The sequence below is a fragment of the Lottia gigantea genome (genome assembly GCF_000327385.1).
Source record: "Lottia gigantea unplaced genomic scaffold LOTGIsca_78, whole genome shotgun sequence".
NCBI lineage: Eukaryota > Metazoa > Mollusca > Gastropoda > Lottiidae > Lottia > Lottia gigantea.
The window spans coordinates 10,297-139,135 of NW_008710601.1; the positions used below are offsets into that span (position 1 = coordinate 10,297).

Consider the following 128,839-nt stretch of genomic DNA (forward strand, 5'->3'; position numbering starts at 1 on the left):
GACAATTTTCAGTGTGTAGTCAAAGAAAGATAATTTTACCTGTAATGTACTCTTTGGTCAATGAAACCTAATTTCTATTCAAAGTTTTCAACCATATGTGACTTTTAGGTTAAAATTTCTTGGAGAAAAATGATTCCGTAATATCATTGTAGAATTTTCTATTTCAACAAGAAGTCGATTATCATGACGATGAGTGAGTAACTCATTATTAACTTCAGGCTTTTAACTGGTACAAAATTTGTAAACAAGATCAAATAGTTACTGAGAATTGTAGATCGTCTTGACTGCATGAATAATGGCAACAATGTGTATTGATTTTAAAGAAAAATGGATATAGCACGAATGAGGTTTTAAACTATGGAATAAGAACAATAAAAGGGAAATTGATAACTTACTTTGTGTTTATAATGAATGACTTTGTGTTGATGTTTATGATGAGTTATTTTGTGTTGATGTTTATAACTTCCTTCTCACGTGATATTTGTTCTTAGCACGAGCTACATCATAGGATCGCATGCAACAATCAAAACTAAGAAATTATTTCACTGAAAGTTCATCTTAGGGGATTTTGTGTCTTAATATTTGTTGTAAATGAAATCTTCCGCTCCTGAAGACGTGCAACACCATGCAATGTGCAAGGAGGTAAATCTGGTTAGGAGACAATGCATGCAGTATGATGCATTTTTTGATATATCCATCTGTGATATATCCATCTGTGACGCATCTTCACAGTGACAAGTTATTACATACTTCGTATACTTTGACTGCAATAGTCAATGTTCTTGTCCCAGAAGGCAGTAATTCGATTTGATTGTACACCAGCGAATACAACCAATCGTAGACAGATAGATAGAAAGGCAAACATTATGGCTTTGTGTTCACATACTTTCTTTCGAGGCCTCTGATTGTATGTGCTAATGTACGATTCAATAGCTTCATTTACAAATTCCATAGAATGGTGACTACTGCAGTCACGGTAAAAGTACAAAGTTCGTAATAGCATAGCTTGATGTGACCAGGACGTTACATTGACATTGGACAGTCTGTATCTTTTTCTGTATTTTCGCATCCGAACCAGTTTTTAATGACAGCCCCTCCGATCTATATCAGTGACAGAGTTTAACTTTTGATAATAGAAAGAGTACTACATGTTCTATCTATCTGTATCTCATTTCAGAACACAAAGCCTTAATATTTACATCATTTCTGTCAAGGGCGCTCAATCACTGCAATCCGTGACACAAGAATAGTGGCTATTGCAGTCAAGGTATAAGTACGACATTTCGTATTAGCTTAACATTGTAAAGATGTCCGAAACACGTGCCTCGATTCCAGCTCCTGGTAAATATTTATACAGTTACTGGCTGTAGTAGTAAAAAAAACTAGATCATATTCTATGGGATTTTTTCCGCACAACGCACAGAGTTTCTAATTGCCAGAGTTTCTAATTGCCAACGAGAGAGATAAATAGGTTTTTAAAACTGCACCATCGAAGGGTGCGGAAAAACACCACAAAACAGCCTCGTTTTTTTGTCTCTTCACCAGCCGACAACTTTCAAAAATAGCTAACAGCGGTTGGGATAGAGGAAGATGTCTCTCGATCTATGTGAAGATGGTGTTTCCTCAATTCCAGTCTTGGACCAGTTTATAGCCAATTTCGAAATCAAGAGGCCTACAATCTTACTAAAGTTCAATTTCAATTAAGTTTCTTATTTGTTTTCTGATATTTTCGTTTGAATTTTAATCTAACAAGTTTTCTTGACAACATAAAACAAAAATTTGTTATGTTTATCAAGAAATGGGTCACACATGGATTGCTTGATTGGTTTAAAATACTGCCAGTAGAACTGGACTGTGGATGGAAGCTTGTTAGATTACAATGGAGACAAAAAGATATCAGAAATTTAAAAAAAAAAATGAAATTGTTATATAATTTTAATTAGATTGACAGGCTCACCATTGTTCAAAACTCCATGAAAGAAGTTGTCAATAACAAATGAAATAATTTAAATGGTTTTATAGATACACATTTCTTCAATACAAAGCAATATTTTATCAAATTTTACAATAATTGTTGACAAAAAATGGGACCAAGCCATCTGGCTAACTTTTTATTACTAATTTGATATATATATATGCAGTTATTCTTCACAATATTGGTCTAAATATATACTGCTCTAAAAACATAAAATTACATAAATAACACTCAACAATACCTAATAAATATGTTAATTTCCCCCTAGTTGAAAGGTAGCTGAATTTCTTGCAATAAAACAAAGCCCATTAAATTTGCCGGTCATGTTGGACTAAAGGTTCTAAATTTGGTTCTGATATGCAATACATCCCACCAGTTTCTGTTAAATTAATAAAAGCTTCATAATTCACTAACATTTTTAATCACAAAATTTTTTTTATGCCTTACTTGTTACTTGTAGTTCATATAAAACTATACAAAACCACATAAATTTGTTAGTATACAAAATTAATGATATTTTTCTATTATGCACTAAAACTAATCCAAGGGAAGCAACCATGTTAATAACAGACAAACATAATATAATATTGAATGAAAACCCTGTATTTAGTAGACTAGAATAGGACAGGACAAAATTGTCTTAAAATCAATTCATTTAGGACAATAATCTAAAAATGAATCTACTTCACATTGTTACATGAACAGTTTTGAAAAGAACAATGAATGAATGTATAGCACATACATAGTACATAGATCATTCTTGCAGTTAGTCCTTGAATAAAATTTGTCCCTTGAGTCTTGGCCCAATTCCACAAAAAATCTTATTTTGTCGTAAGTATTGTATTTCTTAATGCAAAAATCTACACTTATCACAAATTCTGATGTTAAGATATTTTGTTTTTCGATTTTTTGGAGTTTGGGTTCACAAAAGGTGGCCTACATATTGTTTGGTTATTGGTTAACAATATGTATTCAAATTTTGTGAGTTTTGTTTATTTTTACAAAAATAACCAATATATTTTTCTACAATAACTCTTTTAAAACTAGTCACTGCTTTACAGGCATATACTTATAGATTTTAGCGCTTGGAGATCATTGCATATTCATAGGGTCAAACACATATTACTTTGTTAACATAGCATTGAGGATTTGCATCAACTTAACGGTATTTTATGCAGTCTGTTGTGGACCCAATATAAAGACCCTAATTTTATTTACATGGTTTTAGTATTATACATATATATATTATTACTTGGCACCAGTTTGGTTTTGTATTAAGAAAATAAACACTAAACAAATCGTATTCAAAATAGACTTAAACATAGAAAAAAAACATTTTTTTTTCATTTTTTTCTAACCATTTTTTGAATTTTTTTTCTAACCAGAATAATTTTGGAAGAGGTTTATATATGCAGACGTCTAAAATTATATATAAAATACAGAGCAAACATAACAATAATTTTAGTTTTGATAAAGATATAAAATAATATAAAGAATCAACTAATAACAGTAATCAACAATAAATAAACAAGAGTATTAAAAATAAGAAATACAAAAGAATTTACAATTTGTATTTTGTAATATACACTGCTTGCCTTTAGTTTAATTTATCTGTTTTAAGGCTTTTGAAAAAGATCTGAATTCATATTTCAAAGATCTTGGGTCTATTAAGTATTTTATGTCACAAAAATCATGCTTATTTTGATGTATAATTTGGTGCTTATCATTGCATGAGACGCTATCCAAATTCTGCTATTTTATTTTCATCTTATACAAAATTTGATGTAATAAACATTGTGATAGATATAGACAAGTTGGTCAGAAACAAACAGTAATGATGGTATAAATATGTTATAAATATTAATACACATCCAAGAACCCAAGTCAATATAGACCAAGGTAGGGACAATCTTAAAGACTTCTCACACGATATAATAATGAAAACTAAAAAATAACATAAAATGTGTTTGACATGAAACTAATTTCCACATTACATTCCTCGTTTTGATGGAGGTATTAAATGCTCAGGTAGTTCAGATGGTAAATCATGACCTTCTAATTTGATCTTAATGAGATGATTAGCTAAGGCCCATTCATCTTGATCTAACATACCATCTTTATCAACATCAGAAAGTTTCCAAACTTTACTTAATACTGAATTGGGTAGTTTGGATTTCACAAGTTCTGATTTAGCAGCAGCTCCGCTAATTTTTCCATCCACAGGATTTAATTGATCAAACCTAGTATTGAATTCGGGTTGTTCTTGAGCAACAATCCATTCATGTTCCCCGCGTCCTGCATCAATGCCTTCCCCTTTACCAATACCAAAGGGACTTTCATTGTAACCTTCAAAAGCACCTCCATGGACGACATTAATATCAGTTTGGTTGGCCTCTTCTTGTGGTATTTGTTGCATCAATCGAGCTATTTCTGTTGCCAACATTTGATCCACATTATCTAATAACTTAGGTTTTAATGGTTGAAATTTGGTGAAGTCATGAAACTGTAATTGTTCCTGAAATGATAAGTGATTATTGTATTATTACACAATACTAACCCACACAATGTTAAATGAGAATTTGCAATAGAAACTCGACTTCACAAAAAGAAATGAATAGAAAACTTGAACAACGAAACATTTCCTAATTTTGTGAGGGAAAGATCATAATTTCAGACTTCTAGACGTCCAGGTCAGGTCATTACAATCCAATTCTTTTATGCACATCTGAAATTTACAGATGACAATATGCTTTCACAGTGCTATTAACAGAAGAATTTAGACTATTGGTTCCTCTCTATCTGTTTCTTTTTTATCCAATTTTATTTTTGAGAGCTGGAATTGATCTTCATCAGGTGGGTAAGTGAACATTTTAATTAAAAGTATATCTGTCTTTTGTCATTTTGCCTTCTTATTTCAATTGATCTTGTATTGAACAAGATGAATGGGAGCTGTGTTAAAGTTAATTTTTGATATCCTATTATTGTGAGAAAAAATATTTTCTAGAAAGATAGTTTGCCAATCAAAACAGCCTACACCTTGATTTAGACTTTGATAAATAAACATCTTTAACTATCAATAATGATCTACTAGTTGATTTACAACAGGACTTTTTCTTTTTTAGGGGGTTTTCTTTATCAAATACAGATCTTGATGCCTGTTTTTCTCTTTGGGTTACTATAGTTGAAAACCAAATGGCTTTCATAAGCCCATTGTCTCATAAATTACCACTATAAATTCTGTCAACTGGCTATGTTTAACAATGTGTTGCCACAATTCCTTTAATGAATTTTAGTTGCCTTGAAATTGTGGAGCATAATTTTCTTAATTAGATCAAGGATGGCAAATGAAGAACAACCCAAACCATCACCAGATCTGCATTGCTTCGAGATTGTGATTAAGTATTATAAATATAACAGCTCTTCCCTACCAATAATAAGTGACAGAACCAGCTGGTATCTCAATCTTACCTACTTTCATCTAAAATTTACTGCATTTCTAATGATTGAAAAATCTACTATGGAATTGCAGAGAAAATAATTCTTAAAAGAAAATTCATATTAGATATAATATAGGTATTATTAAAAGTTTGTATTTACCTGCATGCGTTTTAAATTAGGGAAATCGCCAGGTGAAATTTGATGTTCCCTTTGTAACAGAGCATAGGTGTCTTGTAATTTATTGATCAATTCTTTCTTCTTGGAATCTTTACCAAAAACAGAAGGCATTTCTTTCTTTAGATGACTGATAATATAGGCATGAACCTGAAATTATAAAAGAATAATACATGTAAGTTTCAGAGTAGGCTAGTGCCTTTGTACCTTTGGTTCTGGAACTCATCATGGAGTTTCAGCAAGGAGCTACTTTACTGTCATATACAACCAAAAGATCAAAGAAACTGTTTCTGGAAAAGGTTTTTGGAGACTTCATTGGAAATATAAGCTTTGAATATATCAATGTATCACAAGCTCATTCAAATAACCTAATTAGCTATTTTCAAGGACAATTTACTCTAGTGTAAATCTTAACCTTGTAAATAAAATAATATCAAATAAATCATGATGGATAGGAATTTAATGGATCATAATTTTCTACTTAACTACTCACAAAAGCATTGGATGAGGATTAAAAATATCTTTTGGCATGAAAGTAATTCACACCGAGATGAATCGCCCAATGACACTAAAATATCACTACTATAAGTAATCGATCATTGGATATTTCACCAAATATACAAAACTGTAGAATGAAACAGGCAGAATATTCATAATCAATGCATTAAAGGGAATGTAAGTAGTTTTTCTAAATTTTTCATGTGTATCATGGACACTGATAACATCAATTTGCACATTCCAATTTTAGATCGGACATCTGTGGTTCCTGTAAAACACTCATATTTCACATTTAATGATGGCATCAAACATTCAGTATCAGTGGAATTGCAAGAACCAGATGTCTGATTGAAAATTGGAATGGTGTAAATTGATGCTATGAGTGACCCTGATACACATAGAAATTGAATAAAACCTCTTTACAATCCCTTTAAGCAATTGACTGGAATCTTTTTCCCAATAACTCCTACAAGAAATTAGAGAAATTGAAACTCATAGTGGTATGTATTATAGAGAATAAGGTCACATAAATCAGCGTCAAGTCATGCAATTTGATGCAGTATACAATATGGTGAACATGTGATATCAAGAATTAAAGTAAATATCAATGAAGAATGCAGTTTATATGTGAACCACGCCCTGAACTTGGAATTTGTGAATTTGGCAACATCTGTACCTAGCTAAATATAAATCTCTGTTAAATGATATGATGTTAGAAATGTAATTTCTGTGTCATCTGTAAAAACTATCTAAGAATTCCACTATATCAGGGGAAAATATTCCTGGCAATCTGACAACTGGCCTATCTATTGATGATCTATATACACTGACATTTAAAGAACATGTATCTAAGTCTCTATACCGTAACATATCAAAAATACTAGCTACTAATGAAAATAAACCATTCCCTTGCTATTGACCATGTAATTTGAACTTTGGACTACAGGACCAATACCTTACACTTTGTCGATCAAAATAATAACTAATAATAAAGAGACAGGTTTGCCATTTTCAGGGGTTGATTTGGGTCTTGAATAAATGTAGATAGTCTTCAGAACTACTAGAAATGTATATAATCGCATAATCCCTCAAAAATACCTCAAACTGGGAATTTAAGTTCCTATATCTATAAGCTTTCATAAAATGTCTTTTCTATATGGCAGAGTCTTGAGAAGAGACGAGTCATCATTTTAACTTAAATGCAGATAATCATGGACACACAAGGATTTATAAGCTCAAATTTCGATAGTGAGTTGTGAACACTATGATGGAATATCTTAGTTAAAACAAAAATTCCTCCTTTGAACTTATCCCTTTAAATGGACATTGACTATGTTTTTGCTTTACCATTAATTCTATTTAATCTGCAGCAAAACTAAATTCCTAGTACATTCTAATCCCACGCATTGCAACAAAAAACACACCATGCACGTCATCGCCCCCAGAATGTTAACCAACATTGTTCCATGCAGATGTCACCAATGATGTTGCTTTATAAAATTTTTAAACTGCTATGCCATTTTTCTTATTCATTTGGCAAAAGAATTCATAAACAATGTACTGAAGTAAACTTGCTGACACAAGTAATTACCAGTACATGAAATTATTACAGATTTTTTCACAGTTATAAAATAATTGTATGTTAATTGACTGATAATTTTAATTACTCCTTAATAATTAAGAACTAGGTTACCGGTATATTAAATTCATATGTATATATTACTGTATGATTTAGGAATGGCCCACACACAATTATGTCATTTTAGTTACCTATTTGAATGAAGGGATAACTTTTTAATCGTATTTACAATTATCAGATAAGCTTACATATATGATGGTAATAAAATTTAACTGAATATCATATACAACTCAACTGCATAAGCAAATTAAACACTATTGTAATTGACAACATAAAGCATGACATTCCATTCTCTGACTATAGACCTGGAATTATCATCTGATCATTTTTAAAACTAGAAATTAAGATTATCTGACAACATAGACCAGATTGTCAGATTATCTGTTTACATTCAACAGAAATGGTAATTATGATACTTTGTAGACCTTGATGAGTCAATTTTCCGTCAACATAGACAAGGTGTTATAATTTGATTGTAAAAACTATAAATTAAGACTATCTGATAACATGGACACGGATATAAGATTATCTGTTTACATCCACTAGATATGACTCCATAGGCCTTGATATCAGAGATTTTCTGACAACATAGAGCAGGAATTAAGATCATCTGACTCTACAGACCAGGAATTAAGATCATCTGACAACATAGACCAAGAATTAGGATCATCTGACTATATAGACCAGGAATTAAGATCAACTGACAACATAGACCAAGAATTAGGATCATCTGACTATACAGACCAGGAATTTAGATCATCTGACAACATAGACTAATAAATAGGATCATCTGATAATACAGGCCAGGAATTAAGATCATCTGACAACATAGACCAATAATTAGGATCATTTGACTATACAGACCAGGAATTAAGATCATCTGACAACACAAACCAAGAATTAGGATCATCTGACAATATAGACCAATAATTAGGATCATCTGACTATACAGACCAGGAATTTAGATCATCTGACTACACAGACCAGGAATTTAGATCATCTGACTATACAAACCAGGAATTTAGATCATCTGACAACATAGACCAATAAATAGGATCATCTGATAATACAGGCCAGGAATTAAGATCATCTGACAACATAGACCAATAAATAGGATCATCTGACTATACAGACCAGGAATTAAGAACATCTGACAACATAGACCAATAATTAGGATCATCTGACTATACAGAGACCAGGGATTAAGATAATCTGACAAAATTGACCAGGAATGAAGATTATTTTACCAGGATCCAAGATTATCTGTTAACATAAACTAGAATGCTGATTAAGCTTATATTACTTGGAAGACCTTGAAATCAAGATTATCTGACAATATAGACCAGGATATGATAATCTGACAACACTGACATAGATTTTTCAGATTATCTTTAAAACATGAGAGGCCAATTTGGAAATACCTTGTTATTTTGTAATATCCCACTATACTGAGTATGGCCTACTTCTATCTAATATGAAATTAGTCTCACTCACTCTGACTGGATGAAATATATTTATCAGAGCCAAGATAAGATTTGAGATGTACCTATTAATACTCTTAGCAGTTTATAGATTTCCTACAATATTGAAAATATCATCACCATAGATAAGCTTTCTGATGAAGTTCGAAACCCTCAGCTTGAAAAAACTTGAATATGGCTAATAATAATGTTCAAGTAGTGAAGGAATGCTTTATTATTGATTATTGATTCTTTTTTTCATTGACATCAATTGACACAACGGTTGTCAACTTCCATTCATTTTTTTTTTAAAATTCTGTTTGATAAAAAATTAAAACATAAATCATCAATCAATTTTTTGAGTGTTGTTATAAATTTTTCCAAAACTCCTATTCATATCTTGTTTTAAAGAACATTATCAGTCAAAAAAATCTCTAGTCATTCTAAACTTCTAAAACTTTCCAATATATGAGAAGTCTCGAACCCAATATTGGGTGTAACCTCATTCAATATATAATATACTTGAAAAGTAGACACACACATGATTGAATTATGTCTTTTACCTTAGAGCTGATCATATATAAATAAGTTTCCATCTTTAAAAGGGTTAATTTTCAATCAATTACTAGACCTAGTAAATTGCTACTTCACAACCAGAAAATTCTGAAAAATGGCCATACACTGTTTGTCTTTTGAAATTTAATCAAATACACCTTGATTGGCCAAGGAGATTGGCCAACAGAGTTCTAACCTTCATTTTGCAAAATAAATACAATACAAAATGAAATTAGTCAAAAACTTTTGGACACTGAACCATTAAAAATTTGCAAATAAGAGGTATTTGTTGGCATCTTTTTAAGGTTTCAAATGGGTGGTGCCAAACTCTTTCCAAAAATAATCTGCATTCAAGTAACACATTAAGAACAAATGCCAGAATTCAAATATCAAGAATCAATAGAACAATGAAATTCCTTCTTACAATATCTGATACACGTCTGCAACAAAACAAGTCAGCTGACCTTATCGTCTGCTTATTTACATACTGACAGAATACAACATTTCTAAAAGATGATAGGTTGACATTCTCAGTTTTCAATATAAATTGGTTGTTCTCCAAGAAATACAAGATTAAGGTGGAACTGTGAAGATCTGAATACGTTTTCTCTATGATTTCCATGATACAGTCATACATGTTTGAAATTCTGTATCCAACGAAGGACGAAGGAAATGTTGTACCTATATAAATTTCCTTTGCTCTTGAAGACCAATTTTTGGACCAAAAATCTTGGAATTGAGTGAAATGGCTTTACATGCAAGGTCATCAAATTTGCTCATCAAACCACACATTATTGACCTTAGAAATACACTAATTTTAATTAAGCTTATGATCTAAGAGCTTAAAAAGTACAATAAGCTTCAGTTTTAGACAAAATTGAGTGAATACATCTCTTCAAAATAGTGTTAAGAGTGAAGAAGTTCCTAAAAACTTCTATGTAAAGCACTGGCCAAGGTCACAAATAAAGAGATAAATGTTCAATACAAGATAAGGTGAAGTTAGCATAGTCAGTATTAAGTTAAAAAAATATGTAAGTTTTCTTGTTACCAGTTCTAAAAGGAAAGAGTATGAATAGGTTCTGAAAAGATAAACATCTATATAAGGATTAGAATATATTAGCAATATTACACATATTTCACATTTTGAGTATTGGTTCTTTATAATTTATCCAACCCATGCATAATAGTTGACAGTGAGTTCTTGTTGATCAAATATTTACATTGACCTTAATTTTCATTCATAAACACAGCATTTAGATATTTCAACAGAGATATTAAATTCTTCAAACATAATTTATAAATATAAGTTATATCATCAATATCCTTTAACAGGAAAAACAATAAGGAAGAGGATTAGTGAAAAGAATGTTAAAACTTTGTTATCATGTAAATATAAGGACAGTGTAATCTTACTCAGACAAATTTAAATCAGAAATCATCTTTCGAGTTTCCAAAGTTTACTTCCTGACCAAACGTATACCAAACACTTTGACAGATTAGATATCATCAGAAGAAACAATCAACCTGTCAGCCAATGAAAACTGCCCTTATATAGTCATCTTGGTACTACAAAATTAGACCAATCTTGCTTTCTGTTTTTTTATTAGCTATCATTTTTAATGTAGCCATTTCAGTTCGTCAGATTAACCTTTTGACCGTAACTGACCAATACTGTGTCACAAAATGCCAGTGCTGGAGAGGGTAGAAATTTGATTGGTTAAAGCAGACGTCAGAAATCATTGAATTAGGTCAAAAGCTTAATTTGATAAACGTTTGAGAGGGTTGTCATTGGACCCTAACAGAAGTAGCTACAATAAAAATAAAAAATACAACAAAAGTTCATGATTTCAATAAATTGCATCTTAAAGCTTACTAGTAAATATAGAAGATGGAAGAGCCAAAACAGTCTAAATATTGAAGACTATGAGGGCGTGTACAGACAATAAATTGTCTTGAAATCAGTAAACAAGAATCTGATGAGAACAGCAAACCTGCAAAACCCATAATATTAAGATTCTATTTCGAGAATTGGCAAGGTAATATTTTCTTGTTTATCAGTTAGAAATACTGCTGTTGACTAAAATATTAATGTCAGAATGTTCTACATAAAAATACATTCTTAATACTTGAAACAAATTCAATTTCCTATATGAAGTACCTACATAATTATGCCATAATCAATTAATTTTTGGCACTAATCCAAAACTCACATTCTAAAAAGTAGACAACTTTTAATTACTTTCCTAAGTAAGATTCTTAATGACAACTTTCATCTTATTCTCCTTAACATAATATAATAACTATCTCATTATTAAGTTGATATGAATGCAATAATGCATATTATGCTGCAGAACATGTTTATCGCAACTTTGTATCTCTGGCAGAAAATATAGCTACTGCTGGCACTTAATTTTAGTTTTTTAAATATCTCAAAACAGAAAGCCACTTGGCAGAGGAAAGATCAAATAACCGAGATTCATACAGTAGCCAACCTTGTATACTACCTAAATGCACAGTGTTATGGATTAATGAAACTTCTGTAATCTTTACATTTGAAGTCCTCTGGAATGGCGATTTACAAGACTCTTATTTATTTTGATCAAATATATGAAGAAAAAACTAAGATGTAACTTTTGACAAAAAATATAGTGTAGTATTTCACTTTAACGTCTTCAAACTTATCAAAGAAAAAAACTTAGTCATATATTTTCACAGCTCACTCATCAGAGGAAAGATCACATTACAGAATGTCCATACTTTATATGGTTTACCAGTACATGCACAGATTTGACAACTTTTGTATCTCTGGACAAAAAAAAGGCTACTGGCACTTAACTTTAACTTCATAAAATACCTCAAAACATAGAGCTAGAACAAAAATACAGCTACCAGCACTTAAAACATAGAGCTAGCCAGAATTTTTACAACCCAAGTATCAAAGATCAATAACATCGATACAGTAGCTAATCTTGTATACCAAGATACCACTATGCACAGCTAAACAACTTTAATGTCTTTTGAAAATAAAATACAGTTTTCGGCACTTAACTTCAACTTCTTAAAATATCTTATAACAGATAGCCATATATTTTAACAACCTACTCATGAAAGATCAAATTACAAAACGTCCATACCTTAGCTAATCTAGCTCGCTTTACCAAATCGTTCAACTTTCTGAGTGCTGCATGTGCCGGTAATCTCTGTAAATCTCGAAATAAATCCATTTCTTCTGCTTCAAAGAGTTTGCGATGAAACTGTTTATTAAGGGGTTGATCCCAGAAAGATCCCATATAAACTCTTGGTACTTCAGTAAAGTTCATGACTTTTCCCAAAGCCCACATTAAAGCTCCATATACTCGAACCAATTCTTGTTCACCAACTGAGTCAGCTTTATTCAGAACAATTCGAATTTTATCATCAAAAACTTTAATGGTGGATATGACGTCTGCAAATTCATCCGAAATATCCAGTTTGTGAGCATCGAAAAGCAGAATAATCCTGTCCACACGTTCTCCCAGCCACTCAACAACTTTACAGAAATCATAACCTCGATCCTTTCGTTGTTTTTCTCCAGCCAGGACCCCAGGTGTATCTAGAAATGTGACACTGTCCAAGACAGGATTTTTTAGTGATGATATCTGAAACCTATTTAAAAAGGCATTACCAAATTGCGACAGTGGTTGATACAGGTGGTTCTTGTTGGCAACAGCAGCATTTCCAGGTGTCACATCTTCAATATCTCCTTTCATAACAGCTATAAATCTATCTGTGGTCGGTTCCGGACCAATTCTCATTCCAGGATAGTCTTCTTCCAGCAGATAACGGATAAAGGTTGTCTTTCCAACTGACTTCTGTCCAAGCAACAGAACCATAGGCTTGGCATGAAAATCTGCATCATCCCACGGAGCTGAATGAAAATCTTTGAATTTGTACAGGTCTTCAATTGGTTTAAGTTTTGTTTTGTAGAGTTTCTTGACACCTTCAATAACTGAGACATATTGTTCAGGCTCTTTTGGAGACTTGTTTCTTGCTAACCACTTCTTCATTTTGTAATTCTCACCACAGTGTACACTAATACAACAAAACACTATTTTCCACTTTTTTCTCTAGTCCATAACAAACGTAATCTAGTACTCTAATCAATACAGAAAGCACCAAGAACCACCTTTGGTCTCCTGATAGTCATTAAACCATCTCGAAACGAATAACTTCAACAACACAAGAAGAAAATAGCAATACCTGTAGGAAGCCAAAAGATGAGTATCTCAGATTATCCAGTCATGCCTGGTTATTATTGGCATAAAATACTTTTTGTTCTTGAATATCAAGTCTAACAGAAAAAAGAAATGTCCCATTCCTGAAGTTCTACTGATTTGAGCAACTGTAATGAAGTCTTTTACATCCAGTCATGTAAGGAGGTTGAATTATAGACAGGTGTGAATATAGTCAGAAGTCAGGAGGGTATACAGTACAAATTTCTTGGGACCATATGCTTACAAATATTGGATGAACTAAAAATATTTTCTGAAAAGATCAAACCTTTGAAATTTGATCTTTTCCATTTAATACATGTGCAACGATTACAAAATAATTGGATGGAAATGCACATTGCCTTGAACATGTAATATTATATGTTGATAAATATCATCCAGTACTATTTTACAACTTGTGTTTTGATGAAAGGTTGTAGGCGTTTACAGTCAAGAAGATAAATAACGCACATAGAAACTCATTTACGTTGGCTCATTAACTCTCTATTGCTTAGAAGTAAGACTACACCTATATCATATACTAGTCGTGGTGCCAAAAATAGTTGACTTGTACTCTGTGTTGAAGATCATAAAAGAATTCTTGGGGATAATTTACTCTCTCTTAAACTAATCATACTTCCTATACATTCAAGAGCTATCATATTTATTGGTAAAATTATTTTGGCAAGAGTTTGGTAGCATGTTGTTAAGTAAATGTGTGTTATTAGCTAAACATGATATAGCCTACTCTCAATATCAAATAAACCTTTCAAATATATCATACATCATATCATACATAAATTTTAACATATTCTAGCAATATTTTTTCTTCAACTTCAGAATGGAATGAAAGGTTCAGACAGAAAAATATTGTACATAGCAAAGAATGATAACGCCTACACAAACGCCTAAATAAATACATGCCAATTTTAATGTGTTTTTGCAATACCTCTTTAAAAGACTCTTTGATGATTCATATTTTAAATTACAAGGGGTAAACTAACATACCTAACAGCGTATTTACAGGGATTCAGTCATTTATATATCTGCTTTACGGCCTGATAAGTCTTAATTTCAGTTATCTTTATCACTTTTCAGAATTAAAATGTGTAATTGAACGATTAAAACTCAATGCAGAAGTTAAATCAATTTATGCTATTTTAGTATATTGACCGCCATGACCAATGGTATAGTTTAATTATGTACAGATGTAAAGAGAAAGAGAGTCTTATTTTCCATGGTGCTTAGTGTTGTGAAGAGCTTAGAAAGACTAAATTGAGTACTCACTGGTCCCACAAACAATAAACACAAATAATTCATATCATTTTGTTTCAGAATTGGCATTCATGCAAGTCAAAGTTGTGTGACTATATTTCTAAAGAATTGGCATCATTGGCAACTTTTTCATAATCTGAATACAAACAAAACTTTCAATTAATAAAACAAAAATTGTTTGAAATTGAGGAACATGTCATTGCCTGTATCACCCCAACCGAATTTTGTTCTGAAAAATTACCTTATGTTTATACAGCCATGCTTTTAGAGCTTGCCTACATATGATGTAATTACATTAATAAAATATTTTAACGGTTAAAATAGTGCTTAATACAATAATATTTCTATAACATAAAGTCTAATAATATTTCATTATAATATAATCAAACTGTTACTGGATACTAATTTTTTTTTTTTAAATTATAAGTGTAACATCCATCCCCTGTGGTTGTGACACAACAGATACAAATCTGACAGACATATAACCACTCAGGTATTTGACAAAATATGTAGTAAACCACAGATAGTAACCTAAATAAATACTAGAACTAAAGGTCAGTATTATTACTTATATTTACTTAAATACACTGGTATGAATGGTCAGGCCCTTCAATTAATTTTACATCTGGCTAGAGTGTGACACATTACCTTGGGTATGGTCTGTTTAAATAACCTGCGTATAACACCCAGAAATAAGCAAGTTTCTAACACCTAGAAGTCCTACATCATCACTATATAATTTGAACCAGTAGTGTCATGTTACTTTTCAGTCATTTTATTAGTCACTTTAGTCAGTCTACTAGTGGCTTACTTTTAATATTCATCCTTGTGCATAAGTGTATCAATTGGCGCATCATACAAACACAATCTGTTGCAAATTATTGTGTATTATTTTTTCCAGATAAACTGAACAAGATAAGTGCTCCCCATTAAAACTATGATCAGGCCATATGAATTAAATTCAGCCAAATAAGTTGTTAACAGAGCTTATTATGAATGTCTGCTAACAATTTTTTAAAAGGCAATAACTCGTTGATCATGGACATTACCTATACCAGTACTGTGGAATACCTGATGCCACTGGTGGATTTGTTTTTTGCATCCCTGAGTTCACATAATAAATGTTATTTCTTTATGGCGGTAGTGTCATATTTCTCCTGTAAGTTCAAGTTTAAAATCAAGGTAACTAGGAACAGACTTATATATATGAAACAGTTTTTTTTTTTTCACTAGACATTTTATCTCTGTTTATCAAGTTCAGTGAAAATGTTTGAAAGTCATAAATGACATTGATGTATACAAACTGTCGAAATATCTGATGATTTTCTGAGTCATTCTGTTGATTTAATATCAATAAATTCTCTTATGTAATAGTTCAAACTCTGTCTTAAAAAACGAGACTTATCAATAATCTAAATAAGCTTACATGTTTATATAGTTTATATAAACTTATAGTTGTAATAACTGTAACATTCTCAACTATATTAGTAATATACTTATTACACTGTTGGACAGTAATGGGAGATAATAACAGTTTCATGTCTAGCAGTCTTGACGCAAAACAGATGGCTGTACCACTTCATCTGTTCTAATAAACAAGTTTTGATTTATTATGATTGATTGTCTATATAAGTTTATCTTTACCATTATTCAAATATTAATTCCGTAAGGTTCTGCTTAAATAATCTTCTTTGCTTTTCTGCCAGCAATTCTATGAATTAAGATTCTGATAACATATGTAACATACCATCCTAAAAGCTTGCAGTGTATTCAAAATGAAAGAAAAAGATTGGGTATGACATACCTGTATCAGTACTTGACAATTAGTGACTAACCAGACACTCAAAACATTCAACAGTACCGGTATGCTCTTTGTATGAACAAATTAAAGGGATTTTAAAGAAGTTATTCTAAATCTTGTATGTGTCAGAAACACTGTGCATCAATTTGCACCGTTCTATGTTTCGATCAGATGCCTGTAGTTTCGGCAATTCCACTAAAACTAAGTGTTTGATGATGTCACTAATCGCAAAATATGCTTTATCATATCAGCCTTTTGCGATTAGTTACATCATCACAAAATGAAATTATTTTGCATGAACCACAGACATCTGATTGAAAATAGGAATGGTGCAAATTGATGCTATCGTCAATGTTGAGTTTACACATGAAAAATCACTTTAAAGTAGGTATCATATAAAATAAATAAGCTTGCATTACCTTTGCCAATCGGGCTCTTTTGATAAGATCATTCAATTTTCTAAGGGTTGCATTTCTTGGTAAACTCTGTAAATCTCTAAATAAATCTTGTTCTTCTAATTCAAATAGTCTTCTGTTGACATCAAAATGCAGAGGTTTGTCCCAAAATGAACCTAAATAAACTCGAGCCACTTCTGGTGTATTAAGAACTTTTCCTAAAGACCACATAAGAGCGCCATAAACTCTCATGAGTTGTTGATGATCAACCATATCAGCTTTGTTTAAAACGATTCTAATTTTATCATCGTAACCTTTTATGGCATCTATTGCACGCCTAAATTCATCTGAAATGTCAAGTTTATGTGCATCAAACAACAAAATGATTCGGTCGACCCTTTCTGCCATCCACTCTAAAACACCAGAAAAATCATAACCACGGTCGACTCTCTGTTTTTCACCTGACAAAATACCAGGAGTGTCTATAATCGATATACTATTCAATACAGGATTGTTCATAGTAGAACACTGAAATCGATTTAAAAAGGCATTTCCAAATTTTGACATGGGTCTGAACTGTTTTTTGGGATCCACAACAAGGGCATTTCCTGGGATTGTTCCATCTGAGTCTGCATGCATAACAGCTATAAATCTGTCAGTGGTTGGTTCTGGTCCAATTCTCATTCCAGGGAAATCCTGTTCCAAGAGATAACGTATAAATGTTGTCTTCCCTGTTGAATACTGGCCTATCAGGAGTATCATGGGTTTGGCATCAAAGTCAGGATCATCCAGCTGTGGTGAATGAAAGTCATGAAACTTGTACGTTTCTTCCAGTGGTAACAACTTCGTTTTGTATATCTTTTTCAGGCCGTCTGTCACATTAGCGAACACCTCTGGCTCTTTCTTGCGCCTTTCATCGCTCGTCAACCACCTCTTCATGTTTTATTCTTCAATACACTTCTGTTTAGAATAACCTCTTCGAAACACTAAACCGGCCTCGCCTTCCTCTTGTCAGTGCCAAAATGGTGTAACCGGAAGTGTGATGTCAATTTGCCACATACGCATGTTCATTAACCTGACCTGACCCAACCCACGTGGCCTTTTACGTCACGAATTGTTTTGATTCTGATATCGACAGCTGAAACGAGAACCTGTAGAAAGCAGACAACTCTCAGTGTAGTCTAAGATTAGTTTTGTTCACAAAAATAATCTTGAAATTATTCATATTGTGCTTCATTATCTCAAAAAGTAAGTTTGCCACGTATTTTTTGATAGAGTAAGTTATGAGTCCATGTTTATTAGTGAGAGATGAGTCAGACAGGTTGTGATCATGAATGTTGGTTGGCCTACCTACTCGACTCAACATCACAAATGTAAACAACTAGGGAGGGGGAAATTATTTTTAGTCATGGCTTCTCATTGAGTATTCTAGTTCAGTTTTATATTACTAATACTTGCGAAAGGTGCAAGGTTCTCACTTATTGTTAGTCCACAAAATGACGTGAATTGTTTATTTTTGGTAAGTAGGCTAGTAAGTCTTAAAAAAGTCAGAACAGGATGCTAATGCTTTCTGAGATCACCTATTTTCCCTGTGCAAGTGCTGTCCCTAATAAGATACTGCCAATTAATATTGCAAATTGAAACATGTACGTCTACACCTTGATAAATAGGGAAATCAAAACATTTTGGTCTTTGGTTAGTACTTGAACTGTCAATAATATAATGGTGAGTCTGATAATGTATTATTATGTAGGTCATCTATTTTTAGAACTTACTGCAATAGGTATCCACAACAAATATTACCCTGTCAAAGACTATACTATGAGGCTTTGTGCTCTTTAGGGTATTTGTGTAAGATAATATTGTAGGCCTACATGCATGATGGTTTTCTTAAAGAAAACTTGTTTATGCATGCTTGTTCTTCGGTAGATATAAATACATAATAATAATAATAATTAAATAGGGACCAAACTCATTTCATATCATTATTCCATAATTTCCATAAGAAAAAATTGTCCTTGTAACTAAAAAATTTAACTAATATTGGAAATTAGTCAGCCATATGGGTAATGGCAATTTTTTAGTTCAAAGAGTTAATTATGTTAATAAGTTATGTAAATGGGCACTGTTAAAGATTATGTCAGTGAGATTCAGCAAAGTAAATTGTGCGATATAAATATATGATTAAGTATACAGTTAAAATATGTCCTCCTCCACCAAATGATTTCAACATATGATAGATCAATACTTTATTCATGTATGTCTACAGGCCTACATGTTTACCCTTTTCAAATAACAGTTTATTGTCTCGTAAATTATAGATTTTTTTTATTATGTAGTCTAGTCTATTATTTGATTATTCCAGGTGAAAATGGGCCGAGTATTTCTCCATCATATTGGAGGCAATCGATTATTTTCTTGTGCCAGCTGTGACACACCTTTAACTAATAGAGCAGAGTTGATTTCCACCAGATTCACAGGTACACAATTTTATACAGAATCCTCTCCCTTGTTTGTGACCAGAAGGAGTTCAGCCCTGTTTTCAGTTGTTCAATTTTGGAATTGGAAAATTAAAAAAGAAAGAAATTCTTTTTCTTGCTCTCTATAACCTATTTATCAGATGTCTGGTTTGGTACAAAATATGAAAATTCTGCACAGAAGGGATTTATCATGATTATCATGACATTTTGCCCCTTAAGGACATGTTATTTAAGATTACCTACTTACATTGTATGGATCATCACTCAGTTGTTACATTATTGCAACTTCTATCAAATGATTTATTGCCTCAAATTATATCACAAAAACATGAAAATTGTAAGCTAGTCAGCTAGTCAGAACATTAATTTTTCTGAAAAACCCATAATTATGTACAGTGTAAAAGGTCCTTAAATGATGTCAAGAGGTTCCTCGGCATTCTGTATTTGGTTTATTAGAAGAATTTAAATGTACTGACAGGAATTTAGAACAGAGCTTAATAATCTATTTTCTTCTACCTAAATACAAATACTAGAAAATACTTTTACCACGTCTTAAATTAGTCAGGGAGCAATTTGAATTATTTGCTTCAAATATTTTAAAATTTCGAAATTGTATTTTAGGTGCTACAGGCAGAGCATTCCTCTTTAATAAAGTGGTGAATTTAAACTTCAGTGAAGTTCAGGATCGTGTGATGTTAACAGGAAGACACATGGTTCGCGATGTTTCTTGTAAAAACTGTGAGGCTAAATTAGGATGGATCTATGAATTTGCTACAGAAGAAAATCAACGATACAAGGAAGGAAGAGTTATATTGGAGAGGGCTCTTGTTACTGAAAGTGAAGGCTTTGATGACCATATTCAAAATGACAGTTGATGCGATTTGTGTAGATATTTGATATTTCCACTGTAAATCAACCAAATTCCATCCAGGCCCTGCTTTGACAACATGAACTGATCTTTTGTCAAAGTGTTCAGAGCTCTGTCAGAGACAACAGTTCTTCAGATTGGATCTGGAAATTATTCTAAAATACTCTGAAAAAGAATCTCAAATATTTTTACAAATCTATTAAAATATATGAGATCTTTTAAAAGTAACATTTAGTTATAAGACTGATCCTTTCTTTTGAATTTGTGTTTGTCAAAGGAACTTGTTAAGAGTACAAACCTTTGTGTTGCTGTGAAAGTTTCAAGGTTTTCAATGAATGAAGATTGTTTAAACTTTTTTCTATGTATTAATGATGATAAAAATTACTCCAAAAATAGGATGAGACTCAAAGTTTCTATGACTTTTAAGCCATTCTCAGTTTACATATTGATTAACTAGGAATTTCCCCCCAAGAGAAGTTGGCGCTTGGAAATGGTATCTTTATGTCTAAATAGTAGAAACCAATAATTTATTCTTAGCTTATGTGTTCTATCTTTTGAGTTAATGTAATAGTAAAAATATTCAATTCCTTCAAAAAGAGAAAATCTCTAGATTTTTATGACCCATTCTGTAAATGTAAACATATGATCATCTTGCATAGGAAATTGGTTTGACCTTCTGACCTCTTTATCTATGTGAAAACCAGATTATAAAGATTGTTTACTTACTGAAAGATTATGTACAGATATAGATAATCTTTATAATGTTATATGATATTCTTAATTGGCTACTAATTATGATAATTACTATATATGAATAATTTACCACTCATGTATATAAAAAATGCATTTTGTAAAGTCATTTCTGTCTGTAGATTTAGGACAGGCAGAAAGCAAGCACGAGTCTTCATACAGGCTGATAGTGTGTTACACAGAACAACATGGCAAGGCAACTGATACATATAAGATATACATGTATATGTTTTTTTTTTCAATGATGAACATGTGAATGCATCATGTAAATTTACCATAATAAACTTAGTAGTTCGTCTTTGGCTCCCTTATTGTAAACATTCAATGGTCCCAAACTATAACTGTTCAGATCGCCTTTGAATTAAATCAGAGGATGATAAATTTCACTCTGAAAATAAACAATAGTGGTTAAATGAAGTTCAACCACCGAGAATTTGGAGGACATAGGGGCTATCTAGAGAATGCCTGAAAATAACGCGTCTCTCAGAGGTGAGGCACAAAGGACCAATGCCCCTTGAGACCAGGAGAGTGGGGGCTGCTGAAGGCAGATGGCCTGAGATTAATTTAGCAATTAGAGTGCACAAAATTCACTTCAAAATAAGGGCTGAGGGTAGGGCTATGGTCCCTACTTATGCTACTGAGGTAATACCCCTTTAACTCAGTTTGTACCTGTCAGTGTTGCAGGTTGTACCTGTCAGTGTTGCAGGTTGTACCTGTCAGTGTTGCAGGTTGGAGGGGTTGAAAAAAGTCTTTTCCTTCAGAGACAATAAACCAAGTCCCTATGTGCTACAGGCAATGCATGTTAAAGATATCTCGACATGCTGACTTTGTTTTCTCGGCAAAATATCCTTCGTTACACACTGCTAGGCATTGCCTGTCTCCAATTAGGTGCAGAAAAAGTAAGATGTAAAACAAATATTGGCTATGGCCCTTCAGTTGGATTATCTCCCTTCGAACAAAATCAAGTTATTTCGAGAAACAGCAATTACTGACACTGAGAAACAGTAATTAACTGTTATCTGTAGCCATAGTTGTTATTTTCTTTTACCTCCCTTTAACTGTGAGCACTAAAGGCTTCGTATTAACTTAAGAACGAGAAACTGTTTTTATATAGAAAAATCTACCTACTTCTCTATATGTGAAAGGCTTTTTAAACCACTTGGGTCCATTACAAATCTTTTCACAGAATAATAGCAACATCATTACAATATAATTTCCGTAAAACTCCATATATTTCATTTCATTACAATATAATTATGTTGGTACAGAATGAGAATGTGTTTTGGTACATTTGTCATGATGTGGTGTTTTGGTATAGATTATGATGTACTTTTGTGTTGGTGCAGATTTAATGATGTGTTGTGCAGGTACAGTTTATGATGAAGTGCTGTGATGGGTTCAGATTATGAAGAAGTGATATGTTGGTGCAGATTGTGATGAGGTACTGTGTTAACAGACCTTACAGATTGTGATTAAGGGATATTTGGTACAGATCGTAATGAAGTGGTGATGAAGTTTATGTTTTGGTACAGATTGTGATGAGGTGTTATGTTGGTACATATTGTGATAAGGTGTTGTGTTGGTGCAGATTGCGAAGGGATGGTGTGCTGGTACAGATTGTGATGAAGCGGTGTGTTTGTACAGATTTTGATGAGCGGTGTATTGTTTCAGATTGTAATGAAGTGCAGTATTTGTACAGATTGTGATGAAGTTTATGTTTTGGTACAGATTGTGATGAAGTGCTGTGTTGGTACAGATTGTGTTGAAGTGCTGTGTTGGTACAGATTGTGCTGAAGTGCTGTGCTGGTACATATTGTGATGAAGTGAAGTGTTGGTACAGATTATGATGAAGTGCTGTGTTGGTACAGATTGTGTTGAAGTGGAGTGTTGGTACAGATTGTGATGAAGTGAAGTGTTGGTACAGATTATGATGAGGTGCTGTGTTGGTACAGATTGTGTTGAAGTGTTGTGTTGGTAAAGATTGTGATGAAGTGAAGTGTTGGTACAGATTGTGATGAAGTGAAGTGTTGGTACAGATTGTGATGAAGTGATGTGTTGGTACAGATTGTGATGAAGTGAAGTGTTGGTACAGATTGTGATGAAGTGATGTGTTGGTACAGATTGTGATGAATTGTTGTGTTGGTACAGATTGTGATGAAGTGTTGTATTGATACAGATTGTGATGAAGTGAAGTGTTGGTACAGATTGTGATGAAGTGCTGTGCTGGTAAATATTGTGATGAAGTGTTGTGTTGGTACAAATTGTGTTGAAGTGTTGTGTTGGTACAGATTGTGAGGAAGTGATATAATGGCTCTGATTATGATGAAGTGCTGTGTTGGTACAAATTGAGATGAAGTGCTGTGTTGGTACAGATTGTGAGGAAGTGATGTTATGGCTCTGATTATGATGAAGTGCTGTGTTGGTACAGATTGGGATGAAGTGATGTGTTGGTACAGATTGAGATGAAGTGCTGTGCTGGTACTGATTCTGATTAAGTGATGTAATGGCTCTGATTATGATGAAGTACTGTGTTGGTACAGATTGTGATGAAGTGCTATGTTGGTACAGATTGTGAGAAAGTGATGTTATGGCTCTGACTATGACTTTTCAAGATGATTCTCTGCAACAACAGATAATCATGAGTCTTGTGGAAAGAGAAGACAAGTCTCAAGTGAAGATTTTATTGGAGTAAGGTCAATTTTACATTATTTCAGTAATATATATACATCTTATTTCATTTACACTATCAAAATTCACTCCCACAATTACACGTAACTACAACTTATTTCTTTTCTATATTGCTTAAAATAAACAGGAATTTTTAAACACATAAGGCAATATGTCAAATAAATTGCCTAAATTTAAATAGCATAATTGCTGCAAAAAAGAAAAAGATTGAACTCAAAATGTAATAAAATTAAAAAATGACCAAAAAAAAGAATGGGTTATCTATTTTTCATGAGTTATTTTTTTAAATTTCATAGATTATGCTAAAATTATCTTCTAAATTTCATAAATATATTTTAAAATTCCATAAATATACAGTAATTATGCTGGAATTTGAGATTTGTCTACATTATTGCAGAGATTTAATTTCTTCCCATTGATACGGTATAAATAATTGTTAACATCTTGGGAGCGTGTTGAAATAATAAATATGACATATAATTAATATAAATATAATCATACATAATGGTTTAACAGCTCAAGTATTACTCTTACAGCACTATGGTTTAAAATGAACCCCATGTCTGCTATGTGTTTTTCAAGGTCTGTTATGTGATTTGATGAAGATTAAGCATCTTTTTACAAGCTAAAAACACAAATTACACTGAGTATTCATCATTTTTCTTGCTAGTCAAAATACATGACAAGTTTAGAATTGATTGCTACCTAGATTGGATATCCTGATGATTTTTACAGATGCTACCATACTTTTCTACAACATATCTTTAAAAATTTACTTGGTACAAGTATATTTCCATGCTATAATTTTAAGTAGATTTTGAATTATAAGAATTTGCCATATACATTATTATAATTAATCATATTTTTCATATTTTATGCTAATGACTTATAAAGAATAATCAAAAGTAAATTATAAAAAATTAATATTTTATCTTATATTCAAAATACTGATCTTTATTATTGACTGCAAAATTCATTATTCAAATTATTCACTAATTAATTGTGTTTGCTACAATTTATTCTGATTTATGCAAAAATTCAAATGTTATAGTTATAGACAAAATTCATTAATTCAAAGTATTTATTTATAAATCAAGAGCCTTAGAAAGTTATTATTCAGATTTATGCAAAATTCATAAATTCAAATAAATTATTCATCAATTATTATATATGAAACTTTGGTAACTATTCATTATGCGAAGTTCATAAATTATGTAACCTGTTGAATTCATTATTTATTACATATAAAGCTTTTTGTATCTATTCTGTCATTCATTCATTTTCATTCATTCTTTCATCACTCAATCAATTTGACCATTACAAACTGAAACATGAAATAGGCTTATATTATGTCATCTAACAATGAGAATTACTTTGGTATTGTACACTCTATAGACCACTGTAAGCATCTACACATTGAATTTATACACAAATATGTATTCACCATAAATTAGGCCCAAAAATTAATTTTCACTTTTGCATGGTGCTCATTTCAAAATCAATAATCACAAATCACACTGTAGTTAAGTTTCACAATGATGAAAGTAAATAAGATATATTATCACAATATGTATGAAAATGCTTATTTAAGATTTTTTTTTTTTTTTGCAAATTTTAGCAGAATGTGTGAGGCAACCCAAAAAAAAAAAAATAAACAAACTATTACATGCTGTATTCAATTAGATTCATAATGTTACATAACTTCTTGTATTTCGTGTGATTTACATTTCAAAATATGTGACAATGTATCTTCCGATAGATTTTGTGACAATTCTTATTAAAATTCATGAGAATTTCTGGGCCTAACTTATTTGTTGTGGAAATGCACTTTGGGACTTATGATAAACAATAATTAAATATATTATAAATTAATTTATAGTCTCGTTATCCAGTTTTAATTACACTCAGTGTAATCATAAAGAAAATAGCTGCTCAGTTTAATAACTCATCATTTTGTACAATATTAAATGGTGGTAATGACAGCATGCAATCTCTCTGTGATGCTTTAACAAATTACAGTAATATTGGGATGTAGATAAATTGCTCACTGGTAAAGAATCAAGAATGACAAATGCAACTGGGTTCTATTGGTCTGTGCCTTGAAATCAAACTTGTCACCATATAGCTGATATTGTGCTAAATATATTCAACTGTCTCTAGACGTTAAGGATTGGCCATCGATGACAAGTGGAATTAAGATTTGAAAGTCTCAGAGAGTGCCAGGAATAGTTATTAAACTGAGCAGCAAACAAAGTGCCATAAAAAATTAAAGCACTGCATAGAATCAACAACTTTGATTCTAATCAAAAATATAACAAACAGAATACAATTATACAATAATAATAATAATTAAGTTATTTACAATATTCATTAAGCACTGACAAAATTAAAAAAAAAACATCATGGTTTTCAAAAATCACATAAAACCCAACTGTGGTTTTTCACATTATAATTAATATTATAAAACTATCAATATTTCAATTTGGCAGTTCTTTCTGCTTCTTGTCAATTGTGTCTATTTCACAAATATTTGAGGATATTTCTTTACTGTTTTGAAGTCTTAACTTCACTTCCACAGGCTGTTTCCAGACTGCATTGCTTTTTTCTCTTGCAAAAATTTATTTCATATCGCTTTTCTTTTTCAAGAAATTCACAGATGTCTTCTTCTTTTCTCTTGAGAATCAAAATGACATGCTATTTTTTTCCCAAAGAATCACATTCTATTTCTTTTTCTCTAATAAAATCACAAGCAATTTTTATTTCTCTTAAGAAGCATTGATCAACTTTCTATTCTCAATAGAATCATATGCTTTCACTCTTTTCGTTTACGAATCACAAACTCTTTCTCCTTTTTCTTGAGAATTCCAACATCATGGACACTATCAATATAATGCTTTATAATGCCATACTGATATTTTTGACTATTTGTTTTTGATGGTTACTCTGGCCAAGTCACAAATCTATTGGCCTTGCTGCTTTATCTCAATTAAGTAGATGTCTATTAAGTCACAAGGCCCATCTCTACCTAATGTACTTATACAGTCACAAGTTGCTTTTACTAAAGACCTTTTAAATAATAATTATAGTAACGGATGGACTGCTTCCTGGTCTTTCCTGAAGTATGCACACTATTATGACTATAATGAAACTAGATGATCTTTGGTATTGGAAAGTTTCCTTTGTAGCTGTTCTTTGACTCTCTGCTGTTAGCTACTAACACATCCTGAGCACATTCGCCAATTCTTTTGAAAAATTGATGAATACTCCAGGATGGAACCTCAACTGTCATATAAAACTGAGTATATTCCTAAGTTGTTGAGTTAAATTTTGTTCTATGGCAGTAAAATAAATTAATTATGTTCATTAAATGCTGCAGCTAACATATCTCCCATGATCACACAAATATCACTAAAAGATGGCCGATCTTTTGGAGAGTCTAGCATACACTTTCTTATAAAATCAGTAACAATACTTGGACATTGTTCTGAGTAAGTTAAGGACAAAATTCCACTCTTAAGTCCTTTCAGCACTTCCTCGTCACTCTGTTGTCGATATGGAATTTCAGCCAGATGAAAAACTTCCCAAACAAACACACCAAATGACCAAACATCGGTTTTTGTGGTGTATTCATCATCATGAACAGCCTCAGAAGGCAGCCATCTTATTGGGACAGGATAATGGCCAATTTTGAAATATTCCACAGCATACAAATCATGACACATGGCCAGGCTACAAATCTTTAATTCCATTCTGGAACTCAGTAAGATGTTTCTGGTGGCCAAATCTTTATGGACTAAGCGTTGGTTTGAAAGATGTTCCATTCCCAAAGCAACTTGACTACACATGTTAAGTTTCTGAGCAAGTGACAAAGCTGGTAGTCGTGGGATACGGCGGCCATTATCTCCTCTGGTAGCCAACAAAAACTGTTTCAGATCTCCCTGAAATGATAAATCAATAATTTTCATGATTTTTCAAGACTTTAAATTTTATTTCTAAATAAAAGTGTAAGACTCTTTAGGTATTATGACGAAAAATATTAGATTGGAAGAATTTTAAGATCCCTAGAAGACCCCCCCAAATATTTTTTAAAGAGTAATTTTGCCTCCTGTAACACATTGGTTCTACATAAACGTAAAATAAACATTATTTTTTTGTTTTGTTTTGTCTTCATTGTTTAGAAGATTGAAAAACATAAAATAATCAGAGAGAATAGCAATCAATCTAAAAAATATCATGGTCATAAAAATCTCAACTTAACAACAACAAAACCTAGTTTTATTTTGATACCTGCCATAAAAGAAAATTTAATTTCACCAGCTTATTTTAAATTTGCCAAGAATCTATCAAAATTAGCCATAAATCTTGGCTAATAGAACTTAAGCTTGGTTAATGTATATTTTTAACATATGTACAGAATAGAAAGAGTTTTTTTTTTCATCTTTGTAGAAAAATGTTGAAAACTAGGTTGAGAGTTGGAGTTGAAAAACGAGAGAATGATTAAAAATGCAGTCATTGATCATGTGAAACGTGTTTGTATAAACATTAAGATTTAAGGATATAAAACAATTTATGGTAGATGAGTTGAACAGATGATTAGATGTTAATGTTAAAGGTATACTACCTCTTAGGATGACCAAAAAATTTTAATTATTAAACTTGACCAAAATGAGTCTTTGTTCATCAGTGGACTTACCTGGTATCTAACTATATGACAGAATCTCTTTATTACCAATCCATAAAACTAAGTAATAATTCATTAAACAAAGTAATTTTGAAACACACTTAGAAGCGTTTTTCAATAATTACTTATTTTAATGGATATATCGTCTTATATAGAGATTCTATTCTTTAGTCATGGCACCTGGTAAGTCCAACTGATGAATATTATAATCTTATTGAGCAAGTTTAAGACTTTAAAGTGTATCTCAATTCTAATAGGTAGTATACCTTTAATATAGTGTAGTATCAGATACCAACTGATGGTGTTTGTACTGAGTAAAGGTTAGCGTTGCAGTAATAGTTTGGTTAAGTTACAACTTAGAATAACGTGTTGGTTTCAACTTTGAGAGGGTTATTAAAATAAGTGCACCTGATAGGTAAATATCAAATTTCAATGTAGGGATTTTAAAGAGAATTGTCCCAAGCTGGAGGGTGATGAGGTGTCTAGTTTGGAAAGCAGTGCACAAGACACTAAAAAGTTGTTTTTGTAAAATTATTATTTAAATGCTTTCATTATTTAACAAAATGTTCCTTAAATTTCATTTTTATCCACCAATGCATATAACTTCTTCGATGATAAAACAGACTAAAACACTACCACAGGATGTCAGTCAACACAGGAATTTCAAAGAAAAGCAGAAATTTCACGAAATATGTGGCCAAGAGCCGTATATCTGGCCAGAATGGTAGATATTCTTAATCTGAGCTAGATTTTGAAAATTTTCAAATGTTAAAATTCAAAATTGAAATTTATACATGATATATCTAGCTTTACCCTGATAGACTAAAAAATGGAAATTTTAGAAAAACTTACCCAGTCACAATATTCAGTAATTAAGAATTGTGGTTCCATTTCACGACAGACACCTAACAATTTGACTATATTTGGATGATCAAGTTTAGAATACATCTCCATTTCTTGACGGAATTCAAAGAAAGCATGTTCCTCTTTATTTAATAAAGATTTGACCACAACTAGAGTCTCTTGTTCCACCATGGTGATACCACGAGCCTTGGCTAGAAAAATATCTCCAAACTGGCCCTTACCTGCAAATATAGTGGTCAAATTTAATATTAAAAGTTATTGATTCTAAAGTTAAAAGCTTTAGGACATACAATATGAATTTGGTTTTTTAATATTCAAATCTGGATGAGCTATTTTGACAGAATGTGGTGGTAATGTGCCAGAAAATCTTTCGGAAAAGGATACTAAACATAAAAAAGTCTATTCACAAAGGGAATCAGGTATTCCAGAAGAGTGACCATTCCCTGCCTTGCAAGTAACATACCACAGTACAAAAGCTGCATCAACATTTTTGACCTTGACCTTATTGATTCAATATTCACAGGTACTGAACGGAGTTAAAACTTACCCAACATTCCTAGAGTTTGTAAATCTTGTCTGGGGAAATGAAGCCTGTCAAAACTTCCACGTCTGTTGGTTCGTGATTGTTGAGATTGTGAACTATGGGATGGATGTGAACTCATACCAGATATATGTGAACGATTATCACTATCACTCACGCTACGAAACTGTGTTCCTGAATCACGATCTTTCATTAATAATTCATGTTGCTCACGATTAATATCACCATTCTCTGATTTGACTGAAAGAGAGACAAGTCAAGTCATGTAATCCCACTTTTGCAGGTTTTGATTTAAAGAGGCATTAAAGTCACACAATGAAGCCAACATTTGGGTATGTTTACAGGAGTCTTATATGGCTTCATCCAAAAGTGAAGACAGCGACATTAGCCGACTCTTTTTCGATTTCCAACTGTCGAGAGATCTTTAACCTAGACATCCTGTGGCACACCGAGCCTCAGTTATTGTCATAACCAGATGACTAGATGTTTTTCCCATGTCAGCACCTCTTACTTGCATCACAAAGCGGAAAGTAGTTTGAAAAATTTGAGGCATTATAAGTAACTTACTAGGAAATCGAGAGCTTTCATTGAGACCTTTAGTAACTCGACGTTGTTGGATTAGTCTGTAACTACAGAATACAGTTAAACCAATGACTAGAGCTAGATAAGCTCCAGCACTACATACAGCTATTATTATAGTCTTCATCATATTGAATCCTTCTTCTTCAACTTCTGTATAACCTGTAATTAGATGGTTTTATAGACAAAATTCAGATGATGATCAAAACAATGATCCATGCTTCCACAATAGCAGCAAATACAGCATCCCTTCAGAATGTATGAAAATATTTTCTGTTGAACTGGGTCCATTTTATTTCATATCAATTCAAGTATTAAATATTTATGTGATGTAATTTCATTTACAAGCCAGAAGCTTCTTTAACACAGCATGAGGCAGGAGTGTGGGCAAAATCTAATGTATGGAAAAGGTTGCTTTGATTGGTTAAAATTGGAATTGATACAGTAGAATTTGTGATGACTGCTGCTGAACATGTCTTTTCCAAATGTGGAATTTAATATATAGCACATCTGATGAATTATTAACAACCAAAAATTCATCCTGCTATTCGAAAGGACTTTTTCATTCAAGAAAAAATTATAGTAGGTTTTCAATTTAGCCATATAACCAAATGAAACATCAAATTTCAAAAATGCTCAACTGTATCCTGAAGTGGATGTAACCTTACTGTAAATTTGAAGAAAAGCTGTCACTGATTAACTTTCAAAAAGCATTGCTTATCAACATCAAAGAAAGAAGTTTGTACAATTTTCAGACAACCAAATGTTTTCAATACTAATACAGACCAATAAATATATAATTCAGACTACAGAACACAATCTAATGATAAAAATAAATCTTCACTCACTTGTTACATAAATAAATATAGAAGATTTCACATAGCCTGCACTGTTATTGGCAAAACATGTATATTTTCCTTTATCCTCCATATGTACTGTCTTAATCAACAGGGTACCATTTGGAAAAAGCTGAAAAATTGCAAAAAAAAGACATAATTTCTTACTAATTGACAGATTTCACGATGTTTGAGATAAACATAATGTATAAACACAGTCAAATGAATTGCTTCAATGTTCCAAGAAAAATACATTAATTTTCAAATTTAGATAAGAATTTCATAACAAAATGCTATCTTGTTGAATCATCCTTTGTTACTGCATAGAAAAACATGAATTTTCACATAGAAGTAAAGTGGGAATTTATTCTGCTTCAAATCTGTTGACAATTTAAAATATTTTTATATTAAATTACTGCTTTGATTTCCCACAATATTTGTCAAGTTAATCTTTAAATTTGATGTTCTAGCTGAAAAGCTTATCAATAATTCCAAAATGATTCATGTCTTTTATCATTTCTTGGTTTATATTTGAACAGTTTATTAGACAGACTTTGACAGAGTTGACTGTCTGGGGCTCAAGATATCTTTGGTTCCAAGTAAAATTCATTTAAACGATTGCAACAAGCAGTTGTCATATATTGTTTGGAATTTCAACATCAAAACATCAACATATCAAGATTAAAGCAGCATATTGAATGGCAGCTAATCGAAGGTCCAGCAATAGCATTATTTGGTCATGAAGTCTTGGCCCAACATGTCCTAAGCTCAACCGCTTGCTTCACCCTCAACCACATCCATTGGATGGGCAACATCCCTCTCTTTTCTTCAGCTTTGATCAAAGCCTTAACAACCAATACATCTCATAATGTTTGTCTACTAACCTTGTATCTAGGTGAATCTTTCAATATTGGTCGGCCATCTTTGTTCCAGTTTATGGTAGGTTTAGGATCACCGATAGCAACACAATGAACAAACGATTGTTGACCTTCATAAGCTGTTGTATTTTCAGGATGAATGGCAAACTTTGGACTTTCTGGAAAGAAAAAATAAAAAAAAGGTAAAGAATATGCCATCTTAATCACAAGATGAAACAGGAGGTATGCTCAACCAGTGGTTGACATGCTCCACCATTCCAAAAAGAACTTAACTGCCCATGTTCTAAACAAGTTCAAAGATGACCTAAGAAGGTTTCAACTACACCTTACTCTTAACCAAAAGAAATCATAATACATGGTCTACCCACAAAATCCAATAACCACCAAATCCTACTGCAAGTTTTAGCTAACAGCAAGACAAATCACCTTTTGAATCTTAAGATTTCCAAAAGTGAAAAAGAAAACTTACCAACAATTTTGACATAAATAGTAGCATTGATCATCCCTTGACTTGTAGTAGCTACACAACTATAATAACCAGCATCTGTTACCAGAACATCATTAAAATACAGTACACCCTGATCATCTAGGATATGATCTGGGAACTGGAATTTATTGTTACCATGTTTAATCCAATGAACTGTTGGTGGTGTTTGAGCTTCAGCAGCACAATCTATTCTATTCTGAGTATGAAGTTCTAGATAGTAGGTACTGTTTGGTTGAGGATTGAATTTCAGGGTTTCTAAAAGAGAGCATATTATGTAAATAAACTTTCATTGAGTATTTTACAAGTTATGTCAATTACAATATAGATTACTAAATTTGACAATATTGATGAAGACTTTCTCATAACTTTAAGATAAACTCTTTTTGATGTGACAATAGGATGACTTACTGATAACTTTAAGATAAGCTCTATTAGATGTGACCATAGGATGACTTACTGATAACTTTAAGATAAGCTCTATTTTGATGTGACAATAGGATAACATACTGGTAACTTTTGGTTATCTCTTTTTTTGATGTGACAATAGGATAAGTTACTGATAACTTTAAGATACACTCTATTCGATGTGACAATAGGATAGCTTACTTATAACTTTAAGATAAGCTCTATTTGATGTTACAATAGGATAACTTTAAGATAAGCTCTATTCGATGTGACAATAGGATGACTTACTGATAACTTTAAGAAAAGCTCTATTTGATGTGACAATAGGATAACTTTAAGATATGCTCTATTTGACGTGACAATAGGATAACTTTAAGATATGCTTTATTTGATGTGACAATAGGATAGCTTACTGATAACATTAAGATAGGCTCTATTTGATGTTACAATAGGATGACTTACTGATAACTTTAAGATAGGTTCTATTTGATGTTACAATAGGATGACTTACTGATAACTTTAAGATAGGTTCTATTTGATGTTACAATAGGATGACTTACTGATAACTTTAAGATAGGCTCTATTTGATGTTACAATAGGATGACTTACTGATAACTTTAAGATAGGCTCTATTTGAGGTGACAATAGGATGACCTGTTGTATTGGCTATACAAGCATAGTTTCCAGCATCTGACATCTGAACATTAAATATTCTCAATATACCAGCATCAGGGTCTATTCTATGTCTATCAGAGTCCTGAAATAGAAAGCAAATATTCAATATCATGTCCAAAATTCTTGAAAAAGACCAGCAATGGTAAAGACAGTTTTTCTTTATATACTTATTTGCCATTTTGCAGAAATTTTGGATTTTCTGATTTTGTTTTAGTTTTCATACATAAGTACTTACAGCATTAATAAATTCCATGTCTTTCTTCCAAAATATATTGGTGACAGGAAAGGGACTACCCTCTACTTCACAACGAAACTGTGCCATCTGTCCTTCTTCAACTTCTTGATATTTAGGATGACGTCTGATTGTAGCTGGCACTGAAATATATCAAATCAACTTTATTAATGAAATAGCTCATGGAGAAGAGAAGTAGAAAAATATCCAGGTGATCCAGATCGCTGATTCCACTTTCTTAACGAAGTATTTGGGAGAATCAAACCTGCCGTCCCTGAAATCAAACTGATATTTCCCTTTTTCTTTAAGAAGAATTTTTTCTAGAAAAGTTTTGATGCCAGTTTTAAGGAAAGTCAGATATGCCTTCAGTCCCATCTCTTCTCTTACCCCACCATCCTCATAAAATTCACTGACTTGGCAGTATTATTACAGGTAAGAAAAAAACTATAACCTGGCTTCTATATTGTCTATGTTTTGACATAGTTGGAGTTGAAAATCAATTACAGACATTTGCCATATTTTACATTTCAAAATAAAAGATATAATTTCATCTGGTATTGGCCTCAAATATTGTTGAAATTAGTTTTTGTTGAAATTAAAGAAAGAATAACAAGTATGTTGGGTTCGTTAAAAATCACCATTAATCATTGCTAGAGACAGTAGACATACTACATTACATATGTAAAATTCACTCTTTTTTAAAAAGAATTTGTTTTCAATGCCAATAAAAAAAAAGGCAACATTGACGTGGTTTTGGCAGGGAAAGGTAAATGAAGTAAAGAGAAATACCACATTAATTACATCAATTCCAACCCAGCTTGATGCAATACAAGTAATCACAGCTGGATCATTAAGAAGAGATTATTTTTAGTTTACCCATGGTAAAAAAAGATGAGGTAATAAATCACATAGTTGATATGTTAAACAAACAGTTGTACCAAAACATTGGTAGGTGCAAAACACTTTACTTGCTTTTTAAATTTCTGGTCTACAACTAAACATTGGTACTAAAACCATCATTTTTTTCAGATCTTATGGTCAGAGTCCAATCTTTTATGATTCTGCTTGACAGTATTCATTTAGACCCCTGGTTCCCACCCTGGGGTGTTTTCACCCCCCTGGGGTGTAGGACTAGGGTGTCAGGGGCGTGGCCAACTGGTGTAGGAGAAGAAGTTATTGTGAGTTGTGAGCACCTCACATCATCACATGCTGCAAATGTGGATGGAATAAATTTTTGGGGGTGTGAAAGGTCCACGTGATTGCTCCAGGGGTGTGAAGGCTGAAAAAGGTTGGGAACCACTGATTTAGAATAAGTTGTTATATTTTCAGGTAATCTTGTATTGACAAGGGCATTAACCCAATACGTTCCAAATTTAAGAAAACTCTGAGGTAAAGTAAATCTTTGTAAGCACACTCTGCCATGTCTGTGGAATCTACCAATCATGAGAATTCTCAGGAATCTGTAAGAATGAGGTGGGAAAATCAGCTAAATCAGCATATCTGAATATGTCCACTAAGGTTAAAACTGAATGTTTCTATTTGTTACCCTTAACACTTTACAAAAATGGTTTTGAAATTATTCATTTGCTCACATCTATGTGTATAATGTCAAGTAAATTGTTGATGATAATTATAATGAAATGAAACCAGACGATAAGTAAAATGACAATATTTTATATATAGGTCTCCAGTTAATGTTGTTACTACTTAAACCCGTCATGTTTTAAATGTTTTTATGATTAAAGGATTAACTATGGATTAGCGAGTGTCTGATGTCAGACTGATATAGGAGGACCAGAACAGGTCAATGTCAACATTCCAAAATACCAACAAACAGTCGAATTTGACATAAAATACATGTTTTTACTTCAAAAATTTCCATTGTACACTTCATGTTTTAGATAATGCAAAGTCTATTAGGGATGCTGACATGACATGACATTCCCAATCACTGAGTGATATCATTTGTTCAATAGGAGTCAGCATGTCATCTAACAACTAAGCTTAAAGCCATTTCACAAGAGAATGACCTGTTACACAGTATTGTCCATCAGCAGAGTCATTGGTTATTTATGAGTCAAAAATAACCAAATGAACATTTGAAGCCATGTGGACTTTTTGACAGGGATACCAAGGTGACAGTCACAATCACATAGTGACATCATGTCATGCCTTCTGTTGTTAATCACTAGATGTCACTTGTATATGACATTGTCATATAGACAGAAAAAATCACAAATCAAAGAGATCAACTTCTTTTTTTTCCCTTCAGCCACAATGAGAATGATTGGTAATGTGAATCTTTTAATCTAGCAAAACATTCAACTAGTTTCAAATAACCATCATATAATTATGACAAAATATTTATAAAAAATTCATATAAAATAAAAAGGGAAAAATTAATGAGTTTTTGAGATTATTTCAGATAGAGAAGACTTTTTTCTCTAATATCTCAAATTTTACAGATCCTGATACAATTGCATTTCTGACTATCCATTCTAAGAACAATCTTTAGCAAGTTTTTTTTTGGATTCTAATGCTATTGCAGTTGTACTGGCAACCTTTAACTCACTTCATGGCATTACTCATCTTAAACTTAAAGGTGGGTTCCCTTATTTTCATTTATGAAAATGACAATGCTAATATGATAGAAAGTAGAGGTGTTCTAAAGACTTGCAAAAATACCAGTTTGTCTCACAAAAGTCTTTTTTTGTTTATCCAGACTGTACATGCATGTACATTTATGATTGGTTAAAACTCTTAATTATATGCAATAAGAACATATAATATGATTAACAATACATGATGATTCAATAGAAACATGAATTAATCAAATAGTTTGCTAAATTTGTCACTTAAATATATGGAAACATATCTTTAAAGGGATTGCAAAGAGGTTTTATAAAATTTATATGTGTATTGTGGACATTGATAGCAGCGATTTGCACCATTCCAATTTTCAATCAGATGTCTGTGGTTCCTGCAATTCCACTATCTGAGCGTTTGATGATTTCACTGACCACAAAGGTCCTTATGTGATAACTTTGCACATTAATAATTTAGAAAAATTCTTTACAATCTCTTTAAGTCATTTCCTTCATTTCAGATTCACTTATACACTGAAATGTTTTTTCTTAAATTTCTCAAAAATTCTGGATTCTACTTACATGAAACTATGACCCAAACACTTTTCTTTCTTTCACCAGCTGAGTTGTTGACTATCAATGTATAATTTCCTGAATCAATCTCTTGTGGATTCTCAAAAATTAGTTTATTTCCTTCTGTTCTGATCAAACCTGTATCTGTTATCTTCAAATCATTTCTGTCAATCCATCTGGAAAGAAAAGTAATCAAAACTTTAGCATGTTTCATTCAGAAAAAAAAATACATGTAGCAGTAATAATGGGGGAGTATATCTGCAAGATTTTAAATAAAAGGAATTGATAAAAACAATCATGTCTACCAGATTTATCTTTTTCTGATAAAATTTCTTTATCTTTTCATGAATACCAATAAGGGATTAATCCTTTTTTGTGACCTTCATTGCCAATAGTTTTTTCATTGATTTTCCCATTATTAACAAAATTTTAAATTTTTCACAAAGAACCAAGTAAATTGGTGCATACTCCCACCTTTAAAAAACAACAAAAAACCATCCAGTACATCTAATTCATAATTTAATTTAATAAAATCGAAAAAATCAAACCAAGAGCCGTCCTGGATCATTCCAGATCAATCAATGACAAAACTAGGCCCTGTACGACCTTAACGCTAGGACGTCCTAGGGTCTTAATATTTAACAATGTTTTTAGGACATCCTAGCGCTAAGATTGTTTCGAGAAAACCGGGTCAGGTGTCTAAGGAAACAATCTGCACTGAACCCACCAAAATTATAGCCTCACTGAAAATTTGAGCATTTGTAAAATCATGCAATGAGTGTTGAGACTAGATAATAGTAATACGATTCATAAATTTGTAAATGAAACAAAATTTAAAAGCTTTGGACTTTGTTTCAGCATATAGTTTCCTTATTTATTTTGGTAGAAAAATATTTAGATTTGGTGCACTTGTATAGGTAGCAGATGTACACAGTTCTGCTGGTTGAATTTCACCCATATGGTAGTAATGAGGTACAAATTTATATGTGAACAATTTAGAAAGGGGAAGTATTAAAGTTAATGGTTTTCTGATCGGTTCAGGACATCGAGATGTAAATACAGTGTGTTAAACGGCCCTTAACTACATCTTGATGTCTAGAGTATGCAAGTACCAATAATAAACAAGTTAACTGCACATAAAACTGTTGTGAACCTGTTGGAAAGCAATTCATATTGATAATGAGAGTTGGTTATTGCTCAGTTGAAATCATCAATCCAGATGAGAACATTGCAGACATATCAGACAACTCATCCTATGTGCATACTTGGCAGTGGTTGAGAGTCAACACTAGAAAGCACAGACCAAGCATTTAGAATTCTGAATCTATCACACTTTGATAATGTAAATTTCATATTAAAGCCTAGAAGAAAAAGTTGGACTCAATTTCATTTAAAAAAAAATAGGTGTTGCTCATTTGTAAATTCTGGCCTCAATCGAACAAAATTTTCCCTCCTATTCCTTTCTTTGCCATTTTGAATTTTCAGTAAAGGTGGAAAGCGTTCTGAACTCTGTTCCAACTTGTTGTTCTGAATGTCTGGTTGTTACCAGGAATCCTGAATGTGCAGAGCTCACCAATCAAACGGCCCCAGAAGTCAATCTGAGAACAGTACATATTTTCTATGTTAAAAACTCTTAAATATTTCAACCTGCTATAATGCTGTTAGAGAAGGAAACCATGATATAAATTAATATTACTATAAAATTTAAAATAATTGGTATGGTATTGTAGTATACAATAAAACAGGTGTAAACATATGTAAGCAGCCAAAATATTTCAGCGAATGTTGCTGCAATCTAAAGTTCAACCAGTAGAGTCTTTTAAAATCTGTCCAAATGTCTTTGATTAATGTAAAAATTCCATTTTTCTTCCATTATTAGAAGGCATTACTCATAACTAATACATTTGTCTTATGTGTAAACATTGTCAAAAATTGCATTAACATAAATATTTTGTTTAAAAACATGGAGGAAATGAATCAAAGAGGTGATGACTTGCTCTTACACAAGAAGTTCAACAACTTTCATAACTTGATTATTTTCGAGAGAAGCCATTTGTCAGTTTTGTCTACAGTTTTATTGCTAAGATTCTCTGATGAAATATGCTAGACACCACGTAAACATGATTAAAATGACCACAGACTTCAAGACATAATAATTGTTGGTCTAATTATTAGCAATAAAAATGGCTCAAAGTTCAAAATCCTGTGAGAAATGAAGAAAAAAAAGGAGCAAAGTTTAGTAATTTGTTGGATGATAAAATTATATAATCTTTTGAAATAGCTGCCTTAGAAAAATCAATACACAAGTCACTTAGTTTTGGAGAGAGCCAAATACCAGGACTACCAGCAACTACCTAATCTGCGATATCATATCAGCTTCTACTGGAAGCAGACGTTAACATGTCATCAACCAAGCAATTTTTGGAGATTGGCAAGGAAATAGAATGGTAGTAGGCATCACTTGTCATTCGCAACAATATTTTTCAAAAAATATGCATCTATAAGTAATCTACAATTAGGTCTCAAGACAAATATTTTGTCCATCAAAAATATTTCTTGCCTTTACCTTTACTGAAGATGTCCAAAGTAGTAAAAAAAAAAATTCTTTTAGGATGCTATTTTCAGAAATGAGGGAATTCTTGTTAAAATTCTACTAGACCCATGACATTTAATAATGGACATCTGGAAAAATACGAGGTGAAAAAAAATAAAGTCTACCAATTTTAAAATTAGAAACATGCAGTGAAATCAAAACATCTTAATTAGGAACATTTGACACCAGAGAGGGCATCAAAAGCAACATAAATACAAGTGTTGACTGCATCATTCTATCAAATAAACACAACCCTCAATTTATCAACAAAAATCCAAATGTGAAACACAAAAACTTGACATATATAAAAACATGGAAAGAAAAATTCACCAAAGAAAAGACTCGAGTTGGCCAAAGAAAATATTGCAATCATGAAGTAATGTAAGATTTAGATACAAAGTTTGATATAAATATGCCTTGAATGAAAAAAATGAAATTCCTTACAGAGTACCACCTTTCTAAAGTGAAAGAACATTTCTAAAGAAAACTATGAATTTATTGTCTTCTGCTAGTTTGATACATTGAAGATATAGAGTTTACTCCCTTTAATTGGTACCGGTGAGATCAAATTGGTCTGTTCAACTTGATGGCATAACCCCTATAAATCTTAACTATTTCTTCATTTTCCTTAAGTTTTCTCCTACAAGTCAACAAATTTTATGGTAGACTACAAAACGCCTCTTACCCCCAAAATCAAAATTACCCTCTTGAGGTAAAACCCTGACATTAACAATCAAAGTTAAAAGATCTGAATTTACAGGCCATACCCAAAAAACTTAAAATGAAAAATTCTTTGTAGTTTCAAATACAAATTTGAGCTAATCTAAAAGTTACATGTAGACAAGCTTACAATGTTGTCATCCCTTAAAGAAATTTTCACATTGAATTTTCACCTGTAGATTTTCTGGAGAATGTTAGAGGACCCAGACAAAACATATTCTGACAATTTGCTCTTCAAAGAAAATCTATTATAGTTTTACTATAAACAACCAGATCAATTCTCTACGGTAATTAGTTAAAAACATTCTTGGAAAATGCTCCACATTTCTTGACGGCAATCTGAAGAACTTGCGTAATTACACTCAGGTACAAAATATTTTTCAATTTTTCACTTTTTTTTTTCTACAGGAAACCATCAGTTGCTACAGACAAAAACTCTGGATTTCTACAACATTAATTGTATCAAGAATGTCATGTTTTTACTTCATCTGACAGTTTCACAACTCCCGACAAAAAAACTGCCTTTACCAAAAGTCAAAGAGCTAATTTGAGAGCTAATTTGAGGCGAGGATACTCTCCACAAGAAATAGACAGCATAATGAGTACTGACATTTATTGGAAGCAGAAGTTAACTGACATTTTGAAAGGTACAAAATATAACTGCAATTTGCTACAGCTTGATTGACCAATTAATGACTGTAGTCTTTGTTAGAATAATTTCTGAATTGAAAGCAATGCAGACAAAATGTGTTTTCAGCTTTTCTCTAGAGAACAAAGATCAATCACCCTGGCAACATAGAATGACAAGTTGACTGCAAGAATTTTAAATGTGCAGGAATGCATGAAACATGAAAAGGAAAAAATGGTTTAACAGCTTTTTCTTTAGTAGAAGTCTAGCCAATGACAAAATATATCATGTTACACATCAATTCTTAGTACTATTCTACCATATATCACAGTACTATAACCATATTATACTAGTATTATCAGTACTAGCAATATTTTACTTATGGCATTTACAAGTACTTGTCATTTGTCACTTTATATTTGTAATAAAACACCATAATAATATAATTTGCTGAAGGTATGTTAAATCGCCAACAGAGAAACAGTATTACTAGCGAGGCAAGTCATTCAGTAAAGTATTCCAAAGAGTGAACAATGAACATGCCCGTTCTAGCTTACTGTATGCAAACAAATCACATGCAAAAAGGAATAACTTTAAATCAAGTAATTATACAAATGGCATGAAAAGAATTCTGTTGATCACAATTTAAAAGATCAAAACATAATTTGATCACAGCTAATTACCGCCTTTTTCCTGCTTGATTGGATTTTGCTGATAATATTGAGATGGTGCAGAATATCAGCTTCAAGATAGAAATGATAGTTTTATTCTAACTGTTGTATTTTTAAAAGAACCAACAATAATGCATTTATCCCTTTTTATAGAAGACAATTTTCAACCAAAATGTTAAACAATATGAAGTATTAAAAAGATTTTTGTTATTTTATCAACACAAAGTCAATCTATTTTGTAGCTGATACTTCATTTGTAATAATCACTAAAATTTGATTTTAAGACAAAAGTACAAAGACTTATAACAAGTGGTTGCCTAGCAAGATACGCCCACTTTCCTGATACATTTTCAGTTTATCAAGGGCAGTCACCTATCTGTGTCAAATCATACCAAAAATCTAATTTGTGCAAGATATTGTTGATTTAAACAAACACACATTATTTTATCGCCAACAAATTTTGATGCATTTTTACTAAATCAAGGGCAATAACTCAAATTCCGTTGATCGAAAAATTGTCAAATTCAATCTTGACTAAGATCTCATCATTATAAATATTCACACCAAATTTCATTTAAATTGGATGAAAACTGTTATGTTCACAAACAAATTCTGACGCATTTTGTGATGATTTTGTACAGAACTGCTTATCATTATCAAAGTTATCTGGTCATTATATAAAACTAACCTGTTTAATTGCTAAGTTATGGCCCTTAAAAGAGCCAATGTCTTTAAATGGCTAGACATATTTGAGTACTGTCTCTAAAGAATTGGTACCTATAGATTAATGTTCAGAAACTATCTGGTACCAACAGTGTTATGTATGTACCATCAATATCATGGTATGTACAACATGTATTAATGGACTGTTTAATGGTATATTAATGGTGTTTGTAATGCTATTTTGTGTCAGTTGAAATATTGCTTTAATTACAGGTGAACTATATGTTTCAGTTAAGTTGAAACTGTCAGAAATATTCAATGTATTTCTAGAATATAATGGATAGAGGCTTTCAGACACTAAGAACTGTACAATGAGGGATCTTTGATAACATCCTATTGAAAATTAATGTCCACATATTTTAATAAATTTCAGAATCAGTTATTTCATCTATAGTAAACTATTGACAAAATTTCAATAATAGCTCAATACCAGCAAAACATGTATGTCTGATTTTCTTTTAAGATTTCCAAACAAGTTCAGAAATCTTTAAAATGTGTTCATGAAAATGAATTGATGTCAAGACCAGAATCAAGTATTTTGCAGCAGGTTTGTAAAAGTATCTTACCACACTCTTGAGCTCTTTCAGAGAACATTCAGACATCTCCATCTTGTGTTCGACGACCCTCAAGGATAGTACAATATTTGGAGTAGAAACATTTTTCACAAATTTGTATCAATTTAACTCTAGGAATTGATTTGTTTGATAAAAATTTCTATTGTGGAAGAATACTGTCGACACTGGAAGATCAGACTAATGGTTTCTATTGAAAATTTTGACATTTTGTCCGTCTGCTTCCAGCTAAAGACATATTTGTTGATCAGATGTCATTTAACCTTCTAAATATATGTAATAGTAGTCAGAGACAGAGCTGATATGTTCCTCTTTTATCCGGTTTTCATCATGTCTAATGTGTTTCAGGCTTCATAGTTACCATTAAAGTAAACAGAAGCATCTTGTGGCGCCAAAGTTTTGGCCTCATATTCCATAAAGAACAAATGAAATATACAGTTAAAGAAAGGACTATTATTTCTGCTCATTGAGGGTAAAGTTAAATAATCAAAGAGTAATAAAGTAGAAGAGAAAGTGAAGCCATATTTTTCAAATTGAGTTTTTAGTGTTTGTGTCATGATATCGCACATGCAAGGATTGACAAAAGTAGCTTCAGCAAACATTGCGATTTTTATTGTGCCAAAATCCTCTGACGAATGAAATTAAAACAGTGACTCTACTATCCTGGCTAAGTTTACCCCCTGGTAGACTGCAGGGCATCCCTCTTTCTCCACTGGAATCAATGTACGGGATTTTTTCTTCTTCATTCTGTATTTTTATGTGCATTAAGTGTGTTTGGTTACAAATGGCTAATTCCATTACATTTTTTCAAAATCATGGAACAAATACATTTTTGTTGGGAATAGAACTTAACTGTTTATTACAATTAAAAAAAAAATGCTGAAAAGCATTAGAGGGGAACAGTCGACATTAAAGGGAATTGATTTGGGTCTTGATTATGCTATAATAGTACTAAAACGCACAAAAATCGCAAAATCCCTTAAACTATACCTCAAACTAGAAATTTCACTGTCTATTCCTATATATGTGTTTTCTATATAGTCTTACTAAAATTCAAGTCGAATTTTTAACTTTCAAAGGTGAATAATTATGGATACACATGGATTTGAAGGCTCAAATTTCGACGATGAGCTGTGAACACTATTACTGATTATGTAATGTTTCTGAAACTAAGGTATGATTGGTCGAACAGATAGTGAAGGTGTTCCTTTAAGAAAGGTAACAAATTCATGTAATTCTTAACTTTTCTGAAAAACTTTCACTTCATTATTAAGGAGTTGTGTAAACATTGTATCGAAATTTGGAGAAAAATCTCCTTCTCATTTCCTCAGCTATTGACAGGAAAATTGTGAAATGGAATTTAATTAAACTTAGTCAATGTTTGGTGCTAAAAGGAAAATGAAATCAATTAAAAGGTCACAACTCTATTTAGAAAAATTCTCTTGTGTAACAATATTAGTGAAGAAAAACTTCTATTGTCTAACTCAATTAGTTGAATTATATTTCAAATTGGTTGAACTTGCTTGGAGATTAATAAGATTATTACACTTTTTTGTTTCGATATTTTATCCAATATTAGAATTTTATTGGGTTTTAGCTTCTTTTTTTATTCTTTTCTAATGTCTTACTGTTATTAAAGATCGTGTACAAAATGTAGATGTGTACAAAATGTAGATGTGTACAAAATGTAGATGTGGTTCGAAATTGAAATGTAAAGGCAATTAAGTACATTTGACCCAGAATCTCATATAGAGGAAGAAGTATTTCTTAACTTAAGGTATATCTGATAGAAATAACCACCATGTTGGATTGTCAATTACTAGACAATAAGGTGTCATCATTTTGAACCTTTCTCAAGCTTTAAAATAATCTTGATTCCAGGGACAGTGCTTTCAAATTCCAGTACACACCCTACAAAACTATGGAGCAGTCTTCACTTACCTGAAACTGGGCTTTGGTTTTCCTTTTGGAGGGAATATCTTTAATTCAAACTGTTCATGTAGTGGTATAACTAGTCTACTATTGGCTAATAATCTGGGTTCAAATGTACCAGGCATTATATCTTCTATATCTGTAAATAAATGAAATAAATACTGAGAAATGATAATCTGCTGTATGCAATGAGGTAAATTAATCTTTTGATAAATATCTTTGGTCATTACTGAAATACATCTACCTTAGAACTAAGGGTCTTTCATATAAATAAAAAAAACAACCAGAATTAAAGGAAGCATACTGGAGATTAAAATCCTCCATTTTTGCATCTGATCAGATTGATAAGGCAAGGCAAAAAAAAAAACTCTACAGTGTGCAATGGGACAAACTTCTTTATTTTAGGTATTTTTGTCTCGGTATCTTTAACATGAAGCACACTGGTCTTCCATTAATTGCCTATTGGGACGACTACACAATGACTGACTACACCAGTCAGACCCTCTGTCCTGCAGTGACAAAGGGAAACGGGGTTGAAAAATCTGAATCTCAAACCAAGCCTGCTACTTAAATTAAGTCAGCAAAAGTCCACTCACTGAGCAAAGAACAAGGGCACAAAGAGAGATGCCAACAGATTGGATTTTTGACATTTACATTTTATGATCAAAAGTTGGATGTAAAACTCCATTATAAATAATTTCTATGAGTTCAAATAGATAAATTCAGTTGTCTGAAGATCACACAGCATGAACGTCTGAGTAACAACATGTTTCAGGTTCTGTTTCAATATTTCTTGGTTCATGTTCATAATTTTCCTTTTCTTTTATTTCTCTATCTAAGAAGTTGTATAATGGCTTCAAATAGTGTAATTTGAGAATTTAATATTGACAGTTGTAATAAGACAAGATATGTGAAGGATTTGTAGGTAACAAAAGATGTCTGGGTCATCCAGACTGACCATTGTAATTATAATTAATTAAATTACCAGAATAAAGACTTGTGAATAATTTGTCAAGTTAATATTTCAACTTAACAGACGGACACAACTTTGATATTTACAGACGTCCTCAGTTTCTATAACATAAAGACATATATACATAGGAGTTTCTTGAACTATGTAGTGATACAAATCATATGAGATGAAGAAATGTTAAATAATAATCCAATACAAAGAAACCAAATGAATAATTTCAGTCTTATGTAGGTCTGAAGCAAAGTTGAACACCATAAATAAACACTTTATAAAGAACTTCAAGACGAATTCCCTAACATCTATACTAAACATTTGGTGACTGCTTACAAAAGGAATAAAAATCTGAGTAATGTTCTTGTGCATGGTAGATTAGATCCCCCTTCATTAACTCCCTGAAACAATCGCTTTGCAATTTTGAAATATTTGTATATCTTGTAAATCTCTCCAGAAGTAGGTAACTTCTTATCAACTTGATGTATTCCAATGCTGATATCCATAGTCTGTACTTTTGACCTAGGCCACTGCTTGTATAGAGAGTATCTCTTATAAAACCTTATACCATAATTGCAGAGTGCCATCAGATACTCTCATCAGCTATTACTATCAACTGCACATAATCAAATCTAAGATTTTTTGCAGAATTCCATGAAGAAATTTGACTGATCAAAACTTTGCCAAAAAAAGAAAACAAATTATAAGGAAAAAAGAAGAACAACAATTTTTCTTGTAGTTTCCAATTTTTTTTTTTTTTTTTTGATTTTCAGGCATAGAAATATATAAATTAGAAATTAAAAAGTCTATTTCAATTATCACTGAAATCTGTTACATCTCATTCAAACCCTAGAATCTTTGATATCAAAATAGAAATAAAATATGACTAATATACATAAAACTGTAATTTCTATGACTTATATCATGGCTGGTGTCAATGCCTCATGCTCCATAAAGGTGTGCAATGCCATGAAGTGCCTTACAATTTCAACTGATTCAAATTAACCCTCATGTGGACTGTGGACATGGTTTTCTTTATCTTTTCGACTATTTAAAATGTTCTTAGATATTATTGGTAGCTTTTGTGATCTCAGTTTTAGTGGAATTGCAAGAACTACAGAAGTTTGGAATGGAGCAAATCAGAGCTATGAGCTTTCCTGAATACTAAAATTTTAGAAAACCTCTTTACATTCCGTTTTCCCTTTAAGGCAGCAATATTTTACTGATGGAATGTGCTCTACATCTTACTCAAAACATGGCAGTTTTTACCAACCTTAAGATATGGTTGCTATCTGGTTAAAGATATGGTGCAGTCTACATGTGTATATTATTACTAGATTGCTAACATTGATATTTTACGATCAAATACATTGAGGACCACCCATGTCAAATCTTACCAGTCTTGCTTTTTTCATCTAGTTTTTGATAGGATCAGTTGCTTTTTCTGCTTTTTGGAACCAAAGTGAATCGTTCTCAATATGCATATGATGATATATCGTGGAGCCGTGTTTATCTGGTTTCCAATAATCCAGAAACCCTGATAGCCCCATGCTTTTGTGCGGATATGCGAGGCTATTTGTATGAAGATTGTAATATGGAATGCAAATATGTATAGTATTTCAAACTTTTAACCTCCATGTTGTTTCAATTGATGCTATATGTTTACGTAAAAAACTTTTCAAGCTATTATTACAAATGTTTTCAAACAAAAAATTTTTGACAATTTTTGACAAGATATGCTTCTAACAAAGATGTTGAGAAATCTTTTGGGTAGTTCTACCAAAAACATTGGAACTTCTTAAGTTTATTACCAGAAGTACTGTTCCAAACAAAGCTATGATTCATCTATTGAAGGTAGCCTCTGTCATTTTTATAACAGAAGATACAGAGAAAAACCAGGAAAACATGGTAGAAACAATTCTTATGTTTCTAATTTCAGCTATTGGAAACTTTTCAAGACATGCAACAAAGAATAAAAAATATGCAGAGAAAAATGAAAGATGTCTGTGGATTTATGTCGATAATGTTAGCACCACGGCATCAAATATGTCCGAAATCTATTGGCATATCATGATTTTCTCTTATTCTTGGTGTCTGTTTTCTCATGGAATTGTTTATATATCATCTGGATTGAATAGACTAAGGTAGAATTAAATGTAACTTTCACAAACAAACACAAGACTATACTGAATCCTTTAGAGAAAACAGACAGCTCCCTGGAGTAAAATGGCGGTAGATTCAGCCATGTTTCTAATTAGAGCACAGAACCCAGGAACACGAGTTCTGTTAGTTTTCCTGAGTCTTTAGTCCACATTTGAGTTTAATCATTAGAACATTTTAAACAGGTGGACACAGAATAGTTTAACCAACCTCCATTTTGTTTTCAGTAGTCTCAACTTGTTCAGTATGCAGGCAATGTTGGACCAGACGTACTTGGCCAGATGTCAATGATTATAAACCTGTGAGAGGCTTGTGCCAATACCAGTGTACTAGTGCCAAAACCTATAACATGGTTCTTTTGTTGGTCGAACTGCCGTGGCTCAGTGAGTTACATGTTTGCTCTTTAACTGAAAGTCCAGGGTTCAATCCTGTGGAGATGATACCTTCGGATTTTTCAACCCGGTTTCTCCATGTCAGTGATGCAGATAAGCAGCTAACATTGAAAAAAGTGTCTAGTCTTTTCAGAAATTGAACAAGGTCAAGCTAATGCTGCTGTGCTGGCAAAATTTCCCTCATTGCACCTTGCATTGCGTTGGGGCAGAAAACTCCATTCATTTCATCTCATTTTTTTTGGTGGTCCAAGAAATAATTGATTCAGGGGTTGAGAGAGGCTTGGAGAATAATAAAAATATAAGTCAGCCAAGATTTGAACCTTGTCAAAATTTTGAATGAAATTAGATAAAATTTATTATCATATGATGTTTCTACAATAAACCAGGAAATTTATAAAAGATAACAAGATGAGTAAAAAGTCAAACCAGAGGTGTAATCTAATAAAATCATAGTTCTATTGTATGACTTGAGAGTTTGTGTAGAATACTCTTTTCAGAAACACACAAATTAATGGCTTTTTGTTTCCAAGAAAGAAAAAACTTGTTTCTGCAACACAGACAAAGTCAATTGCAAATGAAATAGAACTTTTCTTTTCTGAAACTAATATGACAATGTCAAAACTGCTATCAAATATAAAATCCAAATCAAGCAATCAAGTAAACACTTAGAACAATCAAAATTTGATAGCAATATCAATTAAACACTGTTCTAATTACAAACCATCAATAATGTGCTGAATATTGTCAATTTGACAGATATTTTATAGGTTTCATAACACAATACACTCTCATTCCAATACTTAATAATGATGATCTGTTAACGCTTTTAACACCTTCAAAATGACAAAATTTCTCCATTAAATCTGGCATAGTGTTAGCATAGCGTTATTATCTCACAATACAAAGGGACAATATTGACTATAAAATACACTAATAAATAGTCAAACTAATCAACTATGGTACTGTATATTGATGTTTGTTATTGATCGGTTATTATAATAAATTGGTACTATCAATTGGCAACTTATAATAACATGAAAATTGTGACTTTTGCTCTAAAGTGATATTTATGATAGTGCATGAGCTAAAGTTTCAAAATATATAATAGTTTATGCATTTTGCATGCCAAGATTCCAAATTCAATCAACCTAATTCCTGAATTGAATTTTTTTGTTTTTTCATAAATATTCAGAATATAATCTGATAAATTATATAATCTATCTCATAATGTGTTTTGGTCCATAAAAATATAAGAATCGATAATTTTCAATTGGATAACCCCTAAACCCACAGATGAAGATCTGTCTTTAGACCGAAATTTCCTGCTCTAAAATCCAATTTCCACATTACAATTTTCTCCCAAATGAGAATTTTTATCAACCCAAAGACCCCCAACATTTCTCTGAAGCTTATATTTCAATGCATTTAACTTAACAAAATTAACAGCAATTCCTTTTATGAAATGTAGAAATTCCATAAATCCATTTTACATGAAAATCAAATTCAAATTTCTAAGCTCTAAAACTTGTAGTCTGATCAAATTTATTATCTAATATGGCGGAATTCAATTAAAATGTCATAATTAAATCATCAATCTAAATGGATAATAAACGAATATGACAAGTCTTTTACTGCACGTCACATCATATCTCTAGTATAATAACCTCAACATCAATGACGTCTGAACTTCAACTTCCTAGACTCAAGAGCTTATGAAAGGGGAAGAACCCTTGATAAGCAATCACGTTATCTAATATCTCTATAGATTACCTATCAAATATAATGAGCATCAAACAAGAAGGATATTACTTGAGAAATTTGTCAATATCTAATATCTGTATGATTGACAGGTTGATTACTCTTACTAATACACTTCAATTGATTTCAAATTGTCCTATCTATCATGTCTTATTGATGCTTTTCTTATTTCCTAGAAACATGACTTAATCACTAATAGTGCTGTACCTAATCTCAGGAAATAAACATTCAAAATGTTAAGTGAATTTCGAACGAGCCAATCAAAAAATTCTTTGTACAATTTGTTTTGTAAATTTATGAACACACAACTTTGTGTATATGATATCAGTTTTTGCAACACCTTTTGCAGAAAAATGTTATTTTGCATTATTAAAAATCCTATTGGATGAAGTAAACAATGGTCTTATCATTGTATTGATAAGGGGAAGTGGTTTAAATTACAAGTAAATCAAGCAAAAACAAGAGACTTGCCGATACACAAGTTTCTATTTTGATTGTCAGACCTATATCAATAAAATCCTGTAAAACAGTTCAATTATAAAACCTAATATTAACGTGTGTTCACTATTTACTTATCTTTCAAAATTCTACCAGTTGATTGACAATGTCATTATCTAATGTCATACAATTTTTATAGAAGAAGTCTCACTTTAATTTCTTCATCAACAATGGTTAAAAAAATGCGATGCCAAGTCATGTCTTTATGTCCATATCATGTTCGTCAATTTGATGACATCATTTTTCCAATAATTCAAAGTCAAAACGTCGTCATCGTAAATAAAGGGCTTTGGTTGCCTTCATATTGAAATTCAAGGAAAAACTCTGTAATAAAACATTGCAACTGACAGTAAATTGAATGTAAAATACACAAAAAGACGAAACGAATGTTACTCAACTGATTAAAATTGATCAGGCAGAAAATTACCATTCATTCAACGTTACTGAGTTCAAAAATATTTCACTATTCCATCAATAAATCAATAAAAACAAATTATGTATTTTCTTCTCATATGACAAAAGGTCGTATTTTTAAATTTTCTCAATGACACATTGATAAGAAAGTAATGAATATCAAGATAGAAAAATTGAGAAAAAAAATATCTGAAATGTTACAAAGGTCATTTAGTTTGTTAAAAAAATACTATTGAATCCACACTTGTTAAGAATCAGCAATTACAGAATGTCAGATCTTCAATGTCAGCAACGTTACTTTATATGAGTCAATTGTCTGCAGGACAGGCTATTTTCCCAAATTTTAGTCTTCTATTAATTTAATTGTAAGAAATACAGTCCCAGAACAATCTATATCGCTCTTCAATTGATGTATTGAGCACTATTTTAACGTTAAAACTATTGTAGGCCTATATAGAAATTCAAATGCTAACTTGTAGAAAATGTAGAATTGCATGCAGACACAAATGGAGATCAATGATTGGTTGCTTATGAAATCAGCAAACAGTTTTTCAAAGTTTTATGCAGTCTGATGTGCACATGGCTGCATCTCAAGAATTTGAGCCCAAAAAGTTGCATCAATTCCAATGATGAAAGTTAAGTATTTTTGTATCATCAAACATTGACCCTTGACAATAACATTTTTTCAATTCACTATTATGACCTATTATGGGCCATCCTCTAGGCTGATGAAAAATGATATGAAATTTCTGATGGACCATCTTCAAGGTGGCCATTTGCATTTCAGTGGGAATATAAAATCACTGTTGATAATGAAGGACAGAAAAATCAAATGATACAGAAGTCAATTGGGTGCAATCCCAATGAGCATAGACAACAAGAGTATGATAAATCATCTTATTAGTGATATTGAGCTCTTACTGATTGTCCCGAGCTTCAATCAAACATAGCTTTTGACCATACCCTCTGACCCAATATAGTCACATCAAAGACAACAGATGCAATCAAAGATAACTGATCAAAGATTTCATGTGGCCGGGTCTTGTGCAATTATTCAATGATTAATTAGATTGGTGAGAATATTTCCACACAGATATATCCGAGTCAAATGATTGGTTTTTATTATTAAATAAACCCTTTCATGTCGGCCCTGATTTAGACCCTTAATACCTTACACCAAAACTGTTTCACAACCCTAAATAGTCCAAGTGGTAATAAAACAGTAGAGATTTCCAACCATGGACAATACTGTCCTGAATGAAAATCAATATCAGCTCCTTACGCCATCAAGTCAGCGATAGAGAAGACAATAGTGAGATTTTATGAGAAACATAAAGTATAATTTTGTTACGTTCTCTAAAAGGATTTCATTGACATTGAACTGATAATATTAGTCTTACAAATCATTTTAGATTAGAAAGTAGCAATTCAATGTTTAATGTAAATTGAAAGTAGCAATCTGAAAGACAAAAGAATTTGTGTTTAAACTTTACAGATATTTCAATACATCTTGTACAATATAACAGTCAATATGTATTTTGTAGAATCGTAAGTCTTATAAGTCTACCGGTAAGTCTTCCCAAGGACTTTGTGCCAAAATGTCCTATTCCTTATCTTAATGGCTTCAAGAAAGTAACAAGAAGTCTGTATGAGACTATCGATATTTCAAATCATGATATTACTTTCCAGAACATGCAACCACTGTCTATTGAACAACAATCGAATGACGTCTGCTGATAAAGAGTGACACCTGGTGACCACCAAGACACAAATTTCAACAATATCATCTTACTCCAAACATTTCTTACTTAATCTCTAACCAAATAACATCAACAATAACAATTTCTAGAGAAAACAACATTCTTGGTGAAATAAGCAATTAAAAATGTTCAAAACAATTATCTCTTGGTTTCTTTTCTCAGCCTTTCATTTCAATTTGCTGTCAGTTTGAATCCACAAAAAGGCGAAAAGAAAAGATAGCAACACATTTGAAACCTATCAATACAAGAATTCTAACAATTTTTTGTCAAATTAACAAGTTGTTTTGAAGGTTGCTGATTCCTTTACGTATGTAATTTTCCTACAATTAGCATCCTATTTCTAATCATTGGAATAGAGAGTATAAAAAATGGGAATTTGGCGAAAGATTCAGATGTGGTGTTCCTTTTGGTTTTGTACAAAATTACATCTCATAAGATTATAACACATTTTTGAAGAAACAAATTGGAATTCATGATCTACATTTTATTACCTTAAGGAACTAATAAGAAAGGGAAAATTCAGGTCATGTTCAGAAAAGCAGCATTATCCTACCTCAGAAAAATCTTAATCCTGCAGCATGTGTGATCGCGGTTTTCATTGAATCTTAAGTCCTCAGATCTGAAGCGGATTTGAAAAATCGACTGTATTCTCACTGCTTCCCAAAGTGACAGAATGTGTTCAATATCTATTTGTGTTATATTTGAATTTTGTTAGTTTGCAAAACTATCCTACCTTATTTCACCAAAAGTTTCTGAAACTCTCAATATTATCAACATGTAATCTGAGTGTCAATAAAGCTCCTTTACCTAAGTTCCACTTAAGTCATTTAATCTGAACATAAGTTGTACTTAAGTCAGTAGATCTTTACATAAGTCGTACTTATGATATTTATACAACCTGTTAAGCAGTTGTAATTCCTGTCTGTAACAATAAAATACTGTTGGTTTAACATGACTTTATGATTCATGAAATGATTGATGGTATTGACCAATATCTATAGTCATCTGTTGATTGGTGTTTCAGTTAGATTACTTTCAGTGCAGGAGTTCAGTGCAGTGTTGAGATTAGAAAAAGGAAAGAGGGCTGATTTGTCCTTTCTACCATTCATGTCTGACTTAAATTTCACTCTGCAATAACACTCTTTATTCAATGACAAGAATACAGACATATCCATACACCAAAGTTGTTTAGCCTAAATAAAGTCATCAATGAGGAAGACATAAAGTTCAAGAGTCATCCTGAATCATCTTAGAAGGAAATACCATAATCCATATTGCAAGCATCTTAACAAACAAAAAGCATAATCAAAATCCAGAACCAATTAGTATGGCTGTCGACTGGCTTTCATCTTGTACATTTTGATACCACCAGAAGCAGACGCGAGCTAATTGTTTCTGCATCACATAAAAAAAGTACAGACAAAACCTTTTTTACATACTTTATAAACTTTTTTTCAAGTCGCTGCTCCATCATGGCTGTCAGTGAGTAAAGAAACCTTGTTCAAATGTTTTGCAGATCTGTTGAGAAACTGACAAAATGTAGACCGATTTGGCACAATCCATTGCATGAATGTCAAGTCTAAAACTAAATAGGCAATAGAAGAAGAGAAAGGCAGACTTTTGCAATTAACTTTCAACATTTTCAAGAAACGGTCTGCCAATTACATTTCTGCAATCATATGATAAGTGGGAACATGAAACAATTCAGGCAGATGATATTGACCAAATATAGGAACCATTATCTTCAATTGTCGTCTAGAAAACTTCCTTTTTCAGGAAATGACTTGTAAATTAGTTTTTCACTGTCTACATTTTCTCTCGTCCAGTTTTAAATAGGATGAAAACAGAGCATAATTGAGTTTATTATTATATATGACAACTGTCAATAAATAGCTTGTCAGACTAAAGATTCATGACTAAAACAATACCAGTCAAAACTGACAACAAATATCATATCCTAATCTTACTTTAAGACTACGCCAATCTTTTCAGAATAAAAAATCTTTTTGTATTTGTAAAACTTTTAAAAGGAAATATTGCTGTCAGTGTGCATGAAGATGTCATTACAATGTTTATTTTGAGTCATGTAGCCTCCCCAAAATGGATGCTGATGCTCCAATACTCAAAGCCAAGAAGTTCATCAAGACTTTTGGAGAGCATGCCTTGTGAAACCTGTCACATAATTATGAACATAATGATTTGGATTCAGCAGCAAACTTTCATTTTAGTTTCTGCTTTTGAAATTACTATTTGAGGTCATGAATTTTTATGAATACAATTTATTAATAAACAGGAAGTAAACTTACTAGAGAGTATAAGTTCAGCAGTAAATGTTTGTGCGGGATTACCATTACCACTCAATCCTTCACATCTATAGCTACCTTCATCACTAGCTCGTACTTTAGGAAAATATAATGATCCATTACTGTATACAACATGTCTGAAATATGAAAATTGTATGAAAAATAATGTACATTCATTGCTACCTTCGATATATTAAAATATGACCATATTTTCATTTTTGGCTAGTGCATAAATGCTCGGGGCTCAAACAAGGCTCTCCAGTAGTTTCAAAGTGTATTACAAATTTGTTAAGGTATAGAATTGGATAACAGAGTAAATCCAAATGTCATACATACCTGGAAGTGTTAGAAAGCTTCTCATAGTTAGAAAACCAGTCAATTCTTACAGCATCATTAAAAGAACAGTCTAATCTGGCAGATTTTCCCTTTAATACCAACTGATGAGCAGTGAATTCATTTTCTCTTAGATGAGGAGAGTTGGGAGCTGGAAAAAACAACCAAGTATTAAAAGTAACTGACATTAGAAAGAAAAATAAATAAAGCTTAGAATAAGTTTTGAAGATCCTGTTATACGTTGGGCAAATTTCATTGCAATTATTTCTCTTGAATAAGCTGATACCTTTTTTGGTTTGGTTCGACTTGATGAAAGATAACTTATATAAGATAACTCCATCTTTCAATGCTGACCAAGAAAAAACCCAAGAAGCAAATGAAGCCACCACAAGATTCCCAACAGTCTGCAAAAGACTGTCCTCAAAATCAAAAATTACAATATACACCCAAAATATATTTGTGGGCGTATAAAAAGGTTACTGAAAAATTTCTCCATGTTATAATTTGTCATCTTATTAGGTCTATCCAAATGAAATTTAACAGATATCAGGGTGTAACAGTATTCAATATGTAACAATATTCAATATGTAACAGTATTAGGGTGTAACTGAAACAGAATTCAACAGAAATAAAATTCATCACAGAGTTATTTTCCTCGCGGCTCTGATTTTATTGGCATTTAAGTTGACATGTAACAAACATGTTTTGTTTATTATCATTTTTCTTTAGTTTATTTTCAAATCTATTTCTGATGGAAACCATTTATTTATATTCAGAAGCCAAGGATCTCAACTTGTCAGCACTCCCTATCACAGTGCATATTTTGGAGTAAAAGTGAGAGATGACTGGTTTATACAACCAAATCCACAGCCCATAGCATGACAGTATGTTTAAATTGGCAATTAATTTAAAGATGTGAAAATAAATTCTATTCCATCATGTAATAATAATCAAAAACCAATATTGAAAAGTTTATCAAAATATCGTGAAGTTTGGCACTTTTATGTAAATCTAAAAGATTATGACACGTAATACTAAAATAGTTTAATAAATCTGCCATCAAGATGTCTTAGAATTTATTCATTTCAAACATGCACATCAAATCTGTATTCAGTTTGTTATTCCATATATAAATAAACTTGGTTGGGGCACGGTGATATCTACCTCTGGAATTTGATTCCATTTAGTTATTCCATCTTCCTGCAAGTCTGACTTATAGGCATAGGTGGCTTTAACTATAATGCGCAACCAAATCGCTTTTATCACTAATGATATTCAATATATAAGACATAGACAAATGCTTTGGTTTTGAAAAAGGAGAAAAATAATTGCTATTACTTCTATTGACAGGAGGATTCTCTGCCAGAGATGTCCAAATGCCTGGCATTATTAATGCATTAAGCCCCTGGTTCCAAACCCGGATGTTTTCACCCCCTAGGGGTGTCGGACTAGGGTTTCAGGGGTGTGGCCAATTGGTGTAGGAGAAGAATTTATTTTGAATTGAGAGAGCACCTCACATCATCACATGCTGAAAATGTGGATGAAACAAATTTTTGGGGGTGTGAAAGATCTAAATGATTACTCCAGGGGTGTGAAGGCTGAAATAGGTTAGGAACCACTGGCTTAAGCTAAGGCTATCAAAGTTGGTTGTATCTGCCAGGTTAAGATGTTTTACTGATGTTCTAGATTGTCAAACTGAGATTAGCATCATGGGGATCCAAACGATTATGTTTCCTTCAAGGTGTCTGCAAATTTTTAATCTTTGCGAACTAAAGTTACATGTAACAGTTATCATTTGTAAAAGCATAAAAACCAACTGAAGTTATTTCTAGGAGTTTAGTATTCTATCTGACATGGCAGTTTGTTGTAGAAGAAAGTAAAATGGTAATTGATGTTTGTGATCAATAATGTCTTGTAGAGTTTTGTTTGGAGGCTAGAATTATCAATGTATAAAGTTTTGTTTAGAGGGTAATCAAGCTCTAATATCAATATAATTATATGTTTTTCCTACCATCTCTCATTACTAACTCAACTTCACTTCAATCAACTGGACTTGTCAATCTATCAACTATTAACAATTAATCATAATCAGGCAGAGGTGGATAGCATGCTTAGAACAGTAACATACACCATTTGTGTATAATATCTAAGTTTCCAATTGGATTCAGAATTTTTTCCAATGATAAAAATCGTGCTTAGCATTGCAATGTATCTAAAGACCAAGAAACCAAATTTATCAAGAGTATCTATTTTTCACCTTAGTGAAATAATAAGTTGCTTTTTTTCAGCAAATTTTCAACACAATCATTCTTAAAAAATTGCCCTAAATCTCCATTCATATGGATCTAGTATTTCTGTAGGATATATTTTTTTTTCTATAAAGCCAAACCATTACTTGATTTATCTAGAAAATTTTTTTGTACTTAGTAACTTGAAATTGAGACGAATTTCTAAGCAAGTGTGCATCTATCAATAATCAATAGGTTGTAAGAATCATATAACAGAAGATTAAGTTAATCAAGTTTGACGTTACAATTTTAAACCATTTGCTCTTTTTATCGCGCTCAGTCAAGCGTTTGGAAATGAGAAAAATGGAGAATGAATCTTTAATCTATACATGGTATGCTATATTGCCTCATCCTTCATGCAAATGTTTCTCTATTCACCCATTTTTTTTTAATTCCTCAAGAAAACTCATATTTTTACAAGCGACTGATCGTGAATAAAAAGTCGATCTGAAATCTTGGCCGATTGTCTTCCACATTTATGACAGCATTCAATAACCATCACAATTTTCGAGAAAATCACATCCTCTCATTTGCACAGATATCATCAAGCAGTCATTGGAAATGATCTTATGAATTGAAATTGTTCAAGGTCTGATGAAAACATAAAGCTTCCAAATTGGTTCTTTTAAAACATTGACTAATATTAGAGTTTCTGTCAGGCATGCGTCTGCTAAAAGCTTTAAGAAATTATTGATCTGATTTGTCAAATTGAGGTAATACAAGACGACTTGAATGAAGAGATATATAAAAAGAAGTTAGCATACATTGAAAACAGTTTCAGATTGCAAGTTTTGATTGACAGTTATATAACTATTGAAACACATTAAGTTAATTTTTGATTGACAAGGTGTACACTCTAAAAGGATCAGTCTGAGCTCTTCGAAAGAAGCTCTGAAGTTAAAAAGAACCATCATTTACATACAGTTAGCTAATTGACAAATGTTGTCGGTTTTGCACCAGACCACTCCTGATACATCATTAAGAAATCTATGGCCGCCCAAATAGTCTTGCATGAATGAGATATTTCTAGACTGTTTTGGACACGTTGCCAAAAGAGCCTTTCAAAAAGCAATTAGAAAACAAATCTTATTTCTTACTCAATAACTTGCTATCTCTACTTCATTTAGTTTTCAGTTAAAAATAACTTATCTAGCAAGATGAGATTGACATAAGTCATAAAGTATGGTATGGCAGAAAATTGAAGATGAATAAATCAAGCGCTTGAGGACAATTAATCAAGATATTAGAGATGATTTAACTACCCTTTTTACGTATCAGGTCAATATTTCTGAATGCTTCAATACCCAACTCCATTACGTATCTAAGAAAAGCTATGAATTTTACATTATTCTTTCCCTTTTCATTACTATATAACGACTGTATAACGTAATCACGGCCATCAGATCTACGCCATTTTTATACTCTTCAATTTGGAAGGAGTATTTTAGTACGATTTAATGTTTAATGATTGGAAAACGATGGTAAGATTATTACCTAAAAACATTGTAGAGGTCAGATACTCTCGAGAATCTATCTCTCCCCTAAGGAAATTTCTAATGACTTAACTTTATCCAACTTGATCCCCGCCACATTTGAATACGATTAAGCCAAAATGCATTTAATTTACTTTTAATCTAGCTTGAATGCCGCAAATTTGGAAACTCCATTATTAGCACATCCATGTTAAAAGCTTTTCTAAATAGTGATTTTCTCTAAGTCATTGAATAATTTAACTTCTATATTTCAATATTGCTTTTTAAAACCTGTCCATAATCCTTCACGAAGTAAAATACTTAACGGTAGAGTTAAAAAGTTTTTAATGAAAATCTGACTTGTTTAAAAGATTTAGAACTTAGTCAGTGATGGATTGCCAGATTGAATTAAGTAAATTGTAAATTTAACAATGCATTGCAAATTGGTATCAATAAAGCACTAGTTTAAGTCGACTGAGTCCAATGTAACATTAAGATTTTTTATGCAGTGGGTTTATTCAATGGAAGAATACTTCCAAGAGTCTAGATTAAAAAAAGTTCCTTCTGAAAGCTGCAATTAGGCTTACTTGTTATAAAACATCGCTTCAAGCAAATGCAACACGCACAAAGTAAACAACTTGATCAGTGATATGCTATCAAGATGTTTCCTTATATTTGTCTCATGTTAATACATCCTTCTCTTTTACTGTTATCCTTTGCTAAAAGCCTCTTGAACTGCATCTTCACATAGGGTTGAAGATTTGATAAGTTTGCAAATAAAAGCAGATGGGACTGGATTTTAATGAGATTCATCAGGACCAAACTTTAAAAAAAAAAATTTTAAATATCCAATCAAAAAGATTGTACAAAGTATTTAGGAGTACAAGATTAGAAACAAGAGCACTTGGTATTTTTTATATGAGTTACTCCTTGGTGAAGCTTAAAAAGAATGATCTTTGCCTATTTCTGGATCAACTAACAGGACTGAAATAATGAAGTCAGATATTTTAAGAAAACAGGCCAAAGATGCTTTAGCTTCCCTTTAATAAAAAAAAGAGAATAGCTTACCTTTAACATTAAGTAAGAAGTTATTAGAACTGTCCACTGCACCAGCAACATTTTCAGCTCTACAAGAATACACCCCATTATCTGTAGCTGATATATTCATAACTTTTAATCGACTACCTTCATCTAATATCTTAATTCTTTCAGTATTAAATAATCTGAAAATATAAGATGAAATAGAATATAATTAATCTGAAAATTGTAAGTCATAATTTGAATAATCTGAAAAAATAGGAAATAATTTGAATTATCTGATAAAAACAGCTATAATTTGAAAAATTTGAAAATATTAAGATGAAATATCAGGGGTTGTTTCAGACACTATGATTATGTTCAAATCTATGAAAGTGCTGAAGTGAAAACTGTCTAAAATAGATATTTAGATATTCAGATGTATAGGCTATGTTTGTCTATGAAACTGTTTTGATACATGTGATGAAAAATTTGAATGCAAGAGTCAATATATTTTATCGTATTTGATTATTGAAACATGAAACATGTGAAAGTTTTGTTATGTCGTAATAATGTAACACAGTGTTTTTGTGATGTTATTTAGGCTTCTGAATTGTTGTTAGAGTAGTTGATTTATGATGCGACATTTCAGATTGACACCTTAGGATACAATTTTATCCATGAACTACCATTCATTTTTACAAACTCACTAAACTAAACTAATTAAACTTATTAACTAATGTTATGAACCAACATTTTTTTATGAAAGAAAGTAATAATTTTTATAAACAAAATTTCATTTAAAACACAAGTCATAAAACCACCATATCTTCATTTCAGTTACTGTTTTTATAACCCAAAGAACTCATCAGGATATACAGCTTGAAGATCATAGACAAACTACAGGTGTTCCATGCCTTCTTTCTTCTTAGTCAATTTCACAATATTTTCTGATATCCCTTCCAGACAAAATAAATTGTGTAAGTTGTATTTATTTGTGAGTTCTAAGAACACAGTAATAGTTTGTTACTTCAAGAAAACTTCTAAATAAATAAAATATTGTGAGTCAGCAAATGGTAGAAGAATCGAATGTAACATTGAAATCAAATTGAGGCTAATCATTTTACAGAAATTTACCTTCAAGATTAGAGAGTTCAACACAGATACAGAAACCATTTGTATTTCACACTCAGGGCATAATTTTTCCATATCAATTGAATAGTTACATAATATCTCAAGATATGATTGTGGTAGTGGTAGCAGGTGTCAGAAAAAGTCCTCAAGTGTAAAGTTATCCAAGTTTATTTATTATCATTAAATGAAGAGTTTATTTTTTGAGGGACCTAACCTTTACTCACCAATGGTCCATAATGTCATAGAGATATCTGAAAACAAGATTAGCAGAAGGTAGTCTTTGTGTAATAAATTAAGATAAAGTCAGTTTGTATAAAACAGGTGTCGAGATATAAGTACCATTTGTTGATTATTTTGGACCATAACATTCAAATAATTGATGTGAAAACATTTAATTTGTAATTTAACACTTTCAGAAAGTAATAATCTGACAATTTACATATGTCTTCTACTTCTTCGCCTTTTAATCTTGGAAGTTGAATTTGAACTTATGCAATTATGCTACATGTACTTAATGGAACATCTTTCTTGACATTGAGAAATTAAGTCTGGGAATCTCAAGTAGCTCAATGGAGTTAATTGGTAGTATGTATATTTAAGTAGAGGGCAAGTGCAACTGAGTTATTTAATCTGTTATTAGATAGAAACAAACAACCCGAGTTTACAATAGGAAAGGAACAACTTGAGTTCATGAGGATCCTGTTTGCTTCCTGGTTAAAACACTGGGTGGAATATTGGTACCTCTTTACAGCTGGGTCAACAGGGATAATGAAGATCAAGGATGGCGCTTATTCAATGTCACATCACAGGCATCTGAATTCATGTACCTGAAGAATACTATCAAATGCCTATCAAAAAGCAGAATTTAAATATTAAGCAGTAGGAACCAGTCAAATACTACAGCAGTGGACCGCCTACTTCAACCCAGAGAAAGGTAGATATTCTGCTTGGATTGGACTATCACACCAATTACCAATGTCAGGGTACAGAACAGTTATCTAATGCACTGAATGAGACCGAATTAGGTACAGATAGTGAAGAAGTAGTACCTTACAAGATAGTTCAATTTGTCTTTAGGTATAAAACATCTGTAAATCAATCCAAGTTTTATCAAAATTCTTAAAGAGTCAAGACCAGGGGTCGGCCATGTGGTACTTTCTAACATTGACCTTGACAGACAGTATCAAAGGTTAAGGGTTATAGTACAATATTATCTATTTTACAGCTGATTATAAGTATATCAAAGAAAAGACTAAACAATTTAGTTTGTCCTTTAACATTGACCCTTACAATCTAATTCTCAAATTTTCACTCTCTTCTGGCTAAGTGATAGCATTTGAAGGTATTCAAAACAGGTTTCCTTGACCACAGACTAATATGCATTGAAAGCCATGAAAAACTTTTTTGAATCAGTTTCAAAGAATTTGCAAGATTCAATATAAGGTTTTGGTTAAATGATTGAAGATTATCCTTTTTAAACCTAATCCAACCTGAATATTTCAACACCACAGAATAACAGAAGTACATATAAATATATCTAATATTTGTAAGACGTAGGAAGGTTACATTAAAACACTGAATATGTTTCTAAAGTAGTTTGTAATAGATTCAGAAGTAGTATATCCATATATCTTAGTGTTTAAGGACTTGATAATCAATAATCAATGCATGCATATTAAAAAAAACCTCATAATCAATTTATTAATAAACTCTCCAAAAAATAAAATATGGAAACACTGACACCTCATTATCGGTGATTTAAATGAACAATTTGGTGACAATGGCTTTCCATATAATAGCAGACGGACAATAGGAAAACTATTAAAAATTCTCTAGAGGTGGATTGAAGAGCTTAAGAGGAGGCGTGTTAGAAAATTATTGGGAATGAAAACACAAATTAAATCAAGCCTAAAGATATTGGCATCTTCAACAATAGATTGTGTACCTAAGCATAATGTCCAGATATGAAGCGTGCTACTTTACCATATGGTGGATATTGTTGGCAATATTGAATGGACTGTTTACTTATTATACTCTAGTGTAGTCAGATCATGTGGATTACTGACTCTATTGAAGATGATGATTAGGTTTAAGGTAGTAAATTCTCCCTTAATGCAATAAATAGAATATCACTTTTATAATTGATTAGTTATATATTCCATATTGGAGCTAGATAACCATTGATAATATAACAATGATTCTTACATGGTCCTAAAGCCCACTCCTTTCTCCTTCCTCAGTTCTCTCATCTTCGTCAGTGACAGCAGAATTTGATTTTTGTTAATGGTTTGGACTTTAAAATTAGTTTTCTTTAATTTTCTTGATTCACAACATGCTTACAAAAGTATAAAGCTCAAAAAAATATATTCAGATTTCAAAGCCCATTTAGGAAAGCACACTTTATTGATAGCCTAATATGTCCATTTGCATATTTGTCGACATATTGGATATGCTCTGTATTAATGTCTCTTCTTCTCTTTCACTTTATCATTCATGACTGTGAGCTATCGAATTCAAAAATATTGCTCTCTAAGACTAATCACAATGCTTGTTAAGATATTTTCAATTAAAGACTACCCCACCAGCAGTTGTCAAGAGCATGGGTAACTACAACAAAAGACCTCACAATGACTCTAGAAGCTTTTGACACAACTGTCAAGCTTCTTGCAAAATTGAATAACAATTTATTCACATTGGGTATTCATCTTTTTACTAATAAAAAACCTGAAGATACATGCCATAGATCATATGGTAATACATTTTCTATAGTAACTGTATATTTTCTAAACATAAAATTAAAAATTTACATCTTCAATATCAAACTAATCATATTCAAATGGACATTAAAATGGTGGCATGTTTGCTTTTTGTCCAATTAGTCTGGTAAAATCTGGGCAAATTTTTAGATTATTATTTACCTGATTGTGATCATATACACATTATTCAATCTGTTTTCCCATTAAAATCTATATTTTTCTCATTAATCAAACTAAACATATGGCCTAACATGGCGGGAAGTGAAAAGAAAGTTGGCTAAGAACACATCTGTCCTACCATCAAATGAACATTAATTTTCAATTCCTATTTACTTTTTACTGTCTTCCCGTTGTCCTCAAGCATAAAAATCTGTTTGGTTGCGGTAATAATTAGACAGTTATGTGAGAAGATTTGTACTTGCATGACTCTTTTATATTGAAGTCTAGAATATCACTATACATGAGCTGCAAGACTTGTTTGTTAAACTGCGAGACTGCTGTTTTACCATTTTTATCAAAATGGCACGAAGTAAGCAGATTTTTCACACCTTTCAGATCCTGCTGAGCTGCACTTAATCACTTGAAATCAGTAGGAAATAAAGGTGAATTTGATGTGATAAACATGTGTTTTTGTAAACAGTGAAATTAGGTTCAGACAGAATAGAGGAAGTAGACATGATACATTGTAACCTAATGCTTTGATATCCATACTTTTATTTAATATAACAAGTTACAGAATTTTTATTTACTACATCTTTCTAATTCAGAAAAATCTTCATAAAATTTCAATAAACAAAAGTGTGGCTGACCAATTTTCTTATAGGATGGACAACTAATATTAGAAATCGAAGTTTCAACACCCACACATGGAAACAATGTCTTAAAAGGCAATATTTGTTCAAAACATGTTGGCATTGAAATATAAAATACAGAAGATATTGGAATAAAAATGCACATTTCATGAAAAAAAAATTCTGCAAACTATCAATTCCAATGAACATGTACTTTTTATAATGGCTAGAACCTGACCTGCATCAAAGACAAACTGATTAACATCTAACAAATATCAAGGCATTACACCATGAAATAATTCCATACTTTTAATTTCAATTTGCTATCTGATCCCGATTTAATTGAATTACTTCCCTCAACCAGATTCTTCAATTATTGTTACCATGAAGACATCTTGTGAAAAATCACAGCAGACGGACAAAATCTTTGATATTTTTCACTCCACACCTTTAAGATTGACAGCAAATCAGACCAATTCTTAACTGGATGTAGTAATGTCTGAAACTAAAGGCTTGATAAGCTTGTAACTGACAACATCTTTGTGTGACTGTCTCAAATTGGTGGAATCAAACCAATTTAAACCACACGAAAAGAAGCCAGCTCATATGATTTTCACTCAAATTCACTTTAAATAGAGAGAAATGAACCATTTTCGCAGCAAATTAATAGAAAAAATATTTTTACATGAAAATGTAAATGTTGTAAGTTACTTTTAATGGGGACAAAAGAATTTGATGAAACTCAATTCAAGCAAAAAGCCATTGTAAAAATGGATAGAATGGAAATTGATCGCAACAAAAACCTCGCCAATTTTTTTAATGATTTAATCAAATATGTTCCTAATCCTCGCTTGAACAGTAATCTGAATTCTGAGTAGAGATTAGATAATTCTCTTTTCAAAATGATCGAGAATAGTAATCAAGGCATGCAAGGATTTATTGACATGTTTTCCGATATGATCATTATTCAATGCCGATCGCTGATTACTGAGTTGAATGTACCAGAATGAATGCATGTTAGAAATGGTTGATGAACTTTCAGATACAGCACTGATTCAATCTGGCAACGGATCAATGTTTGATTAAAGGTATGAATAGGCCAGAATGACAGACGTCCTTTCAGATTTCATCCTAAATCGATCAATAATTTAAACTATGCATGTAAATTAATGAAATCGTAATCAACTGAACAGAATCAATCTCCTGTTTTCCAATGATGAAGTATTTTTAAGTCCATGCTTCCCTTAAATACTTTAATCTCCAACCCAAACTGACAACGTTAGCAGATAATCAATTTTCTTTTCACTAAAAACATCATTTTTATTTGACATGTTCCCTGATTTTTTGACACATGGCATGCAACAAAATGTTAAAAGCAAGTTCAAAATGACAAAACTTTGAATTTGAAACATTACATGACAAATTACGTTGGAAATGGTTTTCAGAACTGCTGCAATTCCAATGTAATCTGTCTCGAACAGCCAATTTAAGTATTTCAAAAAGAAAAAATAGGCTATTTTCTAAATTTACATAACTAACAAGAAAGTACACAAAAAACAAACTCTGCTACAGAAAAAAAGCGATGTTTCCATCAATGTCTGTTTCTTGTTCAAAACCAGAAACAATTTTTAACATCTACACTATTATCATTTTCAATCTGCGAAGAGTTCCAATGAATCACAAAGATTAAGTAGCACATGGCCCGTACCATAAACTATCAGGATGTAGAATCTTTATTGTAGCCAATTCACATCTAAATACCACTTAAAATAAATTTCTGTTTGTGGAGCCATTAAAAAGTATGTTTTTTAAAGCTTCAGGAAGTTGTCTGGTTGTTCTCTTTGTACCTTGATGTTTGGGAGGTTTTTCACCTTTAATTTATTTGACTACACTTGTATCTGATTTCTCACTTGATAGCAAATGAAGCGATTTATTGCAGAAAGATTAACCAATTTAATTCAACTTAGACTACATTAACCATTCTGAAATTCTTTTTGATTAGCATTTGACGGATTCACATAATTTCATTACGTTTATCAAAATAACTTTGTATATTACTTTTATTGCATTTCTTGCAAGCTTAAATTCTCTATATAGACAAGTTGACAAGTTTTTAATTTTGAGGTGTGGGGGTGGCAGGAGGGATGATACCAATTGTTTTTGGGGAGTTGAAAAAAGTTTCAAACATAGATGCTGAAAGCTACTTGCTAGTATCGATCTTAAAAAATGAAATGAAATGACATAGGAGATTTACATCCTACTATTCTAGTCCTGATGGTGGCTAATGAAGACTTACAATGCTCAACTGTGTGTTATAACGTACCTATTACCAGAACAGTTCGGATATTGAGGGATCATTACAGTGAACAGTCTGTAACACAAGAAGCTTTTATTCCTAGTAATATGCAAAGGACAAGACGTTCTGTGTTGTCTTAAGGTATTGTAAAGAGGTTTTCTAAACTTTTTAAGTGAGACACTGATAGTATTACTTTGCACCATTCCAATTTCATTCCAACATCTGTGGTTCTTGCAATACCATGTTTTATGACGTCACCAGAGGTTAGCTACCAGAAGCTACTATTGATATCAGTGCAGTTCCCCTTAGTGACGTCATAAAATGCCTTAGTTTTGGTGGAAATGCAAGAACCACAGACGTTAGAATGAAAATTGAATGGTGCAAATTGATGCTATGAGTGTCCCTGATACACATAAATTTTTTAGAAAAAACCTCTTAACAATCCCTTTAAGCAACAATAATACCCCAAAATAAGTCTAGGTAGTAATCTACTAGGTAATAAATGGTGACTTATACCACTACCATTATTTTTTTTTAACAAATTTTACTCAATATCACTTGTTGCCTTTACTAATATGGCATTTAGTATCATTAATTACCTAACGAAATATCGCCTCTTTAAAATCCATGGCAGCTAAAATTAATGTTTCTAAGCGATATTAGTAAATTACTCTGCAGAAATTGAGATAGTGAACTTTTCTACCAATTCACTCCATCAACTCATTTTAACTTCAGTTTTTCTATTGATTTTCCAAAACGGGATCACAAATGTCTTAAAATGTTACAAATAGCCATAAAACACTGAACTTCTTCTGTCATCTAATTAATGTTTAAAAAATGAAAAGATTTATGATTCAAATTATAGGACTGATTATTTTTTCTAATCATTGAAAAATACACAACAGTTTTTTTAAGGCTTAAGGAAAATTTATAGCTAATGTTGAGGATGGTTCCAATGCCATGTTGCACAAGAACTATTGGAGAAAGACGTGTTGGGAAGGAGATAATAACAAACAAGCGAGGTGAAGTGAGAAATTATTCATTGAGTCACAGATTCATCAACATATCCCAACCATTTAGATCTAACTTAAGTGACATCACACTCATAAATAACAAACTAAATAGCAGGCATCGCCTCATAACACACATCAAGTTTTTCAATTGCCGTTAGCTTTTGTTAAAAAAAACTTCTTCCTTCGTCTTCCAAAGGATTTAAATCAAATACACCCATACTTCTGTTTATCTTAGTGTGACGTAACAGTAGCTTTTTTTCTCTTTTCAACAAAAGTCGTGTATCTTGATGATTTATGTATCTTTTGACATTGCTCCATTTTCTAATTTTTCCAAGTCAAAATAACTGATGAATGGGAATTGATCATATCTTCTCTCTTATAATGAGAGGGTAATGTGGATTTAATATGCTTTTAATTAAATTTTCTATTAAATTTTATACAGTTGGTCATTAGATGTTACATTAAAAGACTTTCTTTCACGGAAGCGTTTACTTTATTATATATCAAATATCCTAAAAAATGGCCTGAAATGTTCAATTTGACAAATTTACCTAGACAACATGTCTTCAAAGTTGGGTTTTCATTTCATTTCAACTGATTTAAAACATGCAATATTTAATTAGAATCATCTGTTTTCTTACAGTTGTCGAAGATTCAGTTGTATTTCACAATGACAAGACAAACCAAGGACAAGCATCCTTATGACTGAATAATAAAATTATAACAAATGCTGCAAGCTTGAACAATGATTCTTGTGAAGAAATCTGTGTATTCAGGTCTAACTTGTACAAACTTCACAATATCATCGAAATAGTAACCTAATATTTGAACCCTTAAAGCGACATTCTGTGAAAACTATACACCAAAATCTAGAGAAATGTGCCCTTTATCGCATCTGAAAGAATCCATCAATTAATCTTTGATTAATCCTTTTAAAACAAATTCAGTTTGATCAAGAAGATACATAGATATAAATAGCATACTTTAGGTATAATTTATGACGTTTTTGATAATGAAACCTTTTTACAAAAAAGCGGAATACCCCTTACTACATCTGCAGGCATGTTAAAAAAAAAAAAATTTCATATATATATGTATATATATATATGCATTTCATAAAATTGGCTGTCTTCAACAATGGATTAGGGACCTCAGTTATGGATCCATTACAAGTTTTGTTATTAGAAGATTGGCTAAAGAGATTCTGGCAGTAAATGACATTATAGTTAACGAGTTGAAATGACTAACAAAGCTAGCAATTAATATTTTATGAAGGTAACATTATCTGGTGTAGAAAAAAGAACATATCTTGGTTGATTTGACGTAGCCACATGTTGGCAGTAATCTTATCTTTCTCATAAATACTGAATCAATGATCTCTCCTCAATTTACTGGTATTACATAGTGGATGATACAGAAATCTACTTGAATCTGTCGTAATCTTCCTTCAAGTCTCTACAGTCATCAGATTGATCTAATGTTAGATGATAGTGATATGGAACGAGTTAAACAATTCTCTTGCATTACAAACATGTTGTTAGAATATTTCTCTATTGTCAAGTCATGGAATAAACAAGTGCCTTAGTAAGGTATTTTCACATGCACCCAGGGGTCCATATTGTGATACTAGCAAACAACAAAAACAGTACCATCACATTTCTTAATAGTGATCATGCACTCCTATAATTCAGTGCAGAACTAAAATCAAATGCAGTTTTAGGCATCAAAATTCTCAAGAGCATTTTCTCTAACAAATTATGAAAAAAATTGAGCCAGTCAATCCTTTGTCACTTTTGATGTTTCCAAGACATTTATAAAACAAGCTTTCTACTTTTTTAGGAAGTTAAAGGTCTTGATAAGTTCAACTTCTTTTTTTGACACTGAAACAGACATTCAAGGTCAAAATAGAACTGCACATTTTTTGTCAGCAAGTGTAGACAAACTTCAGTTTTACATAATGGAGAGACAACTCTAACCATACTACTTCTCTTTGATCTTGATTTAAGTCAGATAATTGAAAATAAATTCAATGTAACAGTTTCCAAGAAATTTGTTGCCAAAAGTCAATAATTAACAAGAAAAATAGTTACAAATACAGGTGTTTAATCAGCCAAAATAGGCTAATTGTGAAATAGAAGAGTATTGTATTGCACCAAATGACAGAACTACAAGCCAAAGATCAATCATGATAAGCACAACTCTTCACTAAAAACCGCCAAGGAAAACAGTTTTAGTGGTGTTGAAGATATCATTACAATTCCAATAGAAAAAGGCAGGAATTCAATTTGAAATGTTTTTATTTTGTCTAGCAACGTGAATGTCAACGATAAATTCATTAAAGTTTTTGATGAGAAGCCAGTAGAGCAGAACGAAGACAGATTTAAAATCAACTCGCAAGCTAATCAAAACACAAGTCAATACGGACTGTTTATCACTTCTAGACGACCTCACTATTTTCTACCTAATAGAATTTGTCAATCAAAGAAAACGATTTTGGCAGTAATTCAGCTAGTCTAGTTTTATATTGACTGTCCATCAAATTCCATCTTTTTTAGACTCCAGCGACTTTAAGGAACTTCTCATTGTTGTGGACGAACTATTTCATTGAAAGAAATCATTTGCTTTTTACTTTCATTTTATTTTTGGAACCAGAGGTTATTAAGAACATGCTGTCAAATTTTGTATAACATGACAAATTACCAATGCCAAATATCCTGACAACATTCTTCTGGAATTTGAAACTTTCTTCAGTTCCTTTACAGTCATTTGTCTTGAAGAACATTTTTGAATTCCAGAATAGTACTTGATGCAGAAAAAGAGAGTGTTAGTGCCAACCTCAATTACAGAATGGTATGTCCTATATTGAAACAGAAGTGGTCTGGAATCAAAGATGTCTGCACCTACTCATTAGAATAACTATTAAAACTGGCCATCGTTGAAAATCATTTGAACAATGTTGTAAATGTTAAGTGATTTTTGTCGTCTGGTACAATGAAATGGCTGTGTTTGGTTGGGTTAGAGAACATTCCACTAGGTTTCTGGTACTATTTGTTTATACCAAGTCTAGGTGATAGGTAAAATAGTGTTTATTGTAAACCAACGATTCTGCATTGTATCACAGATGAATTTTAACCTTTGCAAATTTCTACTTGACTCTTCAAAATTACAATTTAAACAAAATTAATTTTCTTATTAAAGTTTGAAATTCAGATTCTGCAAACATTTACACCAGAAAATTGATTTTAATCACGTTTGTTTACATGTTTAAGAATTTGGCACTTGCAATTAGAATCAAATCTGTATCATTCACTACAGATGGTATCTTCATATTCCATAATATAAAGAATTCTGTGTCCAGATTCCCTGGCCAAATTTGACTTCCAATTTCACTTCAGATATGAAGTACAAGTCTAGAATTATTAATCATTAAAGTTATAAACAGATCCATCGCCAGGAATGAATTTTAACTTTTAATTTGAAGAATTAAAGGCCAAAAGAACTCCTTTTTGACTATTTTGCGCTGCCAAAAACATTGAAATCAATATCATTTTGAATTTGTACAAAGACACTGTAAATGAATCAATCTGAACTGAAGAAGGTTTTGCTGGGGCTTAATTCTCGCTGCTGGGGCCCAGCCACCACGGACCCCACATTAACGACGAGGCTGGTTATAAATCAACAAATTCATCTTCAAGCAAAGCCGCACTGCAATAGATTCTCACTTACAGGAAGCTAGAAACCAAGACTATTCCTTTGCAATTGATGCAGCCATAAATAGTGATTTGTTGCCAATTTCCATTGCCAAAAAATAAAAAAAACTGGCTTTTCTACAGTTATCAGACATCACTGGCAAATAAGGTTAAATTAACAACCCTGCTAGAACCTACTCTGGTAATTGTGTTGTCTGTATAAGTCAACACATATCTCATGTTTGATTCATGCCCTAAACAAAACCTTAGGCTCTTAGACTCAAAGAGTTCTTATCTATCCTGTGCTTGATTACCTCATACAGTGTTTAATGAAATAATATAGACTCAAATTTCTATCTTTATTTAACTATAAATTATAGAAAATTCTATTTAATCTGATATATGTAGATAAATATTACAGAAATACTTGTTAAAGTATGATTTATTTGTCTGTTAGCTCTTGTCTTCCTTTCATCTCTATTTTCATTCAAACTGAGAATAAAACTTGCTGATTGTGTAATAGAAACTTTATGTTTGTACATTGGAAACTTGATGATTGGATGTAAGAAATTTGTTGATTGTACTTTTAGAGTACTGGAAGCTTGCTAATTATGTGTTGGAAACTTGCTGATTATGTGTTGGAAACTTGCTGATTATGTGTTGGAAACTTGCTGATTGTGTGTTGGAAACTTGCTGATTATGTGTTGGAAACTTGCTGATTATGTGTTGGAAACTTACTGATTATGTGTTGGAAACTTGCTGATTATGTGTAACTGATTATCTGTTAGAATCTTGCTGATTGCATGATAGAATCTTTCTAATTGTGGATTCAAATTTGCTAATTGTGTGATGCAAACTTGCTGATTGTATGCTGGGAACTTGATGATGTTAATAAATGTTAATTAAAAACTTGCTGATGATTGCATATTGGAAACTTGCTGATGATTGTACATTGGAAACTTATTGGTTGTATGATGGAAACCTGTAAGCTTTACACTGGAAACTGGATACCAAGGGAAAAATGATCTACAGGATTATCTTGGGAGCAAAAAGAACAGAAAAAAGGTGTGCTAGAATGTAGGAGAACAACAATGCGACAAACTTGTACTGATTTCAACTCTCAAGTTTAACTGATTGTACAATAAAAAAAAGTTGTTATAAGATATAAGATATTATATATAGGTCTAATAATATCTTATTATTACACTTCTAATATTACTACACTGTTTTCTTACTCGCTTAGTTATAAAAAATTTGATGTTTTTGGAAGACATTCTATCTGAATATGGCATGTCATGATGATCATCATTTCTACAATATCATCTATTCAGAACTTCATCTTAAACTTTGACTGCAATAGGCAACATTCTTGTATCACAGAAATTTGTATTCTAGAAAATACAGCCAATGAGTGGCCGTGACAGAAAGTCTGTAAAGAATAAACCATTGTATCTATAGGCCAACTGTCTTTCTGTCAAGGTCTCTGATTGGCTGCATACAATCCAATCAAATTGCTGTATTCGTGATACAAGACTAATGCAGTCAAGGTTTACTTTGATGTCACACTCAACTGACCTATATGTGGTCATTATAGGCCTGCATCTGCATTGTTTGCTCCAAAAGAATATCTAAAATTTGAAAACATTACAGAGAGTCTTCTGCATTATGGTTAAATGATACAAAAATGCTTTGTTACCACGCCATCATGTGTTATAATTTGGATAGACCTTTCTGTCCAAACCTAACATCACATGTCCACGATGACAAAATCTCTTGATATAATGACATTATCAATATTAGGTTTGTTTTTCTACAAGACAGTTAATAACTTTAACATGTTTATCTAATGAAATATTAGTAAGTTTTAACACACTTGATGTTATTCTTAAACATTTTACAAGACATGCAGGTGTTGAACTACATATTTTTTTGGACATGGTTGCATGTGTTGAATAGAGAGAGACAAGTGAAATAAAATAAGTATCACAATCTATATTATACTGTTCCACATATTTTGACAGGCAATCATATGCACCAGACCTCATGTTATAAACATTGCTATCAATAGCGTCCAAACAAATTGACGTCCATGTAAGGACCAAATTTTCTCACAGTTGTCTGAGAACTCAAGATTGTTTGTTGATGCAGCCAATGTATTAGCACTCTCTACTTCCTAAGTCTTCTTGCATGCTGCAAATGCCATTCTTTGAAAATGAAAATGAATTCTGGTTCCTCTGGTTCTCTGATGTTTGGCAACGGGTTACCATGCTCAGCCTTCCCGGGAATACAGTGTAAGTACATGTCATTGACCATGGTTTGGAAATGTAGGCACTGATCACATGAAAGTCCTTCTCTACAGATATTGTTGCTAAGGCAAAAGGTGATGAACAAGTGTGTACTAAACAGTTTCAGTCTAGTGTAAAGAAGACTAATAGAATCAACCTAGACTCAACTTAACAATACTAAAACTGATCTGGATATCTCTCAAGAGACTTGCTCTTACCAAATTTGGAAAAGACACAAATCAACCAGACTATAAAGTTTATCATACCATGAATGCCTCATCAGACTTAAACAATCCATATTTTACCGCCAAAAACCCAAGCAGAAGATTAGTTACAAGTCAGCCATTTTGATAGATGACTTTTATTACACCCAAAAGATCCATTAAATATTTTCTTACTGCAAAAATATTATGTTGGTAATTTTGTGGGCTATTTTAGCACCAACTTTGATTTGATTCTTAGTACTACAGGGAATTACTTCATTCTTTGACCAATCTGTGACATATTTTTTAACTTAATTGACACACATTCTTAGTTCCATTGGGAGTAGACTTGCTGGTTAAATTTCCAGACAAAAGGTTAATGTTAAGTGACAGGTGCAATATACAATGGTAAAGAACATACCAAATCAGGCTCGAAGCTGTAGGGTGGAAAAAGAATGGATTGCACTGCTGAAAAAATTCTGACAACCAACGATTTCCAGACATCATGTCTAAATACATGCCTGAGCAAAATAAATTATTTCTACCTATAAACCAAAATCAATGACACCAAGGCAAAGATAAGAAGAGTGACAGGAAAAGCTACATTTTTCTTTTTATATGAGGAATTAAAGTATATCTATCATAAGTATTTCATAATGAAAAGTGGAATCAGGAGTAAGCATAGCCTGTCTGAACTGTCATCTGCTTAATATACACAACAAATAGTGACTTGATTGATGAAACTATTTCTTTTTTCAATTCTGAATTATTTTTTTTAAATAAAGTCCTTGTGAACATCAACAAATTAGTTTTTTACAGTCATTATATCCTCTTCATCCTTTCAAAATAGACAAAAACCTTAAACAATAGAATGATACTCCATTACACAAACTACAGTGATAAAGTGAAGAGAGATGCAATTCACCTTCACAAAACCTGCTACTGTTTCTGTCAACATTGTAAGAAGCTCATTAATAACTCTAGGTTTAAACTGGTAGTCTAACCAGATATAGCATAGTAATAATTTTATCAGAAAGTATACCATGTCATGCTTACAATGTTAATATCTAGATGGTACTACATTCTCTATCAACAGATACAGATAACTACATAGCTCCTGTCTTCCATCTAGTATTTCACTTCTGCTACAAGTCAAAACTCACCAAAAACAAGAGAACAAATTGCAGACGGACTCATTAATTTGCAGAAGATTTAACATTAATCTTGCTGATACACTGACATGCCAGCCATTCTTAGAACATGGATAAGATCAAACTAAGGTTTGTTTGCATAATTTTCACATTTTCACTCCAAATTAATGAATTTCTTTGAACTGAAATTAGACAAAACAAGAAAGATAATGATGAAAATGTCTGTTTAAATTACGTGAGTGAAAAGTGAGAAAAACAAAGGGTTTCAAATACAAGTTATAATTGCAGAACATTTGTTAGAAACTTTCACTTTAGTGTTCCGTGTATTTAACCCTAAACTGTCTCTTCTGCTAATTTTAGACTGTTTAAAGTGAACAGAACCCAGATTAACACAAATTTTGTTTATTCAAATTAAAGAACATAAAACTTATAAGTCCTGTGCCAGTGTTTCGTAACTTTGTCATTAGTACAAAGTTACAACTTTTACTCCCTAAACATATTGTTAAAAAGATTTCAGGGTTCATAGTCTACAATAAAAGGTACAAAAATAAAAATAGCCAGTGCCAGATTTTCAAATTGGATTTGTGTATCCATGTCAAGGACCTGATAACTGTATTTGAAAATGCCTTCATGGTGAATCCTTCTTTTCAATAGTGAACTGGTGACCTTTAAACCCGCATGACCTTAATTCTGAATATCTGCACAATCTGATTGCATAATGCATCAGAATTCCAAAGATGAAGCATTTTCTATCAACTGATCTGTGGTGTGGCTATGACCTTTGCTTTCTGCATTTTTGGACAGCCTTGTACAGTGTCCATAGATAGAACTGAGCTCCTGCTTGTTTGATAAAAAATCTTTAAAGAGTACCATCAGAACCACCATTACATAAAACTTTTATTTAGGTGCAGCTGACATAGTTTTTTTATATTTATGTTATTATAACAATTACTTGAAATACATGATGTATTTAAATAAAACAAATTCTAAACAGCTAATTTTTAAATTTTACACATGCTGGTTTAAATATTCCAATTTCAACAAATTTCACAAATCCATGTGTCAAAAATTATCAAAATAAACTTCAAATTTGCCAAAAGATAATTTTAACATTGGCCAGACAACAACACTGGGAGGCAACCATTAACAGAAATTAGAAAAAATTCCAGATTTTCTAGAAGTAATTTTTTTAACTGAGCATTTAGACCCCTAAGGTAGTACAATTATTGAAACAAGCTGCCATTTTTACATAAAAAAAAATTGAAAACATGGCCTGTCAAACATTCTCTAAGGTTTTGCCAAAATTGAATATTTACTGAAAATTTCATCTGTACGAGAGCTAAAGACAATTCAAGGTCATACAACAATGAATGAATCAGAAAATACATATTATTGATAAAATTATATGTTTTGTGTTAACCAATCAAAATTTTTAACTTTGTTCCGTCTACGTATCTGTTTTAATTTCAACCCGCCAGTGAGATTAACTTTGTTAAATTTGCGAAAGAGGATCAAGTAGATACATGGATTTAAATAACATATTCTGAAATATTTTCACTTTTTTTTCGTTTTTGAAAATGAAAATTTCGCATACTGCCCCTTTAAGTAATTTTGAATTACTAACTGACTTTTGTGCATGTGAACACAAATTTTAAGCCAGGATCTTCTTATATTCACCAATTACACTAAATGGTACTTGAATAAAAAAAACTCAAATGACATAAAACTGATATAAAAGTTCTAATTGTAATATAAATGATAAAAACCTTATGCACAATGCACTAAAGCCAAACTTTGATAAAAGAAAAGAGGAAATTAACATTTAAAGATGGCCCAGAGGTTTGTATGGAAGATTGAATATAATGATAACAGAAGTTATTTCCAGGTGTTAAATTTCTCATAATTTTAAATGTCCTATTCTCACACTAATTAACAGACTTTAATTATGAGGGTTTAGAAGAAATGTCCCTGCCCGTGATTTAATTGCTAATTTTAACTGTGCACAGTGTAATGTACAGATTTCATATCAATTTGAATCTTTTGCAGAAATAAATTGACTGCAATTTAACATCACGCTCTTTTGCATCTAAATGGTATAATGAAGATGGCCACCACCATGCAGTGAGCCATTAGCCTACTCTTCTTTGATTTCTAACTGTCGAGAGGTCTTTAACAATCACAGCCTGTAGCACACAGGGCCTCATTTTATTGTCACATTCAAATAACTAGATGCTTTTTCAGTGTCTCCGACCTGCATTATCTCGACCTATGCCAGGATTCAATTTACCCTGTTTCTGCAGGTTAGAAAGGAATAGTGTCTAACTCACTGAGCCCCTCTGGCTCCCTACTTTCCCTGAGAGTTCAGCATATCTAGAGATGATGACAAAAATGTTTTGACACAAATTTTTCTTTAATGTGCCGGCACAGGAACGGTCTTGGTCGGAGAGTAATGTCGCCCACTAGAGTCTTGTCAAGATTTCCACCAACCAGCACGTGCATACCAGGAAACCAAAATCATCAGTCCATCGTTTTTTACCATATTGTCCATATTCACGTTCGAAGCATGCAATTGAAAGGAAAACGCATCTTAGTGGATGAAGACAGTCTGTTTTGCAGACGATAAAACTATCAATGACAATTATCAAACTTGTTTGATATTATAAATCTTGTCGGGGAAGCAATAATCTTGTCTTGCACACACGAGATTTTACTTAAGACTCTAAATGGCGACAAAAAACTTTGACCAAGACCGCTCGTGTGCCTGCACCTTTATTAATTTTTCTGTAAATTTATTTTATAAATTTTCACTAATTAAAAAGACGATTTGATATTACAGGATAAAAATACCATTATTAAACCAAAGTTGTCATTTATGCACGTTTTATTGAAAACATGTGCATTATTACAAAACAGTTGCAGCTGAGTGGAGAAAAACAAATACAATTGTAACATGCAATGCACATGCAGATATTGAAATAAACAGCAGACTATGGTATTGAGTTAGAATTAGATATTAATGTGACCATGGAGTGCCATTAAATTCTGGTATTTATTTTGTTTTTAACTATAACTATTCTCCTAAGATTACATTTAATGGATGAAATAAAAAAAATGGCCATGAAACCAGCAGATTAATCTTTCAAAAATTTAGATTCAGGTCCAAATTCTAACAATTAAGCAAGATTTTTGCAATCTCTCTTGAACAATGCAACTTTTGAAAAAACATCTGTGCTCTTAGGGTTTATCTTATTTAAAATTGATGTTTTTCCATCTTGTTTCTTCTCAAAAACAACATCATCTGGGCAATGCGAACAACATATTGCTGAAACATTGGCAGCAACTAATGAACTTTTCACATGAGACAGTATATCAATCATAAGTGAGACAGTATTTCATAATAAAAAGTGGTATCAGGTGTCTAGAAGAGTAAGCATATATTATATTATTATGTCTATATGCTAATGTTTCAAAATGTTGCTTATTCCAAGAGTTATTAACTCTTGTGTCAAAAATGTTTTTAAAAGTTAGATGTGAATCAGCCAAGCCAAAAGTATATACCTGTACCAAGGAAAATCTAGAGAAGGTACATGGTAGCAGATGTTAATATTATGATATATGGATAATATTATTAGTATGGTAAGTTATATCATTTACCTACATCAATTCTCATTATCTACCTTTCAATACCTGTGGTTACTACTTATTACTTATAATCTTTATTAATTACATATGTATAGTACCGTCTACCAAAATATATCATAGTACTACAAGCATAGTACATAAAGGAAATCAAAGAAGTTCATTATACCAAGGTTCCTTACTCTACCAATGCCTTTTAAATGAATAATAAGAGGTTACCTAGCCTTTGTATGTATCAGAGACAATTAGTGCGTTTCCGATAGTTTGGATGCTATTTTCAATAATGAATGATATTAAAACCAACATTTCTGGGGTTACAGCAACCACAATATGTCTTAGATAGGAAACTGGAAAGGTACAAATAGAAGTTTACTCAATATACAAGCAGAAAATCCTCCGTTGGTGCTTTTTTGATTTTTGATTGAAGACATGGACATTCTCAGCACCAAGACTTCCTTTGGTGCCTAGATGGAGGACATTTTAGATAAGCAGCATAACATTTAAATTGATCAGAATATTTTCACAAAACCACTAAAATTATCAGAGGTCTAAGAATAAAATATGTGTTTTTTTCATTTAATTTAATGTTCCAATTTATCAGAATGACAAAAATCTAATGTCTTCCAGAAATTACAATTCATTTTTGGAAAAAGGTTGTAGACACTATACATTTATTACAACTTAAATAATTGCTTCTTATAAACCACCAATATTTCATGTAGAAATCCCACCAAATGACATCCATATAACTTTGAAAGACATCATTAATATCATCAATTTAGAATGTCGAGTTCTTAACTTGGTGAGCATACAGAAGTTCAGTAACATCAAATATGTCATTTTTCAGTGGATTAAAGAATCCTTCATAGTTATTGAGCCAGGAGCCAATTAATAATATATGCCTGAAAAGAACCTTTAGGTAATAGGACCTTAAAAATGCCAACGTTTGTGCCTGTGTTTCAGACAGCTGCCTGAAAACATTGTTATACCCTTCGTCAATGTTAAGAACCAAAAATGTTTTACTTGTTTTTGTTAAAGACAATGTTTTAATTAACATTTGTTATAACAATTGGTCTGACCCAATGAAATGTTGATTATGCTTTCAGTTACGCAATATCTGCAGACATATTGAGAAGACAAATTGTTTGAACTGCCAGACATGGATATCTCAGACCTTTTTAATTAGCATCTTAGAATTGTGGTACATTTCTCAAAATGGCCTATTGAACAGTGTGTTTACTAACATGACAAGTCATTTATCAAAATACATCAAGATTTGGCTAGAAACTTGATTACCACTAGCCTTAGTCTACCTCTCTCTTCATTCATTGTATTGAACCTTCTACTCTAGCTCATATTTATCATTCTTTCTTTATCTATTTATCTTTGACTTCCATTCCTGATATTCTTCTACAAATGAGATTTACCAAGACAGATTGACTACATGACATTATTCGACCAGTTATCATATAAAAGGCAGTATGGTGCCAGGATATCCTGCTATTGGCACATATTCCATGTTGAAGAAGAATGACTTTTTATTGAAGTAATCTAACCATTAAGATAATTTTTCAAAGATGGACAGTTATTTTCAGTCTTTGTCACATTTTACGTGCTTTACCTGAATCGGTTCAAAACATGATGTTTCAGTCTAATTTTTAAAAATCTAAAAGAAATTCCAGAAATCACGGGGCACCAAGAGATTATACTTTTTAAGAAACTTGGCAAATATACACAAACATAAAAACAGTAGGTTCATTGTCTGAAACTCTGTTCCATACTTGATTACAAAGCTGAAGTCCATCTGTGCCAACAAATACAGACATAACTGGCACCATACTGAGAACCTGTGGCATTGTTCATTTCAAGCCAGAAAAGGATGTTTTTTTAACAATTCCTCACCCTCCTGATGGAAGCCAAAGAATTTTTCCACTACAAAGATGTCTAGTGGGAGATGATGGACACCACAAACCAGACTATGTTTTCTTTATATAATTATACAGGACTAAAAACCAACATAGTTCTCATTAAGGTTAAAATAACAACACCAACATTACTTGGTTTTCATTTCATTTCAAAACAAAATGGCGGAAGTGTTGGTCCTGATCTTGAAGATTTCTATGTTTTTACATGTTTATGTTCTTTATTTCTGAACTATTTGTTTTTGTTGAAATTTTTAACATGCCTTTTCAAATAAATGTGTGGTACCACATGCGTTGAGCTTGTGACCATTTTACAATATGTACTGTAGCCATAATAGAATCGCTATGGTGACCATAGACCTACCAGCCATTGTCAGCTGCTGAAATTTGACTGCAGATCAAATGCTTAAGCAGAGCAGACTTGACTTGACTTAGTTGGCATAAACAAAATATATCTTAAGAACATGCAATGATCGAATACTGCTTGTTTTGAAAGAAAGCCTGTTAAAAGTTTTATCATTGTATGTACACAAAACATAAATCATTCAATCTTATCAAAGTCAAACTGAACCAATGATTTAATATTCAGAGCGGATTTTCAAATTCTCATAAATTTCTAAAGGATTTCCTATCTTAACAACTGGTTTTGACTCTTCACGTTCTCAAGTCTCAATAAATCCTTATATACATTCTTTGTCAAGTCAAATTCAATGACGGTACAACTGATAACTGCCCTGCCTTGTTTTTATATTTTTTAATCTCTCTTAGTCATAAATTAGTCCAGATTTAATTCCACCATCTTTAGGCAGGTTGGCCTTTTGATCTTTCTTTCACCACTGTCTGAAGCCTAGCAACCAAATACTGTAGTTAACTACAGGTGGCAGTTTTACAGCACTTTGACTTTAAAACTTTATCACACAATATATGATTCAGGACTTTCCATTCTGATTACAAATAACATTGCCTTACTTAAAACATACTATGCTGCCTTTTACAAAAACTTTTGCATTGGTTGTATAAGTTAACAGAATGAGATGTGTAATGTAAGTGAATGATGTAAACTTTAAGGTTGTTTTTGCGCTGTAGTTATTTGTTTTAAAGGGACAAGTGTGCCTTTTTGGGGGGTTGAATATATTAAAATAGTCTTCAGAGTTACTAGATATGTATGAAAATCACATAATTCCTTTAAAAATACTTCAAACTAGGAATTTTAGGAATATATGTATTTTCTATATACAGAGTATCTTAAATTGACGAGTCCTCATTTTAACATCATTTTAACATTCAAAAGCGGATAATTCTGAACACACATGGCTTTTAGGCTCAAATTTCAACGGTGAGCTGTGATCACTTATACTGATTTGCTCAGCTAAAAAATTCCATATTCTGAGAAAAAAGTATGATTGGTAAAAATGGCCTACCTGTCCCTTTAAGGGATTTTTGGCTTTGTATATGTACTGTAGTATGCATAAATTTAAATATGCTTTAAAAAGTTTAGCATATTGTATTTAATTATGATTATTTTTGTGTTAAAAGACACATTCACATAATCCATGACTCGTTCTTGAACCAATATAATTGTATATATATCATTTACTTAAAACATGATTATCTATGAGAATATATGTATTATTGAAATAAAATAGTACCAAATTCCAAAAACTTTTTGCAATGGTGAAAACTGCAAAAGGGTTGCAGTAATGTTATCTGACATCTGCATGAAAAAAATTGAAATTGGTACATTATTCTGTAAAGTATTAATGAATGGAGTTATTGTACATGGTGCTTTACTGTGTCTTCAATTATAAAATTTTACTCAGGTAAAAAGATTAACAAAGAACACTATAGGGCCATAAAAATGTGGAAGAGTCATGCCATGTGTTTACTACAAGTATTGGCCTTTATCTCAATATAAACAAAAACTCACCTAAATTTATTATTGTACCATAAAATAGCTGGTGGAGGATTTCCAGTAATCTGGCATTTTAAAATAATATCAGCTCCAAGTTTGATATCTTCTCGTTTGGGTCTGCGTAATTCCACGGTGGCATTCTCTTCAATCCCTGAAAAATATTATATATTTAAAACGTTATATTCACTCATATCAAACAATGGTATTATTCATTCAGTTTTTATTCCTTGCCACTTTAATGGCTCATCTGGTTGCCAATAAAACCCACTGGGATTCGTTGCAGATCAGCTTTTTTATGTTTTAAACCTTTTTTAATCACTCCTATGTTTACATGGTATGAGACTGATAATTTTATAATCGGTTTTTATGACATAAGCTTTGTTATAAATATCAGTTGATAGCTTCCTAATCTTCTCCTATGATATTCTATGAATATTTCTTTCAAAAATGTTTAAACATTTGTGGTACTGCAATTTTACGATTATAATTTTTAATCACAAAGAATTTGCTACTAATTTGAAATATGAACTTGTTTAATTTTTATTAAAATTTATTGACTTAAGATATTTTAACAGTTTTTTTTTTGATTGACGAAAATTTCATTTTTCTTAAAATCTGAAAATTGTGACTTTTATGGCGATGATGTCATATCCATTTTTAATGATGCTAATTTTTTTCAAATTATTCAATGCCATTAAATTTTCCTGACATTAATGGAACTTGCTGCAGAAATTGCAATTTCTTGTTTGTTAGCTATTTAATGTCTCTTAATTTCCATGTTAGGCAGATATCAAATATGTTACTATGATTCACGATTTTATAGAATCATATCGATTTCAATTTGTCAACTTCTTCATTTTCAGATTGCAAAAGCAATGCGTACTTGGACCCCATGTGTGTGATTATATGAACCATTTATATAATGTATTGTGTGCAAATGTATGCATATGTAAATATTGTAAATGCATACTTATGTTATCTTTATGTACATGTGTCAAAATGTATGAATGTATGAATGTGGTAAATGCATACTAATGTTATCTTTATGTACATGTAAGTGTGAAAATGTATGCATATATGAATATTGTAGATGCATACTTTTGTTATCTTTATGTAAATGTAAATGTGATAATGTATGCATATATGAATATTGTAAATGAATACTTATGTTATCTTTATGTACATGTAAGTGTGAAAATGTATGCATATGTGAATAATGTAAATGCATACTTACGTTATCTTTTTTGTACATGTAAGTATGAATGTGTGAAAGTGGTAACATACATGTAAAGTTTGTGAGAATAAGGTACATATACATGTATGCAAGTGCTCACCTGGTACATGAAAGTGTGAATATGGTACTTATTTGTTGTATGTATGATTGTACAGATTTGTCATGTATGAACATGTATGAACGTATAAAGATTGCATGCATAGTTTGCAGGTTTGAAATTTTATCATTAAAATTGCAAATTACAAATGCCTCTAACCAATTGTTTTGGTTCCTCTAAATAAAAATTCTTGAAATTCTACAGATAAAAGATAATATTTATATTCAGGTTTTATCTCCTGGCAGATTTACCTTTAGTTTATGATCCAGCAAGATGTAAAATGTCTTAAACATTGGTGGTCTAAACTTAAGACTTGGAAATTAATGTTGCATACTAGAGATTTTATGATTTAGTTTATGGAGAATGGCTAGTCATATTAATTGTGAAATGGGTATTGTGAAGAAACTTTCAGGGCTCCCAGAACAGAAGTACTGATGGTTGAAATTATGTTTTCAAGCAATTGTATAGGGTGGTTTTAGGATGACAAGAATGTTTTCCAACATACTTTGGTCACCATAACTGCATATTATTCTTAATAATGTAAAGGATTTTTGATATGAATATTACTTATGGCCCTTGTTTCTTAACTCTTAACCACTGAACGTAAATAAAACATCATATACCCTAAACTCCTAAAAGCGATTGACTTAACGTCGTGTGACATCTGCTTTACTGGCTGCTCGGGTGTATTTGCATACTTCTGTATATGCTGCGAGAGTTGAAAGGCTTAACAAATATTACAAAAACCATTCTTGAAATCGTTTTATTTCTGAATTCAAAATTCCACACAAAAATATAATTTTTTAAGAAACAAGGGTCCTATAATTGCAGTGATACCAAGATGTCAGGTATACTAAAACTATGTATTTCATTCGAATAACATTGGTGGTCTATTTAAAGACATTTCAAACTATCCCAAGGGTTTTACATAAAGCTAAACCTTGTTAGAGTTCTAAAGGCTAACAATTGCACGAGGATTCCACTACGCAAGCTATTGTTAAATATTTACAAAAAACTTTCAGAACATTTTTGATTCCCCATAAAATAAATATTGGATCAAGATATGATAGTCAATAGGGAATCAAATCAAAGAGTAAAATAAATACATCTCATGTGTAGAAGCATATTCACAAAACAATTCCATTCTTAAAGACATATCAATACATGTTCCCTGATGGTGGTGCCATCATTTTCTGATTATAAGCTCTTGGATATGGAACTGATACTTTTACATGAAAGACGTACATACAATATTTTTGCCATCATACAGATATGCAAACAACAGAATTAAAAAAACAACCTGATTGTTATTGTGGTTTTCCTGTTTTTAATTTCCAAAATATTCCATATAAACTTAGTTTTGTGTCCTAACAGGCAGAACTAACAAAATATTTATCCTTATTGTCTTGTAATAATAATATATAACTTAGTGTCATTTATAATCATTAAAAGATATTCAGTAAGGACTAAAACCTTAAAAAAATTATAACCTTTAAAAAAGTTGCCTAGAATTGACATAATATAACTTGGTATAACTTATTATTTCCTAGAATTGACATAATATAACTATGTATAACTTATTATTTCCTAGAATTGGCCAAATATAACCCAATTGTGCTTAGATATAGAAACTATAACTTTGTATAACTTGATATTTCCTAACAAATATAACAAACTTGGTGTAGCCTGAGAAGCACAATTAGTTGATATGATATACATATTCTAATTACAGGTCATATATATACTGCACATCAAAAGGATTCCTCACAACCCAAGAGATCTGTGATTTAATGAAAGAATGGTAGAGAGTGTATAGTTAGTCTGTATAACACTTGTTCTAGGTTGTAAACTGTTTCTGACTGGGTGGTTTATATAACTAGAAATCTGTAATATAACACACAAAGTTTCAGGTAAAAGTTTCAGGTAAAGGTAGATTATGCTAATTGAAAACAGGTTGGTATAGTTAATGCCATAAAGTCAAAAAAATCAAGTGTTGTTTAACACCAATTTGTCATAAATAAGTTTATAACTAAAAAGAAATCCTTGATAGACACAGGACAAAATTTGAATATACTCATGAAATATCTTAAAGATCTAACAAAACGCTAGCAGTTGTGAACTCTTCTTTTGAAGGTATGAAAGTCACAATTGAAAGCCAGAATTATATATCAATTCCTGCAAACAGAAAATAGGCCAATAACAGCATATAGAATATCTTTAAATCTTGATATCCAATTGGTATGAGAACATACTTGTTCCAGTCCTAGCATATCTTCTTATCATTCAGAAGGCATATGCTCAGAAATTGTCCAAAAAAATTCCTTAAATATACCAAAAAACTTTCCTAAAAATGAGTCAAATTTGCCATAATCCAATAAAAGTGGGTGGTAAATACATGTAGTCTGGAAAAAATTTGCAGGATATATTTCACTGCAGTTTTTATTCACACTTTGACACACATGCAGCTATCAATGACAAATAAAGTTCATTTTAAGCCAAACTTAGTAACATTTGTATAATAATTTAGACCATTCCAATCAGTTATATTAGATAACATGTTGCTTGTGGTCTGATAAGAAAATTTTATGGATTTCCTACATGATATTTGGCATTAAGTGAAACATATTCTTGAAGCTTTTTTTATGGTCACTGCATCTTACTTGATTAGAACACAAGGCAATGCAGTGTGCAATAATGGAAATTTTGTTAGGTTTGTCACCTTTTAAACAAATGTCAAGTTTGAAGAGCACAACATGATATTTTAAGACCAACTTGTTGTTTAATTGACTGGAATATTTAGCAACCAATCACAGTTGTCAAAACAAATGCCAATCTAGACTCATGGGAGTTCCTGCAGTTTTTGAGATCGATTTGTATTTATCTTCGTTTTTTCAGAATCCATGTACTGATTTTGAATTTTGTTTTTTTGGTATATACATGGATAAATTTTAGGGACACTCTTGTAGTCAAGAATTGAACATGATTACTTCTTCGGCAAAGAACAGGAGTTAAACATAATAATGTGCCCCTGATTGCTTCAGAATTAGCTGCTGTGACTCTTGTGAAGCCACAATCTGTAATGTTATCTCAGAGGTGTTCCTTATCATTTCAGTAAATAAAAATAATTCATCCAATTCTGATATCAGATTTTTGGCAGTTAGTTTTCTAGTCTAAGTATCTTAATATCAGGATATGGTTGATTCCACTCTAACCACACTCCAAATCCCTGGGGTGTATTTTTAAAATGATGTAATATAGACTATAAGATAAGAGGCAAGTTTTCAACTTGTCTGTTTTCTTATTAAATACATTATGATTTATGAGTTCAGATTAAATATTGTCTACTCTCATAAAAACTCAGTAAAAACATTTATAAGCTTCTTGTTTTTCTAGAAAAAGTCAGTCAGAGGGCTAGCAGAAAATAGATAACAATACAAAATGCAAGTAAGCCTACTAACAATCCAAACAGTAAAACAAAACCTGAATTCCAAAAGATAAAAATATGAAAAAATAAAAGCACTAATGATCCAAAGTGCAAAGTGAAACTTGAATTCCAAAAGATAAAAAAATAAAGCACACCAACGATCCAAAGCGCAAAACGAAATCCTGAAATCCAAAATAACATAGCCTACAAAGCAATACTTCGGTAGCAGCTAGCTAATGAACTTTTCATATGAGAAGTATGTCAATCGTAAATGAGGAAGTAATTTCCTTCTTGTAGACAGATTCTAGCTTGAAATAGCTAACAATGACATTTTGTGACAATGTATTCTTTAAATAGATTTTTTTTCTTTTTAAAAGAAATCCAGCCAAAAATAAAAAATCAATGAACTGAATTTTACATGAATGTAGGGTATTTTGTCAGGATTTGTTTCCATGATATTTTAAGCGTTTGGTAAGACTGTGATTATCTTAGCAAAGGGATGGTTTCTACATGCTTGTAAATAACATCCAGTCCTTGGCAACCATTAACTTCATCATTATTTGAAGTGGAAATGAAAGGAAATTAGTTCTTCATGCGACTTTTCTGCTACAGATTGGGCTAAGGAAGACATGCAAGACCATGCAGTGTGCAATGAGGGAAATTTTGCCTAGACAATGGCATAGACATAAGCCTACTCTTTTCTAATTTCCCATTGCCCACTGAGCCTGATGTCAAAAATGGCTGCTCTCCACCTCTGAACCAAGTTACTCCAGAAAATCTAGGACAATGATATTAAAAATACATTTATACAGTATTTGACAGTCCCTCAAGTGTCCACTCAATGTTTACAATAATAAGGTCAAGTAGAAGAGACTATTCCATTAGTAAGATGAAAATCCAATCACTCAGTTCATCAAGAGGATGTAGTATTTAGCTTGGTGTTGGTGGTTTCAGAATATAAATGAAGCATCAGAAGGAAATACAATCGGCATTATAAAACATTATAAAACATTATAAAACGATTTCGACACTATATTTCAAAGCAAGCTGAAACTCTGTTCTAATCTCTAGACTTAATGAATTCTGAAACTTTTCACTTTATGCATCTTCCAGGTTTACTTTCACAAGATTAAGATATTTACCAAATTTAACAAAAAGTTATGGCATCTTTGGTGGTACAACATCATCAAAGAGAGAGATTAGTGCTATTTGTGTAGGATGCATAAAGTTATACTGGCAGGACCATAGTGTACAATGAGGGAAATTTTCCGTGAGCACATTTTATTGTATATTAAAGATAGATACCTGTTTTAACTATTTATTTTTTGAAAGCAATTACTACCTGGGAGGTCAGGACACAAACTAAAATATATATAACCACCCTATCTTTATTACAAGAAATTTGGCAATGTAAAAAAGGAATTCCTTTATGATAACCTCAGTACAAAATGATGATTTTCTATTCTTAATAGAAGACAATCTCTATTATGATGAAAAACACCTCATATTTCATCATATCATCAATAATCACAGCTATATCATTACCTATCTAGCTTGTATATTATACTAAATAAATATACAGATATACTCCACCTTTATCAACACTTCCCTTATATCATTAACAAATATATATTACAGGTACATTGCCAGGTAAAGAGGCGTAGAAAATTACGAGCACTTGTTATATAAATCTGAAACACTTTATTGATAGCAGCAAAGTGAGCTTCAGGCAAAATGGACCATATTTTCAAGACAGATGAAAATAATAAGACAATTTGCAGAGCATGCTTACTCTTCTTGAACACCATTAGAAATGTAACTCTCTGAGAGGGATTTCAAGTAGAGTGTGCCTTGCCTTGTGTATGACACCACCAAGCATACACTATATGTCTTTGGTCTTCAAAGAGATTTCAGAGAGTCTACACAGCTACCGAGTTTTAATTTGGATCTTTATAATCCTTATCCTCATTGGTACAAAACTTTTATTCTTTGATAAGTTCAGATGACAAACATCAAAATTATTCAACAAAACCTGATATTTGGTCATGGTTTCCTTAGCAACCAAAATAGAAGATATTTAGTGATAAGGAATACTTCTACATCAAGACAACAATAATCAACTATAATCTATAGAAACTAGCTGAGTATATAATATCAAACATTATTAAAGATAATCATTGCTTATTGGATTGTTTATGTCTAGCTTGACTTTTATCAATACAAATTACTTACAATACAATCAGTATTATAGAGACTGGTATAGTTATCTTGTCAGACAATTTACTGTATTGTGATGAAGCTTTTGTCAGTTAAGAATACAGAAAGTTAGCTATGACAGATTCAAATCAGACATTGTAACTTAGGATCAGTTACCAATTTGAGGTGCAGTCATGTCATAATGATGTCATAATCAGTCATGACAGGTTGGAATTACATGACATTTTAGAATCAGTCATGACCACTCAGTTATGACAGTTAAACCACATTCTTAATAACTTTATATTTACCACCACATTTCATGACAACTCAAAATACCACATGTCATGACAACTTGAAATATCACCACATTTCATGACAACTTGAAATATCACCACATTTCATGACAACTTGAACTACCACCACATTTCATGACAACTCAAAATACCACCACATTTTAAGACAACTTGAGAAGGCATATCATCACATTTTATAACAAAATCAGAACATCATCACATTTCAATATCAGAAAACTTCAATTGTGAGTAAGAAATAATGCATGAAAGAATTTGAATCATTTCGCTGAAAGAGGAAGTCACCTACAGTAGGTGATCTTGAAATCATGATACACAACAGTACCTGATGCTTGAGTCAATATTTTTGATTCCAACATCTAATCAAAGAACACTACATCCTTCTACCCAGGATTATCATAATATTTCTCTTTCATTTGCCAACATTGATGATAAATTGTTGAAAATTTGTAATTTCATCAGTTGTTATCAAGAAGAAACATCTGAAATCTCTAATTTCAAGGGTTTTATAAATGAACCCTAGGGTGAAATTGGCTGCCATTGAATGTTTTGAGCTACCTGGTGATCTCCTAGGTCTCTGGTTACTCTTGGGCAATTGTAGTCTGAAATACTCTGACATTTATAATCACTCAAATAATACTTGGATGGAAGCAGTTTGGAATCAACACAGGATTAACTCTAGAAAGTACTGGCTGTGTATTCAGAATTTTCCAATCAAGGTGGTAAAACTCATGGCACCTGATTACTTAGCAAACCCTCCACCAACTCAGCATAATGCCTTAATGTTAAGTTTTATGGAATTTCCGGATTTTCTGAAACTGTACTTCCTATTTTTGCCAGAATGACAAGGTACATAAGTTTTTCAAAATATTAAGTGTTCAATGTACACTTCAAGTTCCAATTTCTCTCTTCACAGCAAATAAGCACCACTACTGGCCAGAGTTTGCCAGACTATATCAATCAGACTAGAGGTATTTTTATCTTACTTTCTGTTTATCTCAGCTGTTTGAAGACAATTTCTCATATTTATTTTCAATCTAAAATCTATTAAGATGAGATTAAAACAGAGTTTTTTTGCTCTTGTAAATCTAAAATAATGGTAACACCTTGAATTCGAAACCTGACCATTGTGTTCTGACTGTTTGGGTGGGATTTCTTTCTATGTAAAGATAACTGTAAACCTAAATTAGTCTATGGGTGGATTTTTGCATATTTGTCAGAGTGCAGATTCTGTTTCAAGAAATAAAACACCCATTATACATCCAGGCAGAAGTTACTTTTTCATGGAATATCAGTAATTATAGAATTTATTGAAATGCCAATGGCTTCCAGATAGCTCACTAATTGGCTGTTGGTGCACTTATATCATGACTTCTTGGTAGTGCATTCATTTCACTGCCTTCCTGTCAGGGCATTCATATCGCGACTTATTGGTCATACTTGACACCCTTCCTGTTAGTGAACATGACATTGACTTCCATTTGAAGACATTCATGCCCTGACTTCCTCAGTGGCTCTTTCATGATTTTCAGCTGGATATCTCAGGAGGGAATTTACATAGAGAAAGTTGTATACTAAGATTACTGTAAATATGAAGGCAGTATTTATGTTTGATTATTGATAATATTAATAAACAATATGAAATCTACACTAATCCACTCTTTGATCTCATCTGATATATTATACTTATCACTTTATAAATATACTTACTCATTTATTTACATATTACTGACCATATACCCAATATCTTTAATCCTTTATCCTAATAATGTCCAGTTGATCTTTTAAGGTTTGATCTTGTTTAAGAGTAGTGCTTATACTTTGTTTTCAGAGTAATTGTTATACAATTTTATATGTGTTAAATTTTTGGTTCAAGCCCTACATAGGTCTGCCTAGGTGCTTTGCAATTTAATAATGCTAATGCTGGCAAATATCTAGTGGTTCAGAAGGGATAATAGACCGGGGTCAAGTGTGCTACAGGCAGTGCATATTTATTATCTTTCACTAGTAGAAAACAAAGGCTTTTGCAACTGCCCTGACAAAATTTCATTCATTACACACTACTGATGTTCTGTTCTTTAATAATTGATGTTACCTATCTTCAATAGCCAAAAAACAACCAGTAAAGTATGACTTGAAACTCTTAAACTCCATAAATCTGGTGCAAGATCTTCTACTGCATGTAGAAATGAGAAGAGAATTACCTTTAATGATACAGATGTTGAGAAAGTAGAATGTAGGTGCTAGATTACAACTGATTTTATCTTATTTATAACATGGTTTTACTGTCCAGCCTTATCTACTCTCTAAAAATAAAGATAGAATCTACACCTATTTATATTAATAAACGTGTAGATCAGGTGCATTATATTTCACCAAAACACAATTATACTCCTCTGTATTTTGATGATATGATAAACTTTTAGCAAGAATTTGTTACTTTCACAGGTGCAGTTGGTTTCTTTCTGAAGTTTTTGTCAATTATTGTCCAATGTATACAGAGACAATTTGATTCTGAATATTATGAATAAATGTTTTGTTGTAAAGATATTACTATATTAATATGGTAGAATAGGAAATTCTATGATCACATGACAGTGTTGTTAGTTAGGTAGGGTATTTTCATCTATTTGAATAACCTAATGCCAGTTTGCAATTTGGTTTATCTTTTAAGCATCCTTTTTGATCAACTGCAAATGTCGTACAATATATTTGTCATATTTGATGGAATTGGGCTCCCAAAGAATATAATTATGAATTAGGCGGACAATCATGCAGAAGTCTTAGAATTGTAATAGATTATGTAAACCATTCTATGCAGCACTCTTACAAAAAAAAGAGGTACCAAAATACCATGACAACATTACAGATGCATAATGGTACTGGAACATTAAGAAAGATTTAAAGATAGTTGTAAGATAAGGTGGAATATACCATCAAGTATGTCAGACAAATGGTTATTAAGATAACATCTTGTAAGAAAATGACCTTCTAGCCAAATAACCACTTAGATTTCAGCTGATAGGTCAATGTTGTTTCTGGCAACACTTTCAATATAAATCAACAACATTTCATAAACTCATTTAGTCTGTAATAATAAAGACTTGTGGTCAGTTTAATGTCTATCACTACAGCCAAATTTCCTTTTCACAAGGGTTCAGAGTGTTTTTAATTCAGACTTGACTCTTCAGCAGCAAGTTTTTCAATTTTTTCTCAAGTCACATTGTTTTCCTGGCAGTAATTTTCACATTATATTCCCCAAAATTTTTACAGACATTTTATTACAATTTCATGATTTTCCTTATCAAAATACACTACACCCATCATGATAAGCAGTCTAACAAATAACTTTTTAGTGACCTGTATTTTTCTGGACAAAAGTCATAAAAATGGCAGGCAAAAAAATTCTTTTGTATATATGTCATCAAATAGTTTATAGAGGTATCATCTTCTGCAAATAAATATGTCTATATAATTGCATGTCAATAAACATTTGTGAAGATAAACAATATAGATAGAGTGTATTATGATGTCTGTAATTACAGTATCGCAGTTAAAATGAGTAGTATTGCAGCAAATATTCTCTAAGCAGACGTACAATTAATAATAGAAAAGGATTTAAATTTGACACATATACTAAACTGTAGGATAATAAAATATTATTTGAAGCAATAGAGTGTAGATCTAATTACCTGAGGATAAACTAAGGTGAAAATCAAATTTAAATTATTAACACTATGATAAGCAAATCATTGTCAAAAATTTGACAACATTCTGCAAAATATTAGCCCTAATATTGTGGATTTCGAAGTTCAAAAAATTGTTGAATTAAAACTCAACACAACAAATTCTGAGGTCGATGTCACAAGGTTTAAGTGCTTTAGGTTTTTCTCAGAAATCTTGTCCTGGTTTACCAACATAGCTAATAAAAATTAAGAGTCATATTGATTCCCCATAAAGGATGCTGTATCAACGAACCCAGTTGCAGAGTGATATAAGGTGATTAAATGAGCATTAACTGCTAAATTAGCCACACCTAGCACAATACTTTTTTAAAATTGGGTATAAAATTAATGAAGTTTTGGCCTTGGACTCAGGGTAAGTAGGGTTTGGGATAAAAAACTTTAAACAACCAATTTTATACAAAATATTTAGAGATCTTGGATTAATAAGAAACGAGATATACACAATATGTAACTCTAAATATATTTAAACCCAGACCAACACAAGAAATTTCATTTAAGGCCATATATCTAGAAAGTCAGTTTTATAACAAAAATATGCTTTAAAATAAGATTGGTACAATAAAATATCATTAAGATATAATTTATTAGGTTTTAAATCTGTCCAAGATAAGTGTGGAACAAGTATCACTTTACACTCCTTCTGAAAGTTTTTATTCCATTTCAAGATTTACAATCTCACTTTATTATTTAATTTTCTAATGCTTTTTCTTTGATTTTCAAATTTTATTTCAATTTTAGACCCACTTTAAGGTCTTCTTTAGATTTTGACAAGATATTATAACATTAAAAAAATGTTCAAGATATTTTGAAAAGTGGTAGAAAAGTAAAATTAAAAGTGATAATGCTTTAATTTAAGACTTGATTTATACCAGTTAATATATTTCAGTGCTGATAGTAATTTGACTGCATAATATTGGACCTTGATAAAAATTTGTCCCTGTGTTCGCAATGAAATAAATGTGGTATCCTCTCTAAAATATTTTAGTGCATCCACAGGTTTCTTTTTTTGTATCAAAGATTTCTCTATTTTCTTTCCAAAAATTTCTTATAAATGTATTTGGACACTTATCTTAAAGTTTTCTTTCCATAAATATGTGTATCCAAAAAGTCTTATCTATGAATACATGTATCCAAATGTGTATCCTTATCTACTTATACATGTATCCAAATGTGTCTTTTTATCTACTTAGACATGTATCCAAATGTGTCTTATCTATGTATATATGTATCCAAAAGAGTCTTCTTATCTATGTATACATGTATCCAAAAGAGTCTTCTTATCTATGTATCCAAATGCATCTTCTCATCTATGTATACATGAATTCAAATGTGTCTTCTTATCTATGTATACATGTATCCAAATGTGTCTTCTTATCTATGCATAAATGTATCCAAAAGTTTTATTTCTATTATGTATTTATATGTATCCAAAAAGTATTGAAATTTAGGAAAACGTTTTATTTTTGTCATTATAGATATGTTTGAAAGGGATCTTTTTATTTGGCGTTTGAGTCCTATCATGATAAGGGCCAATATATAAATCGGTAACAATTTTGAGGTAGAGATGATTTATAAGCAGATCTCCTGTAGATAAAGGAACATTAAACTGTGTGGGCCAATGTTAATCTCCACTTAAACATGAACATTTATAATACAATATTTATTTTCAATAGCCTCATGAACATTTTTTCTTTTATCAAAATTTGTTCATCCCTCATGTAGGAAAGAAGAAAATTGCCTAAAAATATTAAGAGAAGAGATTGTGGTTAATCATTTTAAGAAATGCATCATTGATTTTATATGGTTTGAAAATTCTTACTTCTGTTCTTAATTTAAGTAAAATTTAAATCTGAAAGTTTTAAAAATAACAAAATTTAAAAAATAAGCCTTTAAATATCGCAATCAAATTGAAAAATGTACTGGTTATAAATTCTTCGTCTTATTCTTAAGTTAAGTAAAATTTAAATCTGAAAGTTTTAAAAAATAAAAATTTTTAAAAATAAACGTTTAAATATTGCAATCAAATTGAAAAATGTACTGGTTATAAATTCTTCGTCTTATTCTTAAGTTAAGTAAAATTTAAATCTGAAAGATTTAAAAATAACAAAATTTAAAAAATAAGCCTTTAAATATCGCAATCAAATTGAAAAATGTACTGGTTATAAATTCTTCGTCTTATTCTTAAGTTAAGTAAAATTTAAATCTGAAAGTTTTAAAAAATAAAATTTTTTAAAAATAAACGTTTAAATATTGCAATCAAATTGAAAAATGTGAAATCATCTAATTTAAAAACAATTTATTAAGAAAGATTCTAAGTGTGAAAATTCTATTGAATATTATTTATCTGAATTGCCACTTGTGATAAATGAAGTTTTAAAATGTTCATTCATTTTACAAAAATATTATTAATTTTCCATTAAAAACATCATGTCAAAAACTTTATTTTCTAAATGAGAAAATTTTGAGATAAAATATGAATTGAGTTGAAAAAATCAATTTATTATAACTCGCCATGAATATCAAAATAGAAAAACACACGACTCATTTACCAAATGGCTGACTGGCTGATAAAGGCCGCATTATTCAACTCGCTACATTTTGGTCAACATTTCGGCATGTTTTAATATTTTAATGCATAATTTTCCAATCAATCAAAGTAGCTATTCACTACAGATAATTGATCCCTTCATAAATCACAAAATTCAGATACAAATGACTAATTTCCAGCAAATCAATTCCACTTTTTTCACCTTTTTTTTTTTTTTAAGGCATAAATCTAAATTTAATTCCAAAATTACATTTATTTTAATTTCTTCTAGCAGCCCTCACAGTCCATTTCATTCAAGTGTGGCAGGGTTGATAAATTTTCTTTATTCAGATTGTCTAAAGCATGCTACATCTGGTTATTGCATATTGTGTTCAGTGATCATGTAACAATTATATATTGTGATTTAACAGTGTAAAAACATTATGTTCTGTATCTAATTTCCCCTATAGAACAGTCATTAGTTTTCCTTTCTTTCTCTCTTGAAAAAATTAATTACATTCAGCATTAAAAAATTTAAGCTAGATTTAAATAACTTTTTACCATTTTTTCTCGAAAACTATAATAGCTTAAAAAAAAGCGTGGTTTACAGCAAGAACCTCTGACTTTAATTCTAATCCATAGTCATTTTCATCATCAATTATCCTTCATTAGGATAATTGATTAGAATAATTTTCAAAATAATTATATAAACAATTTAATTAATAACATCATTAGTCTAATTAGACCAATATTTTGAGATTGATGACGTCAAAATTAAATGGCTGTCACACTCTTGGCATCATCCGAGGTTTATTAATAATGATAATCATTTCAAATTTTGTCATGTATTAACATCCATCAAGGCCTTAAATGAGAAATAATTGTTTTAATTTTCAACAATACTGAAAAATGTGTTTACACTTTCTCTTGTTAATCAGATTAGCTGGAAATCTAGACATGCTGCATTCGAGTCTTTGTGTGGTAGCTTGAATTCAAACTAGCAGTATTTAACCTTATAATCGAGACTCTGTGTCTTTCAAGGGTTGGTGTAAAATTTAAACCTAACATATCTAATCTTTGCTGCATTCGAACCTTTGAATAGTGGTTGAAAAATAAACTGGCAGCATTTGAAAATGAATGTAGTTGCCAAGATTTTGAACTCCAAACTGTTGCCAGGGACAGAAATGGAGAATTTGAAAGTCTTAAATTTGCACCATTCCGATTTTGGTTTGGTGTTTAAAATTTCAACAGGCAGCATTCGAATCTTTGTGTGGTAATATCTAAGAAAATCAATGTAGTTGCCAACATTTTGAACTCTAAACCGTTGACAGATGCAGAAATTGAGAATCTGAAATTACTCATTTCAACAGCAACCAAATCTGAAATGAGGGGATCATTTGACTAACACTTTCTTACTTTTACTTTAATGAATATTGAATCTTGCCAATTCCAGTGTTCAACACCCTTGGTGATTACTGGTGAAATAAAATCTGAAAGCGTCTGACAAAAATCTCCTCCCTAGTTACTGACAGGTTTAATCTCGTCAGAGGCTTGGATGACAAAATTATCCTGTGAGGATAATCATGTGGGATTGGACTTTTCACCATTTTGATTTTGGCCGTCAAGTGTAATAAATGTGAATCTGCATCAGGAGTTAGCCAGAATAATACTTGCCACTTTTAATCATAATAATGATGTAACTTTCTCCACATCAAAATTAACACATGACTAACTTGATTCTAGTCATCTTGATAGAGGTCATTTTGTGCCTTCAACCTGGTATAGCATTAATGCATTGATAATATATGAATAAGGGTTGCTATATATAGGCCTATATGACTGAATTTTCCATCGTAAGGCCATTTAATATACATCTGATTGGTCAATCAACTTAACTGATTTTAACTTTAATTTCTATTGTTATATCAGATTATACAAATAGTATATCTGGAGGAGCAATGGTTTATGGTTGTCAGTAGCTATATTGGAATTGGTCGCTTTTCGGAATTTTTCTGGGGGTAATCCATTTTTTCAGGCCTGAGGACCATGTAAATTTAGTTCCCTAATGATCCAAGTATATGAGCAGACTAGATGTAATACTGTGTAAAGAAATATTCCCCTTGTTTTATAATACTGAATACAAATGTGTTAATAGCCAGATCTTGATAGCAGTTTAGACTCTTTTATTTTTTCTCATGCAATTTCTAATTCTTGGTTCATTAACGAAAAAATATTTGTCAAGTCCATGACTACTGATTAAAACCAATTTCAAGAGAAACTGTTCATTAAACTGGTTCCATATCTCCTGAAATTGTCAGAGAATTAGAGAGTAAACAATCCTGATGCAATATCGTTAAGACACAAATCATTTTAAACTGCAAATTTCTCCTAGGAACATCGTCATAATATGCAGCAATTTGAATTGATATCAGCCTTAATTTCTTATAGCATTTGAGAAATAAATGATTTTAGGCAGTCAGGCGGATAATTTGTGTAAAATATTGAAAGCGCTGCCAAGGAAGATGAATCTGTTTCATGCGACCCATGATAACACTGAGTATCAGGGAATTAAAATTGATGATGTCATAGAATAATGGAATTATAATATTATACCTCATATTTCTCAGTAATTAGTACTCACTATATTAACTTATTCCTTTTTAATTTGAACAGCATCTCTCTTAAAAAATTACTTTTTAATGACATTTGAAATATGATATGTTTACAAGTCTGCTATAATCCTGTTAGATGACAGCTACTGACATGTATCATATGTTAGAGAGAGTCACCGGTATTATGAGCTGGCTTTGTGTAGAAAAGGAGTTCATTTCTTCCACTACATGTACTGTTGTGCTTTAAAAATGTTAAAATGGCCGAAAATGAAATGAATGGAGTTTTACGTCTTACTTTTCTGAAACATGAGGGCTAATGAAGACGGGCAATGCCATGCAGGGTGCGATGATTTTGCTAGGACAACGGCATTAGCCTGCTCTTTTTCGATTTCCAACTGTCGAGGGATCTTTAACATGCACAGCCTGTAGCACACGGGGCCTCGGTTTATTTAAAATGGCCAAAGTTCGATGTTTTTAACAACAATAATGCTATGATCAGTTCATTAAAATTTTCCAAAAAAGAGCAGAATTTTCAAACACAAATGCAGCATTAGATGAATTTTAAGAAGTTGATTAGCATATGAGTATCATCACGATTTCTAGCAAATTGAAAGATAAGCAAAAAAAAGTAGCCTTCCATATGAATGTTACAATATTTAATGAATACAAATACGATGTACCATTCAATAGAGAAGAGTGACGATGTCTAGCCATTAGGCAAAGTACTGCAACCATGAGTTTTTTAGTCCCAATTGCAGTATGTTTGTCAAAAACTGTTAATACATGACAGTTTAAATGAGTGAGCATGTGTCTTCTCAAAATATAAATTACTGCTACCATGACTTGTCATCTAAGAAAAGTATAATGGTGAGAAATCTTGGATTCATAAGATGTCAAAAAGTAATATATGCCTACCCAACCCAACTCTAAGAACTGCTGACAGTATTTTTCACACTCCAGATTGCCAGATGCTGTCAACAAAATTCTACCATCTACATGTTGATCTTTGTATAAATTATCAGTAACAGAATACAAGGCAGGCTTTTTTACAATGGCGATAAACTGTACAAAAAATGCTGATATCCAATACTAAAAAAGCAAATGTTATCACAAAAAATTCTTCAAGTATTTGTTTACATGTTTAAAAATTGAGGATTTACAAAATTCCCAAGTGTTCAGGTTTTTTTTTATCATCCAAGAAAATCTAGGAAACATGAGTCAAAGATAACACCTTATAAATTGCTTCTCAGAAAAAACGTTCTGAAAAGATACTTCTTGATGTTAAACAGAACACTTTCTACAGTTCTTTGAATCTCTAATCATCTATTTATATAAGTAATAGAAAATTTAATCCCAACTTTACCAGTGGTATTAATATTTAATCACCATAATTGAGAACATAAGACAAATATTGAGAATTCTCAGTTGGAGAAATTCTTCAGATAAAGAAATTAAGAAAGATAAAATTACTTGAATTACATAATTTCACTTCTGCCGAGATAGTTAATGGTGGAGTTAAGAATCTAAATTGAGCATGGAACATTTTGGAAATTTACATGCAGGTTGTTGTAGGTTTTGACTTCTGTTATTCTTTCTTTTCAATTAATTTGATGTTAATTAAGTGAATTCCTGATTTTTAATGAACTGTCTGTCTGGGTTTGAGTAATTTGACCTATTATTACCTGCCAAGGCTTTGATCAGAGTGTGATTTCCACGTAAATTAATAATTCAAGATCAGTTATTTATTTCACAGTCTTATAAATTTTTAACACATTCAATGAAGAATGTTTCAGTATTCCAACTTCCTTCAATTAAATATTTATTTTATGATCTAAAATTCAATTAACACTTAGAAAAAAATTGAATTGACATCTTTGTCATTAGACAATAGAATTAAAAAAAAGGGTATTGCAGCTGATTTGAATGGCAAAAAAAAAACGTCTATTAACCCTTTGAACACTATCACCTTCTCTTACAGCAACAATATTACATAAGGACCTGTGTAACAAAGGGCCAATATGGTAAGTTTATTGAAAACCTAACAGTGTGTCTCCCAGCTAAAGAACAACCAAATTTTTTCAAGATTTAAAAAAAAATAAAACCAGAAGATAACAACAAGACAACTACCATGATTCATTTCAAAGATGAATCAACAAATCCACCACGAAATGAAATATGATTAAAATTTGGAATTATGACAAAGATATGATTATTATATTACATCTGCTTTGTATCTTGACAAACAGTTTTCTTAAAGTAGCTTTAAAGAACGGTAGAGGAAGTGAACATGTTTAAATATGTTTAAATAGGGAAATTTGTCCATGAAAAGCCTTTTCTGCATCTTATTGGTACGACAAACAATTATGTTAATTAGTGTGCTGGCTCTCTGTATGTTTTTCTGTTCCAATAATTGGATCTTTGGTGTGGTTGAATGAGATTTTTGGTTAACAGAATTGTTTTGTTTATACAGATTTTTATTTATGCATCATGTATTTATTTTCCCAAAATTATTTGGGCTTTGCTTCTCTAATCAGAATTTGAAGAAGTTGAAAATGCTAATGATAGATCTAAAGAAAGACAGGGGTATGTGAAATTTCAACTGAAACATGTGAACATTGTCAAACGTTTATCAGAAGACCTGTTTAAAATTATTTCTAGTTTTATCAATTTAATGGTCTACTAACTCTAATGTATGTTTGGCAAGAAATACTTATTCTGATAATTCTACAAGACACATTGCTTTTTCCTGGAATATTACCTTTTCATGTCTGGCAATGTAGATGAGAAATATTTGACATGAACTATATGGTACTGGACAGTTTTTCTTCAGTCTTGGACAAACGGACATTTAAGAATTGGAAATTCTAAAGATAATACAGTATGAAAAACATGAGGACTTGAAAACACTTATTCTTAGCTTGGAGGATTCAAGCCTGATGCACCCAAATTCAAAAAACCTTAAACCCCATCTTAACAAAAAGAAAATGTCATGTAAACCAAAATGAGACTGATGGTGAAGCAAAAATTCACCACGGCCAATGTTAAATTTCATTAATTGCATAGCTTAAATTTAGTTTGAAATTGACAAAATGAAGGAAGCACAAAAAATTTTCTAATACCATCACAGGCACCATTAATGGTAAGAATTTGACATGTTACAGGTCTAAAGTTGTTATGATCTATTTATTAGACTAATCTTGTCTGTATGTTCACCTTGTTTACATTAGATATATAGATACTTCCTAAAACCATTACCATGTATCACCTTCATGACCACAGGTCAACATAAACTGACCACAGACTGGTGCCTCTTGTCCTGCAATTCTATCAGTTTATACACATCAATAAACTGACCGGTCAAATGGTCAGAAAGATAAACTGACCACTGCTAATGGCTACATTTTATAGTCTGATTTGTGGAATAAATCATTCAAATATGATGTCTGGATCACAGGGCAGACAATTATACATAGGGAAACATTCAATCTTCTGCCCCTGTCATTTCTGCTTTAAAATTATTGTTTTTCTTCAAAAACAGTAGCACTGAGGTATCTTCTAATATACCCGTTTACAACGCTTTTGGCTTCTTAACACAAAATCAAAAATGTCTCAGTTATATCATTGGGTTTCCAAATGATGCCACTGAAAGTTCAGACATGAAAAATCGAAGTAGGTCTTTTACTTTACCAAATAACTTAGTTTAAGATCAAGTTATCCTATTTTAAGATAGACAGACCTGAAAAAGTCCAATTTGTTTGAGACTGATTAACCCAACAAATTGTATATTATAACATTATTGGCTTCAAAGATTGGATAATACCTATATTTCCTGCAATGGTCCAAATGACAAAATGGTCATCAAGAAAGGATCAAGAAAGAATTGACCTTAATTTCCTATTCACCAGTCAATTAGAACTAATTTAGAAAAGTTAATATTACAGAAACCACATTTTCTTTGACAGTTGACCACCATGAATAGAACTATTTTCAGCAGACATCATTAGTAGTCCAAATTAACTGACCTATTTACACAAAATTAGTGACCGATATTCCAAATTTACTCAGGACACAATGAAAGAACTGGACAATGGTCAATTATTTCTGTGCCTATTTCATTACTGTCAAATGCTAACATTGACCAGAACTATATTTTAGCATGAAAAAGTCCATCAAATGGTTGGATTAAGACTTTTGTTAGTTGAATAGTGATTAGCCTAGGGGATATCATTGCTGATAGTTTTTATACACTCCCTCCCTAGGCTATAAACATCACTTCGGACATCTTGACAGTTTTGTGTGAAGTTGATACCTCAGCTATCAGACTAATTGCCTCTAATTGAATTTGTCTGTTTGATCTAAATTACTAAAATATGATAATAGTTTACTCCATGTCCAATAATTACACTAATCTGTTTTGATGTAGATATAAAATTGCATACACAGATGATAATGGTTAAATCCATGACCAGTAATTGTATTAACTGTTATTGATTATTATGATGTACATCAGTCAAAATCAAGGTGTAGAGAATTCTACAGAAAGATCCGGACATCGTATTGCTAATGTATTATCTTTTGATCAACCAATTTGAAATTTGGTATGAATAACTGGTAGAAAGAATCATCATCAAATAGCCATAGATATATGTACAATACTTTCTCATACAAATTGCATATTCTTTATATATTATATATTCTTTAATTTCTTTCCCTCACAAATTACAATGTTTCCATGCTTTGGATTGTTCTTGGATAAATTATGAGGGTACCGTGTAGACTCATATTTTGTATGATGGTACATAAATACATTGAATCAAATGTCCTGAAATTGATGATTTAGCAGTCAAAAGAAAATCAAGACTGAAATATTACTAGATTGAAGTGGATGCATTTGAAATTTTCAAAATAAGAAAACCATGAATAGAATGCAATAGCCTCACATCCTCTTATTGTCATACATGACAAAAAATAATTAGCGTATAATAACAAATTCAAAACTAATTATTACATCATAAAAATAATATTTATCTCATCTGAGGCATACCAGTTAACATATTAAAACTTCCATTTCTGCAAATCATTGTGTGGTATACATTACAGAACCTAATCTCATGTACACACATTTCTACTTTGTATATTTTGATAAATCTTTCAGAAATATTCAAAAAAGCCTTTGAAGTCTGCAACTTTTTCTGATAATGCTCCTCATATGTCTCATTTGATATATTAATTTTCTAATCATTTGATACAAAGTTTTCAACATTTAATCTTGGATCTCAAATAAATAAATACCCAAGTGTTTGACAGAAAAAACAGGAAAAATCTGATTTCTGGCATAGAAGAAACTTTAGTAATCTAAGAGTGGTAATAGAATGATAAGGCAAAGATGTAGAAAATATTTGAAAATCTACTGAATTTGATGACAGACAATAAATTTCATGTGGAAATTTTGATAAAGCAAAGAAAATCTTGAAACTTAAGCAATATGTTGACAAAACTAGCCTTCTTAACAGAGTGAATTGATATGATTTGTGGATAAGCTATGTTTTGAGGTAAGAAATCGAGGCCATCTGTAGCACAGCTTATTAGATTGTTTAAATCTTAACATGACATCATTTGCTTGGTTTCATCAGTCAAATGGTAGTTGTTGGTTCGAAATTCAGTAGCATGTGAAAGTCTGATGACCTTGAATAACTGATCTGTCCTTATTATACCAGTCATCCTAGCTGTAAATGGGCACAGATAATCCTGAAATGATCAATGACAAGACCATGGTCCTGCTGATTGAAAGGATCCTCTTGAACTTAGATCATGGTTGTTTCTTTTTCCTTCTTTAAAAATCTAACCCAGATTAAGGTGTGGTTTATTTTCTGAAGCTCAATGTTTATAATGTAGGTAAATGCTGTTTAAAGTTTTGATCACAACACTTGAAGTTTTATATATTATTATAAGGGATGGAGAGGTGATTAGTTATGATAAGATGGTAGATTTGCTGGAGGCTACAATAACAGTGTTAACCAGAGAATTGCTGTTTACCATAACAGTAGTAATATTTAGTATTCTTTATTCCTTGGTAGCTTTTTAGAGTTCTTCTAGCCCTATTATAACAACCAATTGATATCAATTTCCCATCCATTAGCTGGTTAAAATGTAAGTTTTATAATGGAGAGTGGTTCAAAATTTTTGCCAGATTTTTAAAGAATGTCGAGCCCTGTTGGATTGTGCTCTGTTTGTTGAAATGGATTTTGATGCTATGGACTTTACTTTAACAAATCTCATGTGAAAGAGATCTAACTCAGAAATTGCATGCTATGAAGTCTTATAAAGTTGTCTTGTAGATCAACAGTCAGTTTGTTTCACAAAAAGATACACAGTTGCTACCCTGGGGTCCATTTTGAAAAGATTCTTTGAATCAAATCTTGAAATATTACCTGATGTGCAACACAACAATAGCAATGTATCATCAACAACAAAACATGCAACATAACTCCCAAGAAGATAGAAATGATAGCGAGAAATAAGTCAATAGAAAAACTAGCAGCAGACAGTAATGTAAGATGAGAGCAGAAGTCATCACAATCTAATTTTGTTTTCTTTGATACATCTCTCAAGGGGGATAAATCTAGTGATTCATTAAGCATGTTAACTAATGTGTTACATGCGTAGAACCTGTTGGTTTCATCTAAACACTATAAAAGCTTGTCCCTGAGGAACCACATCTCTAACTTGTCAGATTTTACTTACTTTCTTACAACTTGATTCAGAAATGGAATCAGCCATTGGGAAAAACTGTCAACATCGATGAAATTCTTTTCATATATTACTAAGCCCATAATATCTCAATCATCCTTATATAAATTTCATTTATTCAAAATGCTATATGAACTAACTACAAATGCTAGCCAAAGTTTTGAAACATTCCCCATAGGTTATTTTTTTGACAGACAGCTACCAATAATTTCTTTTAGATAGTCGACTCTAAAAAATGTTAATGGAACTACCCAAATTAACTTCCAAATATTCTAAGTTTTCATGCATATATTTAAATAAGGAGTGAAGAATATTTAACTATTTTGTATCATTTTCAATCTTAAAAACTAAACCAGTCAAGGACTTTTTACATTTTAAAATATAAGTGAGACCTACACTAGGCTAGTGTCTTCAACAAAAATAACCAAGTATGTTTGTAGACATGTTAACAAAAAATATGTGGTATTTGAACAATGTGACAACAATAATATTGCAGGATGGTAAACACTTGGTATTCAAAAATATCTGACTGATTCATATGGTATAGATCAAAGATGAGTGCTTCTGAAGCAGGTCATGCCCACACTTTATGATCAAATGATGCTACTGAGTTTGTCACTTTTCATCATTTTTCGCGAACTTACAACTTACTTCACTGACCAATAACTTCAAAAAAGAAACTTCTTAAAGAACTAACCCTCTTTAAGATTATATCTGGAACTGGTCAAGACATAAGACACTTAATGGTAGTTATCAGAACATCAATGATTATTAAAAAAAAAAAGGTAAAACTGTTTTGAAGAGTTGATCAAAGAAGGTAAAAAAGTAGTACTGTATAGAGTGAAAAAAACTTGTGGAGATTTTTGAAAAAATAACAAAGGAGGTAAAAAAAGGTGGAGTTTAATGGAAGAGTTAAGAAAGAAGGTAAAAAAGGTAGAGTTTATTGAATGGATTAAAGAGATCAGAAACTACATAAAGAAAATATCAAACGTATTAATCTTCTATATAGGTTATAATGTATTTCTTTTAGTCTGTTGGGAGAACGATGATTATCCCGCCATAAAATCACATAGTTATAGCTGTCTAATTGACGTGGGCTACCCATAAAATACCACCAAAAACTACTTAACATTCAATGTTTTTGTAAAGACTACTCATGCGAGGCGAAATTCATGCTTTTTCAACACTCAAGGCAAAAAATGCATATAACTACTATAAAAACACCCCTCATGGTTAAAACATTTTGCCAGTCTATATCGTCAAATAGCGTGAAGACAGAGCACAAATGACTTTACCATGTGCCACAAATCAGATGTTTAGAAAAACTCAACGCTTGACATCATTTTATTAGTGGAAATTAGAATGATAGAAATGTGATGTCTTTTGTTGAAAATGTCGTAAAATATATGTTAAGGGTGTAAAAGCGTGTAAGGTTAGATCTAATTCCTCGCATATTTAGGTTTTGTTGGATGCGTGGAATGATAAATAAATCATAAAAATACGAATGAAAAAAAGATGTCTGCCGACTTGATATGCATAAAATAAGTGAAGCTTATGAAACAAGTTCACACTTCTAGACAATACAGTCTGAATAGAGTCATGACAATATCTGACTGAGGTCTTAATATTGGTTACCTCACTGAAGAAGACGTTGAATTGAATTGACAATCAGAAAAAATGGCTATATGTTATGGGTTTTGATGTGCATTTGATATTTCATACCCAAAATCATTGACAGCATAATATATAGCATGTGTCTTTTGATTCATCTAGCAAACTTGACTACGAATGATTCTTCTCTTTGAATACATTCACTATTATACAATTTTTACTCTCAATTTTGCCGTACTTTGAATGAGATTTTGATTAACAGAATTGTCTTGCTTGTACAGAATTTTATTCTGGGTTTATGTCAAACAAGCAATTGTCATTTATGTCCTTTCATGTACATTTACTTAAATATGAGCAAAAACTTGTGAATGCAGATGACCTTTTCATGGTCAAGGTGTCATTAATGTCTCATTATTTTCTTTCTATGACCACTCGATATCTTAATACAATGTAGCCAATGCATTGACCTATAGATGGTATCTTGTGAACAATGGTAACAATGAATAAAGAATTTGGTTATCTCTTCATCATTCTCATAGGATCAGTCATTGTACTATACAATAGCCAGGTATAACTGATAAAAGTATCGGTTTTTTATCTCAAGCTTTCAATTACTGACCCTTGTAATTACACTTGATCTTTCTCCTAGCTTTTTCATGCTTTGACATATTTTACACTTACAACCCATTCACCAGTGCTGGAGATACAGGGGGCAAGGAAAAACTGGATTGCCCCCATCCCTCTCCAAACAAATTTCAACAGTACAACATAATGCCCTTCCCAGTTTAGTACTTGCCCTCTCTCCCCTCCTGATCATTCATGGCCTGCCATTCATGTTGACCAAGAAAGGTTTTAGCTGTGTAGAAGATATGGCTTATGCTACCATGTAATGATCTCAATGCATTTCAATATTTGAAACATACCAACTACAATTTTATATATAATTTGATATCACCACACAAGTTTTTATTTTTTTTATAAAATCACAACCTTAGGAAGTGATTAGTAGTCCTGAAATCGGCCATGTTTTTTCTCATGTTTTCAATGTTTAAAATAATGTTTTTCATCTCGATATTAATGTGTTACTATAACCATAGCGATTTCCTTCTCACTAGTGCCGTCAAAATACCATTTATTATTGGTGAGATGGTATAATTTCTCGCTTCAAGTTATCTTAAAACATTATCTTTTTGTATTGCACCAACATCAAAGAGGTTGCCATTTTTCATTAAAGAACAGTTCTTGCTTGAGCAAACCTGCACACAATAATTTATGTGTTTCCTGATTGTTTCTAATCATAGCCATATTGGATATGTTATAACAGTCCCGCAGTAAATAGCAGTATCGCAGTTAATGCAAGTTCAAGGTGTATTACTGATGTTTGAGTACAATGTTTAACTACAAGTGTATAGTCATAGTAAGTTTTGATCTCAGATCAGACCTAGGGGAATGATAGTACTTATGTTTAAGTGTTAGTCACCAAATGATGAGGAAAACAAATGTAAAAATAATGGGAAAAGAGTTGAGATCTAAGACTATTTATGTTTTGCCGGAATATAAACCAAGTCATTGTTGTTGTTTTAGACTACAGATTCTGAAGTGTACTAATGACAAAATGTCTTAGTTGTGTAAAATGACTAATAATTATATCATATGATTGTTTATGTCAGAGATGACGTCTGCAAAATACATTTATAGGTCCTTTATTGATATTAACCTATATCCATAATACTGAAAATAGGCTGGCCTGGCTTAGGCCTCCCACTTTCCAATTTGTTATCATTTTACATATTGAAAGAGTGCCCCACGGAACATTTTGTGGCTCCTGCTTGGTCCCCTCACCTAATTTTTTCTAGAAACGCCAGTGCCATTGACGACTGGGTTGTGTCACTCGAAAAAAAATTATTTCGCTTGAATGGCATTTGTGATAGCGATGTCATCATTCAACCATGAATCTTATAATTGCCAAATCATAGAAGTCTGTCGGTAAATCTGATTGGTGTAAATCGAAGCTATAATGTACGTCATGATACTCATACAGAGACTAGAAAACCTCATCAGACAACCCTAATGATACATGTGCTCAGATTAAACTCAATCACCTGATCAAGTATATATTTGGATGACAATATCACTTTGAAAACCGCTTCAAGAATTCACTGCACACGTCAAAACAAGACAAAATTAATGTTTAAGTCTGGGCTAATATTCTGTTTTACTTTTAAATAACATTACTTGATGGAAGTTGATGGATTTGACACAAATTCATTTGTTGACTTGGCATTTTACATTAACTACAAGGAGTAAAAATCATTTATTATGTGGTAAAAAAAAATGGCTTCTGGAAGATTTCAGCTTACATATAATACTAAATGATAGAATCACAATTCAAAACATTTTAAATATTTTTTTACAACAAATGAAAAATGAGTTTGTACTCATTATGATATACCTAAACAAACTATGTCTGTTGTCAAAAATTCTTTATGTGGCAAATATAAACAAACAGAAAATAAACGAATTCATCTCCAAGCATATCATAAGGCTAATGCAAAGACCAGACTTTTAGTGATGCCATTTACACAAGTATGCCTTAAATTGCAAACAAAATGAAATGGAATGAATAAAGTTTTGCTTCCTACTCTAGGCATAGATTACAATGGACGTTAATTCATATTGATTAGTCATTACATAGCTGATATTGATTAGTCATTACATAGTTGATATTGATTAGTCATTATATAGTTCATATTGATTAGTCATTACATAGTTGATATTGATTAGTCATTACATAGTTCATATTGATTAGTCATTACACAGTTCATATTGATTAGTCATTACATAGTTCATATTGATTAGTCATTACATAGTTCATAGTTCATATTGATTAGTTATTAGATAGTTCATATTGATAAGTCATAACATAGTTGATATTGATTAGTCATTACATAGTTCATATTGATTAGTTATTACATAGTTCATATTGATTAGTCATTACACAGTTCATATTAATTAGTCATTACATAGTTCATATTGATTAGTCATTACATAGTTCATATTGATTAGTCATTACATAGTTCATATTGATTAGTTATTAGATAGTTCATATTGATTAGTTATTAGATAGTTCATACTGATAAGTCATAACATAGTTCATATTGATTAGTCATTACATAGTTCATATTGATTAATCATTATATACTTTATATTGATTAGTTATTACATAGTTCATATTGATTAATCATTACATAGTTCATATTGATTAAATCTCCATTGTTTTCTATCATAATAAGGTGTTGAACAGTTTTTATAGCAGAGGAGATCATGAAGATATCAGATTATGAAGATGTCATAATAATTTATCACTATATTATGTTAATGAAGTGTCTTTTTGATACTTGATAATTAATCTATTGATATTTTTTTATAAATTACATCAATAAGTGATGAGACAATTGGACGAGAGGGATTAACTAGTAATTCTAATATAATATTGGTTGGTACCACAACTAATTCCTGCAGGTGACTCATAAAAAATGGTTTCCAAGGAATTTCAATACAAGATTTTTATACAAGGATACTTAAACCAAAACCTACTAAAATAAAACAAGACAAAATCATTGAAGGAAGAACACATACTATTTTTTAAATCCATTAGATTTCAGGTAAGATATGGCATAACCCATGAAAATATCTATAATGGACCTCAAATTCCATAAAATCTGAGGACTCAGAATGCTAACAGGTTGAAGAATGACTGTGAGTACAATTTCGCACGAAGTTCTTGCAACAATTCAGATATGAAGTCTGTCTTCAATTGTGTTCTTTAACTTTGCACTCAATCTTAGGCAGCCCAATATCCAACTACAATTTTGTGATTGACTTGTGATTGACTTCTGAAGATCTTCAGATGAGCCCGGAATTGAAGACCAAAGTGGGTGAGTTTTGAAGAGTTAAGATAAAAAAAGTAAAAATAATAAATAGTACCATGTTGTATATCAGTTTCTATAACAGTAAACACTCTCAAACATATGGTACCAAACTAGTCTGAAAAAATACCAGCTTTTTATGACATAAAAAACATCCTTTGATAAGAAAATCTCAATCAAAGATCAGACTATATTTGTTATTTTTAACATTCTCTTTATATGACATTATCTATAGTAGTTTCCAGATAAGAGTCAAGACAGACTAAATTCAAAACTATTTCTGATGGTAATAAACTATGGACCTGTATGTTGCTTCCATGAGAACTTATGTCAAGCTGGTTACATGTGAGGGTCATCATATATTTCAACTATTGAAGACATTATGTATCTTGTATGAAATGTTGTATTCCAATCCAAAAGCAACATTTGATGTTACTTGGCATGTTTTGTTGACCTTGCATCTCTTTCTGAAAGCTGCTATTGCTTTTCATTATTCTGGTGAAGCAATGATGTCACTTGCACACAAGCATCACCCACCTGAGCTTTAACACTGTCCAAAGTTTAACTTGAACAGCTTAAAGGGATTCTTAAGAGATTTTTATGTGTGTCTGGGACACTGATAGCATCAATTTGCACCATTCCAATTTTCATTCTGACGTCTGTAGTTTTTGCAATTCTACTAAAACTAACACGTTTTATGACGTTACTAGAGGGGAGCTACCAGAAGCAACTATTATATATGCAGTTCCCCTCTAGTGACGTCATTGGTCATCATTTTTAGTTCAAATGCTGTATCTACAAAGCAACATCTGATTTCCTGTGGGTTTGGCAACTTAGCAACCTTTTGGATGACGATGCTTTTCACTTTTCTGATGAAGCAATGATGTCATATAAGGATTAGCATCATCCACTTAACCCTAGACACTGCCCAAAGTGTGACTTTCACAAAATACTTTTTTGCCAGATGCCTTTAGAATGCTGCATCTACAATACTGTTCACTTGCAAAAAAAATGGAGAACACCACATCATCTATTTTAACTAATTCAATTTCAACACCTTTGCAGATTGAAAAAGGTCAGGAGAGAGATAGGTGATAGATATCTTCTTTTTTCAATCTGTTGCCCACATGTCTATTATTTTCGGTTAAGAACATAATACAATAATTTTCTTTTTCCTTCTATCAAATGAAATAATTCTGTTTTCTTCTAACTTCTAATTCAGACCAGTCAACAGATATATTCAATGACCTTCATTTCAAAGGAAGTACCAATACATTTTAAAAATATTTTAGGTGCACTTCTATGTCATTTTACATTAGATTACCCTCTTGAACCAAACCAATGACCTTCATTTGCCACGACGTGCAGATCTATCATAAAAACAATGAAAAATCTTGGTAAAAGTTGTTCCCCTTGTTTGAAGCAAAGCAATAAATCAACAGGTACAGAAGATGAAACACCAATAATGATTTATCAAGCTAGAAAAAAAAGTAGTTCCTTATGTACACCTACGCCTGGTGCCGTCTGCTCTAATGTATTGTGTATGTTGTATTTAATGTTAAATGCACCTGATGTAGAAGCACAAGTGTAGAAGATAAATCAACTGTCATTATTATTCAGTAATAACATGGGAACTCTTCACTTTAAACATACTATAAACCCTACACCATCATAACAAATGTCATCTTTAATAAAGGTAATGGTGGCAACAACAGCTATTTTTTAACTCTGTTATACCACAATGTTTTTAATCTATGACAGGTTTTTACTATACAGTATTTTTTAACTATGTTAGTATAGAGGTTAAATTTCATGAGGTAGAGAATTTTATCTTGCAGAAGTCAACTAATTACATGATAGAAGTTAAATTACATAAGTTTTTGGATTGGCAAACACACACGATCCTTTGATGAAAAAGCATAGGATTTATTGGCGTCATCAAATTATCTGAACTCACTTGCCGATTGTATGAAGATTGGGGAGCACCACCAATGGCCTTTTACAGAGCTACGCTAAAGCTGCTGTCCTGGTAAACTTCCTTTCATTTCACAATGCATGGGGTTACCTGCCTTCATGTGCCAAACTACAGCAGTCGGAAGTAAAATTATGCTTAATGAGCAGATGTGAGTTTGCAAGTACAAGTAATGTTCGGTCAGTTTCTTATTACTGCTCTGAAGACAAATAGAGAAGTGATGAAAATGAAAATATCATCATCAGATTACTAATTACTAACTAGAATACCTTATCTTCATGTCTGTCATTGATAGGTAATATAAGAAATCTACTGGTAATTACTAAGAAAAATTAACCTTGATTACCTGTGTGATTAATTTTGTCTAACCGAAACCCAACATAGCCAACATTAAAAACAAGAATTGTGTTTTGAGGAAATAATTTAAGGGAAAAACTATTACATTTCAGTTTGCATTATATAGAAAGATTTGATTGGTCTGACTGAATTTCTCTTATCTATCCCCCAACCCCAAGAGAGTTTCAACTCTTATGGTTACAGGGCATGAGTCTTGGTTGCTATCAAGTAATAGGCAAATCATTACCAGTCTCAGAAAGCATTACAAGATGGCAGACAATATCTGAGAGCCCAAAGAACACGCTCATTAATGATGACATGTCTTTCACTTTTGTTTCATTGATGTAAAATATGCTAACAAATGGAGATTTTTACTGAAACTTTTAATCAGTTTTCAGAAAGTCAATAATCTTATCCTGGTTGTAGATCTAACATACATTTTTATATTGAGGAATTAAGGTAGACATGCTACCGGGTATTTTCATTTTAATTATGAATATGAGAAGCAGAGTATGACATTCTCTTACTTTAGAAAACAGTATGTCACAGGATGTCACTCTGAACTCAACATCACATAAAGAATGGTATTAAGGCTATATTTGAACCAAGTAAAAAGAATTCAGGCCATGTATATTAGAAACGATCTTAGTGCTACGAGTCCTAAAAACAGTGTTAGATGTTAAGGCCTAAGGACATCCTAGCGCTAAGATCATTTTGAGAATACGCTACCAGTTGCAATAATTACTGTGGAGGGTGTCTCTCACCAATGTAATAGACTTATCTCTATTGCTCTGTGACTTATGCCAGTGCTTTCATTGAGACTCGTCTCAATACACCCTAATACCAATGTGGAACACATAATGCCACCCTGCAACTTGCTTCGTCAACAATTCTGCATCCATTTTTGAGAAGCCACATAGATACTATTGTTCATCTGGTACTTTTATTAAAGGCATAACTTAGCTTTCACCTTGGGGATGAATTCACTTGTAGTTTTCTATAGTCAAAAAATCATTAGTGTTAACCATACATAAACATGTGTTCAAAATAAGGCTGTTTTTATCAGTGTTCAGGGAATACAGTGTTAGTAATAGGTGTAAATACAAGATTAGTTTTCCTATTTTTCTGTTGTAAAAACTATGACACTTGAAATATGGCTGGTAAATGTACCTGTAAATAATTTTGGTGTATAACTTGACATGTTTTCATTGCGTTTACATTAGCTTTACTTACATTAACTAATGTCTAGAGTTTTTTTTTCTACAATACAAACTTCTTCAGAAAAATGATGTAATTATGTTTTTTCAGGCCGCACAATACAAGAAACCAAAAATATTTTTAATAATTCTTTTATATTATATTATTGTGGAGTGGACACCTAGAAAATCAGACTGTTTTTTTTTAAAATAAAGTTGTAAGCTTGTGAAATTTATATAATGTCCATTTAACAAGGATAAACTTTGATGAAAAAGTGAATCGTTGTTTCACAGTATCAATCTAAATGCTTGCATTTATGCTCAATAAGAGAAGAATTTGCTATTTTCTAGCCTGCACAGCTACATCTTTACAATGTCAAGTTATTACAAACTTCTTACTTATACCTTGACTGCAATGGTTACCTTTCTTATAGAATGTAGTGATTTGATTAGATTGTACGCCAGCAAATACATCCAATCAGGCCCTCAACAGACAGTCTGTAAACATTACAGCTAATTGTTCAAGTCTTTCTGTCCAAGAATCTGATTGGCTATATTTGCAAACAATATTTGTACAATCCAACCAAATCGCTGCATTTACAAACTTCCATGAAACAAGAAAGATGGCTATTGAAGTTAAGGTATAAGTATGAAGTTTGTAATAGATTGAAATTTCGAAGATGGCACAGTTACTTCATCTGCAATCAAATACTTGCACATTTCCGTCAATTACCACACTTTGAAGTCTCAAAACATGTTTTCAAAAAAAGACTATCAACAATCAATGATATAGCAAACTTTACCATTTGAATTTTTCATCACTCCACCTTTGAAGAGTTGATTGAAACTTAATACAATAAAAATATAGAGACACCTAAAATTTATTACATCAAGCTTACAAAAACTCTCGCTTAACAACCAGAAAAACATATCATCCATCTGCGAGGCAGCAGTTAAAAATGTGAAAACTACTAATATGCGAACGATTCATTTAATTAATCATATGTTAAGACCTTGAAAAAAGTCACAAGACAGCAATTTAATCTGGTAGAGTGAAGAATATCTCGCTAATTCACGGCTTTGACTTTTTCAAGTTGAAATTAGATAGCCTTAACCTTTAACTAGTATTTAACTTGTAAATGTGTAAGATTCAGGTAAAAATTGTTCGCTCGTTATTCGGTAAAAAAAAGTCGAAGGGAAAATCGTAAAGTAAAGGCCTAACATATTTAGTGAGATTTTATCATTACTACATTAACACCTTCAATTTGAAAACCTCCTGTAATCAAACACTGAATGAAGTTACTTTACATGACAAAAACATACAGTGTCTGAATTAACATTGTTGCAATACTTAAAATGTTTTTTCCCTGAATTTAAAATGTGCCATGGCACTATTAATTCATAAAAGACTTAAATGTAAATAAATTTGAGCGATTGGCCAATCAGACCAAAACACATCAAAACAAAACATAAAATTTATGAAACTTGACCAAAATGCTTGACACCTTTCTGAACATTCTACATCTGCCATCAAACAACATTGGAAAATTCGAGACCATGGATAACTTATTTTTAATCAAACAGGAGGCCCTATTTTACGCAGTTTGAACGCAGAATTTTTTTCTGGTCCAAAAACCTGGTTTCCGATTCTGATGTACCAAACATTCAAGAAAGTACTCCATATTGTTTCATGTCTGGAGGCAATCAAACAAGACAACTGAAGTAAATGGTGATGATTGTAGTGATTGAGGTTCAAGATGAGCATACTGATTTATTCTTGATCACAGTCAATTGGTCTTTTGAGACTCATTTAACCTAGACTACTCAAACCATGATCTCTTCGTTTTTCTAGGTATTGCTTCAATATCATTGAGATTTCTAATTCTTAAAGGTATTGCTTCATTTCATTCTAATTTCTAATTATTAAAGGTATTGCTTCTTCTCATTCTTAAAGGTATCACTCTATCTAACTATTAAAGGTGCTGCTTCATCTCATTCTTAAAGATAATGCATCATCTAATTCTTAGAAGGACCTGCTTTCTTGGGACCTGCTTTCTTGAAGGACCTGCTTTCTTGAAGGACCTGCTTTCTTGAAGGACCTGCTTTCTTGGGACCTGCTTTGTAATAATGATATCTCTTTCTTGAAAGTTACTTTTATCAATAACACAAACATAATTTATAATCATTTTTAAGGATTTAAATGGCCCCATTAATTCCACTTTAATCATTTCAAAACAATTATTACCTAACATCTGAATGTGACACCACATTAACTTGTGGCCAAATGTCCATAAATTTTTAGAATCTCCTCATGCTTATTAGCATATGTGACATTTTTTCTTACCGAAAATATTAAATTGTATATAGACAAAAATTTATCTTCTTGATTTCCATCCATATTCTATCAAAACTTCATCTTACAGTCTGGACTTGGTATTAAATCTCAGACCAAAACTCTTCTTTAAGTTTGAAAAATGAGCTTTTTTAAAGACAGTATCAATTGATCCATTGAACATTATAGTAAGGTTGAGTCTGAAGAGCTAATCAAAATTCTAATCATAATTTGCGGGGCTTTTCAATAATAGATAGGCCATAAGACATAGATGTCATTAGTCTAAATCTACTCATATTTCATTTTTTTTCTCCCTTTATCGGTTTGCCAGTTTGCGTGAAGTCTTTAGAATGGAATCAAGAAGTTAACCACATGTGATGTCATCTTAATCAATGGCTTTTTAAACAGTGGTTTCAAATTCTGTCTGGAATTGGTGAAATACCAGAGGGACCATGACAGATCAGATTGGTTAAAGCTCAAATTCTGAGACTGTGAAAAGATAGATAATAGTAATTGAATTCCAGTGGGATGTCAACTTTCATCTGAGACCAATCTTTCTTTCTCATAGGAAAAATCGGGAAGATGGTTGAAAAATTTAATCCTGGCTTAAAGTTATAATAAATCATTGTGGCTGATTTGATTCTTGATTATTCTTCTGAAATTTTTTTTTTCTAAATGTGGCAATTTTGAATTCCAATTTACTCTAATCTTTCTGATAATGCCTGTGAATTGAAAATATTGAAAAAAACTTGATAATTGTAATGCAAAAAAAAATTCCAAAACATTGGGAAAGAAAAATCCAAACTGCACCAAACTGGCAAATGTACAGTTCAGAAAATAAACGAAGATCCCACAATAGTTGGAAATTAAAGAAGAAGGCCAATGATGCTGTCCTGAAAAAATTTCCTTTCATAGCATATGCTATTCCAAATTCAAAAGATCTATTTCATTTTGTGAGGGTAACCAGTTCAAGGATAATTTTTTACTTGTTTGCCCACGATGCATCAATTTGAAGGTCGCACAAAGGTGAACTGCGTAAAGAGAAAGAAAATGAAAATGTAATTTAGTAAGATTAGAGTTGGTCAGTTTTATTGAACAGTTAATAACTACCTTTCAGCCATCTTGAAAACAATTCATCATGTCAACTATAAACTGATATAGATAAGAGAGATCCTGACCCTTGGGAAAGGGCAAGGTGTGATCAGCAATATATCACTGGTCTATTCAACAACTAGGATCTAATCCTATGGTCAGCAGACGACCAGAGCCCTAGATTATCACGCTCTCCCTATTGTAAACCTTGATTTAATTAGCGCGCTTTAATTAATGCAGAAACATAAAGTTGAAGTGAAGTGAGAACATGCTAGACTGTGAAAACATCAATTTTCTATTTCTAGGACAAATATTTATTTAACTCAGTCAACTTGTTCAACAATTTTCACAATTTTCTTCTATTTTTAATAAACATCTCTCACACTGGCCCCTTAACAAAACAGAACATTCTTTCTTTGTGCTTGACAATTGAAATCCGAGAATTGGACATGAAAAACTAAATTTTAGCCCCTTAACTTTCACTCAGCTTATATGTATCAAGTCTCTAAATAAACAGACAGATAACAATCAGTTTACTTAAAGGGATCGTTTAGCAAAATGGAGTCAGATTATTTAAGTTGACTGCTTATCTTCCTTACAGAAACAGAAGGCCTTTTTCTGGAAACTAACTTAACATGATTTTAGTTTCCAGTCATCTGACTGGTTAATCACTAAAATCAATTTTAACTTGAGCTTTATTATCCAATCAGATTACTGTATTTCTTTAAATCTGGATTTTATAATTTTTACGTTTTAGAGAAAATATACTTGATAAGAGGCCATTGAAAAAAATAAGCTAATGTTGCTTTAATGGCAAAAATTTCCCTCATTGCACACTCAGATGCAGACAGAATATTTGTGTGGATAGTTAAAAATAAGTATCAAAAGGGAAAATTTGGTCAAGCATTCCCTTTAAAGAAGAACAATAGGTGTGGTTGTCAGACTGTCCCTAGCAAGACAAGTGAACATTCTAAAATAAATAGATCTAATTTCAAGACAAGGCATTAATATAGTATTGTATCAGGTTACATTAATTATCTTTATCAATTCAAACTACTAATCTCTACTAGTTTTAAATCTGGGAAGGTAATACATGGACTTATATCCTCTATCAAGTAATCTCACTGTTTCTTAAGATCAATAGTTTCATAGATATTCTTGATGGTTTGTCCCAAAATTTTCAACTTCTGAAGTTTAACTTCTAACTACTGAAGTTTTACTTTCACCTTCTGAAGTTTTACTATTAACTTCTGAAGTTTTACTTTCACCTCCTGAAGTTTTACTTTTAACTTCTGAAGTTTTACTTTTCACCTTGTAAAAATTTTTGTAAAAATTTGGAAATCTAAGCCTGTCAATTTTATTTCATGTGTGGTATCCAAATTGGAATGTGGAATTTAGTTAACTTACTGCCCTGGCTATTAGGGTTGATTAACTAATTTCTTACTAAAATTCAAAGTGTAAAATCAAATTATTATCAAGTTTCCATTTTCAAATTTTACATTTACCAAATTTACCTACAAAGTATCAGTTTTTTAAATTGGAGGTAGAAAAGTATGTTTCCAGTGAATTAATAAGCAATAGATGTTTTGGCACGTGTCAAATATATGTCAAAATGTTGAAAAGTCTGGTATTCTACAGGAATTTTAGATCTAGTATATATATATCTTACTTTTACATTCTGTAATATACATGACACTATTTACTGGGCATTTCAACCTTATTTACACCTATTGAACTCTCCGTATCATAGCTAAGAGAAATAAGCACAGGTAACCCATCAGTTCAACCAGTATAACCATAATTTTGTGCTCAAACTTCTGATGGTCATTATTGATAGAGGTTTGAGATTGGACAGATCGAGGTCCGGAAAATAAGCATTTGGTTTTAATGTTATTAAATCCATTAGAAGGCAATATTTAATGAAAAAGAAAAAAATAATAAGTGAACATCATTTCCCAACTTAGGATTGGCTTTACACTCTTCCACTTTCCACTAAGGATTATGGTCAAAATAGCCCATATAGCTCATGGTATCAACAAGTTTTGGACTGATCAATAGCCAACTGTCACTGTCATAGGTTTCCAATTCCTTAATGCACAATTAATCATGAAATTTATTTTTTGATTTGAGATTCAATTGAAAACAATTTTAAAATTCAAATTCAAAACCTTTTGCATGAAATGGTCATGAACTTGCACCACTCTTGAAAAACAGTGGTTCTGCAATTATTATAAACAGTTCAGTAAACATATAAATTGTTTGTATATCTGTTGAGAACATCAATTAAATACTTGTTTATCATAGATTGATATCTGTAAACAGATTAAAGAGCAATTAAATACATCAAGTAGTTGTACTTGTATCTGTAATTAGTTATATAATATAATTAGATACAAGATAAACTTCAAGTATCTTATCTGTTCAATATAATAATCAAAGCTTTCACTGTTATTAACTCTCTATCATGCCTCTTAACTTTACCATATGATTAGGATATTATGCAATTTTGAGAGCCCACACAGCAAGGTGCTCTATCTCATATGACAAAACTTCAAAATCATATATCATAGTTAGACTGTTTGGACTCTTTAGGACGTCTGCTCTCAAATTTGCACATAACACAATTTTTATATGAAATTTATGCAGATTTTTTTCAGAAGTATACTTAAAACCTTTATCATGGAAACCCAGATTTGAGTGGTCAAACAGCAAAACTAAAAGCTCTTGAAGTGCTTTTCTACTGGAATGGTCTTAGGAATTTCTTAAAATTCAGCACTTTATTGGCCAAATGACCCTTTTTCTGCTTCAAATTTGTTTGCAGCATACATAAGAAAGTATTTGGTAAATTCTCAAATACCTGCCAAAGAGACCAATTAGTGATAAACCTTAATAGAACTACAACAAAAAATATATACTCCCTACAAAAACTTGTGTAATGCACAATATTAAACGATCTAGAAATTGTAATGTGATGTCGACATACCAAAGACAAGATAAAATCTATGTAAAATAACAAGATGTGATGTTATATGCCATTTAAGATAGATAACAAGATAACTGATGTTTTAACTTTACTTGAATACATTTTCATTTCTTAATTTCAAATTCCTACAGCTATATATGTATGTGGTCTCAAAAATATCATCTTCTGGAGGATCTCCTTCCATTTAAGATTGTATTGAACTACTATAGTTCAAGATTCACCAAAGCTAAAGACATCCTCAAATCACCTCTAGTGCTTGTAGAAGGTTTTATAAGAGATACTCTCTTATAGAAGGGCTGACCAAGGTCACAAGCAGAGACTGTGAATTTCAGCATTGGAATACATCAATTTGATAGAAAATTACTTACTTCTGGAGAAATTTACAAGATAAACAAATAATTCAGAGATGCAAAGCAATTGTTTCAGGGAGTTAATGAAAGGGGATCTAATCTACCATGGACAAGAACAGATGTTAGGGAGTTAGACAAAAATGCTTAATAGTCCATATAGTTGGTTTTATGAAAATGAAGTATAGTATGGTGATGAAAATTGAAATGTAAGGAACACAAATGCTAAAGTGAAGAGACCTTCAATTATTTCAAAGCATACCTTATCCACGAACCTAATTTCACAGAGAGAATGCTAGATTTCAGTTTCACAGCTGAGCATCTCAATGAGGTTACCATTCAACCTCCAACATCATTTAACCAGAGATATATCCTCATAGCAAATTTCACCTGTTGCCAATGTTATCAGAGGTATTTAACAATCTTTCGAGATATGTTTAAAAGAATCTAAAATCTTGCCTAACATTTAGATAGCTACTCCTCATTTACAACCTAATGTTTCTTATTTCTGTAGGCAAGTAGTTTGACAGATTGTTTATGAGAATTTTACTTTGTTAAAACACTATCAAATCTTCAAGCTTGAAGATAATGTAACCAAATGACTTTTTGCATAATTAATTATCATTGCTCTTCCATTAGTAACAAGAAATTGGCAACTTGTACAGGAATTTTGTTCTCAGACATTATTTTCTATTATAAGAATTTTAGTTTTGATGTAAGAAGGTAGTTAGCAAGGTTGATGTCTTACACCTTGACTTATTTTTGAAACTTTGAATGAACTTAGCAATGGGGAAAAACTTTTGCCTTAAAAGTAGCTTTAAGAATAATACAGACCAGTGTTTGCATCTTTTCTTGCTTTAATATTGACCCCCACATACAAAATAATTATCTTGGATAAAAAATAACTTTCTTAAAATGAAACATTCTAAGTTGTAATTTTTTTACAGCAGATAAAAAGAAAGCATCTGCAAAAAAGAAAAAGAAATATTGCAGCTATAGTAGAACAGACTTTAAATCTTATTTGAGTTTTTGAACTGTTTTGAGACAGTCATTCAGCAAAGCTACCATTTAACACCTTTCTCATTCAATGAAAGTGTCAATGTATTAGGATATTAAAAACCTGCTTTTAACACATATACAATACGATTTCTGCCTTAAGGTGTATCAAACAGACCTAAAATAACCTTATCAAAATACACCATGAATGCTTTGAATATCGCATTATTTAAATATGATATGTGCCTATATAATTAAAGGTGAACAATTGGTATATTATAAGGTAGGGGAAGACTGATGTATATTTGATGTAGGGTTGAACAAAAGCTAAAGTGTTGAAAGGCATGATATATTGGTATTTAATAAGGTGGCTAAACTGTTGAATAAAACAGGTTTTTTTGAGAAGTGTAGAAATTTAGAGGTGTATGTAAACAACTTGAATAACAAATCCTTAACACTTTTCTATATTATTATATTCTAGAACTAAACATTTCTTTTATAGTATATTCTAGAACTTTCACTTTTTTATATTATATTCTAGAACTTAAACCTTTCTACACTATTATATTCTAGAACTTGCTCCTTTCCATAACATTATATTCTAGAACTTAAACCTTTCTATATTATTATATTCTAGAACTTACACCTTTCTATATTATTATATTCTAGAACTTACACCTTTCTATATTATTATATTCTAGAACTACTCATTTCTTTTTTAGTATATTCTAGAACTTTCACTCTTTTATATTATTTTCTAGAACTTAAACCTTTCTATATTTATATTCTAGAACTTAAACCTTTCTATATTATTATATTCTGGAACTTACACCTTTCTATAATATTATTCTAGAACTTACACCTTTCTATATTATTATATTCTAGAACTTACACCTTTCTATATTATTATATTCTAGAACTTACACCTTTCTATATTATTATATTCTAAAACTTACACCTTTCTATATTATTATATTCTAGAACTTACACCTTTCTATATTATTATATTCTAGAACTTAAACCTTTCTATATTATTATATTCTAGAACTTACACCTATATTATTATATTCTAGAACTTACACCTTTACTTATTATATTCTAGAACTTACACCTTTTATTATTATATTTCTAGAACTTACACTTTTATTATTATATTCTAGAACTTACACCTTTCTATATTATTATTATTATTATTTTCTGATTGAAAAGAGAAATATAAACATTTCTCACTAGAATAACAACGTAGAATTACAGAAAGGACCATTCTACCAGCTGATACTCTGTCCTTTTGGCTTTGATTCTTCGTAGATTATACATAGGCTGAGCAATGAGGAAAGACTTAGTTTAGGTCACAAAACTTTCACACGCCAACAAAGTTTAGAACACTTGACCGCTATTGATCAACGTAACCAAGCCAATGACATGATGTAAAATACCAAACAGACCAGACTACAGTCCGACTTCATGATATGCGAACAAAAAAAAGAAACATATTGGAGTTGATGAATTAGACGTATCTGCCAATAAAAAAACACAGACAAGGTTTTGTCACTGACCATAGCTTAACCCAGTCTGATGACCACCATAGTTGAATTAAGCAGGAAGCGTCCATGATGGTATGTGAACTATGAAAATGTCACTATCATCACTGTATTTAATTGACAAACATTTTAAATGTCATCTTATCTAATCATTTATTCTTTTAATTAAACATTTCAAATGTCTACCATTACTTTCTCCACTCATCAGGTTTTTTCTTAATTTATTTCTTCCTTTGAGAGTTTCAATATCTTAACAAATCATCATCAACTGTCTTTGATAGAACCTTTTAATATATTTTTCTAATATCTGACAAACTGACTACAGTTAAGTTGGTAAATTAATAAAGGTATGAAAGTGGACACAGTTATGCTACTGATAGACCTTATTCAAACCTCGTTTTTGAGACACTAAAAGCGAGGTTCATTACGTCATCCATTGATAAGATGGTAACGTCATACGAATGAATAGCAAATATGATGTCATTAAACACTGTTCAACAGCAAGAAAATGGGCTTAAAACTGCCCTTTCTCGAAAATGTGCAAGGGTAAAATTCATCAAGAAGTAACATTATATAGCTTAATAAATTTTGGATTCAATCATATAAAATATGATTAGTTTTGAGTGGGTTGGAGAAGGAGTCGATAATGCTGTCAAGGTGGAGACAGGAAATAATCCCATAGTTTGAAATCAGCACATCCTGTTTATTCTGCTATCTGCCAGTTCCTCCAACCTGTACCAATGACAAACATAAACAGAGTTCAATTCCAACAGGACATATTGGAAATGGGAAATTGGGACCATGAAAACATTCCAAAGGTTTAAAATATGTCATTGGTTGCAAAAAGTAGGTGAAATTACCAGCCACAAAAAAAAAACATTTCAGTTTCTATTTAATGACATTTTGTAGATTCCAAATCAATTAGGACAATTTCCTGTAACAATTGTCTGATCACTGTGTCAATCCACTACTTAATAAAATAAATAAATGAAGGCAGACGGACAATCCAATATGGTAATCTTTCCATTCACTTGTCAAACCAACAAAATGAAGTAGTAATTGGAGCAATTTCTAAAATCTTATTGAAATGAATCTACTCAAATGAATTGACATAATCATCAGAGGAAAAAGGTGTGAATTATTCTACACAATACAATACTTATTTCAGATACATCATGTCTATGTTTTAATTCACATGCCAAGAGTAATATCAATAGAATGATTTTCATAGAAAAATAGAAAATGACAGGTAGAGTGGCGGACATATTGGATTTCATAATGAAATACCTGCAACAATTAGACAACATTGACACACCTTTACATAAATAAATTATATATTTATAACATATTTGTTCAATATAGGATAACTTGGTTATGCTTTGGCCTATGCAGCACATCTGTTAGTATCTTTTAGGTACTGGAAGCATACTTTTTGTAGCCCCCTGTGCTAAACCTGCTAACTCAAGTCTGTCTGAACAAAACTGATTTGGGATTCACTGACTTGGCAAACAATATTAGCAGTCTGCCATCAGGAAAGAAAACTGTGTGACTTTCAAACCAAACAACACCGTGTTTAGGAATATTTTGTTATGTAGGTTTGTGAAGTGCGTAGACTGTGTCTATGATCTGCCTTATCTTCTGCTCTTCATGTTCAATAGTTAGTTAAGTAGAGCAGTTAACCTTATGTTAATGAGGGAGTGACATGAGGTCAACAAGGCGGCATTGTTTAACCAACTTCCAAACACCACTTTCAACTACCACTCTGAATAAACATCATAATGTTCTATGATACTTCACGGAAATAAATTATGCAAATAAGTTGACAGAACAACATGTCACATTAATTTCTGACTTGAATAAATTAAAATTGACGTCTGGTCTGTTTATTTTGACCTAGGTTCAGTAACATAAAATAATTAATATTGATGATAAGGAGGCTAGTGAATGAATCTCACACTGTCATACAGCAATTGCCAGGGCTTCCTGTCTGTCTGTCTTCCAGAACACCTGGTGCCACTCTTTGACTGAAAATGTCACCTAAGCATCCCTTTCTGAAAGAGCTTATGCTTATTTCATTTATATACTGTTGATGGAAATTCAGAATATTCTGAAAATTACATGCACTCAACAAATGTTTAAATCTGCATAAACAAAACCTGCAACCACTTGCAGGAATGTCTTTGAATATTTCCTAAATTTAAGTTTATTGACATTAATATAGAGTCAATAGATCCTCACAGAAATATGTTTAATTTCCTTTCCTTTCAACCAAACAAATGTCTCTCACATAACAAAAATAAGACTCAAAGAGAAAACTATTATCAGTTTCTACCCAAAACTTGTAGCTGTCAGCTATTCATACCAAGGTCCAAGGAGTATCAAGTGCTGAAATGTTGCCAAGAACCTGACAAAAGGCAATGCCATCACGTCATTAAAGTAAGGCCTAAAATATAGGGTTGGTGTAAAACTGTAAATGACCCAATTGACCAAGATGGACAATATTAACAAATTTGATCAAATTCTTGATAGAATGCATTTCCCTTACAAAATACATTCAAGAACTTGCTAAGCAAGTAAATTTCTTGCCCTGATGAACGCACATTCTTTCAGGCTTCATGAATTTCACACCAACCTCTCAAGAATGTAAGGGTAATTTTTACTGGCAAATCCTTTTGTCTAATTGATCCTAAGATGATGTTTGGTGCACTAAAAAACATCATGGCAAATGGTGTTTAACATGTTGATTTTACACTGATGATGTATTTTCAGTTCTCAATGTAATCAACACCTACTGCCACATGTTTTCTTGTACAAATTACCTTCTGAATATAATTATATTGTAATTACTCTGGTTTGTAAATTACTACAGTTTGCAAATTACTTAAGTTTGTAAATTACTCCCATTTGTAAATTACCTTACTTCAGTTTGTAATTATTCTAGTTTGTAAATTACATTACTTCAGTTTGTAATAACTCCAGTTTGTAAATTACATAACTTCAGTTTGTAAATTACATTGTAAATTCATTTTGTAAATAACTATAGTTTGTAAATTACATTACTTCAGTTTGTAATTACTCCAGTTTGTAAATAACCTTACTTCAGTTTGTAATTACTCCAATTTGTAAATTACATTACTTCAGTTTGTAAATTACTATAGTTTGTAAATTAATTTATGGTTGTAATTGGATTTCTTCAGTCTACACTGTTGGCTTGTGAGTTTGTACATTAATTTCTTCAAGTGATAAATACAGAGAAGATAACAATAATATTAGATTTGAAATTTTCCAAATTTTAAAAATAAATATGAAATAAATTTATTTTTTATTTGCCATCTTCTTCGTTTCTATCACAAGAAGAAACAAATGACAAATGCAATACGATCAAAATGAAATTACTAAAGATTAAAGTTATTATTTGCATAGGAAAAAATTCTAAAATCTAACATCTATCAAAACTTTGAAGACAAACATGTGCAAGAGAAGTTTGAAATTAGAGACTATACAAGAGAAAATTTCGTGAGAATTATGATATTGAAATACTTAAACTTAATAGATTCACTTACAAAATATAATACAAATCAAAATTTCTACCTTCAATGTATGTCATATTACACTTATTAATTTTATATTTCTCTTTCTTCTGGCTTCACATTACAAATTCTAATCAACCCATAGCTTAATATTTCATTATTAGAACCAAAAAGTGTCCAAGGATTAGACTATAGTCATGATAATTTGAAAACTGAACCTCAGAAAAAATATGAAAAATTTACCTGATTAAATCATTTCTTGATGAAAATTGCAATCAAAAATTTATACTTTGATATTGGTTATAACCATTTTTCAAATCAAATATTGGCTTGAAAAGAATTACATTTAAGGCAATTACTTGAAATGCATTAATAACAACTTATGTGCACTAGAATTTCAGATAAATCTTACATTTTGACATTTCATATTGCAATACCAGTAAAACTTACAGCATATTAACACTATACAGAAGCATCACTACTTGGTGATGCAAATCTTGTGC

General features: G+C 31.5%; 3 protein-coding genes across 3 annotated transcripts; 1 reads left to right on the forward strand and 2 right to left on the reverse strand.

Annotated features, from left to right (window-relative positions):
- Positions 1–1,917: 1,917 nt before the first annotated feature.
- Positions 1,918–18,399, reverse strand: LOTGIDRAFT_196647 (hypothetical protein; the record flags this gene model as incomplete). Its single annotated transcript, XM_009066567.1, has 3 exons — positions 1,918–4,490; positions 5,573–5,737; positions 17,485–18,399. The coding sequence occupies 3 exons, from the start codon at positions 18,397–18,399 to the stop codon at positions 3,966–3,968; spliced, it is 1,605 nt and encodes a 534-aa protein (XP_009064815.1). The 3' UTR covers positions 1,918–3,965.
- Positions 18,400–18,568: 169 nt separating this feature from the next.
- Positions 18,569–21,856, forward strand: LOTGIDRAFT_196650 (hypothetical protein). The gene is made up of 3 exons (XM_009066568.1): positions 18,569–18,708; positions 19,826–19,940; positions 20,562–21,856. Exons 2-3 carry the CDS (start codon positions 19,832–19,834, stop codon positions 20,813–20,815), a joined length of 363 nt encoding a protein of 120 aa, XP_009064816.1. The 5' UTR covers positions 18,569–18,708; positions 19,826–19,831; the 3' UTR covers positions 20,816–21,856.
- Positions 21,857–27,626: 5,770 nt separating this feature from the next.
- LOTGIDRAFT_71201 (hypothetical protein) lies at positions 27,627–83,678 on the reverse strand (the record flags this gene model as incomplete). Its single annotated transcript, XM_009066563.1, has 15 exons — positions 27,627–28,184; positions 29,780–30,012; positions 30,339–30,484; positions 30,896–31,073; positions 31,760–31,880; positions 32,632–32,783; positions 33,095–33,395; positions 34,134–34,274; positions 34,428–34,567; positions 37,592–37,758; positions 45,431–45,560; positions 55,674–55,849; positions 56,007–56,154; positions 60,832–60,986; positions 83,587–83,678. Coding segments are annotated over 15 exons (2,838 nt in total), but the record flags the coding sequence as incomplete, so codon positions are not given.
- Positions 83,679–128,839: the final 45,161 nt, after the last annotated feature.

Excerpts from the sequence above, each read along its gene's own strand:
- LOTGIDRAFT_196650 (XM_009066568.1), top strand. The coding sequence starts at position 19,832 with ATGGGCCGAGTATTTCTCCATCATATTGGAGGCAATCGATTATTTTCT. Across the intron at positions 19,941-20,561 it reads GATTTCCACCAGATTCACAG|GTGCTACAGGCAGAGCATTC; the intron begins GTACACAATTTT and ends ATTGTATTTTAG.